We start from the raw sequence: 128124 nt of genomic DNA on the forward strand, positions 1-128124 counted from the left end.
GATGCAATCCTCTATGACTAACAGCGTTGCTCTTAACTCACACATAATCTGTATGAAAGGGAACGTTACATATAACTATGAAGTAATTGTGTTTATTTTAAGACATTTTATCATAAGTTCTTCATAAGTAAATCATGACTGCACTGGTGGAGCACAAATCAATGAAAAAAAATCGAAGTGAAAACAAACTCTTCTATTAAAAACACACACTTATATTAATAATAATCGCTATCCACTGTCTTTCTCACAATTTGGTTGGTAGTGACTTCCGTCAACAACGTCAGGAATCCATCTGTCTCTCAACAGAGATAACCTTCTGTGGTTCACTGTGAATTTACATTGACAATCATATCAACAAAAACACAATTTAAATAGGTATGATAGAACACATGACATGTTCAGCGTGACCAATGTAATGCAAGGCAAGCATTCATTCACCACACACCATAAAACATGTACACCTCCTGAGCAACTTCCTTTATTAAACTTATTTATTCTCAAACCTATCAATGTGTATTCCCTTATAGTTTAATCTATTGCATTTTGTTTTATATTTAATCATCACAACAGAAGCAGAGGAAAAAATACTCACCCAGGTCATCCATGCTTGGAAAATATATTTGTGCACTCTGTGAATGAGCCTACGTGTTCCAGGGTGTGTGTGAGTGTGTGTCTGTGTGTGTGTGTTGGTTTACTGACAGTTAATTGGCACACATCCTAAAAGGATGATGTCAAAATCAGATGAACTTGTGGATATGATTTTTATATCTCTGCGTGTAGTTTGAAGGAAGTTGCTAACTAGCATTAAAGCAATGACAGGAAGTCTATAAGTATCTATGGAGCACTCTAATCACACATTTTATTTCACCGGGTGAAAAGAAACATCTCACTTGATCCTTAAAGGGATACTTCTGTATTTTGGCAATGGTATACACGAGTTCATTTGACTGGGGAAATATATAAAGGGCCTAATTGCCAAAATCTTGAATTATCCCTTTAATCAGGTCAAATTGTCATTTCCTTTTGTCTGTTTTTTTTTGTTTACTTGAATTTCTCTGAGTGCACTGCTACCTTCCTGAAGACACTGGATACCTTCTAAGATATTTCTACTCATGTTTCTACTCATTTCTACTCATGTTCATAATAAAACATGTTAAAGGTCAATTCCTGACCTGGTGAGAAGTTATACAAAGCTCAGGTTGTATGTACATACACGTTTTATCAACCACTATCTTCTAAAGGCTGATGATATATGGGTTAAATGGTCAACTATCAATATGAAAGGTGAGAGAGCAGTCCCCCTTATCTGAAAATTGAATAGGGAAAGAGTCAAAGTTGATTTAACTTTAAGATAGTTGTGCATAATAATGGTGTAACATAGGTGAATAGATTGTTCCACTTCATAATAGTTCAATATGATAACATAATGGGAAGGTTTTCAGTAGACATATTTAAGACAACATAGATTATTGCATATTGATTACATAATGCCATAAATTGTTGACATCATGACATCTCAATATAATGACATTATTACAGTGTAATTGTGTGATGACATAATGAGTTCATTTTGTGAGCATCATTACATTATTATGACATCATAATGCGTTTCATATCCATTTATATCAGGGATGGGCAACTTTGATTTGGGTGGGGCCACAAAAAATCTGAACTCTTCATCGGTTGCTCGACTTCTGCGTACCCAGTAGAAGCTGTTAAGGAGCCTTTTGGTCCTAGACTTGGTGCTCCGGTATGCTTGCCTTGCGGTAGCAGAGAAAACAGTCTATGACTTGGGCGACTGGAGTCTCTGACAATTTTACCTATGGTCCTAGATTGCAGGAAGCTCGGCCCCAGTGATGTACTGGGCCGTACAGACTACCCTCTGTAGCGCCTTACAGATGCCGAGCAGTTGCCATACCAGGCGGTGATGCAACTGGTCAGGATGCTCTCGATGGTGCAGCTGTAGAACCTTTTGAGGATCTGGGGACTCATGACAAATCTTTTTTGTATCCTGACGGGGAAAAGGTTTTGTCATGCCCTCTTCACAACTGTCTTGGTGTGTTTGGACCATGATAGATCGTGGGTGATGTGGACACCAAGGAACTTGAAACTCTCGACCAGCTCCACTACAGCCAAGTCGATGTTAATGGGGGCCTGTTCGGCCCGCCTTTTCCTGTAGTCCACAATCAGCTCCTTTGTCTTGCTCCCATTGAGGGAGAGGTCGTTGTCCTGGCACCACACTGACAGTTCTCTGACCTCCTTCCTATAGGCTGTCTCATTGTTAGCGGTGATCAGGCCTACTATTGTGTCGTCAGCAAACTTAATGATGGTGTTGGAGTCGTGTTTGGCCACCAGTCGTGGGTGAACAGGGAGTACAGGAGGGGACTAAGTACACACCCCTGAGGGGCCCCAGTGCTGAGGATCAGCGCAGCGGGTAACATGTTGTTGCCTACTCTTACCACCTGGGGGTGGCCCGTCAGGAAGTCCAGGATCCAGTTGCAGAGGAAGGTGTTTAGTCCCAGGGTCCTTAGCTTAGTGATAAGCTTTGTGAGCACTATGGTGTTGAACGCTGAGCTGTAGTCAATGAACAGCATTCTCACGTAGGTGTTCCTTTTGTCCAGGTGGGAAAGGGCAGTGTGGAGTGCGATTAAGATTGCGTCATCTGTGGATCTGTTGGGGCGGTATGCGAATTGGAGTGGGTCTAGGGTATCCAGGAGGATGCTGTTGATGTGAGCCATGACCAGCCTTTCAAAGCACTTCATGGCTACTGATGTGAGTACTATGGGGCGGTAATCATTTAGACAGGTTACCTTCACTTCCTTGGGCACAGGGACTATGGTGGTCTGCTTGAAGCATGTAGGTATTACAGACTCGGTCAAGGAGATGTTGAAAATGTCAGTGAAGACACTTGCTAGTTTGTCCACGCATGCTTTGAGTACGCGTCCTGGTAATCCATCTGGCCCCGCGGCTTTGTGAATGTTGACCTGTTTAAAGGTCTTGCTCACATCAGCTACCGACAGCGTTATCACACAGTCATCCAAAACAGCTGGTGCTCTCGTGCATACTTCAGTGTTGCTTGCCTCGAAGCAAGCATGTTAACAAGTTTCGATAACTGGCCACAAGACTGGCCGTAATCTACTATTTAACTCACAACATTAAGTTGAGACCCTGAGTTCTCCCCCCAAAAATGAAATGTTTTATTTATCAAATACACCGAACAGATGCAGTGAAATGTGTTGTTTTACATGGTCATCCATAGTAGTACACTGCCCGTAGAGAAAATTTGGGGTATTAATCTAGCAATGTGTGTTTTACAGAAGATTAAAATAAACTATAGCCTACGACAATGTTACATTATGAGATTACAATGTTTCAATACACAAGAAACAAATGTATCATTTCTGAAATGAGGGAACAGTTATAACACAGATGATCCATTATATTGACCAGATACCCATAGGGCAGCGCACAATTGGCCCAGCGTCGTCTGGGTTAGGTTTTGGCCAGAGAAGGCCATCATTGTAAATAACAATATGTTCCCAACTGACTTGCCTAGTTAAACAAAGGTTAAATAACATAAATACTAATTGCTGCTCTAACAATTAAAATAAATGGCCACAGTCGAGTGGATCAGTTTTGTCAAGTCTGTGACCATCGGTGGTCACCACCTTTCAAAGTGTGTTGCATTATGAGGATTAAAATGGTCCGACTTGCGCCTACATGTCGACTGCATGAACTTTACAAAAACCATGTCATCAAAAGTAATGAAGTTTTGACTGCAGTCGACTGCAAGTTTCTGCAGTTGCTCTTCATCAACGTCATGCTGCAGCCATCGCCTACATTGTGGGAGACTCTATTGTCAACCAATAATTGAGGGTGTTTTTGTTTGACCCACACGACCAAAAACGTGACCCAAAGACATGACTGAAATAGAAACCAACTTATACACGCAAATCGTGTATACAGTGGAAATGTAAAAATGTATGAATGTGATATTTGAGGCTCTCTCACCAATTGATTGTACAATGTATACACATACATGTTCAATTTATGTGTGTGTGATATTGGACTTTTGGCTGTCGCAGATACACCCCCCCCAACTTCCCTCCTCGACTTTCGTCTACAGTCGGTTGCTTTCACCTTACCACTCAAACGAGCCCATTTGCTTGAAAAATGTAAGGCAGTCTGGGGTAAGCAAGATCAGGATCAGGTGGGACCATTCTAGCCAATGAGAGGGCAGATACGCGAGTGACCAACGGGCACAACGTTTTCCACCAGATACCAAAGTCCAAATTTGCGATCTTAAAATGTGCTTTTTGGTCTTCATTTAAGGTTAGGCGTAGGGTTAGCAGTGTGGTTAGGGTTAGGTTTCAAATCACATGTTAAGAAGAGAAATTGTAGAAATAGGCTAGGTTTATGACTTTGGTAACTATTCACGACCAGGCACAACTCCGATATAAATGTTTTTTTTCTCAAAGTTTCCGGGATATCACGTGTCCTACTTATATCAATAAACTGGTAATAACCTAGTCATTACGAAACTTCTATTCGATCATCAATTAAATCACACGTAGCAAATAATAATTTACTACATTCGACATTCTCTCATTGACCTGCATACAAAACCCCCTCGCTTAGTGAGCGAAAAAACAAAAAAAATCGCCACCTGCTACCGATTTTGACCCACTTATCCTTCTCGCTTCGACTCTTCCTTTCTGATTATAATGTAACACATTTGCCGTGGTGGTTCATGGGAAGAAAATTTGCCACCTCCCACTTCCTCTGTTCCTGTTTATATTTCTCCCTATTCAATTGTAGTTATTGATAGCGTTTTTAGTTAGAGTGATGAATGAAAGGCAGTGTGATTTCTTATAGTTTACCAGTATTATTAGTATTTTAGCGGCAACATCACTCCACAATCGTACAGACAATAGTCGATTGGAATCTACTACCAGGGGTTGCGTCTTAGATCTTAAAAGGGCAACTGAATCATGGCGGGTGGGACCCCTTAGAATTGACAAGACTGAGTCAACTAAACATAACGAGGTGAGGTGGACCTCTCTTTTAGAATTAGCAAATGTAAAATAAAACAACACATACATTTACACAGTGATCTTCAAAAATACATTTTCACATGAATGTAGTCGTGAGCGTTTCACACATTTCAGTTTACCCTCTCATTCTGAACAGCTCTTCTGTTTTATTAGGTGTCAAAGGATGGGGGAAATCATTTCAGCTGTCATATTTTGACACTCAAATACATTTTATGGTATTTCAATGGTTATAATGGCCAGTGTGAAGTTAACATTGAGATATTTAGTAAAACTACCCTCTTTCTTGTTGTTTATGCCAAGGGTGATGGAGCAGATGAATGACCCTTTGACCATGGTGTCGGAGTCTACTCCAGACACCATCAGACAGCAGAGGCGCAGGGAGCTGGACGCTCGGCGGAGTAAGTCTCGTGTGCGTCTGGGGTCATGCCTACAGAGCTGGGGTCAGCTGAAGAACCACCTGGGATTCTCTCTGCACTCTGAGCTCGCCAACTACCTACTGCAGAGGTAAGGCCTCAGACCAGACTGGACTGGTGGTGGCACTGGTAACAAACAGCACACAATCTTCACGGCTCATCTTTATTACACATCTATAACATTGGAGTAATATGATGTTGGCTATTATTCATTTTGTTCAATTTCTTTTCACTCTCTTCTCTTCAGCTATTTTTCTAAAGTGTGTGACAAATGCTCAGGTAAAGACCTGTTCCCATAACATACAATTTACAGTTTCATTCATGTGAATATGTATGAACAAAGCCTGTGTTTTTTGAATGATGATGTAAAAGTGTGTTTGGTCTTGGTCCACTAGACAATATGAAAGGGGATACGACTGCCTTGGTGACATCAAGAGAATCTCTGCATCACCTCGTCCTATTGGTCCACACCCACGGGCAACAGTGCCCCTTCCCACCAACCCTCCAATCTAACACTGCCAGAGAGAAGCAAGCAGCTGACACAGAGGGAAGCCAGTCAAAGGGAGAGGCAGTGAAGCAAAGAACAGGCCCAAAGCACTTACCACCTCAGACAGGTGCGAAGGACTGTAGTTCTCCAGAGGATGGCCTCTCCCCATGTGCTCTGGGGAAGGAAATGAGAGAACCCCCGGATGTGTTAGAGGCAGAACTGTGTCTGCACTATGTCTGTGAGGGAGGGCATCTGCTTTCATGGCAACCTAGTCAGAGTGACTGTGATGAAAAGAGGGGGGCAGGAGAGGGGGAAGAAGAGATTGTGGAGGGGGATATTACCCCTGCAGGTCCAACTATGTCCAAAGGGAGGATAGGAGCAAAGGAGCCCAAGAAGGAGAGTGTCACTGGGAGGGGCCGTCTTACTGTGAGGAGGACTAGGGCTCGTGGTGGAGCAAGATCTGTGGTGACCCAAGAGGAGGCACAGCAGCCAGGAGAGGAGAGGATGGACCTGACAACCCTAAACTCTGGAGAGAGCAACTCAAGAGGTTCATTAAGAAATATTAATTCAAATTTCCTGATTAGTTCTGAAATGCCAGTGTTGACTCAACATCACTATGTTGTTTGGTCACATCCAGGAAGTGAGAATGCACAGGAAGGGTCAGTGGCAGGAAGTGACACAATGCCAGCAGAGTCCTTGCAGTCATTGGAGGATTGGTAAAGTTGAATAGTTTGCTTCATGCACAACTCCTTGGATGTATTTGTTGTTCAAATCATAATCAACTCAACCTCATGGTGATCTAAGTTTTCATAGGCGGCTACCTATGGAATGTAATGATCATGACGATGATAAGGAGCACAACCCAGACAACATCACTGGAGAGAAGGATGTCCCTTCACCCGACAGGTTTTAATTGCACAGTTTAATCATCTAAGAAGGAAATACATGTGAATGAACATGTTGGAAAAATGTATGAGCACTTTGTTGAACTTCATAGTGATGTAACTGTAGTACACAAGAACCTGAAGGGGGACACAGAGTAAAGCAGTTCAGTCAGAGGTTGCGTTTACACAGGCTGCCTAAATTCAGATATTTTTTTCACAAATTTTTATTTTTTACCAATCAGATCAGTTCTGATCAGATTTGAAAATGTCTTTGTGGTTGGTCAAAAGGGTAATTAGAGGAAAAAAGATAGGAATAGGGCTGCCTGTGTAAACGCAGCCAGAGAGAGATACATTAAGTTGGGGACAAGGAGAAGGTGGCTTTTGATGGTATTTTTTCACACTTCCTTAATTTGCCAGATTGGATTATATGATTAAAACCATTAAATGTATTTTCAAGTAAAATATTATTGAGATGAAAATCATGAAAGCGAACATGGTTCAAAGAATTCTTATAACCACATACTCTGAAATAAATGTAATACATTTTCTTTCATTTGGTTTGGATTTTATAGACCGGAGCCAGCCGACAATGTTTCTCAGATTGTCAGCAAAAAGAAAAGGTTTGTGCATTGTCAATTAAAAGTTATGTAGAATACTGTTTATTACTAATTTATGTATTTCTCACTTGTATATTTCCATTTGTTTATTGTCATCCCAATTTAATGTTCCCAGAAAAACAACACCAAAAGCAATCTTGCCTTGTGAGTTTGATGGCTGTGGGAAGATCTTCTCCTCTCGGCAGTACCTCAATGTGAGTTCAGCAGTATAGCTGAAGATGACCACTTACTGATTAAGGTAAAATACACAAAACTCCAATCTATCTCATCTCACACTTAATTCAGCATCATATGAAGTACCAGCACTTCCACCAGAGGACGTTCACCTGCTCTCACACTCCCTGTGGAAAGTCCTTCAACTTCAAGAAGCACCTGAAAGAGCATGAGAAGCTGCACAGCAGTGAGGCTCAACATTTCACTTCTAGGATTCTTTATTATCATCCTTTGCTTCTGCTCATTATGCTGAAATAATGATTGTCTGAGTAGCTATTTGTAGGGCCCTGTGTTTCTTCAGTCACAGAGTCAGGAAGAACTCAGGTCCCTAACATTTTCATTTACAGTACAGAGCAACCACAGATGCTCTGAACCTGGTACTGTATGTAATTACTCTCTCTGGCTTTTGTGTATTGAGACCAGAGGGACTTCATCTGTGAGTTCTGTGCCCGGGCTTTCCGCACCAACAGCCACCTTCTCATCCACCGCCGCATCCACACCGGAGAGAAACCGATACAGTGAGTATTCTCTGTCATAGTGTTTGTCACACAGTGTAGAGTAGTAACACTATTATTAGGACTTCTACTATGGTTCCTGTATATGCTATATGACACTATTTCTGTACATCTGTTGTGATCCTTTGGAGTGTTCATCCCTCTCCCTCTCTACCAGGTGTGAGGTATGTGGCTTCACCTGCCGCCAGAAGGCCTCACTCAACTGGCACATGAAGAAGCACGACGCTGAGAGCAGTTACCAGTTCCCCTGTGAGGTCTGCGGCCGGCGCTTTGAGAAGAGTTACAACCTGACCGCTCACCACCGCAAAAGCCACCCTGACTAGACCTTGAGCCTTACCATCACCAACACTGACTCATCCCCCCCACGCCTCTTCCCTGTCCCTGCAGAACAATGACCACACCACCACAGCCATCGGCACAGCAACAGATGACTGCTTTATCATTGGCATGACATGAAACCATGATGCTGTGCTTTGCCCTGAGTTTACACCTGTCGAAAGTGTGTAAATAATGCCCCCTTTGGTCTTTTGTCACCCAAATGTCCAGTAGGTCAGTGGCTCCTATGCAGTCCATGGACAATCTTCCTACTGAATACAAACAGTCTCCCCTTCGTCCCGATGTGTGTTTTTGTTACATGACTCAATATTCTTTGGGTTAAGAACGGTAATGATTGAGAAGACCACCTTTGGATGTTGCTTTTGTATAAATCTATTACTATGTAGTTTTATTTATGAGGAAAGTACAGTATGTCAAAGGGAAGGAAGGGGAAAAATAAAAAGTTTGTGTTTTACATTTTGTTTTATCATCTTGAATTATCAGACTAATCACGTTACACATGTTATCTATGAGGAAATGTTGTTAATATATGACTAAACCCCCTTTAAAGATAGAATCTGTAGTTTCTACATAAATGTTTTGATGTGTAAATTAATGATATATACCAATTTGTTCTTGAAGAATATAACTTAGAAATGCCACATGAACTTAGTTAATCTCTTGTACTCCATCAGAACCCAAAAAATGAGTGTATTATGCTCCAATATTTGTCAACAAAGTACATGTAAGCAAACACTGTATAGTTTCAAGTTTTATTAAGTCTCATGTACAGAATATGCATGGTATACATCATCCAATTAAATCCTTACCTTAAGGTTCCTTCTCTTTCAATGCAACAACTACAACAAATAGTAAAAAAATAAGAATACGAACATAAAGTAAATGGCAGAATAGAAGAAACCTTTTAGCTCAAGTGTAATACACAATTTATATTACAATATTTACACAAGTATTGGGGAAGGGCGGCAAGTGTATATAGCCTCGAAACATGATTAAAACTATAATTGTGATATCATGGATGGTCAGTCCTTGCACACATAGCTTTCACTTTGAATTGGAGAGTGGTTGCATTTCTCCAGGCCCAACCCTCAGCTCTTTACCAAAACTATTTACTAAAACACAGGCAGGGTAACTGCTTTGTTATTGTTTCAATTAAGGATGCCATCTTTAATCTGGCTTTCAAATACGTCAGTCTTATTGATTGAAGCCCACATTGGCAAATACAGCCTTAAACTAACAGGTGGGAGTTATCGTTAAAATAAAATAATGTAATCCAATTGGCGCATATAAATTCTAGAAGACCTGCCTCCAAATGGTTGCTATGCCTACAACACATTCTTCCCCCTAGGCTTGATTGAAACGTATGTCAACCAATAGAGATAGAGATGGGCGGGAATTTGCGCGCACACTGAAATCTGCCCAGAGAATTTGTGCCACTGCCCTAGTGCCTACTATCAAATCTCTTTGGGCAGGCTTCACCGTACGGCCGGTGCTGGACAGGTGAATGACTCAGGATGGAAAATGTACTATAAAGGTTTTCCAGAAAATACATACAGGTAATGAACCATTATTTAGGCTACGTCCTGAAAAATAGCTTGGTTTATAACTAGCACGAGGAAGTGCATAATGCCGACTTCAGCAGCATGACAAGAGACAATGTAGAATTTAGTAACGTTAGCAGACAACGAATAACGTTTTTGAGTTGAGCTTGCTGCCAATATCTCTAACTAACTGGATTTTGGTGAATGTTATGTTATTACATTATCAGAAATATAGATTATGCTTTACTTGTTATTTTTGTTAAGTAGTCACCTTAATTGCTAATTACTTTAGAAAAACTACTCAGTTTGCAAAGCTGCCAGCTAATACCTTTTGAGAGTAAAAAAACAATAACAATTGATTGGATGCATAATGTATCATTATAAAGATACTGTAACGTAATTAGACTCTCATGACTCTTCAAATCGAATGTTTTGAAAATGTTTATTTTGATCATGAGCCACTTGGATAAAAGTCACTTCTGACTGGTGTTTGTCAGGGTTTAAAAAAACAACAACACTTTTTTTATTACAATGAGTATACAATCGCATGTATTCATCTTGGTAGAATCATATCCTCCTGGGATAGTCCAAGATGTCAACAGCAATGACATCAATGACCTTAGAAAGACTTATCGAATGACCATGATGTTTATATAAGGTCAAATATGTTTATAAAAGGTCAAACTGTCCCAGAAATGGCCAGGTTTTCTATTTAACGTTGTATGGAATACCCTATGTAACATTTTGAACATAATGATGATAATGGAAGTAAAATTCCACATTGACACTTGTTCTCCAATTGTGTTCTAACCATCTCAAAGTAAAAGTTGTAATGCCATAAGCTCCTATTCAATAGTTGGTTCGAAACCAACCAGGCTATATGAAAATACTATAGGAGAGGTTAATGAATGCTCATTTAATGTTGTGTTTCTGTATCCAGATTTGCAATTTGCTGTGTGAGAAGAGTAGTGAGTCATAACGGTGTGGGCGTATGGAGCGATTTCAGTGGCAACAAAAATGGTATTTGAATTTTATCATTTGTATTAGGATATTGGATTTGAATGTAATATTTGGGAATTTTTAATGCACAAATTGAATCATTGAATTCATATATTGAACTTGTATTTCATGATTTGAATCGGAATTGAATGAATATTGCATGTCTCCTGCATGTCACAAGACTGGGTTAGCCCACTGTTTTAGCCCACTGTGTTAGCCTCGTAATTACCAGACTGATTACTATGTGTAGCGAACCATTCATGTAAGCTCGAGGGATCAGGTCGCTCGTGGGGCCATGTGATGAGCAACCTTGGCTGAGAGATGAAGACGTGTTAGTTTAACTGATGGGGTTGTAACCCAGGTCTCCTGTGCACCAGACAATGCAACTTTTCATGTCTCAGACAAGTTACTCATCACACGAGTGTGGTCACGGAACCACCTGTGTTACACTTCACCCCCCTTTGACCTCCTCCATGAAGAGACCCATCCAAGTCACAGAACCAATAATCTTATAATGACTACCCATGCCAGAGACTTCAAACCAGCCTTCGGAGTGGGACCAAAAATCAGCCCTGGCATGTATTTATTTTTATTTTTTTACCCCTTTTTGTGATATCCAATTGGTAGTTACAGTCTTGTCCCATCGCTGCAACTCCCGTACGGACTCTGGAGAGGCGAAGGTCCAGAAAAGTGCGTCCTCCGAAACATGACCAAGCCGCACTGCTTCTTGACACACTGCTCGCTTAACCTGGAAGCCGGCCATACCAATGTGTCGGAGGAAACACTGTACAGCTGGTGTACCGAAGTCACCGTGCATGCACCTGGCTGCCACAAGGAGTCGCTAGAGCGCGATGAGACAAGGACATCCCAGCCGGCCAAACTCTCCCCTAATCCGGACGACACTGGGTCAATTGTGTGCCACCTCAGGGGATCTAACCCGGATCTGTAGTGACGCCTCTTGCACTGCGATGCAGTGCCTTAGACCTCTGCACCACTCAGGAGGCCCATAGCCCTGGCATTTCTAACACACCGACCCATTCTTTTCCTACAGGACTACACACCGACCCATTCTTTTCCTCCAGGCCTACACACCGACCCATTCTTTTCCTCCAGGCCTACACACCGACCCGTTCTTTTCCTCCAGGCCTACACACCGACCTGTTCTTTTCCTCCAGGCCTCCACAACGACCCGTTCTTTTCCTCCAGGCCTCCACAACGACCCGTTCTTTTCCTCCAGGCCTCCACAACGACCCGTTCTTTTCCTCCAGGCCTCCACAACGACCCGTTCTTTTCCTCCATGCCTCCACAACGACCCGTTATTTTCCTCCAGGCCTCCACAACGACCCGTTCTTTTCCTCCAGGCCTCCACAACGACCCGTTCTTTTCCTCCAGGCCTCCACAACGACCCGTTCTTTTCCTCCAGGCCTACACAACGATCCGTTCTTTTCCTCCAGGCCTCCACAACGACCCGTTCTTTTCCTCCAGGCCTCCACAACGACCCGTTCTTTCCTCCAGGCCTCCACAACGACCCGTTCTTTTCCTCCAGGCCTCCACAACGACCCGTTCTTTTCCTCCAGGCCTCCACAACGACCCGTTCTTTTCCTCCAGGCCTACACACCGACCCGTTCTTTTCCTCCAGGCCTACACACCGACCCGTTCTTTTCCTCTAGGCCTCCACAACGACCCGTTCTTTTCCTCCAGGCCCAGGCCTCCACAACGACCCGTTCTTTTCCTCCAGGCCTCCACAACGACCCGTTCTTTTCCTCCAGGCCTCCACAACGACCCGTTCTTTTCCTCCAGGCCTCCACAACGACCCGTTCTTTTCCTCCAGGCCTCCACAACGACCCGTTCTTTTCCTCCAGGCCTACACACCGACCCGTTCTTTTCCTCCAGGCCTCCACAACGACCCGTTCTTTTCCTCCAGGCCTCCACAACGACCCGTTCTTTTCCTCCAGGCCTCCACAACGACCCGTTCTTTTCCTCCAGGCCTCCACAACGACCCGTTCTTTTCCTCCAGGCCTCCACAACGACCCGTTCTTTTCCTCCAGGCCTACACACCGACCCGTTCTTTTCCTCCAGGCCTCAACAACGCCCTGTTCTTTTCCACCAGGCCTCCACACAATCAATTATTTTCCTCCAGGCCTCCACACTGGCCCATTGTTTCCTTGAGGCTCCCATTATTTGCCAGATAATGATAGTTTTGCACACAAAACAAACTTGTTAGACTAGTTGGGTTAAATGGACTAAAAATGGAACAGAGCGTCTCGTATTTCAGGCATGACGTCCTTTACAATGGTACCACTGGACTCAGATCTACAGTTGAGCTGGTTCAACCACTGAGGTCGCTGTGGAGTAAGTTAACCTGTTATGGCTGCAATCCCGATATCGGGACCCAGGCTTCCGGCGCCGACAGAGATGGCCGCCTCGCTTCGCGTTCCTAGGAAACTATGCAGTTTTTTGTTTTTTTACGTGTTATTTCTTACACTAGTACCCCAGGTCATCTTAGGTTTCATTACATACAGCCGAGAAGAACTACTGAATATAAGATCAGCGTCAACTCACCATCAGTACGACCAAGAATATGTTTTTCGCGACGCGGATCCTGTGTTCTGCCTTACAACCAGGACAACGGAGTGGATTACATGCAGCGACCCAAAAAAACGACTCAGAAAAAGAGGGAAACGAAGCGGTCTTCTGGTCAGACTCCGGAGACGGGCACACCGTGCACCACTCCCTAGCATTCTTCTTGCCAATGTCCAGTCTCTTGACAACAAGGTTGATGAAATCCGAGCAAGGGTAGCATTCCAGAGGGACATCAGAGACTGTAATGTTCCATGCTTCACGGAAACATGGCTAACTGGAGAGACGCTATCCGAAGCGGTGCAGCCAGCGGGTTTCTCCACGCATCGCGCCGACAGAAACAAACATCTTTCTGGTAAGAAGAGGGGCGGGGGCGTATGCCTCATGGCCAACGTGACATGGTGTGATGAAAGAAACATACAGGAACTCAAATCCTTCTGTTCACCTGATTTAGAATTCCTCACAATCAAATGTAGACCGCATTATCTACCAAGAGAATTCTCTTCGATTATAATCATTGCCGTATATATCCCCCCCCAAGCAGACACATCGATGGCTCTGAACGAACTTTATTTAACTCTCTGCAAACTGGAAACGATTTATCCGGAGGCTGCATTCATTGTAGCTGGGGATTTTAACAAGGCTAATCTGAAAACAAGACTCCCTAAATTTTATCAGCATATCGATTGCGCAACCAGCGGTGGAAAGACCCTGGATCATTGTTACTCTAACTTCCGCGACGCATATAAGGCCCTGCCCCGCCCCCCTTTCGGAAAAGCTGACCACGACTCCATTTTGTTGATCCCTGCCTACAGACAGAAACTAAAACAAGAGGCTCCCACGCTGAGGTCTGTCCAACGCTGGTCCGACCAAGCTGACTCCACACTCCAAGACTGCTTCCATCACGTGGACTGGGAGATGTTTCGTATTGCGTCAGACAACAACATTGACGAATACGCTGATTCGGTGTGCGAGTTCATTAGAACGTGCGTTGAAGATGTCGCTCCCATAGCAACGATTAAAACATTCCCTAACCAGAAACCGTGGATTGATGGCAGCATTCGTGTAAAACTGAAGGCGCGAACCACTGCTTTTAATCAGGGCAAGGTGTCTGGTAACATGACTGAATACAAACAGTGCAGCTATTCCCTCCGCAAGGCTATCAAACAAGCTAAGCGCCAGTACAGAGACAAAGTAGAATCTCAATTCAACGGCTCAGACACAAGAGGCATGTGGCAGGGTCTACAGTCAATCACGGACTACAGGAAGAAACCCAGCCCAGTCACGGACCAGGATGTCTTGCTCCCAGGCAGACTAAATAACTTTTTGCCCGCTTTGAGGACAATACAGTGCCACTGACACGGCCTGCAACGAAAACATGCGGTCTCTCCTTCACTGCAGCCGAAGTGAGTAAGACATTTAAACGTGTTAACCCTCGCAAGGCTGCAGGCCCAGACGGCATCCCCAGCCGCGCCCTCAGAGCATGCGCAGACCAGCTGGCCGGTGTGTTTACGGACATATTCAATCAATCCCTATACCAGTCTGCTGTTCCCACATGCTTCAAGAGGGCCACCATTGTTCCTGTTCCCAAGAAAGCTAAGGTAACTGAGCACTCACATCCGTCATCATGAAGTGCTTTGAGAGACTAGTCAAGGACCATATCACCTCCACCCTACCTGACACCCTAGACCCACTCCAATTTGCTTACCGCCCAAATAGGTCCACAGACGATGCAATCTCAACCACACTGCACACTGCCCTAACCCATCTGGCCAAGAGGAATACCTATGTGAGAATGCTGTTCATCGACTACAGCTCGGCATTCAACACCATAGTACCCTCCAAGCTCGTCATCAAGCTCAAGACCCTGGGTCTCGACCCCGCCCTGTGCAACTGGGTACTGGACTTCCTGACAGGCCGCCCCCAGGTGGTGAGGGTAGGCAACAACATCTCCTCCCCGCTGATCCTCAACACTGGGGCCCCACAAGGGTGCGTTCTGAGCCCTCTCCTGTACTCCCTGTTCACCCACGACTGCGTGGCCACGCACGCCTCCAACTCAATCATCAAGTTTGCGGACGACACAACAGTGGTAGGCTTGATTACCAACAACGACGAGACGGCCTACAGGGAGGAGGTGAGGGCCCTCGGAGTGTGGTGTCAGGAAAATAACCTCACACTCAACGTCAACAAAACTAAGGAGATGATTGTGGACTTCAGGAAACAGCAGAGGGAACACCCCCATCCACATCGATGGAACAGTAGTGGAGAGGGTAGCAAGTTTTAAGTTCCTCGGCATACACATCACAGACAAACTGAATTGGTCCACTCACACAGACAGCATCGTGAGGAAGGCGCAGCAGCGCCTCTTCAACCTCAGGAGGCTGAAGAAATTTGGCTTGTCACCAAAAGCACTCACAAACTTCTACAGATGCACAATCGAGAGCATCCTTGCGGGCTGTATCACCGCCTGGTATGGCAACTGCACCGCCCTCAACCGTAAGGCTCCCCAGAGGGTAGTGAGGTCTGCACAACGCATCACCGGGGGCAAACTACCTGCCCTCCAGGACACCTACACCACCCGATGCTACAGGAAGGCCATAAAGATCATCAAGGACATCAACCACCCGAGCCACTGCCTGTTCACCCCGCTGTCATCCAGAAGGCGAGGTCAGTACAGGTGCATCAAAGCTGGGACCGAGAGACTGAAAAACAGCTTCTATCTCAAGGCCATCAGACTGTTAAACAGCCACCACTAACATTGAGTGGCTGCTGCCAACACACTGTCAATGACACTGACTCAACTCCAGCCACTTTAATAATGGGAATTGATGGGAAATTATGTAAATATATCACTAGCCACTTTAAACAATGCTACCTTATATAATGTTACTTACCCTACATTATTCATCTCATATGCATACGTAGATACTGTACTCTATATCATCGACTGCATCCTTATGTAATACATGTATCACTAGCCACTTTAACTATGCCACTTGGTTTACATACTCATCTCATATGTATATACTGTACTCGATATCATCTACTGTATCTTGCCTATGCTGCTCTGTACCATCACTCATTCATATATCCTTATGTACATATTCTTTATCCCCTTACACTGTGTATAAGACAGTAGTTTTTTGGAATTGTTAGTTAGATTACTTGTTCGTTATTACTGCATTGTCGGAACTAGAAGCACAAGCATTTCGCTACACTCGCATTAACATCTGCTAACCATTTGTATGTGACAAATAAAATGTGATTTGATTTGATATGACAACTACCAGTGAAAATAGAGGGCGCCAAATTCAAACCAAAGAAATCTCATAATTACAATTCCTAAAACATACATGTGTCCTGTATCCTTTGAAAGCTATTCTCGTTGTTAATCCCACCAAAGTGTCCGATTTCAAATAGGCTTTTCAGTGAAAGCACTACAAACGATTATGTTAGGTCTCCACCAAACCACTATAAGCACAGCCATATAGCATTAACAAAAAGCATAAATAAAGATAATTCAAGGTTAGTGATTAATTTTATCTTCATCAGATGACACTCATAGGACTTCATGTTACACCATACATGCATGTTTTGTTCATATTTATATAAAAAAATCTGAGTTTACATTGGCGCGTTAGATTCACTAGTTCCAAAAACATCAAGTGATTTTGCATAGCCACATCGTTTCAACAGAAATACTCATCATAAATGTAGATGATGATAATAATAGATATACCTCTCGTTAATGCAACCGCTGTGTCAGATTTCAAAAGCAGTTTACGGAAAAAGCAACCCATGCAATAATCTGAGATGGCGCTCAGAACAGTAGCCAAATTAGCTTCCATGTTGGAGTCAACAGAAACCAGAAACTACATGATAAATGTTTCCTTACCTTTGATGAACTTCATCAGAATGCAATCCTAGAAATCCCAGGTCCACAATAAATGCTTGATTTGTTCGAAAATGTCTGTTATTTATGTCCAATTAGCTACTTTGGTTAACGCGTTTGGGAAACAATTCCAAAGTCACAAAGTGCTTCCACTATAACATGACAAAATGTCCAAAAGTTCCGTAACAGTCAGTAGAAACCATGTCAAACGATGTACTGAATCATTCCTTAGAATGTTGTTTACATATATCTGCCACCTCCAGAAAAAAAAAAACAGGAAGTGGAATTTCTCAGGTTTTTGCCTGCTATATGAGTTCTGTTATACTCACAGACATAATTCAAACAGTTTTAGAAACTTCAGACTGTTTCCTATCCAATACTAATAATATGCAAATATTAGCAACTATGACTGAGGAGCAGGCCGTTTGATATGGGCACCTTTCATCCAAGCTACTCAATACTGCCCCTGCAGCCATAAAAAGTTAAGGGGGGGAATGTAACACATGGGGATCTGTGAAACTCACTCATCGGCCTGAAGTGTCGCTCCTTGCGCAATTGACAGAGGATTTTTTCAGTAGCGTTGTGGATTAGAATTAAGGACGGTGGTCATGCGTGTTTATGAGGCAGAGGTCTTGAGTTCGAGTCTTGGTATGAGCTGAATCAGGGGGAAGCTTTACTTGTTAAGCAAGCAGCGGGTTGTCCTTTACATGAACTTCCTGAACGTCTCCCTATAGGCTTTAGCTAAGTGGGCTAACAGAGTCTTGTGACGTGCAAGAGACCTGGTACGAACCCAGTCAGTCACAAGAGCAAAATTAAATAGGGAGTGGAATGATATCATTAGAAGGGGTATGACCGGCATTTAAACTATATTCTTATGTGGGTCAAATGTAGTTTTTTTTGTGACGCTGCCTTCTAATGTAGCCTGTAAACATCATAGAGGGGAACAGAAGGCTCCGGAGTCTTAGCTTTCAGGAATGGGGTCATAATAACTTATAGCCAAAACGGTTAAAATGCTAGAGCCAAATTCATTGTAAGAAAATAAATTCAATATGCCACATTGGCTTCAGAATCCTCCGTAAGTTTCTTTTTACCACAACCAGCGTTTGATTCTATCTATTCCCCTCTCCCTTTCCTGGCTGGCAAAGTATCAGCATGTTTGTTGTCTCTGGTTTTGAATCTGAATTTGAAACATGAATCTGAATCCATCTGAGAAGTTGAATATATGAAACTTTGACAAGCTTGAAATGATAGTTTGTGAACTTGATACACAGACAATGAATGCAATATCTACCGTATTGAAACTGAATAGGCCTATATAAATGTTGAATTTGAATATTGAATTGAATTTAAACTGAATTCAATATTCAATTAAATTCAAAATCATGAAATGCAAGCTCAATGTACAAATTCAATGATTCAATTTGTGCATTACAAATTTAAAATATGAAATTCTAATACAAAATAATTCAAATACCATTTCTATTGGCACTGAAATCGCTCCATATAGGTGGGACTGGGAATGAAGAGATGTAAAGTGGAGAGGTTTCAATTATATGAAGAAATATGTATTAACTTCATGGCCTCTTGGCAGTTGACTTCTTGAGTAGTTACAGTAGTTACAGTGAGTAGTCACTGTTCAAATAAACCTACCATTAAAATTATAGACTGATCATTTCCTTGTCAGTGGGCAAACATACAAAATCAGCAAAGAAATGTTTATTTATGAGTTGCACTCTGAAAACTTGATCTACCTGTCTGTCTTAGTTAGCTTTTCATTTTGGAGATTTCTATCAGCTTTAGTTTGACCAGAGGCAGAAATTCACTTGATAATCATGGTGGGAAATATGGGTGGGTTGATTTACCTGATTAGAAACCAGACCTATTGAAGCCAGTAAAACATCCCTTTAGTCTGACCATCCAGCTTCTCTGGAGAGGTGAGTTGAGTGCTGCTTGCTGCTGCTGGCCCCAGCAGGTCTCTCAGGCAGCAACAGGTAGGCCCTTAATGCTGGAGATAACACAGAGCTGAACAGAGGAGGCTTTGCTTTGACCCCCATCAGCCTGTTGATCTGGGTCCGGGCTGGCACCTCAGCAGCCACTCTCTCTACCCGCTGCCCTCATCAGGTCCCTGCTAGCTCTCCTCCCAGAACCGAACAGAGACGCATCGCAGCCTTTCAGGGGCTGAGGCGAGGCTAGGTGATGGATGGTGTTGGACTGGGCTATTGCGGCAGGCTTCAGTTGTGTCTCTGTTCTGGGAGCAGCAAGGAGGGAAAGCAGAAAGGCAAGGTCAGGGGGAGGAAGAGCCCTACTTTGCATTTAGATTTGAAATGACTGTGTGTCTCTCTGTGTTGTGCTGTTGATTAGCTCAAATTCTGATCATAGCCTTCCTGCAAAGCCGTCCGCCTCAGCCTGCAAGGAAAATACCACATCAATATCAGGGGGCCTACTCCGCTCTGCAATCAGAGCACTCAAATCACACATTTTATGTCACCGGGGAAAAGAAGCCTCTCAATTGATCCTGAAAGGGATACTTCGGAATTTTGGCAAGGAGGCCCTTTATGTACTTCCCCAGAGTCAGAGTTCATCTGACTCTGGGGAAATAGATAAAGGGCCTCATTGCCAAAATTCCTGAAGTATCCCTTTAAGGATTTTCTGTCCTCATGATCTAGCTGGCTTCCTCTCGCTCCCTTCTCAGCTCACCCACACAGTGATACTTTGTGATATTGTGATACTGTATGCTGTATTAATTAATTATGGAGATCCCCTGCCTGTAATGTAGGCTACGGAGCCGCTAGCCGTGGCCTCCCTTTGATCTTGCCAAGCAGGGCAGAGCCGGGAGGCAGGAGGCAGGGCCTGTGCAGCCGCTGGCCATGCTGCTAAGCATAGGGTCTCTAGCAGATGGAGCTCACTGGCCACCAGTATCCACCATGGGGATGGCTGCTGGCTGCAGGAACAGACCTCACTCTATTCTGGGTTACTGGTCCACTTCAAGCTGTGCTAAGTGGACCAGTGATAACTAAGGGGAGCTCAATATTAGGATTACCAAATCGTGTCGAAATGCATCACATGTTGTTGACATGGTGGTTGACTACTGTGTTGTCAAATCTATTTAGTGTAATTCCATATAATATGGATGTTGCTGTTTGTGTTGCAGTAGAAAAGGAGGAGAGCTCTGATGTTGTTCAGCACCTCGTGTTATCAATTATGTTTCTAATCTGGGTTGCCCAAAAGCACATAGTGACCCAAAATAAAACACTGTGAAGGAGCTGAGAGAGAGAGCCTTCTTGTGTAGACATTTGGATCTACATATTTGTTTTTTTCAGGTCTCAATTAGCAGCTGGACTATGCAAATGTATTGATTTGTGTGTTTTAATTTAAAATGTTTAATGTTTTGTTGATGCCCTTGATGCCTTGTACACAGACATCCATTCATTCTGAATGGACTGCCAGTACTCACCATGATGTCATGCTCTGCTCAGTGGCGGGTCTGTCTGTGCTGGAAGTGATGCCTGGCAGGCTGGCTCAGTGTCTTAGACTGTCCTGGACCCTACGATATGCTACAGGGACAACAACACATTCAGCTCCAATGGAAGGGCAGGGAGGAGAGCATACTTTGGTTCTGCCTGATGAGTCTGCTGCTGCCTGGGTAGAGGAGGGAGAGTGCATTTTACACAAGCAGAGGTTTGTTCATGTGTGTACAGCTTGATGGTGTTCTAGTAATGATGTCAGAATTGATGCAGCAACACCACATTACATCAAGCTAGTGAATAGGGCAATCAATGATTGCATGTAGGCTACATCGTAAAATACCCTTGTCTGTACATTATGCTTTGAATCTATTCTTCCGTGCCCAGAAATCTGCTCCTTTTACTCTCTGTTCTGAACGCTCTAGACCAGTTCTTATAGCCTTTAGCCGTACCCTTATCCTACTCCTCCTCTGTTCCTCTGGTGATGTAGAAGTTAACCCAGGCCCTGCAGCACCTAGCTCCACTCCCTTGGTTTCATGCATGTTGACATTAGAAGCCTCCTCCCTAAGTTTGTTTTATTCACTGCTTTAGTACACTCCACCAAGCCGGATGTCCTAGCCGTGTCTGAAGCCTAGCTTAGGAAGGCCACAAAAAAATCCTGAAATTTCCATCCCTAACTATAACATTTTCCGACAAGATAGAACTGCCAAGAAGGCGGAGTTGCAATCTACTGCAGAGAGAGCCTGCAGAGCTCTGTCATACTATCCAGGTCAGTGCCAAAACAATTCGAGCTTCTACTTTTAAAAATCCACCTTTCCGGAAACAAGTCTCTCACCGTTGCCACTTGTTATAGACACCCAGCTGTGCCCTGCACACCATATGTGAATTAATTGCCCCCCATCGATCTTCAGAGTTCGTACTGTTAGGTGACCTAAACTGGGACATGCTTAACACCCCGGCCGTCCTACAATCTAAGCTAGATGCCCTCAATCTCACACAAATTATCAAGGAACCTACCAGGTTCAACCCTAAATCCGTAACCATGGGCACCCTCTTAGATATCATTCTGACCAACTTGCCCTCTAAATACACCTCTGCTGTCATCAACCAGGATCTCAGTGATCCTTGCCTGCGTGCGTAATGGGTCCGCGGTCAAATGCTCCCTAAAACACTTCAACGATCAGGCCTTTCTAATCGACCTGGCCCGGGTATCCTGGAAGGATGTTGACCTCACCCGTCAGTAGAGGATGCCTGGTTGGTCTTTAAAAGTGCTTTCCTCTCCATCTTAAATAAGCATGCCCCATTCAAAAAATGTAGAACTAACAGATATAGCCCTTGGTTCACCCCAGACTTGCCTGCCCTTGACCAGCACAAAAACATCCTGTGGCATTCTGCATTAGCATCGAATAGCCCCCGCGATATGCAACTTTTCAGGGAAGTCAGGAACCAATACACTCAGTCAGTTAGGAAAGCCAACGCTAGCTTTTTCAAACAGAAATTTGCATCCTGTAGCACTAATTCCAAAAAGTCCATGGAGAATAAGAGCACCTCCTCCCAGCTGCCTACTGTACTGATGGTAGGAAACATTGTCACCACCGATTTAAACAACGAAAATCGATCATTTCAATAAGCATTTTTCTACGGCTGGCCATGCTTTCCATCTGGCTACCCCCACCCTGGCCAACATCTCAGCACCCCTGCAGTAACTTGCCCAAGTCCCCCCCCGCTTCTCCTTCACCCAAATCCAGACAGCTGATGTTCTGAAAGAGCTGAAAAATCTGGATCCCTACAAATCAGCTGGGCTAGACAATCTGGACCCTCTCTTTCTAAAATGATCCCCCAAAATTGTTGTAACCCCTATTACTAGACTCTTTTTCGTATCGTCTGAGATCCCCAAAGATGGGAAAACTGCCGCGGTCATCCCCCTCTTCAAAGGGGAGACACTCTAGACCCAAACTGTGACAGACCTATATCCATCCTGCCCTGCCTTTTTTTAAATCTTCGAAAGCCAAGTTAACAAGCAGATCAACGACCATTTTGAATCCCACTATGGAATCTGGTTTCCGAGCTGGTCACGGGTGCACCTCAGCCATGCTCAATATCCAAAACGATATCATAACCGCCATCGATAACAGACAATACTGTGCAGCCGTCTTCATTGACCTGGTCAAGGCTTTTGACTCTGTCAAACACCGCATTCTTATCGGCAGACTCAATAGCCTTGGCTTCTCAAATGACTGCCTTGCCTGGCTCACCAACTGCTTCTCAGATGGAGTTCAGTGTGTCAAATCGGAGGGCCTGTTGTCCGGACCTCTGGCTATCGCTATGGCGGTACCACAGGGTTCAATTCTTGGGCTAACTCTTTTCTCTGTATATATCAATGATGTCGCACTTGCTGCTTGTGATTCTCTGATCCACCTCTACGCAGATGACACCATTCTGTATACGTCCAGCCTTTCTTTGGACACTGTGCTAACAAACCTCCAAATGAGCTTCAATGCCATACAACACTCCTTCCGAGGCCTTCAACTGCTTTTAAATGCTTGTAAAACTAAATGCATGCTCTTCAACCAATTGCTGCCCGTACCCTTCCGCCCGACTAGCATCACTACTCTGGACGGTTCTGACTTAGAATATGTGGACACCTACAAATACCTAGGTGTCTGGTTAGACTATAAACTCTCCTTCCAGACTCACATGAAGCATCTCCAATCCAAAATGAAATCTAGAATTGGCTTCCTATTTCACAACAAAGCCTCCTTCACTCATGCTGCCAAACATACACTCGTAAAACTGACTATCCTACCGATCCTTGACTTGGGCGATGTCATTTACAAAATAGCCTCCAACACTCTACTCAGCAAACTGGATGTAGTCTATCACAGTGCCATCCGTTTTGTCACCAAAGCCCCATATACTACCCACCACTGTGACCTGTATGCTCTTGTTGGCTGGCCCTCACTACATATTTGTCGCCACACCCACTGGCTCCAAGTCATCAATAAGTCCTTGCTAGGTAAAGCCCTGCCTTATCTTAGCTCCCTGGTCACCATAGCAACACCCACCCGCAGCACGCGCTCCAGCAGGTGTATTTCACTGGTCATCCCCAAAGCCAACACTTCCTTTGGCCGCCTTTCCTTCCAGTTCTCTGCTGCCAATGACTGGAACGAATTGCAAAAATCACTGAAGCTGGAGTCTTATATCTCCCTCTCTAACTTTAAGCATCAGCTGTCAGAGCAGCTTACCAATCACTGTACCTGTACACAGCCAATCTGTAAATAGCACACCCAGCTACCTTATCCCCATATTGTTACTTACCCCCCTGCTCTTTTGCACCCCAGTATCTCTACTTGCACATCATCATCTGCACATCTGTCATTCCGGTGTTAATGCTAAATTGTAATTATTTTGTATCCATGGCCTATTTATTGACTTACCTCCCTACTCTTCTAGATTTGCACACACTGTACATAGATTTTTTGTGGGTAGTGGGCACTGCAAAATGGGTCTGATGGAATTACCTCTGCTCTGCTACCTGCCACATCAGGTTTGATGAAGGACAGTGTGACTGACTAGCTACACAGGAACAACTCTCCCTGTTGCTGTCCTTGGAAAACACCTACAGTTACGAAAGTTTGGCGAGACACGTTATAGATGTGTTAGACCTCAGAGAGAGGATTTATCTAAAGGTCACTGCTATCATCACATGCATTTTAGAGCTCTACTGCGGTATCTCTGTTATTTAGTGTAGGAGAGTGTGTTGATTGGTGGTTGCTCTCTCTTCAGTTCTCTTCCATTTCTCATTCACCTCGTCGCAGTTTGTTTTCTGTCAAAGCCTTAGGCCCCTCTGTTCTCTTACTTTTCTCTTGTTTCATCCTCCACCTACCCACCCTTTCTTTCGGTTCTTCTTGACTTCCTCTGCTGCCAGTGACACATGGGACCATTAAGACCCTAGCAGACCATCTTCAATCGATTCTTCGACGTGTCATTACTTTTACCCATTTTCTCTCTTCTCCAAGATGGAGGAGGTAGATCTCTGGGGTTGCCATTTGTCAATGAAGATGGCTGTGGGAGTAAGTCAATTCCCTCCCAGCCTCATGCCCTAACAGAGACGGATATAAGTGTGGGGATATAAGGAGCATGCAGGAGCCTCTGCTGAACTGTCAATCCAGAGAGAAGAATCTGCCAGTAGCCCCACTCCAATGACCTCCATCACAGTGAAAAGAGAGGGAGGCTGAATATGAGTGGAGAGATGCCAGTTATTTACTGGCAAAACAAGAGGGGGGGACTGGAATTTAAAAAAAAAAATTTAAGCCCTAGTTTTTCATGGCAGGTCATCTAGACTAGAGCCGGGGCTCTGTGCTGATATGGCTTCTTCTCCACTGCTGTGTGCTGGTGATAGCCTAGCGTAGCCCTGGCTATGGTCCTAGACTAAACCAGCACTAGCCTGTCTGCCATTCTCTCACAATCAGCAGAGGAACCGGCAGAAGCCCAGCCCAGTCCAGGGAGGAGGTAACACGACGCATTACTGTATAAACTCACTAATACTGGACATATGCTAAGCTGGCTAGCCTATTATTGTGTCCAGTCAAGTGTATCCTTTAACCCACAAGGTATTCCTGGGTGCTTTCCATTACTGTACCCGAAAATATCGATATATTTTTTTTGTTATGTGCTTTTTTAAATTATATTCCTTATCAGTCCACCCACATCTGTTGAGGCTCTCGGCTGTGGAGAATGCTTCTCTCTCTCGCTCTGACCCTCTGTGACTCTCAGTGACTCAGCGTGTACCAGATGGTTCCACCACAGCAACTTCCACAGCAGCCCACCATGATCCGCTTCAGCCTCAGTTCTTTTGGATATTAATTAACCAGAGGAATCCCAATGCACAACACTGTTGTAGTCTTTGTTTACCTCTGAGTAGAGGTGTGATTTCTGTAAAGGTCAGGTTGAATCCTGATCAAGGTAGCTGAATGTCATCTATTCTAGCCACTCATCAGTCTCTCCTCAGCAGCCCTGTGTGAAGCCAGCAGCCCTGTGTGATCCCTCTGTCTTACTGATTCCATCACTGCCACGTCTCCTCTTCTCTATCACCCTGGGTCTGTGTTGCGTAGAACAGAGTGGGTACTTGGTAGCTGGCTGCAGCGTCTCACTTTCAGCCCTGAGCCATGCTGCCAAACGACTTCAAGCGCTGAGTTAATTAACTGTGTGTGTGTGTGTGTGAGAGAGAGAGCTTTTCGTGTGTGTTCCCCTGTCAAACACCAGGTCGCTCCTCTGTGCCAGCAAAGATAAAGCCCTCTCTCCTCCCAGCAGAATAACAGGAACCCACAACCAGGCCTGCCCTGGGGAAACACTGGGACTGCAGGGTCCTCACACTCACTCACGCACACACACTCACTTGTACGCACTCACACTCATTCACCTTTGCTATGTGCTTGGAATCTCTTCTGGCTACTATTATTCATGATGAGCAGAGAGCTAGGAGCTACTTGAGCAGGAATGAAATCCCCCACAGCAGTGTGGGTGGGTGGAGAAACGCTATAGGGGGTCAGAGGGTGTATGTGCAGCTGTTGCTATGTTTCCTCCTGCCTCCCATAGTCCCTTCCCATAGAAGCCCATAATCCCTTCCCATAGAAGTCCATAGTCGCAATTTTCACTTCACAGTCAGAGAAGAGACCATGGTTCCTGTTGATTCATTGTGTTGTGGAGGCCCTTTGTGTGTGACCTTACCTTATTATACCTTCTGGGAGGTGACTCTGGGGGATGGTATTAGAGATATGGCTATTGGCTAGAGACCCATAGCGTAGCCTCTCAGCTCTAAACTGCACACACAGACTGACTGAGTGATCACACTGTGGAGATCTTTATTCATCTTGATAGGGCACACTCTCCTTGGTGGCTCTGTCAGAGCTCTCTCTTTCTCTCTCGGTCTTCTCTCGGTCTTACCCCGCTCTCTCCATCTTCCCCCGCTCTCTCCGTCTTCCCCCGCTCTCTCCGTCTTCCCCCGCTCTCTCCGTCTTCTCCCGCTCTCTCTGTCTTCTCCCGCTCTCTCCGTCTTCCCCTGCTCTCCATCTTCCCTCGCTCTCTCCCTTTGCCTCGCTCTCTCCCTTTGCCTCGCTCTATCCCTCTTGCCTCGCTCTATCCATCTTGCCTCGCTCTATCCCTCTTGCCTCGCTCTCTCTCTCTTGCCTAGCTCTATCCCTCTTGCCTTGCTCTATCCCTCTTGCCTTGCTCTATCCCTCTTGCCTCGCTCTATCCCTCTTGCCTCGCTCTCTCTCTTGCCTAGCTCTCTCTCTTGCCTCGCTCTCTCCGTCTTCTCTCGCTCTCTCCCTCTTCTCTCGCTCTATCCCTCTTGCCTTGCTCTATCCCTCTTGCCTTGCTCTATCCCTCTTGCCTCGCTCTATCCCTCTTGCCTCGCTCTCTCTCTCTTGCCTAGCTCTATCCCTCTTGCCTCGCTCTCTCTCTCTTGCCTAGCTCTCTCTCTCTTGCCTAGCTCTCTCTCTCTTCCCTCGCTCTCTCTCTCTTCCCTCGCTCTCTCTCTTCCCTCTCCTCCCTGTGTCAGCCTCTCCGTCTCTTTGAAGTGAACTGTTAACCCCTGGCTGTCCCCTCAGGACACTGGTCTTCATTAAACTAAATGTGTCTATTGTTGCCTTGCCTACATCAGCTTGTTTTTAATAAGACCGCAACAGAAGTTTCTACTTTATTCTTTATACACTACAGTGTCTCTGTGTCTGTTTTTGGGCCTGAGAGGAGGCTTTTCACGTAGCCCAATTTATTGTTACAGTGTCTGTACAAGGGGCGATTCAGCCCACAGCTAGAGATCAATTGCAATTCAGCACAGGGAAAACAACAATTAATATGTAGAGTTGTCTCATTATTGGAGTGAATGTTGGTTCAGTGCCACCGGCTGACTCTGGTCACTGATACAGAGGAGAGCTGGGGGCTGTAGCCTCGTTTCTGTCCTGTCTCTAACGGTTTCCTCCCCTCTCACGTAATTACAGATCCCTATAAAACTCTCTGAGTGAAGATGGCGTTCTTCAAGAACAACTTCTGGGTGAGTCTATTTGATGTATTATATTCTATGAGGATCATTGGCAGCTCAACATGGAGAGGTGAAAACTAGCAGTCAAGGATAGGGTTATGTAACGATCAGACATTGTTTTATTTTATTTGGCCATTATGCAGGCAAACGTTAGACCCTTTTACCGCTCATTTCTATACAGATTGCAGAAGCTAATAAAAACCCAAACACTTACAAACTGTTTGTGTCCGAAGCAATAATACGCCTGCCTTTTACAGTTAAATATAATGCGGAACAACTGTTGTACAGCATTATATATTTTAAAACTTTATTTAACTAGGCAACAAATTCTTATCCACAATGATGGCCAACCAAAAGGCAAAAGGCCTCCTGCGGGGACGGGGGCCTGGGATTAAAAATAAAAAACAACACAACAAGAGGGACAACAAGGGATATATATATATATATACTTAAAGGGGACAAATACATGTAGGCTGGCAGAACAATTCCAGTCTATTCCCCTAAATCACATATGAGTCATGACACCTTACTTTCTCAGTAATTAATCTGTGAATGATACTGAACCACCACCATGATGCACATGTTGCACTCTACCAGTCTGAGTGATCTCTCACTCTCTCTCGCTTTCTCTCTCTCTTACTCTCTCTCTCGCTTTCTCTTACTCTCTCTCTCGCTTTCTCTCTCTCTTACTCTCTCTCGCTTTCTCTCACTCTCTCTCGCTTTCTCTCACTCTCTCGCTTTCTCTCTCTCTCACTTTCTCTCACTCTCTCTCGCTTTCTCTCACTCTCTCTCACTCTCACTCTCTCTCGCTTTCTCTCACTCTCTCGCTTTCTCTCACTCTCTCGCTTTCTCTCACTCTCTCTCGCTTTCTCTCGCTTTCTCTCACTCTCTCTCGCTTTCTCTCACTCTCTCTCGCTTTCTCTCTCTCTCTCGCTTTCTCTCTCTCTCTCTCGCTTTCTCTCTCTCTCTCTCTCTCTCTCGCTTTCTCTCACTCTCTCTCGCTTTCTCTCACTTTCTCTCACTCTCTCTCGCTTTCTCTCACTCTCTCTCGCTTTCTCTCACTTTCTCTCACTCTCTCTCGCTTTCTCTCACTCTCTCTCGCTTTCTCTCACTCTCTCTCGCTCTCTCGCTTTCTCTCGCTCTCTCGCTTTCTCTCACTCTCTCGCTTTCTCTCACTCTCTCTCGCTTTCTCTCACTCTCTCTCGCTTTCTCTCACTCTCTCTCGCTTTCTCTCTCTCTCTCGCTTTCTCTCACTCTCTCTTGCTTTCTCTCTCTCTCTCTCTCAATCATAGAACTGAGGTTACTTAGGCTACTTGGTCTCCTTAGTGATGGTGGGAGTAGGGGCACAGAGTTCATTCCTGACACAGATGAACACACGTCATCATACAATACCTGGAAAAGAAACCAACAGGAACCACATCAATATGTTAGACCCTGGACAGATACTGCAGAAAATAAGCATGACCGCAATGTACCACTGACTGTAACCCCCTAGTCTTAGAGGGATAGAAGGAGAGACTGAAACAGGCCAGGTGTTTGTCAGCTGCTCCTAGCGGTAATCTGACTGTGCTCCTCTGCACACCTGGCTGAGCTATTTCAGGTTTGCCCTGGTTCTAATACACCACTCTGTCAATTCACCGTGAAGGAGGGATGTTTGGAGGAGGAAGCTGTGCCAAAAAATGTAACTAAAAGTCCAGTAAATTGGGCCTGGCAGCGAGTCAGGAATTTCATTTGGTTAGGGAAATGAGATTCCTATCATTGATAGATTTTTTTGATTGGTTTTTATAGGTCGCAATATTTAGAGAATCTAAAGTTTCTTTTTTTATTCATTCAGTTGTTGGGGGATATCTGATTATGATTTCTCTGTAACTCCCCATTCCTCATTCACTGTGCATCAGATAGTGTGTGTACTTGTTTGGTAGTGCTGGGGTTTGTGTGTCTTTGTATTTGTGCATGCTCTCATATATATATATGTGTGTGTGTGTGTGTGTGCGTGTGCATGAAGCCTCTATCTCTGTGATGCTGGATCCTCCCTTGCTCCATTATGTAGAGATGTGTTGTGTGAGTGACTGTGACAGAGGCAGAGTTGAGTGTAATTGCGAGGAGCAAGCTGGGCTGTCTGTTTGCTCTGCCAGCCTGCCTGCTGACTGATCAGCAGCAAGTCATGTGATCCTGCCTGCCTTTGTGTGGCTGCAGGCTGCAGGGCCTCCATGCCTATGGAGGGGAGAGGATAACTCCTTTGTGTGGAACAAAGGCAGGTTAAAGACGCTTCCCTCCAACCCAAACCAGGAGGGACGGAACTCTCTCTCAGACAGTCTCCCATCAGTCTGTGTCCATAGGAATCCAATGTTGGCCATCTCGCATAATGATGTTGGCTTCTCTTCCTTGTCATAGTTACGGTGTTGCTCTGCTTCTCACTGCTTGGCGTACAAGCTTTACTGTAAAGGAGCAACAAAGGACTTGTCTTCTAGCTCGAAGGGCTGTTGTATAACACAGTGGACACCAGCATCCACTCCAGCTTATATCAGTTAACTTAGTTTGTCTCAGCCATGAGCTTAGTGAAGTATGCATGCCGATGCCAGCTTTCTCTGGGAATGGAGTCTCCAGGCGTGTGTGTCTGTGTGTGTGTGTGTCCCATTCCCCTTCCTCACTATCTGTGATTCTCTTATGCCGACAAATTGCAGCGCTGTGTAAATTCAACCTTGAGGTAATTAGCGTGTAGAGACACCTGGGAGCTGCATATCGGGACAGAGCCTTCAGTTCTGCTTGGATATCCAGAACCAGGCCAAACCATTATATTTGCATGTTTTCCACCCTTTCTTAATTAGTCAATGGAGGGATGGAGGAGGAATAAACATCTATCATAATTAGACACATTCTTAATGAAGTCCTCAGTCCACATCCTTGACAGTAGAATGACTCTCTCCTCTCAGATGAAAGGAGAGTGTGTACAGTATGGGTGTTGTGCTCTGTTCAGTGCTTTCGTCCCAAGACAAAGACGTTAATGCCTGTTAAGTTCATGAAAATATGCCCCCCTGTCCAATTCCCCAGTGAGATGGCTGAATGGGCGCTCTCACATTGAACACCATTAATCCTTTAATTGCACCTTTTTGCCGAACGACTCCAGACACACTCATTTTATTTTATTTTACCTTTATTTAACCAGGCAAGTCAGTTAAGAACAAATTCTTATTTACAATGACGGCCTAGGAACAGTGGGTTAACTGCCTTGTTCAGGGGCAGAACGACAGATTTGTACCTTGTTCGCTCAGGGATTCGATCTAGACACCTTTCGGTTACTGGCCCAACGCTCTAACCACTAGGCTACCTGCCTCCCCCTCCTCTAACCACTAGGCTACCTGCCTCCCTGCACTACCATTCGGAAAACTATCAGGACTGTGTGTTGGATGAATCCATGTCTTTTTATAGAATTCATTGGTGTTCTCTGCTAGGCCTCATCTGGGCACAGTGTCCGTCTGTTCCAGGAAGTGCGCTCTGCTCTCTGAGGTGAATTTATACCCAGCCAATCATTCATCAGCAGAATGAACCCAGTGTTGCCTCTGCTCTGCTCTTCCCTCCCATCCACGTTGTGCCTGGCTGTGTCTCTGGGTCTCACGGGGCTCTGCGGTCCGGAGAGGGTTGTTGTAAACACAGTGGCAGGGACGGACGGGTAGGAGTGTTATCAGAGGACACGCTCTCCTTCTCTCTTCACAACTTTCTCCTGTCTCTCTCCTCTCTCTACCTCTCTCTCCTCTTTTTCATTCTTTTTTTCTTGCTCCTTCTCTCCATCTTTCTCTCTCTCCCTCCTTGTGGAGCTGTTATTTGCTTTGCTAAATTAGATTAATGGCAGCTGGATAGTCGTTCATTGTCCTGTTAGATAAAGAGCCATTTCAGGAAATTTGCCTTCAGGTTCCTGAGGTCAGATGCAAATGCACTGGTGATGGTAATGATAGTGTGTGTGTGTGTGTGTGACTGCATTGTGCTCAGTCTCTGTCATGGGTTGGTCCTGTACTCAGGGTGTCACGTGTACCACAGAGCTCAATCCACCTGCCTGTTCCCCAATGGGGCACTGAAGCCATGAATCAATGCGGCAACAAGACTGTGTGTGTTCTGATCTGAAGTGATGTTAGTGCAGTATAGTTCCACATGGATGCTGCTGGTCTCTCCCAGGCACTGTGGACCAGGTAATGACTAGAGCAGGTGATGGGTTTGTTATGGGGACTCCATGACGATGTCCTTTTAGATGTGAAAGTAGTGTGACGGGATACTAGAGGCACATCATCAGTGCTGCTGACACTGCTGTGGGATTTGCCTATTGAGCCCAAAGTGCACCGTAAGCACAAAACCTCAATGAGTCAGCTAGACTGGCTCTTTCCTCTGACACTGACCTGGGGCTATCAAGCCATTTCGACTATATTATACTAGATCATTATCATAACATATTGGCCTATGCTATGTCATACCACACCATATTATATCCAACTCTGAGCATAGGATAGGATATGTTTCCTTTACTATCCAGGCCTGGTAGTTGTTGATAGATGGATTGGCAGGCAGGGTTGTTTATGCTGCTGACCAGTGAGAGGACAGACCGGCTGTTCTGTACTCTGTGTGTCACTGTGTGACAGGTTTCACATGGCGCCATGCCTGCCTGCCTTTCTGCCCGCTTGTATCACAGCACAAGAATGTCCTCCGACACTGGTCAGGGAGTGAACCGCTCCGGGCTCCACTCTGGTCAACCGTTGAACCACACCGACACTGAGGCTGAGGAACTAAAACTAATAGCTGCAAAACATGAATCTGGTCATTACCTGACCACACAGACTAGACTGACAGACATAGCTTCTCAGTGTTTCATGGAGTACAAAGTAATCTCAGCCATGGTGAGAAAGTTGTGAGTTGTCATTGTAATGTGCTCTCTCTTGCATGAGAAAAACTCATCTTAATTGATTTAAAGGAGTAGGGAGGGAGAAGAGGGGGACTGCATGAATCAGACAAAGAGAACTGTCAAAGACCATTGGCCATGGAGTGTAATATGAAACAGACCTGTGTGATGAACGATCTCAGAGGGAAGATGATGAGATTTTCTCATGGATTTAACTCTTATGACATCTTTGGATGATAAGTTGTTTAGGGTGCGATACTGGCACGCACATACACCATACCTGGGCAGAAAATAGTTGTATTTTTTAGTTTATATGAAAAAAACTTTTCTACTACTCGGGTAGTTGAATATAGTTTATATAGAGTTTCAACTGATTTTTAAATACAGGTCTCAGAAAAACATATAATACTTAATATTGTGAATACCTCTCAGAAAAACAAATAATACTTAATATTGTGAATACCTCTCAGAAAAACAAATAATACTTAATATTGTGAATACCTCTCAGAAAAACAAATAATACTTAATATTGTGAATACCTCTCAGAAAAACATATAATACTTAATATTGTGAATACCTCTCAGAAAAACAAATAATACTTAATATTGTGAATACCTCTCAGAAAAACAAATAATACTTAATATTGTGAATACCTCTCAGAAAAACAAATAATACTTAATATTGTGAATACCTCTCAGAAAAACATATAATACTTAATATTGTGAATACCTCTCAGAAAAACAAATAATATTTGAAGGTATTTAAATATATGCAAGTTATTTGATAACAAAAAAAATATTTATTTGATGGCTGCCAAATATTTAATGAAGACACAAACATTAGAGTAGACTACTTTTGTAGCTTTAAAATGATTATCACATAATGAGTAAGACATAAGGTAATTCAGTAACGCTCGACATCAAGTTGTTTGGAAATTGTTTTATAATTGCATAATAATGTTTTTTTTTTACATAAGTAGAGTAAGGAACAGTCACTATTCCTCTTCTGTACAGTAGTTACATAAACTATCAGCTCATTATTATGCAATTAAAATGCAATTACCAAAGTGTTATGTAACAAAATAACAAAAAAAGTTACAAAATATGTCTATTAAAGATGCACTAACCATAAATCCATGTTCCCTCGGGGGAAAAGTTTTACTATCCACGAAGCATAGTTAAAACTATAGTTGTTCCAGGTCTGACACACACACACACACACACACACGGTGAAAAACAAGATCTGCTTTTGTGCCCTTGAGCAAGGCATTTAACCCTAATTGCTCCAGGAGCGCTGTACAATAGTGACCCTGGCCCGTGACCCCACTCCCTGCGGGTGTCTTAGGGGGAGTTGGGATCTGAAGAAACACATTTCCATTACACACTTTGTAACAGGACAAATATAAGCCCTCCCCAAAAAATGTATTACTATTACTACACACACACGCACCTGTCTGTCACATAAATGAAAGAGCTGTCATACTTCTGTCCCACTGTGTCTGTTAGCAGGGGAACTCTGTTGCTGGGACAATGAGCCATGGCGGGAATGATAACCCCCCCCCCAAAGAACTGTTTCAGCCCTCTTGGAGGTCAACTACTAATTAGCTAGCAATTATTTATCTTTTCTGGAAACACAAAGGCATAATAAGAGTTGTTCAGAAAGCCAAGCCACCATATTAAATATACCCCTGGATTCATTAACTGATAAGAAAATCCACTGGGATTACTTTCATACTAATTCCTAAAGCACAAATGTGTCTGTCTCAATTGAGACCAAGAGAGTCAAATGAGAATTAGGCTTAACCTTTTTAGATGAGGCTATTTTGTTTCTGTGAAATAAGTCATATTTTCTGCCTGTGTGTTATTACTGAGTTGTGTGGGACTTAAGCTCCTTTCACAGATAAATTATTTGGAAGTTAAACAGACTGAACAGTAGTAGCTTTATGTAGGCCTATTGTTTGTTTGGGGTTCCTCTTCTGAAAACCCCCTGTCATTCATCGTTACAGTAATTGAATGGAAGACCGCTTGGGACCTGGTTGGTCTAATTTGACTATTTGCAAATATGTTTCAATGATCGCCTATGTGCCTTATTTGAATATACTGTAGGCTATTGTACGTTTTAGATGCTGTATGTTTTAGATCAGGGTTCCCCAACTGGTGGCCCATGGGAAAAATTTGGCCCGTGGGTGATTTTATTTGTCTCCCCATGTTTTCTAATTGTTGGACATAAAAGACTGTAAAAACACCAGCAAATCAGCTCCAATTGATTTTAATTTAGGAAATCTGTTCCAAAGTATTCCCACTCATAATATAGAGATATACTATGTGGCCAAAAGTAGCCTGCTCATTAAACATCTAATTCCAAAATCATAGGCATTAATATGGAGTTGGTCCCCCCTTTGCTGCTATAAAAGCCTCCACTCTTCTGGGAAGGCTTTCCACTAGATGTTGGAACATTGCTGTGGGGACTTGCTTCCATTCAGGCACAAGAGCATTAGTGAGGTCAGGCACTGATGTTGGGCAATTAGTCCTGGCTTGCAGTCGGCATTCCAATTCATCCCAAAGGTGTTTTGATTGGGTTGAGGTCAGGGCTCTGTGCAGGCAAGTCAGGCTCTTCCACACCGATCTCGACAAACCATTTCTGTATGGACCTCACTTTGTACACAGGGGCATTGTCATGCTGAAACAGTAAGGACCTTCCCCAAACTGTTGCCACAATGTTGGAAGCAGAATTGTCTAGTAGTCATTTTATGTTGTTGCGTTAAAATTTCCCTTCACTGGAACTAAGGGGCTTAGCCCGAATCATGTAAAACAGCCCCAGACCATTATTCCTCCTCCACCAAACTTTACATTTGGCACTATGCATTCGGGCTGGTAGCGTTCTCCTGGCATCCGCCAAACCCAGATTCGTCCGTCGAACTGCCTGATGGTGAAGCGTGATTCATCACTGCAGAGAACGCGTTTCCACTGCTCCAGAGTCCAATGGCGGCGAGCTTTACACCACTCCAGCCAATACTTGGCATTGCGTATGGTGATGTTAGGCTTGTTTGCGGCTGCTCGGCCATGGAAACCCATTTCATGAAGGTCCCACAAACAGTTATTGTGCTGACGTTGTTTCCAGAGGTAGTTTAAAACATTGAAAGTCACTGAGCTCTTCAGTAAGGACATTCTACTGCAAATGTTTGGTATGCTCGATTTTATACACCTGTCAGCAACGGGTGTGGCTGAAATAGCCAAATCCACTAATTTGAAGGGGTGTCCACATACACTACATGTATGTAATCATATACAAATGTAAGCAAGGTTTGAAATGATTATCTTTCAGTTAAATATTATCTCTTTGGGCTTCTTGCAGCCAATTTGCAGCCTACAAATGATTTGTAATTATTGCATTCACAAAGGCAATGCTACACCTGGTCAGAGACCATCTGGTCAGATGTACCTGTTAGCGTAGTTAAGGGAACTATATACCTGCGTTGTGTTTAGGACAGAGCAGGGCAGCTCACCTTTCTCTGGCTTGGGTTACACAAAGACTGGTGCAGATGGGAGAGAGACAAAGAATACGGCATAACTGCCCTTCCATAGAGAAGGAAAGGTTTTGGAGAATTACATGTGAATTAAAGTCTCTGTATTACCTAGTGTACTGTTGTTAAATAATCAAATGGGTTTGAACCCAAATCCTCTGATCCCTACTGAGGCCTCCAGCCCACCACCACTCTCCTGTCTGTAGACAGATGTCTCAAAGCAACGACTGTGTTTGGTGTCTGTGACTTCGGGTGGTTGTGGTGTTGGCCTGCTCTTAGCCTCTATCCCGGACCCCTTGGCATTCCAGGCATTCCCCTGCTACTTGGGAAAAGTGTGTGTCCCTCTAGCAGGGTATTTATAGTGTTGAGGAGCAGCTGCTTGCCTGTCTGGATAGCCTCCACAACAGATCCACTGTTGACATCAAAGTGGGTGCTTCAAGGTATGGGCTATTTTTAATTCTGCCTCAGTTACCCTAACGCACCTGTTACGTGATAACTTTGTTAGTGTTATATGTAGGGATGGAATCGCGTCTTTGAAACAAGCACGGCTCCTGGTTTTTTCTTTTCATGTGTGGCATTGGCTTCCTTATGCCAGTCTTGTAGAAAATAAAGACATCTGCACAAGGCGGGTAAGGTGCAGGACAAAAGGAAGAAAGTCTTTGGGTCTATGCAAATTTGATGTATTCTATTGTAGCACAATACATCTAAAATGTGCATGGACCCTGTGGGAAGACTTCTTCAGCTTGGAAGAAAATTGCATTTTTGAAAACCACTCAGCTTACCCCGTCTGCCTTCCTCTGAAAGCTGGAGGAAGAATATGTCCATTTTTGTTTCCTTAAACCAGTGTCATGATTGCTTGTGGTTCCCCTCCAATGAGAGAAACAAGAATCCATCCACAGTACTAAAGGTCATGGAAGAATACAAAATGACTTGTGTTTGTGTCATCACCTCCTCCCAGGCATGCTTCTGTTGGACAGATAGACATTTCTGTTTTCTCCAACCATATGTCAAGCTTGGTACTGGTTGCTTAACAACAAGAGAAGCTTCCACATCCACAATATTAGGACCACGATGAAAGAAAACCGTATTAGTTTTGTTTGTGTTCATCTTTTACCTCCTTTTTACCTTAACAATTCATGTTACTATGCTCCAAGGTCCTCAAGGAATAAGTAACAGAGAGAAGTGTTGACAGAATTTTATATGAACAAAAAATGTATAGTAATAACATCTCTCATATTGAAGAATCTATAAAGCTCACCCCATAGAGATGCAGTACAATATAATTCTGTGGCTCACCCAAGGACTTTGTGTTTTTGCAGGGGGACAAGAATGCAGGTTTTGACTTGCTGTACCACAACATGAAGCATGGACAGATTGCTACCAAGGAGCTGGCAGAGTTTGTCCGCGAGAGGTGAGGTGTTGTTTGGGCTGGGACGTGTGGGAGGGGTGGTACAGTAGTGATGGGATATATGGGGAGGAGTGAGATGTTTCTCAATCCGTTTTTTGATTTCAACTCATCAATTCATTTGAAAAAGTTAGTTTTCTAAATGTTCGTTAAGGTTTTGAAGATTGCCTTTAAAAAGACTGATTCCAACACAGGACACAGGGCCTTGCCATTTCTTTTCATAGTCATGTCTTTGATGGAGCCGCTCATCTCGCCTGCCAACCCTGCCCTCTAACCCACACTACTGTGCTGCATTTGGACAGACCAGCACACAGGAGTGTTAACAGACACACACACTCTCATACAAGACAAGACACAGCCCACAAGACAAGACACAGCCCACAAGACAAGACACAGCCCACAAGACAAGACACAGCCCACAAGACAAGGAGCTCCCTGTCTTACCACACACACATTTGCAGTAGCTGTGTTTTGGCATGTTATCTGGGCACTCGGCTCAGGTAAAATGCTCAGTCTGGAAAATCCTCCTCCTGGGTTGTTTTCCCTGCAGTCCTCTGAATAAATACAGTCTCTTAATGAGTCAATTAGCTGGAAGTTGAAGACTCATTGTAGTATTTAAGCCTGGGACTTACAGGGCTTTTCTTACAGGGGGATATAACAACCTGCACAGTCAGACCAATGGCGTAATCTTGACTATTATTCATAAGATCCCAACCACTGCACATTCCCCACAGGCGGGAGGAAATGTGGAGGCAACAAAGTGGCAGTCAGGAAATGAAATGAGACGTTGTAGAGACGCTGTTTCCCTCAGGACAGACGGAGTAACCCATTGAGCTGATTGATTTCCCTCACCTCAGCTCTTCTCTCTGGTCTTCTGAAACTCTCTTGCAATCTGGATGGGGAAGTTCGATTTATCTAAAAGGACAATCTAGGAGTGGTTGATTAGAAATGTCAGATATTCAAATGTTCTGTATGCCTAGCTACCCATCTTCAGGGGGTACTACTTCTCTATATCATTGAAAAAGGGATTTCTCTGTTGCCGGGAGGCTTGTGAAACTGCAGCGATTTGTTTTCGATTTGTTTTTTTACTTCTTTGCTCTCTCCTCGTCGAGATGGGAGGGGGTTGTCCCCCCCAGAATATACTGATCTACTTTTTTTTATTTTTTTCACCAGACTACAGATGGTTATTAAAATGTTATGTTCTTCCTGCAAAATGAGACCATTTATTATTCAGATGTGGGTTTGGGCAACATTTACACAGTATGGAAGCTGAATATTTATTTCCCTTTGCCTGGCTGTTTATACCCTATGTTTGCTCTTTATTATACTCTGTACATAATAATATGATCCATTATGCTAGTAAGATGTCGAATCAAAGTTTATTTGTCACGTGCGCCGAGTACAACAGGTGTAGGTAGACCTTAAGTGAAATGCTTACTTACAGGCTCTAACCAATAGTGCAAAAAAAGGTGTTAGGTGAACAATAGTTGGGAAACAAATAAAACAACAGTAAAAATAGGCTATTTACAGTAGCGACGCTATAAAAGTAGTGAGGCTACATACAGACACCGGTTAGTCAGGCTGATTGAGGTAGTATGTACATGTAGATATAGTTAAATTGACTATGCATACAGTGGGGCAAAAAAGTATTTAGTCAGCCACCAATTGTGCAAGTTCTCCTACTTAAAAAGATGAGAGAGGCCTGTAATTTTCATCATAGGTACACTTCAACTATGACAGACAAAATGAGCAAAAAAAATCCAGAAAATCACATTGTAGGATTTTTAATGAATTTATTTGCAAATTATGGTGGAAAATAAGTATTTGGTCAATAACAAAAGTTTATCTCAATACTTTGTTATATACCCTTTGTTGGCAATGACAGAGGTCAAACGTTTTCTGTAAGTCTTCACAAGGTTTTCACACACTGTTGCTGGTATTTTGGCCCATTCCTCCATGCAGATCTCCTCTAGAGCACTGTTTTGGGGCTGTTGCTGGGCAACACAGACTTTCAACTCCCAAAGATTTTCTATGGGGTTGAAATCTGGAGACTGGCTAGGCCACTCCAGGACCTTGAAATGCTTCTTACGAAGCCACTCCTTCGTTGCCCGGGTGGTGTGTTTGGGATCATTGTCATGCTGAAAGACCCAGCCACGTTTCATCTTCAATGCCCTTGCTGATGGAAGGAGGTTTTCACTCAAAATCACACGATACATGGCCCCATTCATTCTTTCCTTTACACGGATCAGTCGTCCTGGTCCCTTTGCAGAAAAACAGCCCCAAAGCATGATGTTTCCACCCCCATACTTCACAGTAGGTATGGTGTTCTTTGGATGCAACTCAGCATTCTTTGTCCTCCAAACACGACGAGTTGAGTTTTTACCAAAAAGTTATATTTTGGTTTCATCTGACCATATGACATTCTCCCAATCTTCTTCTGGATCATCCAAATGCTCTCTAGCAAACTTCAGACGAGCCTGGACATGTACTGGCTTAAGCAGGGGGACACGTCTGGCACTGCAGGATTTGAGTCCCTGGCGGCGTAGTGTGTTACTGATGGTAGGCTTTGTTACTTTGGTCCCTGCTCTCTGCAGGTCATTCACTAGGTCCCCCCGTGTGGTTCTGTGATTTTTGCTCACCGTTCTTGTGATCATTTTGACTCCACGGGGTGAGATCTTGCGTGTAGCCCCAGATCGAGGGAGATTATCAGTGGTCTTGTATGTCTTCCATTTCCTAATAATTGCTCCCACAGTTGATTTCTTCAAACCAAGCTGCTTACCTGTTGCAGATCCAGTCTTCCCAGCCTGGTGCAGGTCTACAATTTTGTTTCTGGTGTCCTTTGACAGCTCTTTGGTCTTGGCCATAGTGGAGTTTGTAGTTTGACTGTTTGAGTTTGTGGATAGGTGTCTTTTATACTGATAACAAGTTCAAACAGGTGACATTAATACAGGTAACGAGTGGAGGACAGAGGAGCCTCTTAAAGAAGAAGTTGCAGGTCTGTGAGACCCAGAAATCTTGCTTGTTTGTAGGTGACCAAATACTTATTTTCCACCATAATTTGCAAATAAATTCATTAAAAATCCTACAATGTGATTTTCTGGATTTTTCTTCTAATTTTGTCTGTCATAGTTGAAGTGTACCTATGATGAAAATACAGGCCTCTCTCATCTTTTCAAGTGGGAGAACTTGCACAATTGGTGGCTGACTGAATACTTTTTTGTCCCACTGTATATGATGAACAGAGAGTAGCAGTAGTGTAAAAGAGGGGTTGGCGGGTGGTGGGTGGGACACAATACAGATAGCCAGGTTAGCCACTGTGCAGGAGCACTGGCTGGTCGGCCCAATTGAGGTAGTATGTACATGAATGTATAGTTAAAGTGACTATGCATATATGATAAGCAGAGAGTAGAAGCAACGTAAAAAGAGGGGTTGGGGGGACACACACAATGCAAACTGTTGAGAAGCCTTTTTGTCCTAGACTTGGCACTCCGGTACCGCTTGCCATGTGGTAGTAGAGAGAACAGTCTATGGTTGGGGTGGCTGGTGTCTTTGATGATTTTTAGGGAATCCCTCTGACATCGCCTGGTGTAGAGGTCCTGGATGGCAGGCAGCTTAGCCCCAGTGATGTACTGGGCCGTACGCACTACCCTCTAGTGCCTTGCGGTCACAGGCCGAGCAGTTGCCGTACCAGGCAGTGATGCAACCATGCTTTCGATGTTGCAGCTGTAGAACCTTTTGAGGATCTCAGGCCAAATATTTTTAGTTTCCTGAGGGAGAATAGGCTTTGTCGTGCCCCACGACAGTCGTGCCCCACGACTGTCTTGGTGTGTTTGGACCATTCTAGTTTGTTGTTGATCCGGACACCAAGGAACTTGAAGCTCTCAACCTGCTCCACTACAGCCCCGCCGATGAGAATGGGGGCGTGCTCGGTCCTCCTTTTCCTGTAGTCCACAATAATCCCCTTAGTCTTGGTTACGTTGAGGGATAGGTTGTTATTCTGGCACCACCCAGCCAGGTCTCTGACTTCCTCCCTATAGGCTGTCTCATCGTTGTCGGTGATCAGGCCTACCACTGTTGTGTCATTTGCAAACTTAATAATGGTGTTGGAGTCGTGCCTGGCCATGCAGTCGTGGGTGAACAGGGAGTACAGGAGTGGACTGAGCACGCACCCCTGGGGAGCTCCAGTGTTGAGGATCAGCGTGGCAGATGTGTTGTTACCTACCATCACCACCTGGGGGCGGCCCGTCAGGAAGTCCAGGAGCCAGTTGCAGAGGGAGGTGTTTAGTCCCAGGGATCCTTAGCTTAGTGATGAGCTTTGAAGGTACTATTGTGTTTAACGCTGAGCTGTAGTCAATGAACAGCATTCTCACGTAAGTGTTCCTTTTGTCCAGGTGGGAAAGGGCAGTGTGGACTTCAATAGAGATTACATCATCTGTGGATCTGTTGGGGCGGTATGCAAATTGGAGTGGGTCTAGGGTTTCTGGGATAATGGTGTTGATGTGAGCCATTACCAACCTTTCAAAGCACTTCATGACTACAGCCGTGAGTACTACGGGTCTGTAGTCATTTAGGCAGGTTGCCTTTGTGTTCTTGGGCACAGGGACTATGGGGGTCTGCTTGAAACATGTTGGTATTACAGACTTAATCAGGGACATGTTGAAAATGTCATTGAAGACACCTGCCAGTTAGTCAGCACATGCCCGGAGCACACGTCCTGGTAATCCCTCTGGCCCCGCAGCCTTGCGTATGTTGACCTGTTTAAAGGTCTTACTCACGTCGGCTACGGAGAGCATGATCACACAGTCGCCTGAAACAGCTGATGCTCTCATGCATGCCTCAGTGTTGCTTGCCTCGAAGAGAGCATAGAAGTGATTTAGCTTGTCTGGTAGGCTCGTGTCACTGGGCAGCTCGCGGCTGTGCTTCCCTTTTGTAGTCTGTAATAGTTTGCAAGCCCTGCCACATAAGACAAGCGTCGGAGCCGGTGTAGTATGATTCAATCTTAGCCCTGTATTGACACTTTGCCTGTTTGATGGTTCGTCGCAGGGCATTGCAGGAGTCCCGCACCTTACAAGCGGCAGCTCTACCCTTTAGCTCAGTGCGAATGTTGCCTGTAATCCATGGCTTCTGGCTGGGGTATGTACGTACAGTCACTGTGGGGACGATGTCCTCGATATGCAATCGTTTTTCTGTGAGCCAGAAGGGTATGAGTGTAGGTTTAATAGCTCTATCTGCAGTTGGATGCAGGATTTCCAATGCTGAGACTGTGTAGTAGAATATCACTGTCTGGTTTGTTACTGACCAGCCAGGGGTTCATAGGGATTTACTCTTATCTATCTGTGGGTTCTCAGGGCTGCCATAGAGGAAACCTACTCCAAGTCTATGAGCAAAATGGCTAAGATGGCAAGCAATGGAAGCCCACTAGGGTGAGTATAATAGATAACCATTGTCATCAACATCTCAGTTTAGAGAGCAATATTCTTATCATAATGAAATCAACTGTTCTATATTGGCAGGGTGCTTAGAGGATGTACAGTAGTTTGTCTGCATGATTAGGGTCTATGATTCTCTAGGGTCCATGATTACTGGGTCATAGGTCAGGGATGTGATCTACTCCATCATCCCAGAACTCTCTGCCTTCTTCACTTCCTGTGTGTGTTGTTTTCGGGTGCTTTGGTTTGTTTAACTCTAGAAATGCACCATGAAGATGGACCATTCATACAAAATGTATGAAGTCACCTCTGTAAATGTATACTGAGTATACAAAACATTAGGAACGTCTGCTCTTTTCATGACATAAACTGATCAGGTGAATCCAGGTGAAAGCTATGATCCCTTGTTGATGTCACTCCTTAAATCCACTTCAATCAGTTTAGATGAAGGGGAGGAGACAGGTTAAAGAAGGAATTTTAAGCCTTGAGACAATTGAGAAATGGATTGTGTATGTGTGCCATTCAGAGGGTGAATGGGCAATATTTAAGTGCCTTTGAACACTGCAACACTGCTGGGTTGTTCACGCTCAACAGTTTCCTGTGCGTATTCAGAATGGTCCACCACTCAAAGGACATCCAGCCAACTTGACGCAACTGTGGGAAGCATTAGAAGCAGCATGGGCCAGGATCTCTGTGGAACGCTTTCGACACTTTGTAGAGTCCATGCCCCGGCTAATTGACGCTGTTCTAAGGGCAAAAGGGGGTGGAACTGAAAATTAGGAAGGTGTTCCTAATGTTTTGTACACTCAGTATATGTTATTATTAGCTAAAAAAAACACAAAGGACTTTATACCATAGGTGACATACTGCTGTGTGGTCCTCAGGACGTTTGCCCCTATGTGGGACGTGTTCCGGGTGTCATCAGACAAGCTGGCTCTCTGCCACCTTGAGCTGATGCGCAAGATGAACGACCTCATCCGGGACATCAACAAGTATGGTGACGAGCAGGTCAAAGTTCACCGCAAGGTAACATGAGGAAGCCCCTCTTCTCACCATATGTTTCCATGATGGTGCCACCTCTAACCCCCCATGAATCATTAACTATATTCTAATCTATAACAGCCAATCAACAATTAAGAATGTGTATGGTGTGTTTCTCACAGACCAAGGAGGAGCAGGTGGCGACCCTGGAGTCTGTTCAGGCGGTTCAGGTCCAGAATGGTCACCTCCAGAAGTCCAGGGAGGGATACCACTCCAAGTGTATTGAGCTGGACAGACTGAGGAAAGAGGGAGCCCCCCAGAAAGAACTGGAGAAGGTCTGTCCACTAGATGTCATTCTGTATAACTACAGTAGAGCTGTTTTAACTGTTATATGACCGCAGGGTGGGTGCCTACTGTTTTATAAATTATTGGTTGCTGGAAGTTTACTGACTACTAATGGTAGGGAGTCCAACAAGGTTACTATTATAACAGATCATTTGTTCTCACAAGTATAAATAAAGGTTCAACTAATGACTGGATGAAGTCTATAATCATCCTCTCTCCTCTCACTAGGCGGAGCTGAAGTCTAAGAAAGCTGCCGAGTTGTTTGCTGTGTGTATAGAGAAGTATAACCGCGTGGGAGGAGACTTCGAGCAGAAGATGAGCGAATCAGCACAGGTCAGTCAGTTCACTGGTCCTGGGGCGGGTTAGGGGCGGGACTCCATGGAGGAACCAGACATGTTATATCAGTGTGGCCCAATCCTGGGGTTCCCTTAAGTTAACATAAACCCATCTCCATGGCTACCTGCAGTTTCCAAGGAAACACTTAACAAACCCGATGAGCGTTGCTATATTTGGGTATGAAATGATGACTGGAATCCTGGTGACCAATTACCTGTTAATAGCTACAATGGGAGATCTGGCCCTAATTATGAGTGGGGTAGAGAGAGCTCAGCGTGGCTTCATGAAGACTACAGCCCAGAACATGACAGGGGGAAATGACCTGTTCTTTCAAGCCATTACTCTAGCCCACATGCTGTGTTGTGATTAGCACCTGGTTATTATCTGGGATGAGAACTATTATGGTTTGCGCCTGGTTCTGTTCTTTTAAAGTTGCCATGGCTGATAAGTGCCTTTGGTTTTTGTTTCTTGGGGTCCTTTGGGTTTCAGTTCTTACTACTTAATGGCATTTTGCGGTGGTTTGTGGGTATTTTGAGTAGCATTTTGGTGTGCTTTGGGGTAGTTTGAGTAGCATTTTGGTGTGCTTTGGGGTAGTTTGAGTAGCATTTTGGTGTGCTTTGGGGTAGTTTGAGTAGCATTTTGGTGTGCTTTGGGGTAGTTTGCTGTAATTAGGACCCATCTTGGTGTCTGAACACTGTTGTGTTCCCATCCTGTGTACAGAAGTTCCAGGACATTGAGGAGGCCCACCTGAGGCAGATAAAACAGCTTATCAAGGGATACTCTCACTCCATAGAGGACACCCACGTCCAGGTGGGACAGGTAGGTCACCCAGACACTGACCCAGGAGCCACAGTCTGGCTGGAGGGATTTAACTGCCCTCTCTGAGGGGTTGTCGTGCTATAGTCAAACTTCACATCCACATCACACACACTCCAAGCCCTCTCTCTCAGGCATGCTTCTTCTCTCTTGAGCTGTTCTTGTCAGACTGTAAGGAGCCCCTCTCTCCTCTGTTCAGGTCCATGAGGAGTTCAAACAGAACGTGGAGAACATCGGCATAGATAACCTCATCCAGAGGTTTGCAGAGCAGAAGGGCACAGGGAAGGACAGACCAGGTACACCACACAAACAGCATAAACAGATGGTTTGATCCCAGTGTGTGTCCCATTTGTCCTCACTGTGATATATCCCTATGTGTGGCAGCCCTGGTGGGGTTTGAGGAGTACATGACAGCTTCAGTACCTGAGGGGAGTAAGAAGAGTCGAGGAAAAGCCTTCAGGATTCCTGGACTGGGCAAGAGGGACAAAGAGCCAGACTCCACGTAAGCGCACACACACACACACACACACACACACACACACACACACGGATGATAAATCCCAATTCCCCTCACTTTCTTTTGTCAGCTTCATCTGGGATATTATCTTGTCACTTACATTCACCTATGTGTTGCTTTTTGCAGGGATTTGGCTGTGACGGAGACACCAGTGAGTGTATGCTAATTCACACTTGTACACAGTGGCATGAAAACCATCAAGTCAATGTCAGTTCTTCCATTATCAGTCTGTGGTGGTGGTGGTTTAAACAGCACATCATGTTGCCCCTTCCAACTTACTGACAGACAGATGGACGTGTGTGTGTGTGTCACCGTGTGCATTTGTGCGTGTGTATGAGCAAGGGGGAGTAATCATATGTGTGACAATGACGTGTCTGGCAGTGTTGGGTTACCTTGCCTATTTTTATCCTTCTGAGAAGGGGCTTTTGAGGTTGGGTCGAGATCAGTGGGTTGCCAGGACTGTTTAAACAGACAAGTGTCACATGGGGGGGGGTCGCACCACCTCTTACCCAGGTCGTAATCTTCACACACTGCCCCTGAAGTGATATAACACTTCTGATGATAACATCACTCAGTCTGGGTTGAGGTATGTTATTAAGCATATCAAACACTAGGATAAAGTATTTATGTTTGTGTCTGACGTTGCTGGGTATTCTCTATTCTGCACACAGAACTCTCCCCTGGAGGTGGATGAGGAGGGGTTTGTCATCCGAGCTGATGTCAATCAGAATGATATCCTTTCTAGGCAGTGACACTGACTATCAGATGAGAGGCTATCTCTCTGCTATATTGTTGTAATATTTGCCTTTGACAGACCTCTTTATCTTCATATTGAAAACAAGGCTTCCTGCCACTGTGTAAGAGAGTATTATATCTTCATAAAGCACTCTAGACGTCTCCTATTAGATGAATAGAACATTAGCTAGTTCTCCCTGGCACCTGGCGGGTAGGAGCGTTGGGCCAGTAACCGAAAAGTTGCTGGATCGACTCCCCGAGCTGACAACATAAACATGTGGTGTTCTGCCCCTGAGCAAGGCAGTTAACCCACTGTTCCCGGGCGCCGATGACGTGGATGTCGATTAAGGCAGCCCCCCCCCCCTCCACACACCTCTCTGATTCAGAGGGGATGGGTTAAATGCAGAAGACTCATTTCATTTTAATGCATTCAGTTGTACAACTGACTACGTATCCCCATTTCCCTTTCCCTAAGGGACATTTAAATGGACTTAAATTCTCTCTCTGTCCTTAGTCCAACTCCAGTCCATTATGAGGCTGGGGCAACGGGGGCCATGATAGCAGGCTACCTCCCTCTGTTGTTGTCATTCTGTCACTCTCCACAGCACAGTTGTTACACTCATTAGGTATTTTATGTAACGGCCAAATATACTGACACTAGATCTGTCTCTCTCTCAGGCACTCACTGACATCACATGCCTGCGAGCAAACCGACACTAACACACGTGCGTGCAGATGAGCATGTAATAACAGGAAGGAGATGGCGTTAAGGTCAGATGGAGGTGCAGGATGTTGTGGTTGGCTGTTTTATACACTGGCACCTCTGGCGCACTCTGTCTCTGTGTTTGTCACAGCAGTCCTATACTCTCTAGTATACATGGATTCATTCTCTGGCCCCAGAGGGTATTAATAAAGCCGTATAGCATTATCGTCAACAAAATACCTGAGTGAAAACATTTTTGCAATAAAGCTCAAGTAAACCTACAGGAAGATTTTCCACTACTTTCTAAACTCATAGATGAGGTATCTGTATAATACAGGACAATGGAAACCCTGACACTTCCGATGATGTCCTAGGCAAGCTGCATTAGGCCATCTTCCCTCCAGTCAAGCCTCTATCTCAGGTCACTGCTCCTTAACCCAGCTCTCTGTCCGTACGCTGCTCGACGGAGGACAAGGAGAACGACTTCTATTCCAGCGACTCGGACTTTGACGACGAGGAGCCCAAGAAGTTCCACATCCAGATTCGTCCGGTGGGCAGCAGCAGCAACTCTGCTGCTACAGAGATGGAGCTGAAGGCCACCATGGGGGCACTCACACTGCCCCCCAACAGAGGGGTACGATGGGAGTACAGGACTAAAGGGGAGGCATGGATGGGGTGAAATGTGTCACTTATTTTCATGTGGTGGTATCAGAAGTGATGAAAAAGATAAGCTCAGAAATGCTCATCTGTGTATTATATGTGTAATTATCTCTCCATGTTGTTGTAACAGCAGCAGGATAGAAGCATGCTTAATTGTTTAGATGCTTCCGGACAGTGTAATAAACAACTCTGCTCTCCCTCTGTTCCAGGTGTCAGTGAAACGGCATCGCTCCAGTAAGTTCCATTAAACTCAGCTTCTGGTTAAAAATAGTTAGATTTCTGTCTGTCTCTGTTGTACGCATCCACACATTTATGTGTACATGTTGGCGCGCGAGTGTGTTCTCTGAATCCTTGTCCTCTCCACAGGAAACAGCAGTACTACAGGCCGTTCAGAGGGGGAGGGAGAGGGCGCCCCCCACAGGGGTAAGTGGAGTTAGCACTCTCTCCACACCACTGGTTTTTCAGCATCAGTACTTTATAATTTCACCACAATGTATTCTATCAGTGTTGAAAGGTCATAAACATCCAGGATACTATTACCCAATCTTTAATGTTACTACCAGTCTGAAGTAGTGTTGTGAATGTGATTTACTGTATTGCTTCTGGCTAGGCTTAGCAGTGCCTATCCGTCCAGTAATAAATCCTAGAGGTGGCTGACCTTGGCTGAAAGACGCTGTCTATTTGTCCCACTTCGGTCTGTCTGGAACATGGTTTATTAGTGGGGGAATAGCAGCCTGTGATGCTACAGTAGGAGGCTATTTGCGGAGGAGATGGAATAAAGCAGGGGGAATGAGCAGACATGATTAACGATGAGTGCCTTGATTAAAACAGTAGCATAAAGCGCTGGGCTGATGCTGCGTAGAGAACTGGTCTAATGGCCGGTATGTATCATTATGGAAGATAATGGGCATTCCCTTAGGGCTCTGCCCTCCATAAGCACTCTAGTTAATCACATCTCCCCCTGATTGGGACTGATTGGGGAGCAGTCATGAATTAAACTTCACTAACTGTCTGTGTGTGTGTGTGTGTGTGTGTGTGTTTACACTTTGCAGAGGGAGAGCAGGACGGCCTACGCAATTCCATCTCCAGTCCGGATCACAGCAGGTGAGTGAATGTCAGTCAGTCTTGTCTCTCCTCTCTCTGACGTGCATGGCTGTAGCTGTGAGCAGCAGGGAGATCGAGAGGAAGAGAGATGCTGTGGGAGAGGAAGGCAGGCCGAGATCTGATGATAGTGCTGCATCACTCTGTCAAATCCTGACATTATCTCATGCTATGCTTTTATTGGCTCCTGGTAATGCATAATCTCCCTCTTTCACCCACCTTCTAGGTTAAGTTCTACTGCGTCAGGCTCAGACAACCTCTTTGGACCTCCTCTGGAGTCGGCCTTTAAGTCCAAAAGCTTTGCTGGTAGAGAACAGCTACCGAGAGCAGAGAGTGTCTTTGGTGCATCTGAATGTAAATATGGTTAATATGATCATGTTAATATGATTGCTGAAAATTGGGGGCAGAAGTTTTACCCCATCACAGTCAGTAAAACACTTACTGTTTTAGGTAGAATGATCGTCTGCCCTTGTTCTCTCCAGATGCTGCCTTCTCCACTGACTCCTCCTCTCCTGAGAACGTAGAGGACTCTGGGCTGGACTCACCTTCCCATCAGCCCCTGGGCCCCTCCCCTGAGACAGCTGGTTGGGCAGCGTGGCCATCGGCAGGTCAGAGTAAAGAACCAGCTGGACTGGGCAGGCCAGCAGACCCCTTCCTTACTGCCTTTAGAGACCCCTCCCCAGGACGCAGCCCCCACCCCCCCCAGGACAACCCAGCCAGTATCTGGGCAGCTGCTCCTCGGTACCCCCGCCCCCCTCCAGACATGGACCTCTCAGCCCTCCGCTTCCCAGTCTTCTCCCAGTCCCTGGTCCCTCCAGAGTTGGACCCGGCTCTGTGGAGCTGTAAACACATCCCTCCTGAAGACCCCTTCCTGGCTGCCTTTGAGAGGACCGTCATCACCCAGGAGACCCCATCCCCCTCTGACGCCTGGGCCCCCCCACCTCCGCGCCCCTCCAGAGACGGGAGGGGGATAGAGGTACGGAGTGACCCCTTTTCCAGTGACAGTAAAACCCTCCCCACCCCCTCCTTTTGCAAGGACATGGACCGGAAACGTAGCGTCCCGCCCCCAGAATCACCTGATGACCCATTCGCCATCACTATGATTGGCAGCCCCACCCACCAGTCAGCCCTGGCTGCCGCAACAGGGGTCCTGACCCACAGTGTCAGCAGTAGTAGGTTGACCCCCAACGCCAAATCCCTCCCCTTATCCCAGCCGAAAAAGGAGCTGGTCCACTGGAACTCTGTCCTCAACCCCTTCAGTGAGGGGACCTGGGCTGGGTCTCTGGCCCTGGGTGGAGTGGTCAATGAGGGAGGGAGGAAGCAACGCGAGTCATGCAGTGAAAGCGAGCCACGCAGGAGCGGCCTGCCTCTCACACTGCATTCTGGGCCACAGGAGGACCTGTGCTTCTCTACTGACAAAGACCAGAACTGTCTGGACCTGAACGCACCACAGCAATCCTGCAACATGGGCTCACACAAAGGTTACACACTACACTACTGGGCTCAAATGTCTATGCACTAGCTATATTTTGGGATAGTATTTTTATATTTCCCAAAATATATTTCACACTATTCAAAACGCCACACAGTCTTTTAGTCAACTTCCTCTTGTTTTACAAGTTGTAATATTGGTAATTTCCCTCTCTCCTTCCTCTCCAGGTTCAAGGCATAGCTTCAGGCAGCACAGTGCAGAGCTGCTAGTGGCAGCCCCCCCCAGACCAGCCAGAGCCAAGAAGTCCTCAGGCAGACTGAGTGGCTGTGAGAGAGTGAGTGTCCTCAGGGAGATCACCCTGACTATAGCAGCTCTGGCCTGGTCTCACTCAGACCTGTGGCTTTTGCAGCTATAGGTCTGACAAGCAAGGCTAGAACAGTAGTCCTGTTCATTCTTCCAAACATGAATGATGAATGTAGAAGAAAAAAAATGTTTCTGATTGAGCTGAGCAGAGAAAATGTTCTGTGAAGAGGGTATGTTCTGAACGATGACATTCTCCACACATCCTCTCTGGTTCCTCCACACTGTAACCCTTATATATCCCCGTTGTCTCAGTCCAGGTCAGTGTGCTCATCTCCTCTGCCGGACCCCAGCCTGGACTTCACCTCATCCTCCTCCTCCAGCCCTAGTGAGTGGGGGGCCCAGACCCATGCCACCAGCCCTGCTAGAGGTGAGCAGCCCTCAGCCCTCTCACACCTACACAAAGACCACACACGCCTACACAGTTAGTCTAAACAACAATTTTCATACCAATATTTCAAAGATATCCAATAGCATAAAGCACTTAAGAATAAGGACATTGTGCCTTAAACTTGTGTCTTAGACATGGCTATTTTCCCCACAGTGCATCTGTCTCGCGGGCCGAGCCCAATCTCCCTGAGCACCCAGGAGTCCTGGCCTGTGGCTGCAGCCATCACAGAATACATAAACGCTTACTTCAAAGGTGGACAGCATAACCGGTCAGTATACATAAGCCCTCTGTACACCAGATACAATGTTATTACCTTTTATACACAGACTGGCTGAAGGCGAAGCGTGTGCACATCTCTCTTCTCTTCTCCAGCTGTCTGGTGAAGATCACAGGAGATCTCACCATGTCTTTTCCTGCTGGAATAACTTGTATCTTCACTGCTAACCCAAACGCCCCGGTCCTCAGCTTTCGATTGGTCAACATCTCCCGGGTTGACCACTTTCTGCCCAATCAGAAGCTGCTCTACAGGTAGATGAATATGTGCTATGGGATTATGATAAAAAGACAGATTGCAGAAATGGTAGGATATGTCTCATTCTCCTGAGTGTGTTATTCGCCACAGTGACCCCTCTCAGAGTGACCCAGACACAAGGGACTTCTGGTTCAACATGCAGGCACTGAACCTTTACCTGCAGAGAGAGGCTGAGCTCAACCCTCTGGCCTCCTACTATAACGTGGCCCTACTCAAGTACCAGGTGACTGATGAAGTACAGTGGAACTCTTACCCTCTGTCATCTGACCTTTCAAGTATTCTTCAAGATACACCTTTTCCCTTGTCTTCCAAATGACAGCATTGTCCTAACATCAACAGCCTCTCCCAACTCTGTTCTTCTTTTCTCATTCTTTCCTTCCCTCCCTTCTCAGGTGTCGTCCCAGGACCCTGGTCGTGCTCCCCTCCTGTTGTCAGCAGAGTGCCAGCGGAGTGGCACAGTGACCCGTGTGTCCCTGGACTATCACTGCTGCCCAGCCACTGCCCCCTCCACCCAGCTCACTGCTGTGCAGGTGCTGCTACCCCTCGACCACACCGCCACAGACCTGCAGTGCCATCCCCCCGCATGCTGGTGAGCAGGGGGAGGTGGGAATGGAAGGAGGGATGAAAGGATAGAGGGAAGGATGAATGGGTGGGGAGTGGGAGGAGATATGGAAGGGAGACAGATGAAGGGTGGATAAATGGGGAGAACAGAAGAATGGGCGGATGGTAGAAGGTCGAGAGAGAGGGAGGATAGTGGACAGGGTGGGCCTCACTGACCCTTTGTCTGCCTTCACAGGAATACGAAGGAACGACGGCTACTGTGGAAGCTACCCAACCTCTCCCCCACCAACCAAAGCAAAGGTTACTGACCTGTCAACACACCCATCTCATTTAATATAAATGCAGTATAATGTACATTTTTACAAGTCTAGTCTTTGACAACATAATTGCATTGAGTGCCACTCTTTTCTCTATTTTAATATGCAGCCTCTGAAGGTATCAGTCTTAAATATCAAGATTAGCATATGAAAGCTGAGCAACACTGCTATTTATAGGCCTTACAAATAGAGGGAAGTTTGGGGAATATAAAAGCCTGAACATCATAGTTTATAGGCAGTGATCAGAATCTCGGAAAGGTTACAATAACTGCTTTCCTGGTCATCCGATCCAAATACCTTTTTCTCCCTCTTGGAACAGTGCCTTCAGAAAGTATTCATACCCCTTGATTTATTCCACTTTGTTGTGTTACAGCCTGAATTCTAAATGGATTACATTTTTTACTCACCCATCTACACATTATACCTCATAATAAAAAAGTGAAAACATGTTTAGACATTTTAGCACATTTATTTAAATTAAATACAGAAGTTTCATTTACAACCTCTTGGAACTACCGCTCCCGGATTTGGGAGAATTGTCATCAACTGACACTAATTGCATAACGCAGCTGACAAAAAATATTACTCTTCATGAAATCACAAGTGAAATATTGAAACACAGCTTAGCCTTTTGTTAATCACCCTGTCATCTCAGATTTTGAAATTATGCTTTACAGCCAAAGCAAGACAAGCATTTGTGTAAGTTTATCGATAGCCTAGCATTATGCCTAGCTAGCAGCAGGCAGCTTGGTCACGAAAATCAGAAAAGCAATCAAATGAAATCGTTTTTTTTCGACCGGAAATTGCGGTCACGACAACGCCGTTGTATTCCAAATTAGATCCATAATAACGACAAACATGGCAAACGTTTTTTTTATAATCAATCCTCAAGGTGTTTTTCAAATATCTATTCGATAATATATCAACCGGGTCAGTTGGCTTCTCAGTAGGCGCGAGAGAAACAATGGCCGCATTTGTCTATTACGCACAAATCACTCAGAGCCACCAGGTGACCACTTACGCAATGTTGTCGCTCACGCTAATTTTTCAAAATAAAGGCCTGAAACTGTCTTGACACTACACACATTAGGTAAGCCGGTTGATAGCCCTTTCACTGCTCAATAGGGACGCAGAGGTTTCTAAATAAGTCACTTCCTGATTGGATTTTTCTAAGGCTTTCGCCTGCAATATCAGTTCTGAAAACTTTAGTGTTTTCTATCCTAAGCTGTCAATTATATGCATATTCTATTATCTGGTCCTGAAAAATAGCCCGTTTACTTTGGGAATGTTATTTTTCCAAAAATGAAAATAGTGCCCCCTAGTTTCAAGAGGTTATTAAATGAGGGACGCTAAAAAACATCATCAGTCAGCATAGAGGGACAAGAAAGACCGACTGCAAAAGCAAGCCAGCACGACGGTATGCGCTGCTATGGTGATTTCAGTATAGAAACAACAGCCGGTTATTTTCACTGTGGTGGCAAGTCTTGTCTACCGTGGCGGCTGACGGCATTCATCTTTCCACATGTTTTCAATGGGATTCAAGTCTGGGCTTTGGCTGGGCCACTCAAGGACTTTCACATTCTTGTTCTGAAGCCATTCCAGCGTTGCTTTGGCTGTATGCGTGCGGTCATTGTCCTGATGAAACGTAAATCTTTGCCACTGAAGCAGGTTCTCATCAAGGATTTGCCTGTATTTGGCTCCATTCATTGTTCCCTCTTTCCTTACCAGTCTTCCAGTTACTTCTGCTGAAAAGCATCCCCATGCTGCCACCACCATGCTTCAGAGTAGGGATGGTGTTAGATGGGTGAGTTGTCTGGTTTTCTCCAGACATAGTGCTTTGCATTCAGGCCAAAGTTCAATTTTTCTTCTCACCAGACCACAGAATCTTTAGCCTTATGCGGTCTTTCACATGCCTTTTTCTCAGGAGTGGCTTCCTTCTGGCCTCTCTCTCATAAAGCCCAGATTGGTGAAGTGCTATAGAGACGGTTGTCCTTCTGGCAGGTTCTCCCATCTCAGCCAAGGAACTCTAGTTCTGTCTGAGTGGTCATCTGGTTCTTGGTCACCTCCGTGACCGAGGTCCTTCTTGCCCGATTGCTCAGTTTGGTCGGACAGCAGCTCAAGGCAGAGTCTGGGTAGTTCCATATTTTTTCCATTTCCCAATGATGAGAGGTCTTGGAAACTTTCAACAAGAAATTATCACAATTATATAATCGGCGATCTACGGACAGTTCTGACATGCACTGTGAACTTAGGACATTATATAGGCACGTGTATTCCCTTCTAAATCATGTCCAAACAATTGAATTGACCACAGGTGGACTCCCAAGTTATAGTGACATCAAGGATGATCAAAGGAAATTGGATGCACCCGAGCTCAATTTGGAGTGTAAATTAAATTTCTCTATTGCTAACATTTTAAAAACATGTTTTCACATTGTAGATGGGTGAGATATTGAATACATTTTAATTCAGGTTAACACAACAAAATGTGGAATAAGTCAATGGGTATGAATACTTTCTGAAGGCACTCATTTCAGTGGCCAGTCTGGCCACCAATCTACCTGACGATAACAGATTGTACTGTCCAATTGCCACATAGGCAGAACCACAAGTCAGTGTGATTAACTTGCTCCTTTTAGTGGAGGGGAACTGAAGAATGTGTCACTTGTTCCAGGCTCTGGCACTCTGTGTGCTAGCTGGCAGTGCCTAGAGGTTCCTCGCGGCCCTCCCCCCAGCCTGGCAGTCCAGTTTGTGGGATCGGGGGCCTCCCTTTCGGGCATGGACGTGGAGCTGGTGGGCAACCGTTACCGCATGTCCCTGGTAAAGAAGAGATTTGCCACAGGTAGAGTAACATGTTACTAGGCCTGGCCAATAAGATACAGTATGTGGGTCCTGGAGTTTCACATTATCAACTTCACACCTTTGTTTCCTTGGCAGGGAAGTACATGGCAGGCTGCACCTTGTGAGAAGGAGTAGGAATGCCCAGGTCCCCATTGGGAGTTCCTGGGGTACACATTGCACTTTTAGGCCTCTGGGCCATACAAACCTAGTCGCCCAGGAGGGAGAGAACAGAGACTAGGATGGTTTTGACATTGGGACCACACATCGTGCTCACTCTTTTTCCCACAAACTTGTGACCAAACTCATTTTGGGACCTAGACTTTATTATTTTTGTATCTTTCAGCCTTGCGTCGTACACATAATCCTTTTCTCTTTGTACTGAATCTTGTTCTGTTTGCATTGTGTGCCTTTATATCAGGAGTTAAACTGGATGTAAGAAGTTGGTTTTATTGAAGAGAAATTGTTTCTGAATAAACATACTACTTGTCATGCATTTTTTCCCCAAAATATTCCATGTCTAGACAGTGGGCTCTATTCAATCTGTATCGCTAAAGGGTTACAGATTGTGATAGAAATGTAAAGGTAATTTCCAATTGATCCGACATATGCACAGTTTACCGTGAATGCGGAACATTGAAAATTAAAAGGCAATCACACTTAATCATTGTGAGTGGTTACAGTAATAAGTTAATTTGCCAGGACACAAATGCTAGAAAAGATGTTTCATTTGACATTGATATTTAAGAAATAAAAGCTTGGCCAAAAAGATGGTTATAATACCAATTTATTACACATTGACCAGTACAAAATACAGTTGAACTATGCAGTTTGTTACAGACTTGTCTGCCCTCAGGCTAGGTAAAGTGTAGTCAAGAACAGGTTTAAAAATACATAAAAATAAGGGTTCAAAATACAGAAGAACCAGATCTAGTTCAATAAAAAAATTATCCTCAGCCAAGTCAAAACAGATTTACAAGAAACAAAGTACACAGAAATTACTTTCCAACGCACTTAAAGGCAAAGTACTGTGACAGGCACGGGTTACAAAGAGCCTTCAATAACTCAAGCTCTGGATTCTTATAGCTACTACAAAATCTGAGGGGGAACAGGGGAAACTCAACCAAAAAAGTGTTGAGAAAAACGCTCCATGTCGGTTGTAATTTCCGGTTGAGCAGACATATGCACCGTTTACCGCGAATGCAAAAACATTTCAATCACACTATTACTGATTGACTCCAGCCCTAAATCAGCTATAATTTTTCATAAATAGAAATGGATTCTCTCAATATGGGCAAGTGACTGCCGATTTATAGGGCATTTACACCCCAAATATCAACGTTGTTTGTTAAATATTGATGTGTTGACCAGATGACACACATTATCAAAAGAAGACAATCGTTTGCCTCACACATCAGTCCCAGCCACTAAATAATCAAAGCAAGGAGCATCCCCCTTTAAAAACACGAGTGCAGTATGGGGAGTGCTAAATGATTGGGAAAGACCAAGCGATACAAAAGGCCATTGATGAACACAGATTTTTTACACCATATTAAGAAAGTTATATTTTAAAGTTGAACAGTTTGTTGGTTTTGCACAAATCAGCCCTCCTACAGTATCATTGTACAGCTATATAATAAAATCTTAGAGCAACAGACTCAAAAGCTGTTAGCATTTTCATATTAAGCAATATGAATGAATAAACATGGATTGGGAGATTCTGAATATTTCCTTCCAATCAATATAGAATGAGTCCATTTGAGTAACGGTAAGGGGAGAGCCTATCTGAACTCAAACAGCATCAGTTGAACTGAACAGATGCAACTACAGTTTCCTTTTAAGGGTTTTGGCTTCGGGGGTCCAACGCTCTTTCACGTTTTGTTAAATACATACTATTTTACATCCCTTAAGAAATTTGACTTCACCCAGACATACAGCTCCACAAAATGAATGCCAGACACCTCCAGTTAACCAAGAAGGTAGATCATCATATATATGTACAATCTGGTGGTTTCCTGAACACATTCCACCACACTCCTTTCAGTCTTTAAAACATATCTAAATGTCTCATCAACATAAGAGGCAACTGGCTTGTCCTAGACTCTGGGGCGTGACATCTAGAAACACCCTGAAGTTCTACAGTCATGGATCAATGAGACTTGTGTGCATCCTGAAATTGAGTTTCTGCCAAACGGCATCATAGAATCGTTATCATTTGAATGAAAAGTGATATATACATGGAAAAGGTTACTTGAGTAAGGGGGAGTTGGTAGAATTAACAGTAAGTGGCTCTCTTTTTTATAGTTGCCTCATAAGAACAGAGCATAGAAAAGGAAGAGGTAACTAATCATCTCATATGGCCAGGGTGTTAAGAGGTCCCTGCCTTCCAATCAACTATGAGACTAGGGGCCTACTGACATACCCAAGAGTGGCCGCGCTGGTGGGAGAGGGACAAGTCCTTCGCGTCAGTGGGTTGCATCAATGTGGGTTGAGCTGCCAGTAGCAACAGAGGCAACATGTATAGCATACTCCTACAAGTTTAAAGGTGCTTTAGAATGTCTGAGGTTCTGAAACAATACATTCATACTGCGGTAGAGGCACAGCTGAGGGAGGAGATAGACATCTGTAGTAGTGGTGGTTAAAGAGTTATCTAAGGCACTGGAATTACACAGCTAATAAAGGATAAGATACACACACCACTCTTTCAAAGTTACACGTATCCAACATCGGTACTGCACAAAGTCATCCTGAATCACAGTTGCAAAACGGGAACAAGTGAACGAAGAGAAATTAGAACTGTATACCCCTGTCAGGTCAAACCAGCCCCCCTTGGTGAGCATACATTGTTTTCCCTGGGATAAAGATCACCCCCTTTAACTACACTAACTAGGAGGTGTGGTAGGGTAGGGGCTGAGCCTAGTACTCTTCTCTATATACACTGAACACACTGGCTGTGTAGCCACTCGCAGTGTGCTGACAGGACCAGAAGGGCCCAGGGCGGCAGCAGACCTCCTGGAGTAGTGGGCTATGGCCCTCACCTCATCCGGTCTCAGATTTCCTGCAGCGAGTGGTTGATTTCGATCCTCTCTCTTTTCACGGCCGGCTCGTTGGGCCCTCGGCCCTCGTCACTGCCTATGTCACTCATGTCATCTGAGAAGGACGGGTCTAAGATGGGAAAAACAGCAGTTAACAAGAGCTAGGTAAAGTCTAGGTTTATAACACATTGAGACTGATAAGGAAAATGAGTCAGCACTAGGAGCCAGTAGGAGTAGACCTACCTTTGTCCATGAGCATCATCGAGTTAAGGTCACTGAACTGTTTCAGAAGAGAGGAAAACTGATTAGTAATGTACTAATACAGATTTACATGCTGTCAACAAACAGGCCATATTACTCATAATCAAAAGCGTTGACCATGGAACCTGGTGTGAGATTAAATATGCATAATTATCATTTCAGTGAATTTTGCAGGAGTTCCACAGAATTGCTCAAGGAAACAGGCACATAAAAGCTCTCCCACTCACCTCTCCCATGACAGCGATGGGCGTCTCTCCGGTTGCCTGGGCGACACGGTGCTCCACCAGGTAGAACATGTACTCATCGTAGAGCAGTCTGATGAGGTGGAAGGAGCCGAAACTAGCAGCACTACGCAGGGTCAGGTCCCTGATTACCATGGAGCTGTGGGGAGGGAGTGGGGGAGAGAAAGAGGGCCATCAGAGAGAAATTACATTAACACAGCCCCACTGAGCTTGAATGTACCCCTGCCACACAAAGCTAATCAACACATTCATCAGCCTGCAAATATTCCCATACCTTAGTGAAACGCAGCTACATTTTACATTTATACTGCACATATAGTTGCGAACAAAGATATTGGCACACTTTCACTTTTCTTAAATAATTAGCTATTTCTAAAATAAGTTAAAATTGAAAAAACACAGTCCCCACACCTTGTTATTGGGATGGTCAACATTGCAGACCAAATTTCATTTTTGTAAACTTAAGTTGGCATGGACAAAATGATTGGCACGGCGCTAGTACTTGGTTGCACAGTCTTTGGCCAAGATGACTGTAGACAAACAGTGTATCTTTCTGAGCTTGCTGCTCCTTTCTACTGGCAATTTTGCCCACTTGTCAGCAATTCAAAGAGAATAACACCCTCCCTACAATCAAACATGGGGAGGCTCAATACTGTGGGGTTGCTTTGCTGCCTCTGGTACTGGGGGCCTTGAACGTGTGCAAGACATCATGAAATCAGCCAATTATCAAGGTGTTTTGATGTGCAATGTTCAACCCAGTGTCCAAAAACTGTCTCTGTTGAAGGTTGTGAGTCTTCGTACAACAACCCTAAACACACCATGGAATGGTTCAAGAAGACTGGACTGTTCTGGAGTGGCCAGCTAAAGCCTTATTCACACTGCAGGCCTTAATGATCACATCAGTTTTGTTTTTAAATCCGTTTTGGACTACATGTTCTTTGTCTCAGCGGGAAAAAGGTACAAAAGCAAAAACTGGAACAATATTTCGAAATAGGAATGTGGGGAATGGTAAGAGGCAATCTATAGAACACTAATATCATTTTGTGATGTCATTAAAAATGTTATAAAGGAAATACTGTAACTTGGAAAGTACACATACTATATACAGTGGGGAGAACAAGTATTCAATATCCTGCAAAATCCGCAGTGTTTCCTACTTACAGCATGTAGAGGTCTAATTTTTATCATATGTACACTTCAACTGTGAGAGACGGAATCTAAAACAAAAATCCAGAAAATCACATTGTATGATTTAAGTAATTCATTTGCATTTTATTGCATGACATAAGTATTTGATCACCTACCAACCAGTAAGAATTCCAGCTCTCACAGACCTTTTAGTTTTTCTTTAAGAAGCCCTCCTGATCTCCACTCATTACCTGTATTAACTGCACCTGTTTGAACTTGTTACCTGTATAAAAGACACCTGTCCACACACTCAATCAAACAGACTCCAACCTCTCCACAATGGCAAAGACCAGAGAGCTATGTAAGGACATCAGGGATAAAATTGTAGACCTGCACAAGGCTGGGTTGGGCTACAGGATAATAGGCAAGCAGCTTGGTGAGAAGGCAACAACTGTTGGCGCAATTATTAAAAATGGAAGAAGCTCAAGATGGCGGTCAATCACCCTCGGTCTGGGGCTCCATGCAAGATCTCACCTCGTGGGGCATCAATGATCATGAGGAAGGTGAGGGATCAGCCCAGAACTACACAGCAGGACCTGGTCAATGACCTGAAGAGAGCTGGGACCACAGTCTCAAAGAGAACCATTAGTAACACTACGCCATGGATTAAAATCCTGCAGCGCACGCAAGGTCCCCCTGCTCAAGCCAGCGCATATCCAGGCCCGTCTGAAGTTTGCCAATGACCATCTTGATGATCCAGAGGAGGAATGGAAGAAGGTCATGTGGTCTGATGAGACAAAAATATAATTTTTTGGACTAAACTCCACTCGCCGTGTTTGGAGGAAGAAGGATGAGTACAATCCCAAGAACACCATCCCAACCGTGAAGCATGGAGGTGGAAACATCATTCTTTGGGGATGCTTTTCTGCAAAGGGGACAGGACGACTGCACCGTATTGAGGGGAGGATGGATGGAGCCATGTATCGATCTTGGCCAACAACCTCCTTCCCTCAGTAAGAGCATTGAAGATGGGTCGTGGTTGGGTCTTCCAGCATAACAACGACCCAAAACACACAGCCAGGGCAACTAAGGAGTGGCTCCGTAAGAAGCATCTCAAGGTCCTGGAGTGGCCTAGCCAGTCTCCAGACCTGAACCCAATAGAAAATCTTTGGAGGGAGCTGAAAGTTCATATTGCCCAGCGACAGCCCCCAAACCTGAAGGATCTAGAGAAGGTCTGTATGGAGGAGTGGGCCAAAATCCCTGCTGCAGTGTGTGCAAACCTGGTCAAGAACTACAGGAAATGTATGATCTCTGTAATTGCAAACAAAGGTTTATGTACCAAATATTAAGTTCTGCTTTTCTGATGTATCAAATACTTACGTCATGCAATAAAATACAAATTAATTACTTAAAAATCATACGTGATTTTCTGAATTTTTGTTTTAGGTTCAATCTCTCACAGTTGAAGTGTACCTATGATAACTATTACAGACCTCTACATGCTTTGTAAGTAGGAATACCTGCAAAATCAGCAGTGTATCAAATACTTGTTCTCCCCACTCTAGCTGAAGTTACCATACTATGGGTTGTGCATGTAATCTGAAAAATTAGTGTTTTTGTTGAGGGGAATGTGATTTGAGAAGTTAAGAGAATTATTTCCATAACTTTGCACAGTGAGTAATCACCGCCCCAAAGTGAAGTCAGGGAACTGCCCCTTTCGAGCAAAAGGTATAAATGGCTTAAGAAAAAAAACCCACATTGAATCAGAAAAAGCGTGATGCCACAGCTACATGTTTAAAATGGTTTGAAGCTTGAACCTCAGAGTTGGAGACTTAAAAATAAAAAATCCCTCCCCGGACAATCACTGGTACGGCTGATTAGCTGTCCTAAGGTATCTTTGAAAGTGAATTTAAGTAGGACCATCCTGTTGCTCTGCTCAGAGCATGGTATTACTCTACTCATCACCCCACTGGGAAACCATCGATACAGCTGGCTAGCCTATCTTTAAAGAAACATCTTCAAGAGCGAATGGAAGGAAAATCAACTTTGTAGTTGTGTTCAGGACTACATGACAAGTAACAGGATACCGGGCAACTACAAAAAAGGACAACAGTAGAAGAGTTGTTGGAACCATTTTGGACAATCAGAGCCGAACAAGCGTGCCGCAAAAAGGCCCAACCCCCTTTCTAAGACTGGCCCGTTCACCGAGAGATCCCAGGCATTTCACGTAAATACATTCATGATTTCATGCTCAAAGCGGGCGGTGGTTCGTGTGCAAAATATATGGTTATTGTACGTGAGAGTATTTTCTGAATGTGGCAATGTTACGTGTCTCTGTCCCTCTCGCTCTCCAGCTCTTCTTTAACAAGCATTCATGTGGTGGTCATTCTGCTAGGGACCCGTCTTCAGCGTATTACATCTCCAGTCAATAAACAGTACAGAGTGGGTGTTTATCCTATGTTCCCATTTAATTAGCTTGTAAATAAATAATTAAACCAATTTGTGTAGTACTGAATATAGGTAAGGCTCTGTTTTTTGCAGATGCAAGGATTTTTACAACTGTTTAGAATGGTGATCTGATATGAGGTTATGATTAATAAGTTTACTATAGGCGTGATAGGTAAAGACCTTTTAGAGTTTAATTCGGGAGATGGTAACTCTAAAGAACCGCTCTCGTGGTGCCCCAGATCTTAATGAGTTCATTGTTACATGAATAATTAAAACAAAAATCAGGTAACAATTGAACATCGTTAGTTAGATACATAACAGTCTTCAGATTAATGTTAAAGTCAAGTCACGACAACAGCATGATGCTGACACCACCATGCGTCATGGTAGGGATGGTGCCAGGTTTCCTCCGGACGTGATGCTTTGCATTCAGGCCAAAGAGTTCAATCAGACCAGAGAATCTTGTTTCTCATGGTCTGAGAGTCTTTAGGTGCCTTTTGGCAAACTCCAAGCGGGCTTTCATGTGCCTTTTACTGAGGAGTGGCTTCCGTAGGGCCACTAATGTAAAGGCCTGATTGGTGGAGTGCTGCAGAGATGGTTGACCTTCTGAAAAGTTCTCCCATGTATAGATGAATTCTAGAGCTCTGTCAGAGTGACCATCGGGTTCTTGGTCACCTCCCTGACCAAGGCACTTCTCCCCCGATTTCCACTGTTCTTGGGGACCTTCAATGCTAGACATTTTTTGGTAACCCATCCCCAGATCTGTGCCGCGACACAATCCTGTCTCGGAGCTCTAAGGACAATTCCTTCGACCTCATGGCTTGGTTTTTGCTCTGACATGCACTGTCAACTGTGGGACATGATATAGACAGGTGTGTGCCTTTCCAAATCATGTCAACCAATTTAAATTTACCACAGGTGGACCAATCAAGTTGTCGAAACATCTGAAGGATGATCACTGGAAACAGGATGCACATGAGCTCAATTTCAAGTCTCCTAGCAAAGGGTCTGAATACTTATGTAAATAAGATATCTGTTTTTATTTTTAATGAATGTGCAAACATTTCTAAGAACCTGTTTACGCTTTGTCATTATGGGGTATTGTATGTAGATTATTGAGGGGGAAAAAATGATTTAACCCATTTTAGAATAAGGCTGCAAAAAAAGTCAAGGGATCTGAATATTTTCAGAATGCACTGTTTATAGATTGGGTCCTTACCTGTAGAAAGACCACTTGAGCAGGAACTGTCGTGCGGCCCTGGGAAAGCTGGGGCTACCTTCGTGGGGCTTAAGGACCTGGTTGACCACGTTGTCGAGCCAGGCGGCCCACTGGTCCAGAGAGCTCTGCTGCTGCAGGGTCACCTTGAAGTCCTGCTCCAGCCGCTGGACCACGCTCTCGTCACACTGACACACCCACGACGCCTGCTCCTGTTTACCAACACACACAAAACACATCATACAAATAATATGTACAAACACATACGAATAGACATACAGTCAGAAGTCAGAACTATCAACAGGTGTTGATAGGTAGAAGTGTACCTGTACGTTGGCGAAGTCGACACGATTGAGGTCGCTGAGCATCTGGTTAATCTGAGAGGTGTTCTGCAGCACGGCGCGGGCCGCCTGGGCCAGGTGGTTCAGAGAGGTGTACCGACGCAGGGTCTGGGCAAATGCACTCACCACCGCTGCCTAGAAAATGTACAGGGGAGAGGTGATTGACTTCACCATGGAATGTCTCTCAGTGTACTGTTACTACTGTATCTGGGAGTATCCAGGGACATTATCAGGATGCTGGGGCATTTTCTGTACCTTGGTGCGGACAATCTCATTGGGAAAGTCGCTCATAGCTGTGGTCAGCCAGCCCTCCAGACTCTTGGCAAAGTTGCGGATGGCCTGAGTGAGAGTGCCTGCAATACAAAACAGAACCTGGATAAATATAAATGACTGGGGAGGAGTATGTGTTTGATTTGGAGTAGTAATGATGGAGTGTAGTAATATAGTGTTGAAGGTACTCAGGTGAACGTACTGGGAACAGGGCGCAGCACGTCAGGGATGAGGATCTCCACCAAGGCCTGGTACAAGATGTGGTCACAGCTCCTCATCCACAGCTTGACAGGCTCATACTTGCACAGAGCAATCAGCTTCTGCCTGGGGATCACCCCCTCCATATCCTCATCACTACAGACACACATAGCATACAAATCACTAACAGCACAGTTTTAAATCACAGGAAACATGCATATAATGCCTTCATGTTTTTCCTAATTCAAATAGAGTACTTTAGTGGTCTGACCTGTTGGGGATGGTGGTGGTTCCGTCACTAGATGGCGCTGTTGAAAACCAGAAGGTCTGCCACAGCTTCTCAATGTAGTGGAACTGGAGGTTCATCACCACGTCCAGAGTAGCCTAGGGGAGGAGAGGAGGATGGGGAATGACAAAACACACCAAGCGGAGCCATGGCAACCAGACACACAACAAAGTTTCTCTGCAGCAGCCTCCCAACTGAACCCTCAGTTTGAGTCAGAGGCCAAGCTTAACGCTGCCTTCCTTCCAACCCATTGATCCCATCCACAACGAGAACCAGATTTGAAAGTGACTACGAATTAAACTCTAATATGAATTTAATGTTTTTTTTTTAATAACACCGATACCAGTGTTGCGGTATCATGGCAAGGAAACAAAACGAGGCGGATTTAACTTCTTTAGGAAAACAGCCCTAACGTTGGAAACAACAATTATGTTGTCATCCAGAGTCAAATTTTTTTAAACAAACAATATTTTGCATACAGCAGGTTTTTAAAGAACCAAAGAGTTGTCTGCTTCGGGTTTTCGTTTTTGCCATGGAAGAAATATGGCGATACGAGTATCCACCTGGCCCTAATGATTAGTGTGTACTATAAGAGCTCCCTGTGACATTGGCAGGCTCAACTCCCCACCCACACGTGACTTCCTCATTCCTGTTTGAACTCTAACTAATCAACACTCCACTGTGATAGATTTATTATACTTAAGATTTACTAACTCACTATACAAATTTACAGTAACTTCATGGGCTAAAAGGAGACAACTTCAGTGAGAATTTGTAAAAAAGTATTTTATATAACGTTACACAAAGAGACCAAAAACATAGGCCACAGAAAGCCTACGGTAGGTTTTAATAGCACATAATATAGACAGCAGTGAGCGTCCTGTATGTTTTGTCTATCAGTGCTCTGTGGTACAGTGTCTCTCTTCACTATGATTCACACCATGCCCAGAGATTCTCCTTTGGCAGGACATGCTCCCGGTCTCCAGTTACAGCCCAGCACAGTATAGGCTTTCCTTCAATCACATGATATGTTTTTGCTTCCAAGAATCACCATGGCAACCGTGTTTACTGTTGCCCCAGCAACAGCTTAAACACTGAACTCCAAAACAAAAAAGGAGAATTCCCCTGCTCCTACAAACAAGTGTTTCACCTCCCCAGTTTTACCACACAGGAAAAACAGCGTGCTGGAGAAAGACAGACAGGAAAGAGAGAACGCGAGAGAGAGGAGCAGGCTGGGACTGATATTTACTTCATAATGTGGTTCCAGGTTTAAGTTTTTATTACTAATTGTATCATTCAACTCAGATGCAACAGCAGGCTTCATTGGCATGGCTGATAGCAGGATATTTGTCTCTTATCAAAAATCTACTTTGACATTAATAAAATGCAAGTACGGAAGCCAAAGCCAATGAAGATGGATGTGGAGGTAATTCATGCATTGCTTGAATGTACAGCTGTGTTTCCACTGAATGCAGGGTGAGGAATACGTTTTCCCTGAAACTACACCTTGATTTGTCCTTTGTACACTTGTTACCTTTATACATTTCAATTACCATGAATAATCCACCTAGTATAAAGTCAACAGATCGTTGTTCGCTCACAAAGAGAAAAGCGCATAAACATTAAAAACACACACACACACACAGCATGTGAGAGTGACAGAAATGCGCCGGGCAGATAAAGGCAGGAGCCCATGTGCCCATCCACAGACAAGGCAACACAAAGGCCCAGGGGGAGGCGAGCACAAAGACACCAAGATGTCCACCCAGCGAGCTGAAAGGTTAATTGGCATGTCTTAAAGGCTTCGCTGAGATGAAAGGGAGGCTGGAACAAAAGGAGCGTGGTGTGGCCGGACAGAGGGAGGCCACGGATAATATCATAAACCCACGGCTTCAACGCTTTAATTAAGCTCTTCAGGGCCCTCTCACTTTCTGTACATCTCCTTCTCTCTGTAGCTTGAAAAGTCCCCAAAATATTTACATTAAACATTTCACTCACTCATCACTATATCCCATCCAGGGAGGTGGTATTCTCACCAGCCACATTCAACAGTAACCAAGGAGGAGGTTATAGCACCAGTTCTGAAATGTAACTTCCCTCATACATCAACTAGGACAAGACCAATGTTCGCTCTAATTTTTTCCAGCAATGAGCAAATTACAGGTCTTGTGAGCAGAAACACATTTTGCGAGCATTCTGTGTAACTTCCGGCGCGCATTAACTGTGAACACAGAGGCTGTACACACTAAGTTAGTTTCAGAAAGTGGCTGATAGGCCTATATTATGCTCAAATAGCCTATCAACAAAACCAATAGAGCAAATGCCATAACATTTCCACATGGATTCAGAAAGTATTCATACCCCTTGACTTTTTTCACAATTTGCTGTGTTAGAGCCTGAATTTAAAATTGATGTAGTGTCACTGGACAACAGTAACACACACAAATACCCCATAATGTCAAAGTGGAAATGGTTTTAGATTTTTATTTTATTTTTTACAAATGAAGTAAAAACTAGATTTTTGAATGACTACCTTGTCTCTGTACACCACACATGCAATTATTTGTAAAGTTCTGTAACTACGTCACTCAGGAACATTCAATTACGTCTTGGTAAGCAACGTATATTTTTGTTCTTATGTTAATTTTAAAATGTTTTATTGCAACAATAACAATATTACACATCAATACAGGGACATTCCTGTGAATTACAATGATTTTTTTTTTTTAATAGAACACCAGGCGAAACGCCAACGTTGTCTACCAAATCACATACAAAATGAATACCCTTGTCAAACCGAAGACCTTGAAAATGGATTTCCTATTCATTTTAATAACTCTTATTCCAAATCAATGTTTTGTGGGGGGAAAGAAGTGTACTTTAATATCATTTTCCAGAAAAATAACATTTGCTGGTGAAACAGACAACTTCACAGGTAATTTGAGGGTCAAAATCACATTTCATTAGGAATTCAAGTCCACCAAGTTCATTAAAAATGATACCACAGAGGTAGGATTGGACAGACAATATCAACCAATTACTTCCAAAAGCACCCACCAACGACTCAATAGCCTCCAAGATCAGTCTTTCACTAATTGTGATTTACGAATAGAAATGGGTTTTATTCCTCCAAACAAATCTAAATAACAGAATTTACTTTGTTACTAGAAAGAAAAAAGGGACTGACTTGGGTAAATTATTCTAGATAAACCATGAGTCTTTGTATCCTGTGTGAATTTATGTATGCTCCCACTAATTCTCTTTTTTTCGCTCTTCTCCCGGAGGACCAGCGCCCTAGGGCTATGCCTCAGGACTACCTGGCCTGATGACTCCTTGCTGTCCCCAGTCCACCTGGTCGTGCTGCTGCTCCAGTTTCAACTATTCTGTCTGTGGCTATGGAATCCTGACCTGTTCACTGGATGTTCTACCTTGTGCCGGACCTGCTGTTTTCGACTCGCTCTGTACTGCACCTGCTGTCTAACTCTGAAGGTTCGGCTAGAAAAGTCTAGTGGTTAGAGCGTTGGACTAGTAACCGAAACATTGGAAGTTCGAATCCCCGAGCTGACAAGGTACAAATCTGTCGTTCTGCCCCTGAACAGGCAGTTAACCCACTGTTTCTAGGCCGTCATTGAAAATAAGAATTTGTTCTTAACTGACTTGCCTAGTAAAATAAAGGTAAAATAAAAAAAACTGACATTTACTCTTGAGGTGCTGACCTGTTGCACCCTCTACAACCACTGATAATAATAATAATAATAATAATAATAATAATGATCATTATCATCTCATCTATGAACGTTTGAACATCTTGGCCATGTTCTGTTATAATCTCCACTCATCACATCCAGAAGAGGACTGGCCACCCCACAGAGCCTGGTTCCTCTAAGTTTCTTTCTAGGTTCCTGCCTTTCTAGAGAGTTTTTCCTAGCCACCATGCTTCTACATCTGTATTGCTTGCTGTTTGGGGTTTTAGGATGGGTTTCCATACAGCACTGTGACGTCGGCTGATTTAAGTGCTTTATAAATACATTTGATTTGATTACAACCCATAATTGAGATATCACGTTGCAGCCACTGACTTAATGAAACTAATCATATTATCGATGTTTAAAGAGTATCTATCTGAAACGTTTAGTGATAACAATTCCTAAATATTTAACTGGTATGGAGGCAATGTTGACGGAGTCACAGCAATGAATTGGGAATAGCCGCCCTATCCTTTAGAAAAAGGCTAGTATCATCTGCAAATTGACTGATATTTATACATCTTTAAAATATCATTACCAAAAATAAAGATCCCTTTTAAATCCTCTGATTTGTTAAGAAATACAGCTTGTAGTGATGCTAGTCGGGTGGGGAGCGATCGGTTGAGGAGCATACATTTAGTTTCACTAGCGTTTAAGAGCAGTTGGAGTCAATGGAAGGAGAGTTGTGTGGCATTGAAGCTCGTCTGGAGGTTAGTTAACAGTGTCCAAAGAGGGGCCAGACGTATACAGAATACAGAGAAGAGAGTCGGCCCGAGAATTGAACCCTGTGGCACCCCCAGAGGCTGCCAGAGGTCCGGACAACAGGCCCTCCAATTTGACACACTGAACTCTATCTGAGAAGTAGTTGGTAAACCAGGCGAGGCAATCATTTGCGAAACCAAGGCTGTCGAGTCTGCCAATAAGAATGTGGTGATTGACAGAGTCGAAAGCCTTGGCAAGGTCGATGAATACAGCTGCACAGTAATGTCTCTTATTGATGTCGGTTATGATGTCATTTAGGACCTTGAGCATGGCTGAGTTGCACCCATGACCAGCTCTGAAACCAGATTGCATAGCGGAGATGGTACGGTGGGATTCGAAATGGTCGGTAATCTGTTTGTTAACTTGGCTTTCGAAGACCATAGAAAGGCAGGGTAGGAAAGATATAGATCTGTAGCAGTTTGGGTCTAGAGTGTCACCCCCTTTGAAGAGGGGGATGACCGCAGCAGCTTTCCAATATTTGGGAATCTCAGACGATACAAAAGAGGTTGAACAGGCCAGTAATAGGGGTTGCAACAATTTCAGCAGATAATTTTAGAAAGAGAGGGTCCAGATTGTCTAGCCCGGCTGATTTGTAGGCATCCAGATTTTGCAGCTCTTTCAGAACATCAGCTATCTGGATTTGGGTGAAGGAGAAAAGGTGGGGGGAGAAATGGCAGGTTGCTGTGGAGGGTGTCGGGCAGTTGACCGGGGTAGGGGTAGCCAGTTGGAAAGCATGGCTAGCCGTAGAGAAATGATTATTGAAATTCTCAATTATAGTGGATTTATCGGTGATGACAGTGTTTCCTAGCCTCAGAGCAGTGGGCAAGCTGGGAGGAGGTGCTCTTATTCTCCATGGATTTTAGTGTCCCAGAACTTTGAGTTTGTACTACAGGATGCACATTTCTGTTTGAAAAAGCTAGCCCTAGGAAAGCTAACTGCCTGTGTATATTTGTTCCCAACTTCCCTGAAAAGTTGCATATCACGGGGCCTATTCGATGCTAATGCAGAACGCCACAGGATGTTTTTGTGCTGGTCAAGGGCAGACAGGTCTGGAGTGAACCAAGGACTAAATCTATTCCTAGTTCTGCATTTTTTGAACGGGGCATGCTTATTTAAGATGGTGAGGAAGGCACTTTTAAAGAATAACCAGGCATCATCTACTGACGGGATGAGGTCAATGTCATTCCAGGATACCCCGGCCAGGTCTGTTAAAAAGGCCTGCTCGCAGAAGTGTTTTAGGGAGCATTTGACAGTGTTGAGGGGTGGTCGTTTGGTCGCAGACCCATTACAGATGCAGGCAATGATCGCTTAGATCTTGATTGAAAACAGCAGAGGTGTATTTGGAGGGTGAGTTTGTTAAGATGATATCTGAGGGTGCCCATGTTTACAGATTTGGAGTTGTACCTAGTAGGTTCATTGATCATTTGTGTGAGATTGAGGGCATCAAGCTTAGATTGTAGGATGGCCGGGATGTTAAGCATGTACCAGTTCAGGTCACCTAGTAGGACAATATCAGAAGATGGATGGGGGCCAATCAATTCACATATGGTGTCGAGGGAAGTGAACATATGGGTCCAGTGAGTGGTTGGGCTGACTGGGAACACGGCGATTCAGACAGTTAGTAGGCCGGTGCTAACAAGCTAGCAGGCCGGGGCAAGCAAGCTAGCAGTTAGCAGACCGGGGCTAGCAAGTTAGCAGAAGGGCCTTTGGGGGACGTCGCGATGGAGGTAAGTCTGTTTTTGCCTCTTTGTGCGGTGGCGTCGATAGACCAGTCGTGGATTTGTAGGGTTCCAAGTAGCTCTAGGTAGCTAGCAGGCCACGGTTAGCAGAATGGGCCTTCAGCAGACATCGCGCCTGTGGGGCCTGTTGGAATCCTCGGGCAGATTATGTCAATATTCCAGTCGTAGAGGATCGGCGGGGTTCCGTGCCCCGTACCGGCAGTAGAAGGGGTCCGGATATTGTAGCCCAGGAGTGGGTTTCATTGGTAGCCCAGGAGCCCTAGCCGGGCTAGCTTCAGGCTAATTGGTGCTTGCTCCGGGATGGAAACGCTAGCCATGAGTAGTCACCCGGGATTGCAGTTAGCTAGTTGCGAAGAACCAGATGAAAATGTCCAGAGTTTGCAGTAGGAATCCGGGGATATGGAGAGAGAAAAAAAATAGGTCCGTTATGCTCTGGTTTGAGTCACGTTGTACGAACTGGCGAGAGCTTTCTGAGCTAAAGGTTAGCTGATGACCGCTAGCAATGGTTTGCTAACTGATAGCTGGTAGGTAGTTAGCTGGCTAGCTTCAGTTGAGGGATTCCAGATCCAAAGTAAATATAAATTCTTCAGAAAAAAACAGATCCACGCCACATTGGGTGAGGCGGGTTGCAGGAGAGTATTGAGAAGTTGAGGTTTAGGAAAATATTTGAAAAAGATATGCGAAGAAAAAGATATAAATAGATATATACATACATATATAGGGACATGACAGGACAAAGACAGACGTCTGACTGCTACACCATCTTGGATTTCGCCAATAGTTGCCCTTCTTTGTGAGGCATTGGAAAACCTCCCTGGTCTTTGTGGATGAATCTGTGTTTGAAATTCACTGCTCGACTGAGGGACCTTATAGATAAATTGTATGTATGTGTGAGGTACAGAGATCAGCTAGTTATGTTAAACACTATTATTTCACACAGAGTGAGTCCATGTGACTTGTTTAGCACGTTTTTACTCCTGAACTTATTTAGCACGTTTTTACTCCTGAACTAATTTAGCCTTGCCATAACAAAGGGGTTGAATACTTATTGACCAAAGACATTTCAGGTTTTCATTTTTAATGACATTTGTAAAAACATAATTCCACTTTGGCATTATGGGGTATTGTGCGTAGGCCAGTGGCACAAAACCTCAATTGAATCCATTTTAAATTCAGGTAGAAACAACAAAATGTGGAAAAAGTCAAGGGGTGTGAATACTTTCTGAAGGCACTGTATGTTCAAGTTATGTGCTCTTGTCGGAAGCAAAAACTCCCCCATTCCTGACCAAAATTTGCTAGAACCGGGCTGGTAACTCAAAAAATATCAACAAATGTGCACACGCGGCTACACGCTGCTCTGTGATCTCAAATGTGCATTATAGGCTACTCTCCGACCAGGGATGATAGAAAAAAAAAACACGTGTACCAGTAAGAGAGAACAAAGCTGCTCCTCCGCCTACAACAAAATCACCAACTCAGTCATGAAGTTAAATATTATTTCAATGCAACAAACCAAACTTACGTTGATTCAATCCCAATTTCCACAGCAAATCGGGAAAGCTAGTGTACATTTTAGTGAAGACCAATCTATTGTGCGTCTGCATGGGCTGGCAATTTGTCTGCGCTGGACTGCTCCAGGAGCTGCACAGCTTAGAAAGAACATTGGACAGGACACCTGTTGAGGGCTGCAGCCTCGCTCTCTGGCAGCGCCGGTTGCCCTAGACTAGACCACACCAGAGCAGTTCAGAGTTTGCAATGTGGTGTACGTACCTCACAGTGGTCTCTGTACAGGTTCTGCAACTTCTTCACGTCGTTCATGTTGATGCGTTCAGGGAGGGGCTGGGTGCCCAGGTCAGGGATGGGGAACGGGGGCAGGACATGGGACACATCTGCAGACACAATGACACAGTTAAATCCCAAAGTGGTGTCTAATAATCCTGTGAAGCAAGATCATCATTTTAAAAATTTTAAATCTACATTATTCTTGCATCCAGTGATCAAACTGTGCTAGTCTTGCCCTAGGCTACCATGGCAAGCTATCTAAAAGAATGTCATCATCATCATCATCATCATCGTTATATCCTTTATTCACAAACTATGGCATTAATGTGAGCTCTGTTTTGGTACAGGAGACATGATGCGCTGCCTGAGTGTTACAGTGTGGCTAGCGGCAATCCTTACCAATGTACTGCTGGTGGTGCTGGCTCTGGGCTGCCACAGACTGCTCTGGGGTGCTGGCTGAATGCTGGGAGCCTCCTGACAGGCTGTCCCCCATGCCGTCCACCTTCTGGAGGGGCTTGAACCTGCATAGAGGGGAGAAGGCAGCACAGCTATGTTGGGTGGGGCTGGGAAGAACTAATGGATGACTGGGAGAGGAAGCACAAAAGAGCAGTGGAGAGGAAAGGGTGGAGAATAAAGGCAGGTGTGAGGTTAAATAAACCATATATCTGAAATTAGGGTGAGCGCACCATTTCACTCTGCTGGAGAGAGTCCACTAAAAGGGTTTTTGGGCAGAGGACATGAGGTCAATTCTTTAAAACACAAATGAACTTGAGCTGACAGTATAGATTAAAGAGAACTAGAGTAGAGGAGGATGTGAGAGGTAGGGCTCACCTTTGTTTCTGGTGCACAGGCTGCTGTCTCATGGCCATGTACTGAGAGTCCTCTTGCAGTCTGTTGAGTGGAGAGTCTGGCTTCAGTCTAATGCCATAGTAGTGGTATTTGGAGTTGCCTCTGGAACAAACAGGAACATTAGGGGTTAATAAACAAATATTGTATTCAGCTTTGTAAGTCTTATCAGAATAAATACTCACCAACACCACATCAATCAATCCAATCCATCATTAACACTAGAGGTCAACCGATTAATCGTAATGGCCGATTAATTAGGGCCGAATTCAAGTTATAACAATCAGATTTTTTTTTTTTTACACCTTTATTTAACTAGGTAAGTCAGTTAAGAACACATTCTTATTTTCAATGACAACCCACCGTTCCTAGGTTAACTGCCTTGTTCAGGGGCAGAACGACAGATTTTTACCTTGTCAGCTCGGGGATTCAATCTTGCAACCTTACGGTTAACTAGTCCAACGCTCTAAACACCTGATTACATTGCACTCCACGAGGAGCCTGCCTGTTACGCGAATGCAGTAAGAAGCCAAGGTAAGTTACTAGCTAACATTAAACTTATCTTATAAAAAACAATCAATCATAATCACTAGTTAACTACACATGGTTGATGATATTACTAGTTTATCTAGCATATCCTGCGTTGCATATAATCGATGAAGTGCGTATTTGCGAAAAAGGACTGTCGTTGCTCCAATGTGTACATAACCATAAACATCAATGCCTTTCTTAAAATCAATACACAGAAGTATATATTTTTAAACCTGCATATTTAGCTAAAAGAAATCCAGGTTAGCAGGCAATATTAACTAGGTGAAATTGTGTCACTTCTCTTGCGTTCATTGCACGCAGAGTCGGTGTATATGCAACAGTTTGGGCTGCCTGGTTCGTTGCCAACTAATTTGCCAGAATTTTACGTAATTATGACATAATACTGAAGGTTTTGCAATGTAACAGGAATATTTAGACTTATGGATGCCACCAGTTAGATAAAATACAGAATGGTTCCATATTTCACTGAAAGAATAAACGTCTTGTTTTCGAGATGATAGTTTCCAGATTCGACCATATTAATGACCTAAGGCTCGTATTTGTGTGTTATGTTATAACTAAGTCTATGATTTGATAGAGCAGTCTGACTGAGCGATGGTAGGCACCAGCAGGCTCGTAAGCATTCATTCAACCAGCAATTTCGTGCGTTTGACAGCAGCCCTTCAAGCCTTGCGCTGTTTATGACTTTAAGCCTATCAACTCCCGAGATTAGGCTGGTGTAACCGATGCGAAATGGCTAGCTAGTTAGCGGGGTGCGCGCTAATAGCGTTTCAAACGTAACTCGCTATCAGACTTGGGAGTAGTTGTTCCCCTTGCTCTGCATGGGTAATGCTGTTCAAGTGTGGCTGTTGTCGATGTGTTCCTGGTTCGAGCCCAGGTAGGGGTGAGGAGAGGGACGGAAGCTAGACTGTTACACTGGCAATACTGAAGTGCCTACAAGAACATCCAATAGTCAAAGGTATATGAATTACAAATCGTAGAGAGAAATAGTCCTATAATTCCTATAATAACTACAACCTTAAACTTCTTACCTGGGAATATTGAAGACTCATGTTAAAAGGAACCACCAGCTTTCATATCTTCTGAGCAAGGAATTTTAAACATTAGCTTTAAAATGGCACATATTGCACTTTTACTTTCTTCTCCAACACTTTGTTTTTGCATTATTTAAACCAAATTGAACATTTCATTTTTTATTTGAGGGTAAATTGACTTTATTTATGTATTGTATTAAGTTAACATAAGTGTTCATTCAGTATTGAGTCAGTATTGTTGTAATTGTCATTATTACAAATATATTTTTAAATGTATTTATTTTTAATATATTTTTTTATTATTTTATTATTATTAACACTACCCTGCTCTTCCTCATCCTTATCATCATGGTCTTACCTTGTGCCGAGGCGGCGGGTCCTGAGGCCCATGAAGACAGAGCGGATGAGTTTCCCAAAGGAGGCAGCGTTGACCGGGTCCAGTTTCTGCTCCTGACAGTGGCGCAGGTAGTGGTTGTAGAGGGAGCTCCGGGGCAGGCTCACCCCCTCTGCTGTCTCATAGTTATCCAGCAGCCACTGCAGCTAAAAACACACACAGCACAGAAACAGTCAGTCAGACCTACTGGACCCTGTCTGCTGCACTCTGATCCTTACTGTACAACTCCATCCTAAGGTTGAAAGGCTAGAACCCAGTTACTGAGATTTACCACCCAAAACCACTCCTTCCTCCCCCCAGGTACACGCACACACAGGCACACGCCAACCAACTGTTTAGTGAGTTTAAAGGAGAGAGAATTTAGATTGTGTCAAAACTGTCAAAGGGAGTGAATTGGTATATTTGAGGTATAGCAGGTACACACACGTACACGATAGCACGCACACAGGTACACAATAGTGTAACAGTATAACTTTAGACCGTCCCCTCACCCATACCCGGGCGCGAACCAGGGACCCTCTGCACACAACAACTGACACCCACAAAGCATCGTTACCCATCGCTCCACAAAAGCCACGGTAACAACTACTTCAAGGTCTCAGAGCAAGTGACGTCACCGATTGAAATGCTATTTAGTGCGCACCACCGCTAACTAAGCTAGCCGTTTCACATCTGTTACAATAGCACACACACATGTACACGATAGCACACACACGTTTAGTGAGTTTAAACGAGAGAGAATTTTTATTTCGTGTTAAAACTGTCAGAGGTGGTGAATTAGTATACATGATAATTGCTCATTCATATTATACCTGTCCACTAAAGAAATATAGAACTCTGTGGTCCCCTATTCCCCAACAGGGTGGACAGAATAATTTACCTGTCTGTGTGGATGGTGGAGACTAGGCTAGGCAAAAATAAGATGATTGGCAGTTGAAATATAAACATGGATATTTATCTCAATTTACAGGGTGGCCAGACAGTGTGACAGACACAGTGTGGAGTTGATGACAACAATATGACTGTCAGGTGGAGCTGCTTGATAATAAAGATTCTAGAGGTGACCATGGGTTAAGAGTCGGAATGGAGAATAACATCTAATGAAATAGCTGGTTTGAATGGCAGCTCTGGTGGCACAATAAAGTAGAGAGTCAAGTAGTACTGCTTCTATTACCATATCACACTGTAATTATGGAGATGTGACCAACACACCGGCTCACATTATATAACATGTAATTGTTGACAAATAGTGAGTGTGTCTTGATTCGCATGTGAATGTGTGCTTCCCAGACAGTAGAAAAGGGGGGCATGGCGTTATGTGGCTATAACAATCACGTAGCTGTCATGTGGAGGATGGGGAATCTGAAAATGCAACAGGTTAAATACACGCGTCGCTTCTGTCAAGACAAGGACAAGGCAAGCTCAGCCAGCAGAAAGTCCCCCAATCAATAACTTGTTGAGAAACAAGTGGCAGCAGATGCAAGGAAAGTATCTGGTCAGACAACGCAGTGTTTTGGGTCACAGCACACTAAGGCTAGCAGTAGTCTGTTCCCTTCAGCAGAAAGAAGAGATCACAGTGAAGTGGTAAGGTAGAGCCAGGGAGACAAAGGCAGGCCTTTCTAGTCCTTTTCAAAGAAAGTTCCTAATTGACTTACATGGCTGTTGAGCAGGCTGCTTTTGTGAGTTGCAATCCCTTCCGACTTTTGGAGGTTTTCAATCGCCATTTCAAGCTAAAGAAAAAAATGAGCATGCAAAAATTGAAACAGGATGTAGAAAAAAGGAGGAAAACGAAAGGGGGAAAACAAAAACAAAACAGAAAGGAAATAAGAAGGTTAGCAGCAGCCAGATCTCTGCATTTCCATTACCCTCAGTCAATGTTGCAGCCAAATTCATTATTGGCTGAAAAAGCATGCAAATGAGAGGGACTCAAGGGGTTAAGCTGCTGACTGAAGGCCCTCCTTGTCTGACACTAATGTATGCAAATAGTCTCTGCAAACAGGGTCACAGGTCATTCCATGCGCAATGACAATGAGTCGACAAATTCCACCTAACACCCAATGAAAATCACCACACAATGCAAAACTTGAGAAGTTATATGTAACAGTCACTGTTGCAATCCATTTAGAACACAAATACAGTCCTAATATAAAACACCTCCAACAGGAGCAATGTATTTCCATATCATCCCATCTTTCCATTTGTTATCCCAAAGGAACCATTTCAATCAATTGACCAGATCATTTAGACTTTTTCCGGCGGTATCATGGACTAGCGAAGAAAGGAGTTAAACTAGCAGGCACAGCGAATGACAAAACTTGAGAAGGAAAAATAAGCAGGCATCCTTCCAGAGTCTAAGGGCTGTTGGCCAAATGGTAATGAGGCCCAGGGGTTGCTTTGTTTTGCAGGGCGCTCAAGTGCCTGTGAAAAACTCTAAAACAAAGCATAGCCAAATTACTCAAACCAGCCTGCACCCTGCTTCCCCTGTCCCGCTTCTCCTGTAACACCATGGGGCACTGGGAAGGCTGAGGCCCACCCCAGACCCAGGTTTCCCTGAGGCTCAGCAGATAGGCCAGGCAGGCAGTGGTGAGGATAGTCACACCAGCGTGCGTCACAGGCACAGTAGGGAATGTGTCTGCTACAGCAGGGCAATTTGTTTGTTGGTGTAACTAATGATTTATACACACACTTCAGAGAACACTTCAATCCATGCACGGCTTAAAAAGCTGGTTAGTAATGGAAACCATCCCTCATGTTTGGGATGAGTTGGAATAACTGACTCTCAGACATGGGCATTCATTTCTAAAGGTGTTGGTGCCTCTTCAATTCCATATGGTTTGATGGACTTACATAGTCACATCACAATCATTTCACGGAGATACCTACTGGACTGGAAACTTAATTCTTCCTACTAAATTCATAAGTCCCAACAAGGACACAACAAGGACACAGAGTATGTAACTCATCCAAGGTGCTCACCATAGCAGAGGAGGAGCGGGAGGAGTGTGAGGCGTGGTGGCGGCCTCCCTCCATGCCCCCGCCGTGGATCAGGTAGGTGCTGCCACCTGAGATGATCTGACTGCCGCCCACATCCATGGTGATGCCCACCATGCCGTGGGGCGGCACACCACTGGCGGAGGAGACCACCGTCGTGACCTGGGAACCCCCGCCCTGAGAGTCAAAATAGGCTCCTCCACTGCCCTGGCCATACAGCTGGGCCTCAGGGTTATAGGAGTAGGCTGTCCGGCTGGAGAGAGAGGTGCCATAAGTTAAAAGGTATGACCTCAGATCTATACAGAATGAAACAGCAATCCCATAACATTACATTCACTTAGTTTGTTTTTAATTATAATACTACACATCTTACATTAGGGGTTCAATTAGCTTTAAAAGCAGCAATATGACATTTTTGGGGTGACATGACCATATTTACATAAAAATATGTGTTATAGATCGGTCATTCTCTTCGAAAGCAAGTCTAAGAAGCGGTAGATTGGTTTAATTTTTGTGCTTACTTTCAGTTTTGTACACCAGCTTCTAACAGCTGAAAATGCAATATTTTTGGTTATGTAAAATATATTACAGTGGTTTAGATGGTACAATGATTCTCTACAATATACTTGCTTGTTTTGTCACATAAATTCTAATAGTTTGCCTATTTTCAGTTTTTGCAACCAGGAAATGGCAGAGCGATTTCTACCTAGAATACCATGAAAAGATGCACTATTTAGAAGTATTTTAAAGCACGCTGGAACACATTCCATTGCCTGAAATGAAAAGCACCGCAGTACTTACATGGTTCCATTAGTGTAAACTGCTTCTCCCCCCTCTCCCACATACTGAACCTGGGAGGGGTAGACATGATGGATCTGCTGGACCTATGGAGAGAGAAACACAACCATTGAGCATTAATTGTCATCAAGAGGGAGTAATCACTTCTAGGCTGTTTTTCATTCTTTGAAATTAGATAAAACATCTATGATTGTGCGTAATCAAAATAGAGTAACTCATGTCTTCCGTAATCATAATATTGATTTGGGCGGCAGGTAGCCTAGTGGTTAGAGCATTGGGCCAGTAACCGAAAGATTGCTAGATCAAATCCCCGAGCTAATAAGGTAAACATCTGTCGTTCTGCCCCTGAACAAAGCAGTTAACCCCGTTCCTAGGCCATCAGTGTAAATAAGAATTTGTTCTTAATGGACTCACCTAGTTAAATAAAATACAAAATGTAAAAAAAATATATATTACCACAGTGCTATCAGTAGGTGGCAGTGGGACTGAAGTGTCATAATGAGAAAAAAGAAAATCCCTGCTGAGCACTTGAAGCACACCTGATTGAGCTCTAACAGCCATTATATTAGTTAGAAACCAATACCATTCAAAAGCAACAACGCTTACAATACAGTGGAGAATGTGATTGGTATCATGTCTGATGCTACTGTGGTGGAGCCATGCTGTGCATGTGGATAAAGCCCGACTGAGTGTCCTGGTGGCTGGAGAGAAAGAAGGCGGGGTGGTGAGGAGACAGTGTGTACCTGCTGAGGGACCTGTTGCAGCCGGGGGACTGACAGCTGCTGCACCTGCGCTCCCTTCTGGGCTGAGCCTGTGGCCTGAACCAGCACCCTCTGGGAGGGGGGAGGACACGCACCATTATTGGTAAGCACATAAGATGCACATGCAAAACACACACTATGCCTATCGACACAAAAAGAAAAACTACAAATCCTTAAGCCCATAAAGAGTACCAGATAATCACAAACATGGAACTTGACTGGATTTTTGGTAGAATATCCTTCCTTATTATATGTACACTGTGGCTTGCGCAAAACCTTTAAGACAAGTATGAAGTGAATGCTGGTGGGAAAGACTATGCTTTCCTATCCAGCAGCAATGCAGCCTTACAGTCAACATATTTTTGTGCAAGTCCATTCTAGGCTTTCACTAATTACAGGAGACCACAATGTTTGTTTGGGACCAACGTTCTTCTTTGGCGGTTGCAGAAGACCACTCCTGGTATCCCTCTTCAGGGTAGTGTTGATGGAGATGTGTTCATGACAAAAATAAAATTGACATTTCCGATTATAGAAAAAAAAAAATGTTGAGGTAAACTGCAGTGTAGTATAGGCCTATAGTTCAGCACTGGCTTCTCTCAAGCATAGCCAGCTGTCAAGGCATATATGATACACTATCCAAAAATATTAACATAAGGATATTTACTGCTTGGTTTCTATGGATTCTCTCATCAACCCATGTCCTTTTCCCAGAACTTTGAACAGCTGTGGCAATACAAGGTTATAGGTCCTAATTGTACTAATGAGAAACCCCTGCCTAGCCAGATCTGATCACACACATCAACATGATATCCAATCATTCATGATGCAGTCAGCCACATCTAGGCAAATGCTTGTTGACATATTTTTGGGGTTCTTAATATACTGTAGACTGGAAATAAATTCACATTAAAAGGATTGCTCTGCAGTATAATACATCTGGTATAAATGAGTAATGAAATCAACAGGGTTGTTGAGAATTCCCTTTTAACATTCTGCTGCTCTTCCCCAGTGCATGGCGTGAGGGGCTTGGTTCCCCTGGGGAGAATATTGTGTGTTGGGAGTGAGGTGGGATGCTGTGATGTAGAGCACTGTGCAGGGCTGTTGTGATGACTGTTAGTCATGACCGCAGTAAAGTTCCACGTGACCATTGAGTCATGGTAATATACATTTTTGCACTCTGGACATGCTTTGGTAGTACCCAACTCAGTAACAACCAACAGGTCCTAATGGCCTGGTACCTAGGGCTCTATTGTCCCTCTAACCACTGACGTCAGTGCAAATGCAATCTAAAGTCACATCAAACACTTATCACAACAGTAGGTCTATCATACTTACATAACTGTGATGATCAATTTGAAGAAAGAAGTTCAACAGCAGGTTGAAACAGTGTAAAGCATGGTTGTTGTGGATGTTGTTTCAAAGCATAACAACGAAATGGACAGCACTATCTAAGGTGATGATTAATTCAAAACGCTCATTGGCATATTATTATTTTGCCATTATACAATACGTACCCTACGGCATATTACTCATTGCAAAAAAAACTAAAATGATTTAAGATGACTTTGGTACATAATTGGTCTGGCCTATACTCCAACATTTAAAACATTTGTTTTTAGTAATCGCCTTTGAGTGTGGACTGTATTATGTATACTGGATGAACTGGTTACCTTATGCTACGCTCCAAAATGTCAATCAATGAGTCTCGGAGAGAACATAATATAGCCATAGACAATGCTGTTGGTTCATTGATTGTGAATTTGATTTTGAATAGCTTAGTAACAGGGAATGTTTTATATTTTCATCATTAATTGGGCAACACATTACCTTTAGCTACAGAATATCTCACCATGTGTTTCCATCTCCTATACTCTCCTTTATTCCATTCTCGAGTGTACAGACGGGTTGTCATTATTTAAAAATTGGACGGTATGACGGGGAGGCCATAAGGTGGCAACACATACATTCTAAGTGATTTCAATGGCTCTGTCTCCATTCTGATTGTTTTAAACTGGTCAACTTCAAAAACATTTTTAATGCACTTTCAGCAATTGCTGCATTACCTACACTAATTTGAGAATTTCCACACTGCCAAGTAGGACTGCACAATATGGGCAAACAATCAAAGGCCTTATTTTTAAGCAAATTTTGCAATTTGGGTGAACTGTTGGAATCATGGAACTAGAATGATCATTCAAATTCCATAGAATAAAATAGAGGGGACTTGAATACAGTGTTTGACGTGACAAATGAAAGTGCCAGGGAGGAGTTATTGTTACAGGGTAGGACGTTGACAATTAAACAACAGGTGGTTCTAATGCTGATTGGTTAAAACCGCATTCCAGCCGGTGTCTATTCCGCAAGTTACCACAGGATCTATCTATCTATATATATATGAAGTAAAATGCCTATTTACTCTGTTCTGACTGCGCAATCCACTGTCTCTGTCCAACCAGGCACTTTATAAACTTGATCTCCACTATAAAAATCTAGACATTATCTCACATTTCTTTTAGAGTAACATTTAGTTTTCAACAACAGAGATTTGTAAAAACCTTGCTGTCTGTCTCTCTGACATTTGCAACATTGAATTTGAAACAATCTCCAGCTGTCCCATAGTAATGACCGTGTCAAGATCTGGACGAGACAAGCAGGCAGTGCTTCAGTCAGTCGAAATCATGAATCAGCTGGCAGAATTTTTATAGATATATACAAAGAAATATAATGTGGTGGAAAAAAATCCAAATGAAAACAAAGTGCAGCTAGATTGCAGTCTTTTTTTAGTTAAGTGATTATGTTAGCTGTGTTGTTGGCTAGCTCCTCTGAACAACAGTGTCCTGACGAGAGAGCACATTTTCTATGCCAAGCAAAATAGTGCCCCATTAGCTCATTGCTATGGATGTATCCAAATACATGTGACTAGAAAACAGCTTAAACAAATGCAAATGCTGCTACTGTTGTTATTCTGGCTGCACTGTTTGACGTTACTGTAAGTTAGCTGCAGTTGGCTAGCTAGCAAGCAAGGGATAAGAATGTTGCCAGCCAATATGGCAATGGAACATTTCGAACGAACTGGGTTGAGTCCATTGATACAGAAAAACTGGATTGAGTCTCTGGCACCCGAACCGATAGAACGAACAACCAGCCGGCTTGGGTAGCAGCCCTAGATGTGTGTCAGGACTATATCTTGTGGAAGGATTAAATAGTATGATTAAATTAATCAATTAACATTAATGAAAATGTCAAAAATCATTATTTGAATATGTTGGTAACCCGGGACTAACACCCGTTCCAATATATTCTCCAAACACCGGCATTGAGGGCATTATCACTTAAGTGTTTCCTAGGGCACCCTATAATATTTAGCTACATTTAATGTTCTCTCAGCTTCTCTTCTTCTTTGATTTAGAAGATACTGTTTCACAAACATGCTGATTTTGGTCTACACCATCACTGGTATTATCAGGCTGTATAGCTAATTACATTTGCTGACTCAGTACATTTATTAGCTAGCTATCGATTAGCATTAGTGATTAGCAGCTAACAAGATTTAGGACCAACTTGCTAATAAAATACAAATGAGCTGTTTGCAGATGTAAGAAATACAAACTAATAATGCAATTATAGAACGCTAGTGGATTTATATTAAGAAGCAAAGTGAAAACAGCATCTGTCATCAAAATTGTTGCATGTGCTACATTCACCATGCAGACTGAACACAAGTGTCTAGTGCTCGAGGAACAAATGCGCTCCTTGAGTGAAGGGGCTAGGTCTGTGTGGAAAGTGGCATAGAGAGAGAAGACTCAAGTAGCAAAGTAAACTATAAAAACGGATGTTACACGGTGTATCACATTTAACAAACTAAACATTTAAATACCGTTATAGTAGGTAAAGAAAAAACCCAAGTATAATAAAATAGACCGTAGGGAAAGCACGCGGCCTCCATTCGCTATTCAAATCAAACTTTATTTGCCACATGCGCCGAATACAACAAGTGTCGACTTCACCGTGAAAATGGTAAAGTCAACCTTAACCAACAGTGCAGTTCAAGAAACCATTTACCAAGTAGGCTAAAATAAAAAGTAACAAGAAGAACGAGGCTATATACAGGGGGCACCGGTACAGAGTCAGTGTGCAGGGGTACAGCCTAGTTGAGGTAATCTGTACATGTAGGTGGAGCCGAAGTAACTATGCATAGGTTAAAAAAAAAACAGCAAGTAGCAGCAGTGTACAAGGGGGAGGGGGTCAATGTTAATTGTCCGGTGGTGATTTTTATGAATTGTTCGGCAGTTTAATGGCTTGGGGGTAGAAGCTGTTGAGGAGCCTTTTGTTCCTAGACTTGGAGCTCCGGTACCGCTTGCCGTGCGGTAGCAGAGAAAACAGTCTATAACATGGGTGACTGGAGTCTGACAATTTTATGGGCTTTCCTCCGACACCGCCTTTTATATAGGTTCTGGATGGCAGGAAGCTTGACCCCAGTGATGTACTGGGCCGTTCACACTACCCTCCGTAGCACCTTACGGTCAGATGCTGAGCAGTTGCCATACCAGGCGGTGAGGCAACCGGTCAGGATGCTCTCGATGGTGCAGCTGTAGAACCTTTTGAGGATGTGGGGGCCCATGCAAAATATTTTCAGGGGAAAAGGTTTTTTTGTGCCCTCTTCACGACTGTCTTGGTGTGTTTGGACCATGATAGATCGTGGGTGATGTGGACGCCAAGGAACATGGAAGCTCTCAACCTGCTCCACTACAGCCCCGTCGATGTTAATGGGGGCCTGTTCGTCCCACCTTTTCCTGTAGTCCACGATCAGCTCATTTGTCTTGCTCCCATTGAGGGAGAAGTTGTTGTCCTGGCACCACAGACAGTTCGCTGACCTCCTTCCTATAGGCCATCTCATCATTGTCGGTGATCAGGCCTATCGCTGTTGTGTCATCAGCAAACTTGATGGGTGTTGGAGTCATGTTAGGCCACACAGTCGTGCGTGAACAAGGAATACAGTAGGGGACTAAGTACACACCCTGAGGGGCCCTAGTGTTAAGGATCAGGAAGACATATTACTGCCTACTCTTACCACCTAGGGGTGGCCCGTCAGGAAGTCCAGGATCCAGTTGCAGAGGGAGGTGTTTAGTCCCAGAGTCCTTAGCTTAGTGATGAGCTTCATGAGCACTATGGTGTTGAACACTGAGCTGTAGTCAATGAACAGCATTCTCACATAGGTGTTCCTTTTGTCTAGGTGAGAAAGGGTGGTGTGTAGTGCAATTGAGATTGCGTCATCTGTGGATCTGTTGGGGGGGTATGCAAATTGGAGTGGGTCTGGGGTGTCCGGGAATATGCTGTTGATGTGAGCCATGACCAGCCTTTCAAAGCACTTCATGGCTATTGACGTGAGTGCCACAGGGCGGTAATCATTTAGGCAGGTTACCTTCGCTTCCTTGGGCACAGGGACTATGGTGGTCTGCATGAAACATGTCGGTATTACAGACTCAGTCAGGGAGAGACACTTGGTCCGTGCAGGCTTTGAGTACACATCCTGGTAATCCGTCTAGCCCAGTGGCTTTGTAAATGTTGACCTGTTTAAAAGGTTTCGCTCACATCAGCTACCGAGAGCATTATCACACAGTCACATCCAGAACAGCTAGTGCTCTCGTGCATGCTTCAGTGTTGCTTGCCTCGAAGCGAGCATAAAAAATAAACGCATTTAGCTCATCTGGTAGGCTCGCGTCCCTGGGCAGCTCGCATCTGGGTTTTCCTTCGTAGTCCGTAATAGTTTTCAAGCCCTGCCACATCTGACGAGCGTCAGAGCCGGTGTAGCAGGATTCAATCTTAATCCTGTATTGACGATTTGCTTGTTTAATGGTTCGTCCAAGGGCATAGCAAGATTTCTTATAAGCGTCCGGATTAGTCCCTCGCTCCTTGAAAGCGGCAGCTCTAGCCTTTAGCTCGATGTAGATGTTGCCTGTAATCCATGGCTTCTGGTTGGGATATGTACATAGTCACTGTGGGGGATGACGTCGTCGATGCACTTATTGATGAAGCCGATGACAGGTGGGGTATTCCTCAATGTCATTGGATGTATCCCGGAACATATTGCAGTCTGTGCAAGCAAAACAGTCCTGTAGTGCGGCATCTGACCACTTGCCTAGTGAGCGAGTCACTGGTACTTCTTTCTCTAGTTTCTGCTTGTAAGCAGGAATCAGGAGGATAGAATTGTGGTCGGATTTACCAAATGGAGGGCAAGAGAAAGAATTGTATGCATCGCTGCGTGTGAAGTAAAGGTGGTCTAGGATTTCTCTCCCCCCGGTTGCACGTGTCATGCTGGTAAAAATTTGGAGAAGTGCCGCTTCTGGGTGAGCATTTTCTTCTTTGATTATGGCCTTAACAGAGTTGGTTGAGAGAGGTCTTAATGCCAGCTTCGCTTTGTGGTGGTAAATAGACTGCAACGAATAATACAGATGAGAACTCTAGGTAGATAGTGTGGTCGACAACTTATCATAAGGTATTCTACACCTCAGGCGAGCAATACCTCGAGACTTCTTTAATTAGACATCGCGCACCAGCTGTTATTGACAAAAATACACACATACCCCACCCCTCGTCTTAGAGGTAAGTGCCGGTGCATGGAAAATACCGCCAGCTCTATCTTATCCGTTTCTTCTTTCAGCCACGTCTCGGTGAAACATAAGATGTTACAGTTTAATGCCCCGTTGGTAGGATCATCTTAATAATAGGTCATACATTTTATTTTCCAACGACTGCACGTTAGCAACAAGAATCAAAGCCATTGGTAGTTTACTCGCTTGCCTCTGGCTTCTCAAAAGGAACCCCGATCTGGGTCCCCTTTCCCAGCGTCTTCTTCACGCAAAGGGCATGGCTCTGGGCCTGTTCAAGTGAAAGCAGGATATCCTTCTCGTCGGACTCATTAAAAGGAAAACGTTTCTTCCAGTCCGTGGTGAGTAATCGCTTTTCTGATGTCCAGAAGTTATTTTCGGAGAGACGGTAGCAGCAACATTATGTACACAATAAGTAAAAAAAATAAGTTCTACAAAAACGCATTTAAAAAGAAAATTGCACAATTGATTGAGAGAATGTAAAACGTCAGCCATGTTCTTCGGCGCCATTCGATTACATATAGATGACATGCATTTTTCCCCTGCCCCTTTTATTTGATAATGAGCCATTCTAAATCTAAACTAATTTTACATATTAGTAAAGACAAGATTAAATTGAAAATTGTCTGATGGGTGAAAATATGATCACTAGATGAGAGAACAGCTATGCAGCCTGAGGCAAGGAACAGGGCGCAAGCTTATTTAGCTATTTTATCAAATCATCAATAGTCTACAGTCATACCACACAGCCCATATACATTTGATTTCTAAAACATTCTAAGGTTTGTATCATTCACAACTAAAGTTGTCAAATAACTCTAAATCTAGCATACAGGAGTACTTTCAAAATGTTAACTTGTAGCTCAACATAACCACTTCATACGCGCACTCCCTCTGTAAAGGGAAAAATATCCTTACTATTTTATTCAGCTAAGTTGAATTTATAGTAAGAAGAATATAATTTATGTCACAAATTTATAAGCATATCTTGTCAGCTAAATGACCAAGCCTACAGCCTATGGCATGGAGCATAGCCAGATAACGTAGGCCTACAGAAGGCCAACTCCTATTCTGTTCTTCTGAAATACATTTTATACATTTCCTTTAGACCTGACTAAAATAATGTATTTATTGTGATGTGTATATTAAATTAAATGTTTTAAATGTAGAAGTTCCAAAGGCGTGCATCAGCGGCTCAAATGTGTGGAGGCGTGGATATGTTAAATGTTAATTAACGGTCAATAACCAGATGACAATAACCAGCTCACAAAATTATGTCATGACCGCCACAGCCCTAGTACTGTGAGGTAGGGTTATGTTTGAGTGAGAGAGACCCACTGCGCTGCATGTGAGAGAGTACAGCCTGGTTTTGTATATTTATTTATTAAGGATCCCCATTAGCCAAGGCAGCAGCTACTCTTACTGGGGTCCAGCAACATTAAGGCAGTTCTATACAATTTAAAATACTACATGACATTTCATAACATTTTTCACAACACATTAAGTGTGTTCCCTCAGGCCACTACTCTACAATACAAAATACATGTGTACGTGTGTGTGTAGAGTGCGTCTTATGTGTAAGCGTGTGTCTGTGTCTCATCACAGTCCCCGCTGTTCCATAAGGTGTATTTTTATCTGCTCGCATCAGTTACTGGATGTGGAATAGAGTTCCATGTAGCCATGGCTCTATGTAGTACTGCGCACCTCCCATAGTCTGTCTATTCTGGACTGTGAAGAGACCTCTGGTGGCATGTCTTGTGGAGTATGCATGGGTGTCCGAGCTGTGTGCTAGTAGTTTGAACAGACACCTCAGTGCATTCAGCATGTCAACACTTTACAAAAATAAGTAGTGATGAAGTCAATCTCTCCTCCACTTCGAGCCATGAGAGATTTACATGCATATAATTTAATGTTAACTTTAAGAGCCAGCCGTGCTGCCTTGTTCTGAGCCAATTGTAATTTTCAGAGGTTCCTCTTTGTAGCACCTGACCACACGACTGAACAGTTGTCCAGGTGCAACAAAACTAGGGACCGTCTTGTCGATAGTGTAGTGGTTTACCTGTTGTGAGGCTGGGACAGGCTGCACCACGGGGGCCTGGGCGGAGGTGGACGTACGCAGCGCCACACTGGACGACGAATCGGACCCTCCCTCTGAACTCTGCATGCTGGGAACCTACAGGGGAGAGAGGGATGAGGAGGGACAGGGAAGAGGAGGAGTGAGCACTAGGATATGCAAGAGACAAGATGCACAGCCCTGCCAGACAGGACAGGAGAACAGACAGCATGCATCCCTACTCAGAGCCAGGCCTGCACATGTGCTGCCATGCCAAACAAATGGGCTTTTCACAGCATGCCTGAGAGAAGGGCCAGGGCTTTCATATTGCCCCGGGGGGGTCCAGACCAGGCTCGAGGCCCCTGCCAAGTCACACGGAGTCACCTCAGAGCCACCTTACTTCTGGCCTTTATTACTGGAACATTAACACTGGTAAAGCCAGCAACACTAAACAGCTGCTTAGTAGAAGTCCAGCTGCTAGGAAAGAAGCAGGTGGAAAAAGTTGAGTTGAAAACAGTTGTGAGTATTGTCAGGCCCGGTCCTCCAAACTGTAAACACTCTCGAACATTGGAAGAAAATATGCACAGCATGGCAAAAGGGAGTGAGAAGAGCAAGAAAAAAAAAAAAGTGACAAAGGCTCTCTCTTTCAGAGAAAGAAAGAGGGGAGAGGGAGGGATAGAAAATAAAATAAAAAACTTCCACAGCCCCCAAAGAAGAGAGAGAAAAAGAAAGAAAATGGCCGTGGGGCTCCTACCCCTGCCAGGGTACTGACGATATGCAGCGTTTGTTTCAAATGAGAGCAGTTCTCTGGGGGCTCCAATAATCCAGCTGATATCAGGAAATTCCTCAATGCTTTGTAAACGTTTGCCGGTTGCTATGGTGAGGAATCCATGACGACCAACCCCAACTCTGCCCCGCTCTCCTCCCTCCCGCCACTGTTTCATCCTTTCTCTTATTTATAAAGCTCATGCACAGGAACTTTCGAGTGTGGCCACAAAGCAAGGGAGATGGAGGGGGGGGAGGGGTTGGGGGTCTTGCAGGAGGGAAGGCACCACACCTCTAGAAGATCAGGAGCTAAAACAAATTACGCCTAATTAGTCAGCAGACATGGATACGTATGGAGTGATTTCATAACCAAATGAAATTGTATTTGAATTCCATAATTCTGAATTTGTTTTATGATACGGAATTTAACATTTTTGCATTTGTAATGCACAAATTGGATCATTGAATGAAGACATAACTTATATTTCATGATTTAAAACGGAATTTAATTAATACATTTAATGGAATATTCAAAATGGTAGATATCATACACTGACAGTGAATACTGTTTACAAACTATAATTTCAAGTTAATCAAATATATATATATATATCTTTGATTATCACACACACTGCTCAAAAAAATAAAGGGAACACTAAAATAACATCCTAGATCTGAATGAATGAAATATTATTTTTAAATACTTTTCTTTACATAGTTGAGTGTGCTGACAACAAAATCACACACAAATTATCAATGGAAATCAAATTTATCAACCCATGGAGGTCTGGATTTGGAGTCACACTCAAAATTAAAGTGGAAAACTACACTACAGGCTGATCCAACTTCGATGTAATGTTCTTAAAACAAGTCAAAATGAGGCTCAGTAGTGTGTGGCCTCCACGTGCCTGTATGACCTCCCTACAATGCCTGGGCATGCTCCTGATGAGGTGGTGGATGGTCTCCCGAGGGATCTCCTCCCAGACCTGGACTAAAGCATCCGCCAACTCCTGGACAGTCTGTGGTGCAACGTGGCGTTGGTGGATGGAGCGAGACATGATGTCCCAGATGTGCTCAATTGGATTCAGGTCTGGGGAATGAACGGGCCAGTCCATAGCATCAAGGCCTTCCTCTTGCAGGAACTGCTGACACACTCCAGCCACATGAGGTCTAGCATTGTCTTGCATTAGGATGAACCCAGGGCCAACCGCTCCAGCATATGGTCTCACAAGGGGTCTGAAGATCTCATCTCTGTACCTAATGGCAGTCAGGCTACCTCTGGCGAGCACATGGAGGGCTGTGCGGCCCCCCAAAGAAATGACTGACCCACCGCCAAACCGGTCATGCTGGAAGATGTTGCAGGCAGCAGAACGTTCTCCACGGTGTCTCCAGACTCTGTCACGTCTGTCACATGTGCTCAGTGTGAACCTGCTTTCATCTGTGAAGAGCACAGGGCGCCAGTGGCGAATTTGCCAATCTTGGTGTTCTCTGGCAAATGCCAAATGTCCTGCATGGTGGACGTCGGGCCCTTATACCACCCTCATGGAGTCGGTTTCTGACCGTTTGAGCAGCCACATGCACATTTGTGGCCTGCTGGAGGTCATTTTGCAGGGCTCTGGCAGTGCTCCTCCTGCTCCTCCTTGCACAAAGGCGGAGGTAGCGGTCCTGCTGCTGGGTTGTTGCCCTCCTCCACGTCTCCTGATGTACTGGCCTGTCTCCTGGTAGCGCCTCCATGCTCTGGACACTACGCTGACAGACACAGCAAACCTTCTTGCCACTGCTCGCATTGATGTGCCATCCTGGATGATCTGCACTACCTGAGCCACTTGTGTAGGTTGCAGACTCCGTCTCATGCTACCACTAGAGTGAAACCACCGCCAGCATTCAAGTGACCAAAACATCAGCCAGGAAGCATAGGAACTGAGAAGTGGTCTGTGGTTACCACCTGCAGAACAACTCCTTTATTGGGGGTGTCTTGCTAATTGCCTATAATTTCCACCTGTTGTCTATTCCATTTGCACAACAGCATGTGAAATTGATTGTCATTCAGTGTTGCTTCCTAAGTGGAAAGTTTGATTTCACAGAAGTGTGATTGACTTGGAGTTACATTGTGTTGTTTAAGTGTTCCCTTTATTTTTGAGCAGTATATATCTACTTCACATTTTCAGATGAATTTAAAGAACTGAATCTGAATGCAGATTCAAAACCAGAGATATCCTTGTTCTTTGCCAGCCAGGAAAGGTAGAGGAGAACAGATTGAATCTGGGTACCTAGTAAGGATCGGACGGCGAGTGGGTAACCTGCCTTTACCATCGGTCCTATTTGCCAACGTACAATCATTGGGTAATAAACGAGCACGTATATCCTACCAACAGGACATTAAAAACAATATCTTATGTTTCACCGAGTCGTGGCTGAGTAACACAGCTGGCGGGTTTTATGCTTTTTCGGCAGGACAGAACAGGCGTCTCTGGTAAGACAAGGGGTGGCTATGTATTTGTAAACAGCAGCTGGTGCACGAAATCTAGGTGCTTCAGGAAGCATGGGGTGAAATCTCTTCAGATTACCTCAACAAATTTTGACAACTAGAATGCCAAAGGTCTGTAATTGCTGCAAATGGAGGATTTGACAATTTTTGGGATTTTTTGACAAAAACAAAGTTTGAAGGACAATTATTATTTCAATTAAAAATCATTATTTATAAACCTGGTCAACATCTTGACTAGATTTCCTATTCATTTTGCAACTCATTTCATGTACGTTTTAATGGAAAACAAGAACTTTTCTAAGTGACCCCAAACTTTTGAACGGTAGTGTACATAACCCTACCAGAAGCTGTGGATTAAAGGCAACATCCACAATAAAGGGCAGAGCTGCGCGTTCAAGGAGTGGGACTCGAACCCGCAAACGTAAAAGAAATTCCGCTATGCCCCCCCCCCCCGAAGATCCACCAGGCGGGCAAAGCGCCAATAAAGGACCAAGAATCGTACTATACCGGCTCCGACTGCTCGGCCTCTGACCACAAGGTACTACACAGAGGGTAGTGCGTACATCGCTGGGGCCAAGCTTCCTGCCATCCAGGACCTCTATACCAGGCGGTGTCAGAGCGGCAAGTGGTACCAGAGCATCAAGTCTAGGTCCAAAAGGCTCCTTAACAACTACTACCCCCAAGCCATAACACCCCTGACTAGATAATCAAATGGCTACCCAGACTATTTGCATTGCTGCTCCCCTCCCCCTTTATACTGCTGCTACTCTAATATCTATGCATAGTCACTTTACCTACATATTACAGTACCGCAATTACCTCGACTAACTGGTGGCCACGCACATTGACTCTGTACGGGTACCCCCTGTATATAGCCTCGCTATTGTTATTTTACTGCTGCTCTTTAAGGACTTGATACTTTTATTGATCTATTTTTTACTTATTTTTTTAACTGCATTGTTGGTTAAGGGCTTGTAAGTAAGCATTTCACTGTTGTAGTCGGCACATAGAATGAACGCTCTCTGTGGCAAACAGAACCTTCTGGGGGTTTCTGAAGCCAATGTGGCAAGTTGTGCAAGCTAGCCAGCTGCAGTGTCAACCATGTAGCTTGATAACGTTAGCTAGGTTAACCGGTCAGTCCAGCGCAGCACCCTCCCAAATCCATTGCTCTCCCTTTTACTCCGTGTGTGTGTGTGTGTGTGTGTGTGTGTGTGTGTGTATATATATAAATGCCATTCTGTTTTTATGACAAGAACTATAAAGCACATGTCATACAGTCAGTGTATCATCTCCGTAAGCTTTTTGTGCCACATACTAGAAATACATTGTGTGTGTGCGCCTTTATTTACAGCTTGTAGCGGCACAACCGAGGGTGAGAAAAATAGGCCAGCCAAGAAAATAAATACAGTGGAGAGGAGAGGTTCGCAAGAGAAGGAAAATACAGTGGAAAGGAGAGGTTCGCAAGAGGAGGGTAAATCTTACTTTTGCAAGAAAAATATGATTTAGTCGACTTTGGCAATTGAGTTCTGCACTGATTATTTATTACCAACATTCTTACCTAAATACCTACGTGATGTTTAACTACATGCTGAAATGTGTCATGATTGATAGTGAAATTGATGTTGTAATAATTACCTGACTCTCCTGGATATTTCTTTCAGAGTGAAATATGAATCACACTTGTAAGTCTTTAGTACGCATTCACCACCACATGTACTTGAAACTATATTGTGAAATAAATTTTCATTAAGGCTATTGAAATTGTAAAATTATTCCATTGTCTCGAGTACCATTTACTTGATCAAATTAAGCACACTGATATATATTAAGTCAACTTTGAATAAGACAGTCATTTAAATTGTACAGCCTACAGACTGATGTCAGTCTTCATTGGAAACTACCTGTGCTGGATGACATCTGCAAGACCGTGCTGGCAGGCTTAAATAGTGCAATTAATAAGTTGTTCTTTTTGTTTGCTGTCACAGTTTATCAGAAGGCGTAACAAATAACTAATTACAAATTTAGTATGGTATTCTGACCAGATACTTTTTTACTCAAGTAGTTTCTTAAGAGGGCTACTTTTACTCGAGTAAATTACAATTAAGTACCGATTTCCAGTACTCTACCCACCTCTAGAAATTCTACATAGCCCAACTATAATATGTGGCCCAGCATCCACACTGGAGGAAGATGTATCGTTCTACAGTAGGCCTACATCTGTCAATCAACTGATGGCCCAAGTCAGCTCATGAACTCAGCCAGGGAAACACAGCAGCCTATTATTAGTTCACACCTTTCATTATGTAACAATGGAGAGGCTAACGGTTAGCCTACAGAATGTCACCTAATGGAAAATAAACAAAAAATAATAACGGCCTATTGCAACCATCAATGGCACTAGATTATTGAAAGCTGATGTCTCGTTAAACCATCATAGGCACACAGCTGATCTCAATTGCAACCATTATTGGTCACCTCATTACAGCTCCCTAAAAAGATGTTGGTGTTACTTTAGTTAGAGATCTGTACATAATGACGAGATGCTCATGTCTCCACCCTAATAATTAGGGTTAGGAAGTATCCAGATTTCCATACCGTTTCTGTACCACCAAATGTGCACACATGGGGCGCTATAAACAAATATATATGTATACACAACAGGGATCCTGATCCAGGAGGGGACGGAATGTCTTGGCTGTAACCAAGAAGGGAGGTGACCAAGACTATTTGCACCGCCCCCTCCTCCTTTAGGCTGCTGCTACTCTGTTATTATCTAAGCATAGTCACTTTAATAACTCTACCTAAATGTACATATTTCCTCGACTAACCAGTGCCCCCACACATTGATTCTGTACTGGTACCCCCTGTATATAGCCTCACTATTGTTATTTTACTGCTGCTATTTAATCATTTGTTACTTTTATTTATTTTTGATATGACAACAGCCAGTGAAAGTGCAGAGCGCCAAATTCAAACAGAAATCTTATCATTAAAATTCCTCAAACATGCATGTATCTTATACAATTTTAAAGGTAATCTTGTTGTTAATCCCACCAGAGTATCTGATTTCAAATAGACTTTACAGTGAAGGCACCACAAACGATTATGTTAGGTCAGAGCCAAGCCACAGAAAAACACATGTTTTTCCAGCCAAAGAGGAGTCACAAAAAGAGATAAAATTAATCACTAACCTTTGATGATCTTCATCAGATGACACTCATAGAACTTCATGTTACACAATACATGTATGTTTTGATCGATAAAGTTCATATTTACACTGCTCAAAAAACATAAAGGGAACACTTAAACAACACAATGTAACTCCAAGTCAATCACACTTCTGTGAAATCAAACTGTCCACTTAGGAAGCAACACTGAATGACAATCAATTTCACATGCTGTTGTGCAAATGTGATAGACAACAGGTGGAAATTATAGGCAATTGGCAAGACACCCCCAATAAAGGAGTGGTTCTGCAGGTGATGACCACAGACCACTTCTCAGTTCCTATGCTTCCTGGTTGATGTTTTGGTCACTTGAATGCTGGCGGTGCTTTCACTCTAGTGGTAGCATGAGACGGAGTCTGCAACCCACACACGTGGCTCAGGTAGTGCAGCTCATCCAGGATGGTACATCAATGCGAGCAGTGGCAAGAAGGTTTGCTGTGTCTGTCAGCGTAGTGTCCAGAGCATGGAGGCGCTACCAGGAGACAGGCCAGTACATCAGGAGACGTGGAGGAGGCCGTAGGAGGGCAACAACCCAGCAGCAGGACCGCTACCTCCGCCTTTGTGCAAGGAGGAGCACTGCCAGAGCCCTGCAAAATGACCTCCAGCAGGCCACAAATGTGCATGCGTCTGCTCAAACGGTCAGAAACAGACTCCATGAGGGTGGTATGAGGGCCCGACATCCACGGGTGGGGGTTATGCTTACAGCCCAACACCGTGCAGGACATTTGGCATTTGCCAGAGAACACCAAGATTGGCAAATTCGCCACTGGCGCCCTGTGCTCTTCACAGATGAAAGCAGGTTCACACTGAGCACATGTGACAGACGTGACAGAGTCTGGAGACACCGTGGAGAATGTTGCAGGCAGCAGAACGTTCTCCAGCTTGACCGGTTTGGAGGTGGGTCAGTCATGGTGTGGCATTTCTTTGGGGGGCCGCACAGCCCTCCATGTGCTCGCCAGAGGTAGCCTGACTGCCATTAGGTACCGAGATGAGATCCTCAGAACTCTTGTGAGACCATATGCTGGAGCGGTTGGCCCTGGGTTCCTCCTAATGCAAGACAATGCTAGACCTCATGTGGCTGGAGTGTGTCAGCAGTTCCTGCAAGAGGAAGGCCTTGATGCTATGGACTGGCCCGTTCGTTCCCCAGACCTGAATCCAATTGAGCACATCTGGGACATCATGTCTCGCTCCATCCACCAACGCCACGTTGCACCAGACTGTCCAGGAGTTGGCGGATGCTTTAGTCCAGGTCTGGGAGGAGATCCCCCCAGGAGACCATCCGCCACCTCATCAGGAGCATGCCCAGGCCTTGTAGAGAGGTCATACAGTCACGTGGAGGCCACACACACTACTGAGCCTCATTTAGACTTGTTTTAAGAACATTACATCAAAGTTGGATCAGCCTGTAGTGTGGTTTTCCACTTTAATTTTGAGCGTGACTCCAAAACCAGACCTCCATGGGTTGATAAATTTGATTTCCATTGATAATTTGTTTGTGATTTTGTTGTCAGCACATTCAACTATGTAAAGAAAAGTATTTAAAAAGGAACATTTCATTCATTCAGATCTGGGATGTGTTATTTTAGTGTTCTTTATTTTTTTGAGCAGTGTATATCAAAAAATCTCAGTATACATTGGTGCATTTATGTTCACTTGTTCCAAAAGCATCCGGTGATATTGCAGAGAGCCACATCATTTTACAGAAATACTCATTATAAATGTCGATGAAAATACAAAATAGTTAGACATGGAAATATAGATACACTACTCTTTAATGCAACCGCTGTGTCAGATATGGAAAAAGCAAACCATGCAATAGTCTGAGAACGGCGCTCAGAAAACAAGAGATATCCGCCATGTTGGAGTCAAAAGAAATCCGAAATAACATTATAAATATTCACTTATCTTTGATGATCTTCATCAGAATGCACTCCCAGGAATTCCAGTTCCACATTAAATGTTTGATTTATTCGATAATGTCCATCATGTCCAAAGAGCTACTTTTGTTTGCAAAGTTTGTTTGGTAAACAAATCCAAAGTCATGAAGCGCGTTCCCTAGTTGCAGATGAAATGCCAAAAAGTTCCATTACTGTCTGTAGAAACATGGAATCAATCTTTAGGATGTTAACATAAAACTTCAATAATATTCCAACCGGATAATTATTTTGTCTTCAGAAAAGCAAAGGAATGCAGCTACCTCATGTGAAATAGTAACCGGAAGGTTGCAAGTTCAAATCTCCGAGCTGACAAGGTACAAATCTGTCGTTCTGCCCCTGAACAGGCAGTTAACCCACTGTTCCTAGGCCGTCATTGAAAATAAGAATTTGTTCTTGACTGACTTGCCTAGTTAAATAAAGGTTAAAAAAAATTGAGCTGTTCTTGCCATAAATATGGACATGGTCTTTTACAAAACTCTGTATTACACCCCCCAACCTTGTCACAACAGATTGGCTGAAACGCAATAAGGAAAGAAATTCCACAAATGAACATTTAACAAGGCACACCTATTAATAGAAATGCATTCCAGGTGACTACCTCATGAAGCTGGTTGAGAGAATGCCAAGAGTGTGCAAAGCTGTCATCAATGTATTTTTATTTGTTAAATACTTTGTTATTTCATAGTTGATGTCTTCACTATAATTCTACAATGTAGAAAATAGTAAAACATTTTAGTAAAACCTTTGAATGAGTAGGTGTCCAAACTTAACTGGTGCTGTACATATTCAAACTATCATATTAAATTTACATTTAATAATTGAACACAATTTTAAATAGATTAATTTAATTTTAATTCATATATTCAATTTGTGCATTACAAATTAAAATATTAAACTCTACACAATCAATTGGAACTGAAATCAAATTTAAATACAATTTCTGTTGCCACTGAAATCGCTCCTTAGACATGCCACTCCCATTACTTATTCATCCTCAGGTCAATCAGTTGCCAGGAGGAGCAGACTTAAAATTGGAACTGCCAGTGTTAAAGCAACATGAAATCTTAGTAAAAATCTGTTCATATACACCCCCAGGAAAAATGACATTTTCTGACATGAGAGCACTTAGATATGGTAATTTTCACATTTTCATAAATTCAAAGGTTTGGGAATGACGTAGAGTAAGGCATTTGTGAAAATTCTATGGCGTGTTTGGACAATTAATAAACACTGTAGTAAATACAACCTAATAAAAACATTTGTCTCGTCCAAGACCGGAGTCTAAGCAGACCGCTGTGCCAGAGCCAATTAGAGCTACAAAACAAATAAACCATTTACCACACAGGCCTGCCATCATTCACTTTGAACTAGACTGTATATTAACAGTTAGTAGCAACAGCACAAATTCAGATTAGAACACATTCGCCAAAGCCACAAAATAAAGGGATTTCTGAAAAAAACCACGGGAGTCCTCTAACATTTGGGAAATTTTACAGTCCTATTGATCAAATAAAGTTTTATTGGTCACATACACATGGTTAGCAGATGTTAATGCAAATGTAGCGAAATGCTTGTTAAAGAAAAACAAAAACATGGAAAGGTAGGCGCTCACACTCATTTACGCACATCAACAACTAATGCTAGCGAGAATGCGATGAGCTAAAAATCTAACCAGCGAACATTAGATAAACACTCAAACTTTTTCAGCTAATTGGCCATCAAAATTGCACTGATAAACAATGGGGAATAGTAGCCTGCTCATTCTTTCTGCAGCTTGCCTGCCAATGCATGCTTGTCCCAACCCAAGTTTTGACAACTGAATGGGAACTTGCCTGCCTGCCCGCTCATTTGATCGACGCCAAATACATTTGATTGACGCCAAATACATTTGATTGACAACTAAAGGATGCGTTCAAAGTGCACTCTGGGTCGTTCAAAAATTCAGAGCGTACACTGCACTATAGAGAGTGGATGCGCTGGCCGAGAAGTAAGGTTAATCTGAGCGTTCCTCACAACGGCAGTCAATCCCCAAGCTAACTGGTTAAAGTTGGCTAGCTACTTCCAGACAAATGAGAGAACACCTCACTCTGACCATTTTACATGCCCTAGCAAAGGTGGTTAGGCTGTTTACATTATGTAGTCATTAACATTAACTAGAGCGTTAGTGACTAACTGTGCTGCTGGCAACAATGTAATTACTTGTTTTGCCAACGTTTACTGACACTGGTCATATTCAGCGAGTGTTGCACGTTCATAAATTCATCAGTTATTTAGAGTAGACAGTGAATTTACAAAACGCAAGAGATATGCTAACTGGATAACAGTCGTTAAAGTTCAGCATAGCTAACTAGATTGCAATAAATGTTAAGCGCTTTCCTAGCTAGCAAACTAACTAACCAAATGACACCTGCATCTCTAGCCACCAAAAAACAATATGCGGGGAAAAAGTTGGTCACTCACCCACTGCTCCAATGACATGGCAGCAGCTAGCTAGCATTAGGCTGTTTTTAGCGAGCTAAATACCTACATAAATTGATATGCTAGCCTATTAGCCACATTATGACCGACTTGTGATCATTGCACTTGCTAATTTGATTATATTGACATTTCCAACCTTAGTTACATTCATCCATTAAAAAAAAAAAAAAAAAAAAAAAAGAGTCATTAAAACTGAAACAGTGCATCCCAAAAGGGTGGAGGATGTAAACAATGTACCCAGCCAGCTATGAATTAAACCGATAGCAGTTTTTGTACTACCAAGAAATGTATTGGTGAATTATATTAATCATGCATTGAACTGCATCCATCTACTCTGCCAACAATGAGTCATAACCGATTTTTAAAACCTCTTATAAATGCTGGTAGCATATACTAGGAATTTGGTATTTTTGACTGACATGAGTGTGTTTCATATCTGCAATGTAGTTAAAACACTGTCAGTGCCACTTTAAAACAAGGCCACCATACCAGGCAGACACAGGCTGAATAAGGAAAATCATTTAAACTACTCCCTACATATACAATTACAGCCGTAAAAGCCCCTTCAATACACAGGAAAAATAATACAAAGCTTTATCATATCTACCATAATCAAAGCTCATATGTAAACAGTAACACTGCTTGCTTGCATGACTAGCTTACGGTCTTCATTAACAGGCTGCTTTTAATACTGTTTGATTAGACAGTCATTAATCATCATTTAAATCAAGATAGTGGGTGGGCAACAGGTGCTGTTCAGCTCTTCCTCTGCTCAAACACCCCCAGCACTTTAAATGCCAGTATTTCTTACAAATCCATTTTGACACATAAGAGACTCGTTCTAATAGCGTTCAACAGTGAGTGAATGTAAACTGCAGATTGCTTAGAATTCTGGTGGAAAATTGCTTTAGAGCTGTACACCAAGTTAAAGACTGATGGCAAATAATAGATTAACATTAGGCCATGAAAACAATTGTGAGCAACACCATACATAAGCTAATCAAACAAAATGGCAAAACATTGTTGTGAAAAATAACATTTCACAATCATAGGCATGGACTACCAGAGCTGGGTTTGCCACTGACATTTTCCACACAAGAGGATCGGCTGTCTAGATGAGTAATAGCCTCAATGGTGGAGCTAATGTTGAAATTCTTCAATTACTTTAGGCTGGCATGTGTCAATCGTTGTCTAACCATTGATCAAATAGGGACTCACTAAATATAAAAGCTGTTTGAGACGACAAAGCCAAATCCATCTCGGTGTAACCTCTAAACAGTCACAAACAACCGTCACATGAGATGGACCAGAGGGGGCTGCACAAGTATTTGTCAGAGGCTAACTGAACACCATTCTGTAAGGGTCCAGAGTAGACCCTAGAGAAGGACCATCCTCCTTTGTCTATTTCTTGCATTATTCCTTGTGGCAAAGCAAATAATAGCAGTATTGATTTAAAAAGGAAATCATTTGTATTTAAAGCGCCAGCGGTCAGATGTTTTAAAAGGAAATAATTTGTATGTGGGGTGTCAGTTGAGTTAAAAATACACTGGTAAGAATCCCTGCAGTTATCTTTGGACTTTCCTTAGCACGGATATTATGCAATGAAGGGAGGGACAGGGAACGGTGGGGTGGTGTAGCGGCTCATAAACCTAGGCTTTGTCCTTTAGGTTTTCATGCATAAAGCTCAATTAAATGGGAGCTTTGGTAGGAGTGGTAAAGTGCGCCATGCGTTGGACTGGAGAAGGGAGAAAGTGCAGGCAGGCAGCCAATATGATCTGAGCCCCAAGTAAAGGTTAAAAGCCACACAAATTCCCCACCAGCTGCTATGAGCGGCACAAAGGCGGAACACAGCGGGAGCCCCAGCACACCACTGTAGAACCCAACGATAAACGGGCTGCACTTTAAAACAGCCTCTCTCCTCGCAGCCCCAAGACAACTTCACACACAAACCCCTACAAAAGGAGACGGTTTTCACTCAAGCAAATCACAAATGAGCAATTAAGACAATTGCGTGAGTGGACCAATTTCCCTCTGTTAAAGAGTCAACCAAGTCGTGAGGGAAAAATGAAGAACTTCACCATTTTAGTCTAAAATTAAACGTGCAGTTCTATAAAGTCATACCTGCTATTTGGTATGAAAATCTGGACAAGATTTAAACATCTGTCACTGACAAATCTAACTTAAAACAGCACTCAGAGAAAAACACATACAGATGTTCAATTAAAAACAGGAGCCCAGTCTTGGCTCTTGTTTGCACTGGCCCACATTGTTTGCAGAGCAACAACGGTTGCTAGTGGCAACACCGTCCACTCCCGTTTCCAGGAGCCTGTTGCTATGCAACCAACCGAATACTTCCCAAACCAAACAATGCCATCCCCCAACTGATCCCTCTCTCACACTAAGCAGAAACTTACAACAATAAATACATAAGCTATTAATTTCAGACACTGGGGGGGAAGACAGAGGGCAGGCTAATTCCAATACCATGCAGAGGAAAGATTATATAAAAATGTTAACTCCATGCTGATTTCAACTTGACTGAAGGCAGAATGTAGTGTTTTTATGCACTCAGTGGTCAAATAAAGGAGGAATGTTTAAGTCAACAGAATGGCAACAGCCAATCCTCTAAGCTTGGTTTACACCTCTACACTTCAAAAACAAGCACAAATGACTTCTAACTTTCCTAATCCATGCAGCAGAAACGAGACATGAGCACCTTGGAGAGGAGAGGAGACTAGTCCGACTCCGGAGGCTTTTAGTGTACATCGGAAGTTGAAACAACCAGGCAATAACACAGACACTTGATGCCATTAAATCCTGTTTATGGGGGACATTTGTACACCACTGCTTGGATTGCCAGCTAGCCCTGTGTCTGTGCACTGTTTTTTCCAAGAGTCCTCTGTTCACCATATCCTGCCCCCACACCCACCCCCGATCCCTAGCCTATTCGTTCAGTTATATAACATATAAATATACTTAGAGAAGGAACAGGCTTTCCATACATGCATTTCTACTCTGAAGAGAGTTCAATCAATGTAATCTTTATTGGGTAACCAATCCAATAGCCATCCCCATTGTAAGAAACCCAGGTTGGCGCCTTTTTGATTCTATTAAAAAACCCATAACGATAGCACACAGGCGCTGCACTCACACAAAAAAAGAGAATTAAGATATGATAAGAGATTTCCACAACATAGGCTGTTCAAGCCTGTCTCATTAATTCATTGCTAATCCAATCAAAGCAGCTATTGGGGTCTGCAGATGGTGAGGCTGGAGGGAGAGGGGACCTGGACAGCTAACAGAGGAGAGGGGCCTCTAAACCAGCCACGGATCCACTCTTTCCCAGATTCCACCTCTGGTCACCACTACAGCCCACAGCCCGTCAACACCATCCGTCATAACGTGGAGCGCAGGCATGACAGACCAAGAATTATGAAATGGTTGCCATAGAGATTGTTCACCCATACACCTCCCCCAACCACCCCCACCTCTGTAACCCTTTCCAGATTTCCATCACCTCCCATCCCCATTTACATCCATCCCTAAACTGAATAATACAGAATTAGAGAATAAGAAAGTTCAGAGAAGTCAACCTGCTGGAAAACAAACCAGAAGTGCAGGGAAGAACTAATCTGTTGCATGTGTGTCTCTCGCTCTCGTTAATGAACATTTATCTCCTGTTTTTCCAGCAGGGGTGATGAGAGTTGAGGGAACACCAGGTCTTTGTTTTCATGCCACCTTGTAGCCCATCGAGATAGAAAAACTTTCTGAAATGAACAAAAAAAAAAAACACCTGTTCCCACCTGGCAGCTAGAATTGAGACAGTTTTATATAGGCTAGACAAACGCATATAGCATAAACAAAATAAATTAAACTTCCCTAAGTGACACTCATCAATGCATATTTACCAAGTCAAGGTCTGCAAAAAATTATAATAATCCAATTATTTACAATGTTCAACAAAAAAATAATTTCATGCCATGGAGTTGGTGCCATTATCAGCACAGACAAATCCAGTGCCTTCAAAAAGTATTCAGACACCTTGACTTACTCCACATTGTTAGGTTACAGCTTTATTCTAAAATTAAATAAATAAAACAAATTCCTCAGCAATCTATACACAATACCCCATAATGACAAAGCAAAAACAGGTTTAGAATTAAGTATAAGTATTCAGGACCCTTTGCTTTGAGACTCAAAATGGAGCTCAGGTGTTTCAATTGATCATCCTTGAGATGTTTCTACAACTTGATTGGGGTCCACTTGCGGTAAGGTCAATTGATTGGACATGATTTGGAAAGGCACACACCTGTCGATATAAAATGTCCCACAGTTGACCGTGCATGTCAGAGCAAAAACCAAGCCATGAGGTGAAGGAATTGTCCGTAGAGCTCCGAGAAAGGATTGTGTCGAGGCACAGATCAGGGGAAGGGTACCAAAACATTTCTGCAGCATTGAAGGTCCCCAAGAACACAGTGGCCTCCATCATTCTTAAATGGAAGAAGTTTGTAACCACCAAGACTCTTCCTAGAGCTGGCCACCAGGCCGAACTGAGCAGTACGGGGGAGAAGGGACTTGGTCAGGGAGGGGAGGGGACAAAGAACCTGATGGTCATTGACTGAGCTCCTCTGTGGAGATGGGAGAACCTTCCAGAAGGACAACCATCTCTGCAGCACTCCACCAACCAGGCCTTCATGGTAGAAGGGCCAGACAGAAGCCACTCCTCAGTGAAAGGCACATACATGACAGCCTGCTTAGAGTTTGCCAAAAGGCCCCTAAACAAGATTCTCTGGTCTGATGAACTCTTTGGCCTGAATGCCAAGCATCACGTCTGGAGGAAACCTGGCACCCATCCCTATGGTGAAGCATGCTGGTGGTAGCATCATGCTATGGGGATGTTTTTCAGCAGCAGGGACTGGGAGACTATTCAGGATAGGGAAAGATTAACAGAGCATAGTACAGAGAGAGATACTTGATGAAAACCTGCTCCAGAGAGCTGAGGACTTCAGGCTGGAGCGAAGGTTCACCTTCCAACAGGACAACGGCCCTACGCACACAGACAAGACAATGAAGGAGTTTCTTCGTAACCTGTCACAATGTCCTTGAGTGGCCCAGCCAGAGCCCTATCAAACATCTCTGGAGAGACCTGAAAATAGCTGCGCAGCTACACTCCCCCATCCAACCTGACAAAGCTTGTGAGGATCTACAGAGAAGAATGGGAGAAACTCCCCTAATACAGGTGTGCCAAGCTTGTAGCGTCACACCCAAGAAGACTCAGGGCTGTAATTGCTGCCAAAGGTTCTGAGTAAAGGGTCTGAATACTTATGTAAATGTGAATTTTATAAATGAGCAAACAAACATTTCTAAAAACCTGTTTGTGCTTTGTCATTACGGGGTAGTGTGTAGATTGATGAGGGAAAAAAAATGTTTTAATCAATTTTAGAATAAAGCTGTAATGTAACAAAAAATGTGGGAAAAGTCCAGGGGTATGAATACTTGCCGAATGCACTGTACACCAGCCTATTGTGGGCATCAGATGAAACCACAACATAAGGCATTCCTATAATAATAATTAACATAAAGCAAACAATAGAACTGCTTTGTAGCTCCCATGTTGCCTTAAATTACCATTTAGAATTTGACAAATGTAGACTCTTTCCAAGACATAACCTAGCCAGTATGACTGAACTAGTAAATGGGTAAAGTGTGCACTGTAGACACCTCTTTTCAAGTATTTCAGAATACCCTCGTTTCCATTTGAGTGTCTAAAAAGATGAGGCCGAAACGGCAACTTAAAAGAATCGTACACAGAAAGACGCAAAGACCATACATACTGGCAAAAGAAACTCAACTATAGCTACTCTGTCATGAGAAATATTCTCCACATTACGTGTGCTTTTGTTAGAAATCTTCCTCTGATTTCTTACTACACTAGCTGAGCAGCTTTCCCTTTGATAATGCAAAGAAAAACATGACCTTTTGCATGGTATCATCATAGATGGATCACATTTAATCAAAACAATCCATGACTAAGAACATTGAGTGGGCTAAGGCTCATGAGGTTTAGCCTAAGTCCAGACTTTCCCTAAACCAGGGATGATCATCTAGATTCATCAGTGGGCTGGTTGGGGGACAGAACAAAATTACAAATAATTAAAACTGCGAATTGGCCACAAGAATCCCAAACAGATATAATATTTGACAAAAACAACATATCAAACCTTGCCTATGTTTGTGTATGAAATAGTGTGTCTCTACTATGCATACTTAGAAACAGATGTCCAAAAATCTAAATCACAGGCATATTTTTATTTGCTCAGATAACATGGGGGGCCAAATAAATCCACACACGGGCCAAATTCAGCCAGCGGGCCGTCAGTTGGAGAACACTGCCCTAAACTGTAGGAGGAACTGTTTCAGGACTCGTCTCCAATATTGCGCTTTCAACTACTTGATAGGGCAGGGCGATATGGACAAAATATCATATGACAGTATTTTTTTTATCAGATGACAGCATTATGTTTTTGAATAACAAAAGTTACAAATTTGCATTATGGGTAGTGCATGACCCTAGGGTGGCAACTTTTTCTCCATTCTTATTGTTTTAAATGGTTCAATTCAACTTCTGAAAAAAAATAATCTTTTTAAACATTTCTGCGTTTCCTGCACTCATTTGAGATAATTTCCACTCTTCCACGAAGGTCTGCAAGATATGGGCAAATAACCTTATATTTAACCAAATGTTGCAATTGCAATTTGACGTGCGAATTAGAAGGAAATACTTGGTGAACTGTTGGAATCATGGAAATAGAAAGAACATAAAGTGGGCACTAAAATACAGTGTTTGACAACAAATGAAGGGAGCAGTTATTGTGATAGGGTAGGAACTTGACAAGTCCCTAGGGGGACCCTATAATCTTTGACTAAATTGAATGTTCTCTTAGCTACTTCATGTAGCTAAAATATTCTTTCTTCGTGTATCCCTCTGATTTAGAAGATACATGTGCGTAATTTTTGTGCAACAGTAGGTCTATACCTTTACTGGTATTATCAGGCTGTATAGCTAGTTGTAGCCATTGTCTATTCCACAAGTTACCACTGGCTAAATCTATGATGTTAAAATGCCCATTTACTCTGTTCCGTCTGACTGCGCAATCCACTGTCTCAGCCCAGCCAGACAAATTATAAAATCTCCACTATAAAAAGCATCTAGACATTCTCGCATTTCTTTTGACTAATATTTAGTTTAACAGCAGAGATTTGTATAAACCTTGCCATCTGTCTCTCAGACAGTCGCAACATTGTTTCAATTTTCAAATTCGATCTCCAGCTGTCCCATAGTAATGAACGTGACGCGACAGGCAGCGTTTCTCAGCCAGTCGAAATCATGAATCAGCTTGCATCATTTATGGATATATACAAAGAAAATGTCAATTGAATAAAGGTCTAATTTAAATGGTGCAGCTAGTTTGCAGTATTTCCAGCTTCAGTTTGAAGTGATTGTGTTAGCTGTGTTGTTGGTCAGCTCCTCTGAACAACAGTGTCACTCCTGATGAGTGAGCACATTTTCTATGCCAGGTGAAATCACGCCTCATTAGCTAATTGTTTTGGAAATAAAAGTAACTAGAAAACAGCGTAAACAAATACAAATGCAGCTACTGTTGTTTTTTGACGTTACTGTAAGTTAGCTAGCTAGCAAGCGATAAGAATGTTGCCAGCCAGTATGGCAATGGAACATTTAGAACGAACGACTGGGATAGATACAGCACAAAAAGTCTCTAGCAACAAAACTAATGACAAGCCGGCTTGGGTAGCAGCCCTAGATGTCTGTCTGGACTATATCTCGTGGAAGGATGAAATAGTATGAATAAATTAAATCAAAACATTTATAAAAATATGTCACTCATTAATTGAATATGTTTGTAAATCATTTTATAAAAGTGATAATGCCAGAGAAGCCGGTGTATGGAGGATATATTGGCACAGTTTGCCAGCCCTCGACATCGTCTCGGGCATAACACCCATGCCAATATATCCTCCAAACACTGGCTTATCTGGCATTATCACTTAAATAGAACACTAGTGGATTTATATTAAGAAGCAAGGTAAAAACAGCATCAACATTGCATTGTTGCATTGACCATGCAGACTGAACGCAAATGTCTCTTGATCACAGGAACAAAAGCGCTCCTTGAGTGACGGGGGGTGGGAATAGGTCTGTGTGGAAAGCGGCATGGAGAGAGAGAGATGACTCAAGTAGCAAAGTAAAATATTTAAAAAATGGACGTTACACATGGCGTATTACGTTTAACAAACACGCAAAAGTATGAAAAATGTACGGACTCACCACATTAAGTCTCTCTGGATAAGAGCTTCTGCTAAATTACTAAAATGTAAATACCGTTATAGAAGGTGAAGTAAAATCCCAAACCGGTCTGTGCATTAATACCGGCATATTGTTAAATACTGCATACCAGCCAGCCCTACGCCATGGTATGCACTTCATGTTAACCTGGTCCTAAAACCTAAGCCATATCCATGGAGGTAAGTTGACTAACCTTGCAGCTGTGATTTAAGACCAGATTTAACTCAAGGGTTTACAGCTGATTTCCAACCACTCCTAATGAACATCAGGCTCAGTGAAATTCATTGCCTCTGCTGTATTCCAACACTATCACGGAACACCATGGACTATGACTTTTCATAATCATATCCCAGGAATATCTAAATATAAACCCACATTAGCTTCCTTTCCAGATGTGCATATTATATTTTCACGTTCCAAGACGTACAAGCAGTACCTGCCCGTAGAAGAAAGGCTGAGAGCAGTCAAACAGACAAAGTGCATTTCAGATCCCTTTTCAGTTGTGGATTATTTTTTCCAGAGAGATAGCTGAGAGATGACCTCTGTAGCTGGCAGAGGTAGTGCCTTCAGCTAGCACCCTTGTCTCTGAAATCAAGTAGCAGGTTATCTCCATTTCCTTACCAGTGGATTCACTCCACACAGACATGACACACAGCAATTGAGCAAGTGCATTCACAAGCACTACAATAAAACAAACCAATGAGTCACCCAGTAAACTGTTTCCCATTAAACGTACAAATGGTTTCTCATGCAATGGTTGGTATGAGGACCTCTTCTATCAGACGGCTGTGACTCGACCAGTTTTTTTAATTTTTATCCTTACAACATCATAAGGTGACAATCTCTGTGAGTGCCAAGTTGCCAAATACTATCCCGGCAGTTATTTACGGGCTGTTTTAGTCAGGCACAAAGGGTGTGTCATCATTTGTACAAGGACTCAGTGTGAGCATGTGGGCGTTGAATCTGTGTCTGGAGCCTGTTCAAACGTGATTATTAACATCAGGTTAGAAGAAAGCCCCAGCCAGTCAGGACATTCTCTGAATAGAGAAACATCTCTGTTTTTACTACATCTCCATGACAACCTGATATTGGTAAATAATCATATTTGAAAAATGGTTGAAGTAGTGAGAGGAAGGAAAATGTGGCAATTTGTCTGAATGACAATTTGGGTTGATTCAGACTGAAGAGTTGAAGCAACTAAATATCAATTTACATAATATGTACATAAACTTTGCTATTTGCATTAGCAATGGAATGTCACATGCCGAGAGAGGGTTCAGGGGCTTGTCAATGTACTAGCTCCAAAGCACAGATGTACCTTAAATATCACAGTAGCCTCTAGACAGTAAACATGCAACCTATTCAACTATGCGAGCAAATGTTCCATCTACCATCCATATTACACTCTTGATATAACAAAACCCTTTTACTCTTGAACAAGGCAACAGTAAACATGTCATCCCCCAGAAATGATGCAGAGCTAGATAGCAAACTAAACAAATTATCTGCATTCTCCTCACATACTACTAGCTTACTGCTGCTAACTTACTAGCTTAGTTAGCTGAATGCTAACGTCAGCCAACTAGCTGAACCATAGCTAGATTGCTTTTCGGCCTACATGGCAGAGGTTGGAACTGGTTCAGGGAACAGAACCATTATTTTAAAAGCATGAAAACCAGTTAATTATGTTAAAGGAATTTGTTCAGACCCCCCCCCTAACGTTACAAGCATGAGTCAGAAATTAGGGATAGATTTTTAGAAAAAAATGTATCAACTTTTTCAATGCTAGTTAAGGATATTATAAAATTTCACACTTGTCTGACCATCCAAGCTTGCTTGCCCGCTCCATTGCAAGCTGCTCTATTTGGTGAAGTAATTTATTGTCGAGCTACATGCACAAAAAACAGAGGTTTAAAAAGGAACATAAAGCTGTACTTTCTTTTGGTTCAGAACGTTATTTTGCAGTTCAGAATAAAACGATTGGAAAATAATTTCTGTTACAACCCCTTAGAACAAGGTGCAAAAGACATTACAGTAAAAGGTCTAGCCAAGGGTATTTTCTCAAACTCTAAAGAATATCTCATAGTGAGAATAGTCTTTGAGGAGTGCTTTCTACCCGGAGCCCAGGAAGCCTTCCACCTGAGAGGCATGCGAGCCTCCTCTGCCCCTGTCAAATCATCTCATTAAAAAGGGCTTCTGAAGTGCAGCCCTACAGACAAATGCAGACTGCAAAGAAGCAGTAAGTAGCCTGCTCACAAATCTGAGAACATTTCTTCACAATGACATCGTCATTATTTTGAAGCAAGTTCTCACACTTGTTGCTTTAGCTTGAACATTTTTAAAAACATCCACATTTCAAAAATGGATTTTAACTAAGGAAAACTCCACAAACTTAAATAACCAGAGAGAAAGTGGGGAGAGGTTGGGGGAGGTCTACTGTCCCTGGTTGAATAGCTGAAAGAAGGAACCATCATTGTAATGCAAATGTCAGAACCCGGTCTGCTGATTGTGGCAGGAAATTTAATTAGCAGTTGTGTAGCTACGATACAAACCAGGTGGAATGTAAAGAATGCCCCTGGTGACAGACACACTGAATAACATTTCATTTCACAACAAGTTTTAACATGTTGCTACTGAGAGCCAATCATGGGTAAGTTTTGTACCTGGTGGGACTGTTTCTCAGTAGCTTGGCGATAAAATCCTACTGTGTGATTTACAAACTGCACTGCCTGTGTCGACAACTCACTGTCTGCAAGACAAAACACATTTTTCTGCACATGGACACTTGTACAAAATCAATGAACGAGAGGGAAATTATTTTGTCTCAAGTGTCATCTGTAAACTGAAAGGAAAAACTTAACCCCAGTACTGCCACTTTTAAAAAATTAATGTAGAAAACCACCACACCATATTTTCCATGTAGGCCTACACACATTAACAACTACCCAAAGGTATTCATCATATTCTCTGCGCCTCAGCTCTGTTCAGTGAATTCATGAGACTTCTGACTGGAGCATCTCATTAAAATCTGAATTCATGTCAGATAATCAAATGTACAGAGACCAGATGGTTCAGTAAGCACGAAACCCAATTTGGAAGTAAACACCATATCTGTAAAGTCATGACATCTACATATATTAGGCACACTGCCTGCTAGTGCCAACTATTTGCTTTTAAAATAAGATGTGAATCAAAGCTACTAAGACAATTCAAAGGCTGATAATAAAATGGGCCATCAGCAACACACATTGATTGAGTTCTAGCAAATGCAACGGCAGTGAGCCATTGCCCACAATAGAGATTACTCTGTCACGATATCAATCCTTTGAAAATATTCAGTTCTTGGGCTAACATTTTGAATTTGCGACACACAGAAGTGCTTCTATCAAGCAGTCCGTTACAGTTTGTGCAGGACTACTCTCAATAACTGATAGGGCAGCCATTGGCCGGGTATTGGGCTGAGAGCCTCTCCTCGGGGTTGGGCCTCATCCAGATAAGCTAAATACAGCATGAACACACACACGACCCATCTCGGGTCAACCCCCTCCCCACCCAGGGACAACTGCAGCTGTCCATTTGAGAGCTGCACTGTACCAGAGACGAATCCATTAAAACCTCAACATGGTATAGGGTTAATGTGGACACTGCTCACAACGGGGGTCCATGTGAGGAGTACAGACAGGACTAAACCTGGACTACAGGCGGCAGCAGTGAATCACAGATGACCGTGGCATCCATCACTGGGAGACACTGAAGCATGACCACAATCCCAGGCTGTGTCAATAACAAAACCACTGGTTAACTGCACTTCAGTATACATGAGTGTAGGCTCTGCCGTGTAGAGCACATGTCAATGTATGTTTGGTGTACACATACTGTAGTGAGAGCAGACAGATATCAGGCAGGCAGAGCAAAATAAAATAAAGTGTCAAAAGTTACAAGGTTAACTCAAAACGCATGTATTCTTTCACCTGGAGCACCAATTTTTTTGTTGCTCATTCTTTAAGAGTACAAGAAAGACAACCACTTCCCAAAATACAAAAATTAGTATAAAACCTCAGAATGGGTTTTAACTAGGCAGTACCAGCTGCTTTCTATGCTGTCTCACACTCTCCTCTATTGAGCACCTTTTCCTCCTGACCTGCCTCTGCAAGCCAAAACTATGCATGCCCGACACATCCAGGGAGATAAAAATAACCCATTTAAAAACACTTGACTTAACAGTATAAACACGTTACCCCCCCTGGCCCACCCCCTCTCTTTCCATGACTTTGGGTGTATTTATACCCATAGCACTCATGTCTGTAGCCATGAAATGCTTTGAAAGGCTGATCATGGCTCACAACACCATTATACCAGAAACCCTAGACCCACTCAAATTTGCATACCACACCAACAGATCATGCAACCTCTATTGCACTTCATACTGCCCTTTTCCACCTGGACAAAAGGAACACCTACATGAGAATGCTGTTCATTGACTACAGCTCAGCATTCAACAGCATAATGCCCTCAAAGCTCATCACTAAGCTAAGGACCCTGGTACTAAACACCACCCTCTGCAACTGGATCCTGGACTTCCTGACAGACGCTCCCAGGTGGTAAGGGTAGGTAACAACACATCTGCCACACTGATCCTTAACACGGGGGCTCCTCAGGGGTGCGTGCTCAGTCCCCTTCTGTACTCCCTGTTCACTCATGACTGCACGGCCAGGTACGACTCCAACACCATCATTAAGATTGCCGATGACAAGTGGTAGGCCTGATCACCGACAACGATGAGACAGCCTATAGGGAGGTCAGAGACCTGACCGCGTGGTGCAAGGACAACCTCTCCCAACATGATCAAGACAAAGGAGATGATTGTGGACTACAGGAAAAGGAAAACCGAGCACACCCCCATTCTCATCGACAGGCCTGTAGTGGAGCAGGTTGAGAGCTTCAAGTTCCTTGAGCTTCAAATTCCCACATCACCAACAAACTAACATGGTCCAAGCACACCAGGACAGTCATGAAGAGGGAACGACAAAATCCTATACCCCCTCAGGAAACTAAAAAGATTTGGCATGGGTCCACAAATCCTCAAAAAGGTTCTACAGCTGCACCATTGAGCGCATCCTGACGGGTTGCATACTGCCTGGTATGGCAACTGCTCGGCCACCGACCGCAAGGCACTAGAGGGTAGTACATACTAGAGGTCGGCCGATTATGATTTGTCAACGCCGATACCGATACTTGGAGGACCAAAAAAGCAGATACCGATTAAAATCGGACGATTTTTTTATTTGTAATAATGACAATTACAACAATACTGAATGAACACTTAACTTAATATAATACATCAATAAAATATATTTAGCCTCAAATAAATAAACATGTTCAATTTGGTTTAAATAATGCAAAAACAAAGTGTTGGAGAAGAAAGTAAAAATGCAATATTTGCCATGTAAGAAAGCTAACATTTAAGTTCCTTGCTCAGAACATGAGAACATATGAAAGCTGGTGGTTCCTTTTAACATGAGTTTTAAATATTACCAGGTAAGAAGTTTTAGGTTGTAGTTATTATAGGACTATTTCTCTCTATACCATTTGTATTTCATATACCTTTGACTATTGATAAACAGCGCAATGCTTGATGCACAACGAAGAGCTGCTGGCAAAACTCACAAAAGTGCTGTTTGAATGAATATTTACGCGCCTGCTTCTGCCTACCACAAGTCAGATACTTAGATACTTGTATGCTCAGTCAGATTATATGCAATGCAGGACACACTAGATAATATCTAGTAATATCATCAACCATGTGTAGTTAACTAGTGATTATGATTGATTGTTTTTTATAAGCTAAGTTTAATGCTAGCTAGCAACTTACCTTGGCTTACTGCATTCGCGTAACAGGCAGTCTCTTTGTGGAGTGCAACGAGAGAGAGGCAGGTCGTTATTGCGTTGGACTAGTTAACTGTAAGGTTGCAAGATTGGATCCCCCGAGCTGACATGGTGAAAATCTGTCGTTCTGTCCCTGAGGCAGTTAACCCATCGTTCCTAGGCCGTCATTGAAAGTAAGAATGTGTTAACTGACTTGCCTAGTTAAATAAAGATAATTAAAAAAACATCGGTGTCCAAAAATACAGATTTCCGATTGTTATCGGCCCTAATTAAATCGGCCATTCCGATTAATCAGTCGACCTCTAGCACATACAGCCCAGTACATCACCGGGGCCAAGCTTCGTGCCATCCAGGACTTCTATACCAGGGAAGAGGAAGGCCCTAAAAATTGTCAAAGACTCCAGCCACCCTAGTCATAGACTGTTCTCTCTGCTACCGCAAGGCAAGTGGTAACAGAGCGCCACGTCTAGGTCCAAGAGTCTCCTAAATAGCTTCTACGCCCAAGCCATAAGACTCCAGAACAGCTAATCAAATTACTCCCCAGACTATTTGCATTGCCCCCTTCGGAACGCTGCTGCTACTCTCCGTTATCATCTATGCATAGTCACTAAATAGCTCTACCTACATGTACATACCTCAATTACCTCGACACCGGTGCCCCGACACAGACTCTGTACCGGTACCCCCTGTATACAGCCCCGCTATTGTTATTAACTGCTGCTCTTTAATTATTTGTTTTTCTTACAAAAAAAGTAGACATTTTCTTAAAAAGTGTATTGTTGGTTAAGGGCTTGTAAGTAAGCATTTCACTGTAAGTTGTTGTATTCGGCACATGTGACAAATAAAATTTGAATTGTAAATCTCAAGTTGCAATGTAAACGTAATAGCAGCATGCTCAGATTCTCGTTGCATGGCATTTCAGGGACATTTATTTCCTTTGTAGCTAGTGTAGGTGTGCCCAATCAAAGCTAGGTTCTCAGAAATTGGCTACTTTGCCAAAACAAGTGCAGTAATCCTTCAAACACTGATTTAATACTTCTTCAAAATCAACTCTATTAGCAAAAGTAGGATTAGAAAACTTTGTTTTGAAGGAAACTATATTCAGTGGAGCGGCCAGCTGCCAATGTTCTCCCAAAAAAAATACCCATTAACAGAGTTAACAAAGTCACCATCAACTTATGTCTCATAAATATACAGACTGGCTAATGAAAATAAACCCCCCCAAAAATATATGGCCCATTTCACATGAAAGGAAATGGGTATTGGTCTCCATCAATAATGCATCTAAACATGAATCATTCCATTCTCTGCCTTCAGAGATGAATCCTATGTGGAAGTGCACCTGTGATGGTGTATGACATTACCAGAAACCAAAGAGTTAATTAAAAGAGTGAATGTTCATGCCACAAACACTTAACTGGTACCGCTACAGCAAACTGGTATAACAAAGAACTGTCTGAAAGCTGTCTAGAAAAGTGAGTTCACTGACCCAATGGTCTTAACTACTAGGCTACCTGTTGCCCCTGGTATGAGCACTCAGCTCTGAAAAGAAATCAATAGTGAAACACACCTAATGAGAACTGACATTAACTGCCTTACCTCTGTTGAACAGGTGTAACATCACCTTGGTGATGACTTATACCTAAAAAAAAAAAAAATTGGACTGAGGTCAGACGAAAGGAGTCAAGCTGTTCCAGTTAATGTCTCCTGAAGTCCATCTGACCTTTGAGACAAATTAATCTGGGGTACAGTTTGGGATCCATATAATGTATCAACCTTGTTTTAACTCTGATGTCTTTATTCTGTCTCTGTTGTCTATCACTAGCAGCACCATATCACCAAGTACATTTCTGAAGGTGTAAATGTACTTAACGAATAAAGCTGATTCTGATCCACAATCATCTGAATTGTACAATAATGAATCCATTTGTTTCTCAGGTGAATTGTTTAAAATATTTGACTGGCAATTTCCACATGGACCATCTATATTAAAGCACTCACTTACTACCCACAGAGGTAGAAAGAAAACTAAATGGAAAAGGTCCACTAAGGAGGAATAACTATCATAGCACCACCTGGCTGTAACATCTTTTTGATAGTTATGTTTTTAAAAAGGTGTGGAAAAGGGGGAATATTGATATTTAGGCAAGAATTGTGTAATGCCCTGCTACAAATATCCCAGACTATGCAGGAAACATTCCCCTCCGATATCTTTGAGTCTTAACACAAGCGCCGCAGGACACAAAAAAAAGAAATCTAAAAAAGACCACTTCTTGTGACTCTCACAGACTCCAAACTTTCTTCCAACACATTCCAGATTTTCCTGGAGACGGTAAACGGATTTCCCAAGTAGCATTGATCCACTAGACTCGTTTTTCGCCAGGGTCAGGGTTTTGGTTTCCTATATTCCAACATAGCTCACTTCTCATTTTCCTTTGAGAACGAGTGTTACAGTGACACTTTCTGTACTATTAGCTTCATTCGACTCACTAGCAAAACCTCAGTTTCCGCCATCTTCTGTTCCGCGCCTTCCTCTCATCATCCCAAGACCTCCTGGCAGAGCTGTTGTATCGCTACACTTGTTTCACATACAGCAAAATCTAACCATCCCGCTGATACAGTTTGACAGTTTGTGATGAAATTCTCTTCGTCACAAACGCCCCCACAGGTGAAGAAGCTGGATGTGGAGGTCCTGGGCTGCAGTTGAGGCAGATTGGACAAATTCTCTAAAATTACATTTGAGGCAAATTGCCGTAGAGAAATTAACATTCAATTCTCTGGCAACAGGTCTGGTGATCATTCATGGAGTCAGCATGCCAATAGTACACTTCCTCAAAACTTGAGACATCTGTGGCATTGTGTTGTGTAACAAAACTGCACATTTTAGAGTGGCCTATTATTGTCCCCAGCACAAGATGCACCTGTGTAATTATCATGTCATTTAATCCGCTTCTTGCTATGCCACACCTGTCAGATGGATGGATCATTTTGGCAAAGGAGAAATGCTCACAAACAGGTACATAAACAAATTTGTGGACAAAATTTGAGAGAAATAAGCTTTTGTGAGTATGAAACATTTCTGGGATGTTTTATTTCAGCTCATGAAACATGGGACCAGCACTTTACATGTTGCGAATATATTTTTGTAAAGTATATTTGCCTTGGGCAAATTACAGACTTCCAAAGCAGTTCTTACACAGACTCCTATTAAAAGCATGCTAAATAAACTACTCCACCATCGCACGCCCTCCCCGACACGACAGACACACGACAGTGGCACCCTGAATTTGATATAGCCAGCAAGTTGACGAGCTTTCCGCTTGTTGTTTAACAGGATCGGTAATAAACATAGCAAATAACGAGTACTAACGTTAGTGAGTTAATGGAGATCAACTCGCGCCACTGTTCCATGTTTTAAAAGTTCGCCCTTGCTTATAGAACGAGTAACGTGTTATAGATGCGAGCTTCAAGATAATATATCTATGTTAGCTAACTTAAGTTAACGCGCAGAAATAATCTAACAGCAATATGATGCGTCTCATCCTGAGTTGACAGAACGTGTCGACGTTAATAAGCAGATTTTAGAGATGGGTTTTGGTAAAATATTATTGTCCGTCTAATTAATTTGGAATAACTAGGCTAGCCATATGAGGTAGGCTAATGCTAGCTAGCTGGCCCAACAGGCTAGCTAACGTTAACTCAATCGGTTAAACTGCGTGAAACAGTTTGACTTCTGGGTAGGTTAACTAATTCTGCGTGCACCATGTGTTATCGAGCTAGCTAGCTTAAACTGAGTTACACAACATTTCAGAAAGTTGTCACAAGTCACATCCACAAGGTAAAATGTAACGATAACATTTCACCCATGTCATGAGCTAATTTGTTAGCCAGGTTAGCTCATTTTAGCTAACTAGCTACAACCTGTAGCTGGCAAACTTGGCCAGAGTAAGCAAATATGATAGCCGAATAAACGGAACATTCCATGCTGCACACAACCTCGCAATGTTTAAACCCGTGTACAACAATGGAAACATTACGACAAAAAATGTACTTAAATCGCTTTCAATAAGACAGTTCACTTGCTGATAAACGTATGCAAATGACTGACAAGCAATCGTTGGATGGAGTAAACGACGTTAGTTGAACGTTAGCTAGCTGGCGGTCTACGTAACGTTAATGCTTGACATACGATTCCTGGGGTGAATGCAACGAAGGGAAAGTAGCAGGTAGGGTGTGAAAGAGATTGATGGCGGTATGCATTAAATAGCACAGCATCGTTATGCCAAATTAGAATAAATGTATCGTCTCAACTCTGTAAAGATATAGTCACCTTTGCTTTGTATAAGTTCTGCCCTGGCTGTGTTCTCTTTCCACTCAAATCACTTGCTCGTTGTGTTCCAGTTGCTGCTGAGTGTTGCGCCGGTTGGTAAGTAACTGTCTCCACGGCTACAGTCACTATGGCGCACGGGGTCTCGAAGCAACTGTTGCTACCCTGTACTGCATACGTCATTTGATATAAACGATATATATATGAGGGCGGGGATACTGCATTGACTCCGCCCAATAAGGCCAATCGATCACTAGAGGGCGCTCTGACCCTATTCCTCAGGTAATGCCACATACGGCTACGTTTGGCACTGACTCGTCCGTTTTAAATCAAATTGTATTTGTCACATAAACCAAATAAATTCAACAGGTATACAACCTTACCGTGAAATGCTTACTTACAAGCCCTTAACCAACAATGCAGTACAAGAAATAAAGTTAAGAAAATATTTACTAAAAACTAAAGTAAGAAATAAAATTAAAGTAACAATCAAAGTTTATTTGTCACTTGCTCCAAATACAACGGGTGTACCTTACAGCTTACTTACAGGCTCTAACCAACAGTGCAATGTTTAAGTTTTTTAAAAAGCTATTAGGTGAACAATAGATAAGTAAAGAAATAAAATCAACAGTAAAAAAGACAGTGAAAAATAACAGTAGGGAGGCTATATACAGTAGCGAGGCTATATACAGTAGGGAGGCTATATACAGGCACCGGTTAGTCGGGCTAATTGAGGTAGTATGTACATGTAGGTATGGTTAAAGTGACTGCATATACGATAAACAGAGTAGTAGTAGCGTAAAAGAGGGGTTGGCGGGACACAATGCAGATAGTCCAGGGAGCCATTTGATTACCTGTTCAGGAGTCTTGTGACTTGGGGGTAAAAACTGTTGAGAAGCCTTTTGGTCCTAGACTTGGCACTCCAGTACTGCTTGCCATACGGTAGTAGAGAGAACAGTCTATGACTGGGGTGGCTGGGCTATTTTACAATTTTTAGGGCCTGGATGGCAGGCAGCTTAGCCCCGGTGATGTACTGGGCCGTACGCACTACCCTCTGTAGTGCCTTGCGGTCGGAGGCCGAGCAGTTGCCGTACCAGGCAGTGATGCAACCGGTCAGGATGTGCTCAAAGGTGCAGCTGTAGACATTTTTGAGGATCTAAAGACCCATGCCAAATATTTTTAGTTTCCTGAGGGGGAATAGGATTTTGTCGTGCCCTCTTCACAATTGTCTTGGTGTGTTTGGACCATTCTAGTTTGTTGGTGATGTGGACACCAAGGAACTTGAAGCTCTCAACCTGCTCCACTACAGCCCCGTCAATGAGAATGGGGGTGTGCTTGGTCCTCCTTTTCCTGTAGTCCACAATCATCTCCTTAGTCTTGGTTACATTGAGAGATAGGTTGTTATTCTGGCACCACCCGGCCAGGTCTCTGACCTCCTCCCTATAGGCTGTCTCATCGTTGTCAATGATCAGGCCTACCACTGTTGTGTCGTCTGCAAACTTAATGATGGTGTTGGAGTTGTGCCTGGCCACACAGTCGTGGGTGAACAGGGAATACAGGAGGGGACTGAGCACAGACCCCTGAGGGGCTCCCGTGTTGAGGATCAGCGTGGCAGATGTGTTGCTACCTACCCCCACCACCTGGGGGAGGCCCGTCAGCAAGTCAAGGATCCAGTTGCAGAGGGAGGTGTTTAGTCCCAGGATCCTTAGCTTAGTGATGAGTTTTGAGGGTACTATGGTGTTGAACACTGAGCTGTAGTCAATGAATAGCATTCTCACGTAGGTGTTTCTTTTGTCCAGGTGGGAATAACAAGGCTATATAGAGGGGGTACCAAATCAAATTTATTTATATAGCCCTTCGTACATCAGCTGATATCTCAAAGTGCTGTACAGAAACCCAGCCTAAAACCCCAAACAGCAAGCAATGCAGGTGTAGAAGCACGGTGGCTAGGAAAAACTCCCTAGAAAGGCCAAAACCTAGGAAGAAACCTAGAGAGGAACCAGGCTATGTGGGGTGGCCAGTCCTCTTCTGGCTGTGCCGGGTGGAGATTATAACAGAACATGGGCAAGATGTTCAAATGTTCATAAATGACCAGCATGGTTGAATAATAATAAGGCAGAACAGTTGAAACTGGAGCAGCAGCACAGTCAGGTGGAAGTTGAAACTGGAGCAGCAGCATGGCCAGGTGGACTGGGGACAGCAAGGAGTCATCATGTCAGGTAGTCCTGGGGCATCGTCCTAGGGCTCAGGTCAGTTGAAACTGGAACAGCAGCATGGCCAGGTGGACTGGGGACAGCAAGGAGTCATCATGTCAGGTAGTCCTGGAGCTCAGGTCCTAGGGCTCAGGTCCTCCGAGAGAGAGAAAGAAAGAGAGAAGGAGAGAATTAGAGAACGCACACTTAGATTCACACAGGACACCGAATAGGACAGGAGAAGTACTCCAGATATAACAAACTGACCCCAGCCCCCCGACACATAAACTACTGCAGCATAAATACTGGAGGCTGAGACAGGAGGGGTCAATGTGCAGGGGTACAGGTTAGTCAAGGTAATTTGTACATGTAGGTAGGGGTAAAGTGACTGCATAGATAATAAACAGTGAGTAGCAGCAGTGTTAAAAACAAATGCAAATAGTCCGGGTGGCATTTGATTATTTGTTCAGCAGTCTTATGGCTTGGGGGTCAAAGCTGTTAAGGAGCCTTTTGGACCTAGACTTGGCGCTCTGATACCGCTTGCTGTGTGGTAGCAGAGAGAACAGTATATGACTTGAGTGACTTTGACAATTTTTGAGGCCTTCCTCTGACATTTCTAGTACATACTGTACACTACCGGTAAAAAGTTTTAGAACACCTACTCATTCAATGGTTTTTTCTTTATTTTTACTATTTTCTACATTGTAGAATAATAGTGAAGACATCAAAGCTTTGAAATTACACATATGGAATCATGTAGTAACCAAAAAAGTGTTGAACAAATCAAAATATATTTTATATTTGAGATTCTTCAAATAGCCACCCTTTGCCTTGACAGCTTTGCACACGCATGGCAGGAAACTTGGCCCCAATGATGTACTGGGCTGTACGCACTACCCTCTGTAACGCCTTATGGTCGGATGCCGAGCAGTTGCCATACCAGGCAGTGATGCAACCGGTCAGGATGTGCTCAAAGGTGCAGCTGTAGATATTTTGGGGATCTGGGGACCCATATTTTCAGTCTCCTCGGGTTGGGGAAAGGCATTGTCGTGCCCTCTTCATGACTTTCTTGGTGTGTTTGGACTATGATAGTTTGTTGGTGATGTGGTCACCAAGAAACTTGAAACTCTCTACCCGCTCCACTACAGACCTGTTGATGTGAATGGGGGGGGGTGTTCGGTTCTGCTTTTTCTGTGGTCCATGATCATCTCCTTTGTCTTGCTCACGGTTTTGAGATCTATGTGTGTGAAGGGTCCAGAAATCTGCAGAATTGTGCCATTTGTTCTTGCCACATTTCACAGAATGTATAAAACATCTATGGTAAGTCATTCATAGGGTAATGCCAGAGCGAGAGAGAAGTGGATACCATAGGAAAGTTGATGTCAATTAATTTAATGAATTGCTGATGTCAATTAATTGCAGAAGTTTCTCCCTGTCTGTCAATATCATCAATGCTCTCTCTGGTCAAGCAACTCCTACAGCCTATCTGAACTGCCTAAAAACATCTGAAGCTGTGTGTGGAAGATGAACCATAAACTGCCAGATCCCTTAAGGTGTTTTTGTGTTCAAAGCGATGTTGAAATTCTTTTTTGTAATGAAAAGAGCTACACTGCCATTCAAAAGTTTGGGGTCACTTAGAAATGTCCTTGTTTTTGAAAGAAAAGCACATTTTTTGTACATTAAAATAACATAAAATTGATCAGAAATGCAGTGTAGACATTGTTCATGTTGTAAATTACTATTGTAGCTGGATGATCTACATAGGCGTACAGAGGCCCATTATCAGCAAGCATCACTCCTGTGTTCCAATGACACGTTGTGTTAGCTAATCCAAGTTTATAATTTTAAAAGGCTAACTGATCATTAGAAAACCCTTTTGCAATTACGTTAGCACAGCTGAAAACTGTTCTGATTAAAGAAGCAATAAAACTGGCCATCTTCAGACTTGTTGAGAATCTGGAGCCTTTTAAAATGATAAACTTGGATTAGCTAATGCAACGTGCTATCGGAACACAGAAGTGATGGTTGCTGATAATGGGCCAATGTAGATATTCCATTAAAAATCATCTGTTTCCAGCTACAATAGTCATTTACAATATTAAGAATGTCTACACTGTATTTCTGATTAATTGTATCTTTTTTTAATGGACAACAAATGTGTTTTTCTTTAAAAAACAAGAACATTTCTATGTGACCCCAAATTGTTGAATGGTAGTGTATATTTTTAATGTAACTTTTATTTAACCAGGTAGGCCAGTTGAGAACAAGTTCTCATTTACAACTGCGACCTGGCCAAGATAAAGCAAAGCAGGGCGACAAAAAACAACAACACAGAGTTACACATGGGATAAACAAAAGTACAGTCAATAACACAATAGAAAAATATATATACAGTGTGTGCAAATGGATTAAGGAGGTAAGGCAATAAATAGGCCATAGTAGCGAAGTAATTTCAATTTAGCAAATTAACACGGGAGTGATAGATGTGCAGATAATGATGTGCAAGTAGAAATACTGGTGTGCAAAAGAGCAAAAAAAGTAAATAAAAACAATATGGGGATGAGGTAGGTAGTTGGATGGGCTGTGTACAGCTGCAGCGATCAGTAAGCTGCTCAGATAGCTGATGCTTAAAGTTAGTGACATAAGTCTCCAACTTCAGCGATTTTTGCAATTCGTTCCAGTCATTGGCAGCAGAGAACTGTAAGGAAAGGCAGCCAAAGAGGTGTAGGCTTTGGGGATGACCAGTGAGATATACCTGCTGGAGCGCATGCTACGTGTGGGTGTTGTTATGGTGACCAGTGAGCTGAGATAAGGCGGAGCTTTACCTAGCAAAGACTTATAGATGACCTGGAGCCAGTGGGTCTGGCGACCAATATGTAGCGTGGGCCAGTTGACTAGAGCATACAGGTGTTCAGTGGTGGGTGGTATATGGGGCTTTGGTGACAAAACGGATGGCACTGTGATAGACTGCACCCAGTTTGCTGAGTAGGGTATTGGAGGCTATTTTGTAAATGACATCGCCAAAGTCGAGGATCAGTAGGATAGTCAGTTTTATGAGAGTATGTTTGGCAGCGTGGGTGAAGGAGACTTTGTTGCGAAATAGGAAGCCGATTCTAGATTTAATTTTGGATTGGAGATGCTTAATATGAGTCTGGAAGGAGAATTTACAGTCTAGCCAGACACCTAGGTGTTTGTAGTTGTCCACATATTCTAAGTCAGAACCGTCCAGAGTAGTGATGCTAGTCGGGCGGGCGGCTGTGGGCAGCAATCGGTTGAAAAGCATGCATTTAGTTTTACTAACGTTTAAGAGCAGTTGGAGGCCACAGAAGGAGTGTTGTATGGCATTGAAGCTCGTTTGGAGGTTAGTTAACACAGTGTCCAAAGAAGTGCCAGATGTATACAGAATGGTGTCATCTGCGTAGAGGTGGATCAAGGTACCACTCGTAGCAAGAGCGACATCGTTGATATATACAGAGAAAAGAGTCGACCTGAGAATTGAATCCTGTGGTACCCCCATAGACGGCCAGAGGTCTGGACAACAGGCCCTCCGATTTGACACACTGAACTCTATCTGAGAAGTGGTTGGTGAACCAGGCGAGGCAGTCATTAGAGAAACCGGGGCTGTTGAGTCTGCCGATAAGAATAGGGTGATTGACAGTCGAAATCCTTGGCTAGGTCGATGAAGACGACGGCTGCACAGTAATGTCCTTTAACGATGAAGGTTTCGATATCGTTTAGTACCTTGAGCGTGGCTGAGGTGCACCTGTGACCAGCTCGGAAACCGGATTGCACAGCGGAGAAGGTACAGTGGGATTCGAAATGGTCAGTGATATGTTTGTTAACTTGGCTTTCGAAGACTTTAGAAAGGCAGGGCAAGATGGATATAGGTCTGTAACAGTTTGGGTCTAGAGTGTCACCCCCTGTCACGCCCTGGTCTAAGTATTTTGTGTTTTTCTTCATGTATTGGGTCAGGCCAGGGTGTGGCATGGGGTTTTTGTATTGTGGTGTGTTTTGACTTGGGGTTTTGGTGTGTATGTATTGGGATTGTAGCTAGTGGGGTTATCTAGCAAGGTCTATGGCTGTCTGGAGTGGTTCTCAATCAGAGGCAGGTGTTTATCGTTGTCTATGATTGGGAACCATATTTAGGCAGCCATATTCTTTGAGTTTGTCGTGGGTGATTGTCCTTAGTGTCTTCGTTCCTGTCGCTGTGTTAGTTGACACAAGTATAGGCTGTTTCGGTTTTCGTTGCGTTTATTTGTTTTGTAGTGTTTGTATTGATTCGTGTTTACGTTTCGTTTGTATTGATTTGTGTTTACGTTTTGTTGATTAAACATGGATCGCAATCTACACGCTGCATTTTGGTCCGATCCTTGTTCCACCTCTTCGTCAGAGGAGGAGATAGAAGAGAACCGTAACACCCTTTGAAGAGGGGGATGACTGCGGCAGCTTTCCAATCTTTAGGAATCTCGGACGATACGAAAGAGAGGTTGAACAGACTAGTAATAGGGGTTGCAACAATGGCGGCGAATAATTCTAGAAAGCGAGGGTCCAGATTGTCTAGCCCAGCTGATTTTATACAGGTCCATGTTTTGCAGCTCATTCAGAACATCTGCTGTCTGGATTTGGGTGAAGGAGAAGCTGGGGGGGGGGCTTGGGCAAGTAGCTGCGGGGGATGCGGAGCTGTTGGCCAGGGTTGGGGTAGCCAGGAGGAAAGCATGGCCAGCCGTAGAGAAATGCTTATTGAAATTCTCGATTATCGTGGATTTATTGGTAGTGACAGTGTTTGCTAGCCTCAGTGCAGTGGGCAGCTGGGAGGAGGTGCTTTTATTCTCCATGGACTTTAGTGTCCCAAAACTGTTTGAAGTTAGAACTACAGGATGCAAATTTCTGTTTGAAAAAGCTAGCCTTTGCTTTCCTTACTGACTCTGTGTATTGGTTCCTGACTTCCCTGAAAAGTTGCATATCGCGGGGACTATTAAATGCTAGTGCAGTCCGCCACAGGATGTTTTTGTGCTTGTCGTTGGCAGTCAGGTTTGGAGTGAACCAAGGCTATATCTGTTCTTAGTTCTACATTTTTTTGAATGGGGCATGCTTATTTAAGATGGTGAGGAAAGCACTTTTAAAGAGCAACCAGGCATCCTCTACTGACGGGATGAGGTCAATATCCTTCCAGGATACCCGGGCCAGGTCGATTAGAAAAGCCTGCTTGCAGAAATGTTTTAGGGAGCGTTTGACAGTGATGAGGGGTGGTCGTTTGACCGCGGACCCATAACGGATGCAGGCAGTGATCGCTGAGATCCTGATTGAAAACAGCAGAGGTGTATTTGGAGAGCAAGTTGGTCAGGATAATATGAGGGTGCCCATGTTTACGGATTTAGGGTTGTACCTTGTGGGTTCCTTGATAATTTGTGTGAGATTGAGGGAATCTATCTTAGATTGTAGGACGGCCGGGTTGTTAATATATAAAATATATTATTATTAATGATAAACATACGAGAACCCATCTGTTGAGTAAAGGTCAACACAAAAGATAAGCTGTAATCAGTAATCAATTGAGTTACTCGTGACCTCTAGTTTAAATATAGGGTCTTGCCAGTGCATAAAATCTCAACCACATGGTGGCAGTACATACATCCTTCTCTTCCACTCATTGCCATTCTTACTATCAACACTAATTTCACCTGGGATTTGAAACCTGAATTTTCTCCAGAGACCAAGTCCTTCACCAGGTGGAAAAATGTTTCTTAAACGGAAGCAAATGGAACTAAAACGGGGAGGGACCTACCTGAATTTGTCTAATACAAACTCCTGTTTTAGTTGCAAAACTGTACTAATGATTACACCACTGAAATAACCTGGGTATACTCGACTTCTTGGGTTTGATAACCTAGACTTTATTCAGACCAAAGGAGGACACAGAAATGTTTTATGATACACACCTTTTTGTGTTCTCTTTAAAATACAAAATACAGAGAGAAATGTGGGGTAGGCTACCATAGACCATATTTAAACAAGGGTGCTGTACAGTGATTAATATGGATTTAGATTTCCACAAATTTAAGCAATTTCAAGATCTAATAATTAAGCAATGAGGGGATGTGGTATATGGCCAATATACCACGGCTAAGGGCTGTTCTTAGTCACAATGCCTGGATACAGCCCTTAGCCATGGTATAATGGTAATGTACCACAACCCCCTATGGTGCCTTGTTGCTATTATTAACTGGTTACCAAAGTAATTAGAGCAGTACAAATACATGTTTTGTCATACCTGTGGTATATGGTCTGATATTTGACATCTTTCAGCCAAACAGCATTCAGGGCTCAAACCACCCAGTTTATAATACAAAATATCACAACTTAAAACACAGGTACCACGTTTTTATCATTATTATGGGAACTGCTGGCACAAAGAAAAAAACATTAGTACCTGGGTGAGGTGAATGCAAAAGGTTTTATTATTTTTTCAACTAATATGGGAATTATTTCAAACTACACATTGATCTTTCAAGTCAAATACAAATCGGGTTTGTCTAGATGGGATACAGCTCTTGTCAAATTGACGTCGAAGGTCGATTTATTTTAGCTAACCTTAACCTCATTTGCTACACTAATCCTCATAACCTGGGCTGGGTTTCCCAAAACCATTATAGCACTAAGATCATCTTAATTCCATTGAAACTAAATAGACGAAAGATGGTCTTAGTGCGATGCTTTTAGGAAACCTATCATTGCCGTCTACGTTCTAAATCTAAACCTACTACGAAAAGTCAATTTTGGCAAAAGCTGAATCCTTTCTAGGCAAAACCATAAAAACATGGAACGCTTTCGACAACTTGTAGAGTCCATGCCCCGACGAATTGAGGCTGTTTTGAGGGCAAAACGGGGAGGAGTGCATTAGGAAGGTGTTCCTAATGTTTGTTATACTCAGTGTAAACGTGTCCTTCTCAGTAGTGATGGGCATTCCGAATCTTTTCAGTGAGCCGGCTCATTTGGCTCCGTTCAGCTAAAAGAGCCGTTAATTTGGCTCCCAAACAGTTCTTCGTTCATTGGCTCTTAAAAAT

The 128124-nt window shown here is 43.5% G+C and overlaps 3 protein-coding genes and 1 pseudogene across 9 annotated transcripts; 2 read left to right on the forward strand and 2 right to left on the reverse strand.

Moving 5' to 3' along the window:
- Nucleotides 1-1759, reverse strand: part of LOC112250929 — a 4568-nt pseudogene extending 2809 nt beyond the window's left edge.
- A 3003-nt stretch (nt 1760-4762) lies between these two features.
- On the forward strand, nt 4763-9252 carry znf692 (zinc finger protein 692). The gene is made up of 11 exons (XM_024421493.2): nt 4763-5046; nt 5355-5558; nt 5715-5746; nt 5863-6501; nt 6592-6670; nt 6759-6860; nt 7411-7458; nt 7571-7649; nt 7741-7855; nt 8087-8186; nt 8341-9252. Exons 2-11 carry the CDS (start codon nt 5359-5361, stop codon nt 8504-8506), a joined length of 1560 nt encoding a protein of 519 aa, XP_024277261.1. The 5' UTR covers nt 4763-5046; nt 5355-5358; the 3' UTR covers nt 8507-9252.
- A 672-nt stretch (nt 9253-9924) lies between these two features.
- fcho1 (FCH and mu domain containing endocytic adaptor 1) lies at nt 9925-56400 on the forward strand. 5 transcript variants are annotated; one of them, XM_042322119.1, is made up of 28 exons: nt 9927-10075; nt 11001-11080; nt 27997-28049; nt 37765-37856; nt 43199-43273; nt 44164-44305; nt 44443-44595; nt 44834-44938; nt 45662-45760; nt 45957-46053; nt 46142-46259; nt 46401-46431; nt 46946-47006; nt 48168-48346; nt 48582-48606; nt 48739-48795; nt 49425-49476; nt 49700-49827; nt 49956-50954; nt 51133-51239; nt 51521-51635; nt 51810-51924; nt 52029-52184; nt 52279-52411; nt 52581-52777; nt 52985-53049; nt 55741-55908; nt 56004-56400. In XM_042322119.1, the coding sequence occupies exons 3-28, from the start codon at nt 28023-28025 to the stop codon at nt 56030-56032; spliced, it is 3525 nt and encodes a 1174-aa protein (XP_042178053.1). In that variant the 5' UTR covers nt 9927-10075; nt 11001-11080; nt 27997-28022; the 3' UTR covers nt 56033-56400. The 5 variants fall into 5 exon arrangements, with proteins under 5 accessions (XP_024277262.2, XP_024277263.2, XP_042178053.1 ...); XM_024421494.2 differs by lacking the exon at nt 11001-11080 and having other exon boundaries at nt 9925-10075; XM_024421495.2 differs by lacking the exon at nt 11001-11080 and having other exon boundaries at nt 9925-10075; nt 46401-46425.
- A 273-nt stretch (nt 56401-56673) lies between these two features.
- rfx2 (regulatory factor X, 2 (influences HLA class II expression)) lies at nt 56674-119086 on the reverse strand. 3 transcript variants are annotated; one of them, XM_042322123.1, is made up of 19 exons: nt 118872-119003; nt 116141-116183; nt 89402-89515; nt 80717-80806; nt 79977-80059; nt 79161-79428; nt 77840-77914; nt 76149-76330; nt 74190-74309; nt 73758-73879; nt 73347-73465; nt 65315-65427; nt 65048-65199; nt 64831-64928; nt 64561-64710; nt 64238-64446; nt 59428-59581; nt 59183-59219; nt 56674-59069 (listed from the first exon to the last, which is right to left on the reverse strand). In XM_042322123.1, exons 3-19 carry the CDS (start codon nt 89504-89506, stop codon nt 58954-58956), a joined length of 2193 nt encoding a protein of 730 aa, XP_042178057.1. In that variant the 5' UTR covers nt 89507-89515; nt 116141-116183; nt 118872-119003; the 3' UTR covers nt 56674-58953. The 3 variants fall into 3 exon arrangements, with proteins under 3 accessions (XP_042178057.1, XP_042178055.1, XP_042178056.1); XM_042322121.1 differs by lacking the exon at nt 116141-116183 and having other exon boundaries at nt 118872-119086; XM_042322122.1 differs by lacking the exons at nt 77840-77914; nt 116141-116183 and having other exon boundaries at nt 118872-119086.
- Between the last annotated feature and the right edge of the window lie 9038 nt (nt 119087-128124).

Source organism: Oncorhynchus tshawytscha, linkage group LG05 (genome assembly GCF_018296145.1).
Source record: "Oncorhynchus tshawytscha isolate Ot180627B linkage group LG05, Otsh_v2.0, whole genome shotgun sequence".
Classification (NCBI taxonomy): domain Eukaryota; kingdom Metazoa; phylum Chordata; class Actinopteri; order Salmoniformes; family Salmonidae; genus Oncorhynchus; species Oncorhynchus tshawytscha.

What these genes read in the sequence shown, in the direction of transcription:
- rfx2 (XM_042322121.1), bottom strand. Translation starts at nt 119,051, where the DNA reads ATGACGTATGCAGTACAGGGTAGCAACAGTTGCTTCGAGACCCCGTGC. An exon ending in TGTACAGAGACCACTGTGAG is followed by an intron (nt 65,428 to 73,346) that starts GTACGTACACCA and finishes CTCCTCCCCTAG; the next exon opens with GCTACTCTGGACGTGGTGAT. An exon ending in ATGAGATTGTCCGCACCAAG is followed by an intron (nt 64,711 to 64,830) that starts GTACAGAAAATG and finishes TACATTTTCTAG; the next exon opens with GCAGCGGTGGTGAGTGCATT.
- znf692 (XM_024421493.2), top strand. Translation starts at nt 5,359, where the DNA reads ATGGAGCAGATGAATGACCCTTTGACCATGGTGTCGGAGTCTACTCCA. An exon ending in CCTCTCGGCAGTACCTCAAT is followed by an intron (nt 7,650 to 7,740) that starts GTGAGTTCAGCA and finishes CACTTAATTCAG; the next exon opens with CATCATATGAAGTACCAGCA. An exon ending in GCATGAGAAGCTGCACAGCA is followed by an intron (nt 7,856 to 8,086) that starts GTGAGGCTCAAC and finishes TTGTGTATTGAG; the next exon opens with ACCAGAGGGACTTCATCTGT.
- fcho1 (XM_024421494.2), top strand. Translation starts at nt 28,023, where the DNA reads ATGGCGTTCTTCAAGAACAACTTCTGG. An exon ending in CACTGCCCCCCAACAGAGGG is followed by an intron (nt 48,347 to 48,581) that starts GTACGATGGGAG and finishes CCTCTGTTCCAG; the next exon opens with GTGTCAGTGAAACGGCATCG. An exon ending in TGGCCCTACTCAAGTACCAG is followed by an intron (nt 52,412 to 52,580) that starts GTGACTGATGAA and finishes CTCCCTTCTCAG; the next exon opens with GTGTCGTCCCAGGACCCTGG.